General features: G+C 31.7%; 7 protein-coding genes, 1 long non-coding RNA gene, 1 other non-coding gene and 2 pseudogenes across 22 annotated transcripts in view; 10 read left to right on the plus strand and 1 right to left on the minus strand.

Moving 5' to 3' along the window:
- Window positions 1-14857: 14857 nt before the first annotated feature.
- Window positions 14858-22941, plus strand: LOC118046989 (vacuolar protein sorting-associated protein 41 homolog). Its single transcript, XM_035056125.2, has 19 exons — window positions 14858-15231; window positions 15307-15579; window positions 15663-15842; window positions 15970-16230; window positions 16857-16989; window positions 17079-17169; window positions 17677-17779; window positions 18517-18620; window positions 18693-18786; window positions 18885-19040; window positions 19124-19186; window positions 19335-19400; window positions 19801-20001; window positions 20619-20696; window positions 20805-20924; window positions 21025-21105; window positions 21212-21297; window positions 22084-22165; window positions 22256-22941. The coding sequence occupies exons 1-19, from the start codon at window positions 14956-14958 to the stop codon at window positions 22673-22675; spliced, it is 2868 nt and encodes a 955-aa protein (XP_034912016.1). The 5' UTR covers window positions 14858-14955; the 3' UTR covers window positions 22676-22941.
- A 6551-nt stretch (window positions 22942-29492) lies between these two features.
- On the plus strand, window positions 29493-34030 carry LOC118046992 (uncharacterized). 12 transcript variants are annotated; one of them, XM_073411610.1, is made up of 8 exons: window positions 29493-30132; window positions 30223-30335; window positions 30848-30987; window positions 31154-31218; window positions 31330-31379; window positions 32432-32517; window positions 32603-32806; window positions 33062-34030. In XM_073411610.1, the coding sequence occupies exons 3-7, from the start codon at window positions 30900-30902 to the stop codon at window positions 32734-32736; spliced, it is 423 nt and encodes a 140-aa protein (XP_073267711.1). In that variant the 5' UTR covers window positions 29493-30132; window positions 30223-30335; window positions 30848-30899; the 3' UTR covers window positions 32737-32806; window positions 33062-34030. The 12 variants fall into 12 exon arrangements, 4 of the variants coding, with proteins under 4 accessions (XP_073267711.1, XP_073267713.1, XP_073267715.1 ...); XM_073411612.1 differs by having other exon boundaries at window positions 30860-30987; XR_012170839.1 differs by adding an exon at window positions 32122-32265 and having other exon boundaries at window positions 30223-31218; window positions 32468-32517.
- Window positions 34031-37426: 3396 nt separating this feature from the next.
- On the plus strand, window positions 37427-41372 carry LOC118046995 (uncharacterized). The gene is made up of 9 exons (XM_035056132.2): window positions 37427-37865; window positions 38008-38194; window positions 38282-38415; window positions 38537-38649; window positions 38789-39029; window positions 39902-40054; window positions 40420-40499; window positions 40596-40645; window positions 41040-41372. The coding sequence occupies exons 1-9, from the start codon at window positions 37467-37469 to the stop codon at window positions 41228-41230; spliced, it is 1548 nt and encodes a 515-aa protein (XP_034912023.2). The 5' UTR covers window positions 37427-37466; the 3' UTR covers window positions 41231-41372.
- A 27050-nt stretch (window positions 41373-68422) lies between these two features.
- On the plus strand, window positions 68423-70667 carry LOC118046930 (uncharacterized). 2 transcript variants are annotated; one of them, XR_004687257.2, is made up of 4 exons: window positions 68424-68968; window positions 69059-69848; window positions 70017-70081; window positions 70191-70667. It is a non-coding gene; the product is annotated as an uncharacterized lncRNA (long non-coding RNA). The 2 variants fall into 2 exon arrangements; XR_012169333.1 differs by having other exon boundaries at window positions 68423-68968; window positions 69059-70081.
- Window positions 70668-73578: 2911 nt separating this feature from the next.
- TRNAC-GCA (transfer RNA cysteine (anticodon GCA)) lies at window positions 73579-73650 on the plus strand. Its single transcript has one exon. It is a non-coding gene; the product is annotated as a tRNA-Cys (tRNA).
- A 4963-nt stretch (window positions 73651-78613) lies between these two features.
- LOC118046931 (uncharacterized) lies at window positions 78614-82480 on the plus strand. The gene is made up of 9 exons (XM_035056026.2): window positions 78614-79143; window positions 79289-79475; window positions 79563-79696; window positions 79818-79930; window positions 80048-80291; window positions 81429-81581; window positions 81774-81853; window positions 81971-82020; window positions 82201-82480. The coding sequence occupies exons 1-9, from the start codon at window positions 78667-78669 to the stop codon at window positions 82329-82331; spliced, it is 1569 nt and encodes a 522-aa protein (XP_034911917.1). The 5' UTR covers window positions 78614-78666; the 3' UTR covers window positions 82332-82480.
- Window positions 82481-90503: 8023 nt separating this feature from the next.
- LOC140954845 (uncharacterized) lies at window positions 90504-97929 on the plus strand (annotated as a pseudogene).
- Window positions 97930-109347: 11418 nt separating this feature from the next.
- Window positions 109348-109458, plus strand: LOC118047010 (small nucleolar RNA R71; annotated as a pseudogene).
- Window positions 109459-114500: 5042 nt separating this feature from the next.
- LOC118046932 (uncharacterized) lies at window positions 114501-118502 on the plus strand. The gene is made up of 9 exons (XM_035056027.2): window positions 114501-114958; window positions 115404-115590; window positions 115699-115832; window positions 115948-116060; window positions 116199-116442; window positions 116622-116774; window positions 116991-117070; window positions 117155-117204; window positions 118147-118502. Exons 1-9 carry the CDS (start codon window positions 114569-114571, stop codon window positions 118293-118295), a joined length of 1500 nt encoding a protein of 499 aa, XP_034911918.1. The 5' UTR covers window positions 114501-114568; the 3' UTR covers window positions 118296-118502.
- A 14931-nt stretch (window positions 118503-133433) lies between these two features.
- On the plus strand, window positions 133434-139159 carry LOC118046933 (aspartic proteinase 36). The gene is made up of 10 exons (XM_035056028.2): window positions 133434-133945; window positions 134142-134271; window positions 134420-134670; window positions 134772-134999; window positions 136120-136282; window positions 136451-136524; window positions 136613-136709; window positions 137223-137289; window positions 138323-138394; window positions 138677-139159. Exons 1-10 carry the CDS (start codon window positions 133707-133709, stop codon window positions 138850-138852), a joined length of 1497 nt encoding a protein of 498 aa, XP_034911919.1. The 5' UTR covers window positions 133434-133706; the 3' UTR covers window positions 138853-139159.
- A 4682-nt stretch (window positions 139160-143841) lies between these two features.
- The window catches only part of LOC118046934 (protein argonaute 5), a 6704-nt gene continuing 6366 nt past the window's right edge, over window positions 143842-144179 (minus strand). The window contains exon 22 of one of the 2 annotated variants that reach the window (XM_035056029.2): window positions 143842-144179. This exon is cut by the window's right edge and continues 99 nt beyond it. In XM_035056029.2, coding sequence (XP_034911920.1) covers window positions 144115-144179 — 65 coding nt within the window. In that variant the 3' untranslated portion in view covers window positions 143842-144114. The other variant, XM_073407944.1, reaches the window with a different exon arrangement.

The raw sequence follows: 144179 nt of genomic DNA on the forward strand, positions 1-144179 counted from the left end.
ATAATAATAATAATAATAATAATAATAATAAATAATAATAATAATAATAATAATAATAGATAAATTAATAAATAGTAAGCAAGCATTTGGAGGGGAAAATTAAACAAAAAAAAGTTATAAGGCATTAATTTATTGAGAAAGAAAGGATGGGGACAAATTTGGAAAATGCTTAACAAAAGGAGTCAATGTGCAAATTTAAAAGATGAGACTATATAAATGCCCTTTTTTTTCCTTTGCTTGGCCGATGGCTAGAAGCCATAAGAGAGGGAAAGGATTTTTGTGATTTTTAGTTGTTTCCTTGCAAATTATACATGAAAAAAAAAACAGAGAGAAGTGTAATTAGAGTGATTAGCAATTAGAAAAAAGGAATTAAGAGGGGTGATTTAGTGCTTGGAACTTGTTTTGAAGAAACAAATCTAAAGCTAGGGTTTAAAAAAGGAGAAGAAGGAAACTTGAATTTTCTTGCAACCATTCCTTGAATCTTTACCCAAGTAAGTTGAAGAACATGTTTAGAATGATTAATTGTTATAATTTTGTGTTTTGATGAAGAAATTAAATTGCTATGATTATGTGAATTTAGGGATTTATGGTGTTAATTATTGAAATGATGCAATTTATGATTGAACTATATTAGGAAGCATAAATTATTAATGGGTAAGTGTTTAATTTAAAAATGAAAGAAACAAAATGAAATGTTGATTTTTAGATGAATCGGATGAATTGTTGGAGAATTAGAAGGTAATTTCGATGAAGGGTTAAAAATGAGAATTTTATTCTTCTTAACTTAAAATGAAATGAGATCTTTATTATTTGGTTATGAATAATAATTGACATGTTGATTTTTGTGCTGGTGCAAAAGAGGTCGCAGGACCTAATCAGCAATAGGGGACCACTTCACGTCCACAAACACCAGGTAGGTGTTAAATACCCTATAATAAATTAATTGTTTAATTTAATATTTTAGCAGAAATTTCCTTTGATTATAATTTTAATGTAGAAATTGTGAAATAAAAAAAATGAAATTAATGTCCTGTTAAATGGACGTGCCAAAAGATTATTTAGAATAAATTTCCTTTGATTGTAATTTTAATGTAGAAATTATGAAATAAAAAGAATGGAATTAATGTCCTGTTAAATGGACGTGCCGAAAGATAATTTCCTGGTTAATGAAAATAATGCTCTGTTAAATAAATGGGTGTGTTGAAAGATTATTTCCTGGTTAATGGAAATAATGCCATGTTGAAATGAACACATTGGTTGAACTATTTTCCGTTTTATTCTTACCTGAACTTCAGATATAATGTACTAATTGATGGACAACTTAAAAAAGTCATATCTTGGTTAATGAAGAAGATATCTAGTAAAGGATTGGCAAGAAAATAAATTGAAATTTAGATTAAATTAATATATTGACGATAAGTACTTCATTTAAAAAGTTAGTTCGTATATTATTGTGTATGCTTCAAATAGCCCTTATTTAAATTGTGTATTATTAATAAGAATAAATTTTGTAGTTTTTACCAAATGTTCACATGTTATATAAATATGTTGTTAGGTACATCGCATCATCGAGCTGGAAAGTAGAAGCATAAATGAAAATCCTTGTTTAAGTTAATTTTTGTATTGGAAGTATTGATATTATGTTTTATATTGCATGTATGTTAAGAAATTTTGAAATGTTTAAATTATTCTTTTGCTGGGTATGTATTAAGAACAATGCCCTTACTTTAACTGGTAATATAGTTTTGTTGTATTTATATTTGAATGTGTTTATGTCCTAAGAAATTAATGTTATTGTAAATAAATTAGTTTTAAATATTGTATATGAAATCATACAATGTTAACTATATATATATATATATATATATATATATATATATATATGAAACTACAGGGGATATTGAAATTGATGTTTTTAGTGGAGTTGCAATGTTTATTTTATATGGGATGAGTTTGTGGTCATTATTTACAGGTTTTCATTTTGAGTCGATAACTTGGTATTGAAAATACAAAGGAGACTCTATCGAAATTTTTAGAAAATATTTACTTGAAAAGAGACCAATTAACTCTTTTAAATAAAAATTTACCGGGCCTTCACAAAATAAATCATAAAACTTGATAAAAATTACAAACAACCCTTGATTATTCATCAAACCAATATCAAAAGACTAATATTACAGCTAGGGACCAATCTTGAATTTTATCATATTTTTAGGGGTTAAATTAAAGGACCAAACTGAAAATATCATAAATCCATGACTATACTGGAATTTTTCCCATGATCCATCCTCAATTTTGTCCAGAATCTCTAATTATCTACAGGGACCTTTCTAGAATTTTATCAATTTTTAGGGGTTAAAATTGTAATTTTATCAAATTGAAGGGCCAAACTGAAAATATCATAAATTCATAACTATACTAGAATTTTACCCATAATTCATCCTCAATTCTGTCCAGAATCTCGAATTATGCTTTAAGGACCATTATGTAATTTTTCCAAAGTTTGGAGACTAAATTGTAATTTTTTTCAAATTAAGGGACCAAATTGAAATTTCATTATCTTCGACTTCAACCTCAAACTCAGATTTTTCCTTAGATCACCTACTGATTTATTAAAATCTCTAACTCAAATTCATCATTTAAGCAAATCATAACTCAAAATCATCATCATTACCTACAATATTTCAAAATCAACTAAATAACTCATTATCCATAAAAATCAACCATAGTATCAAATCAATTCATCAATTAAACCCAAAACAAATTCTTCAAAACCCTAATATTCAACAAAACAGAAAATCAAAGCGAAAAAAAAACAAATTTATACACATCAAAATATAAATCTTACCTTTTAAATTTATTTTTTCTAATTGTCTTCTCCTTCCTTTATCTTCTTCTTTTTTCTCTTCTTTTTCTTCTCTCCTGCTGGTTCTCACTCTCAACTTTAGATCTCTTTTTCTTTTTCTTTTATTCTATTTATACTTATCAAGTTTTATTCAATTATCACAATACCCTTTATTCATTTATACCTAGTTTTAAGCCTTCAAGGGCCTTGTTGCCTTTTCCTATTTATTTTTTGAAACATCATAAATTTGTCTCAACATCCTCTTCCTCTCTAGGTAGCACGTGTTTGGTGGTTCAACGTAGTTTAGTCCAAAATTGCTTTTCTTTTTTTCCTTTTCCTTTTTTTTTTTTGTAACAACCCTATAATTATACATACTTTAAAAAAAAATTAGCAGAGTTTCCCTGTATTTTTAGATATCAAGTTACCAACCTTTCATCTACATTTTTCAATTATCAAATTTCACATTAGTCTTATCATCGAGGACTTTCTTATATTATCATAATACCATTCCTCAATAATCAATTCACACACACATATAAAGTTATGTAATTTAATATTACACATTAAAAAAAAAAAAACTAAAGGGCTAAGGAAAACACTGTGACATGTGAGTGAATCCACTGTGGATTCAAGCAGTATTTTTCGTGATGATCTCCTTATTCTCGCCTTTTTTCTCACGTGATTCGGTGCCCTCACTGGTTTTCTTCTTTGCACTTGCAACCTGATTGAAGCTTCAACTTAGTTTTGTTTATTGTAGTTTCGCGTTAGGACGCGTCAACCACTAGGCGTTGAGGGGTTCTGTCCGTGAGTGGATGTGGCTGGTGTGACTGATTGCTCTTTAGAGGGGCTGGGCTGGGATCAGCCAGCTTGAGCTTGGTTGATCGTGGCTACATTTTAAGGGTGTGTGGTGAGCCATTTCCTTCTTTGGTTAGTTGGGTGTGCCATCATTGTGCATTAAATGCACACCTTACTTGCGATGTGATTGGGCTGGCTTTATTCACCAAGGGAGTAGGGGCTGGTTTGTTGAGATTAGATATTTGGTTATTTTGTTATAATTTTTATTTTTTGTACCTCTACTACCTCTTCTCTCTTGCCCAACTGTTGGTCCCCATTTGCAAGGGAGTGAGGCTTGGTTTGTTGAGATTAGACATTTGGTTGCTTTGGGACCTCTGCTACCTTTTCTCTATTGCCTAGTTGTTAATCCCTACTTGCAGGGAAGTGGGGGTTAGTTTGTTGAGATTAGACATTTGGTTGCTTTGGGATGATTTTTATTTTTGTACCTCTGTTGCCTCTTTTCTCTTGCCTAGTTGCTGGTGTTGGAATGTTACAAGGTAAGGTTCTATTTCATTTCTGGTTTGGTCTCCTATCTAGTTCCCTTTTCAATTCCCAGTTTATTGCTTTTCACATCAATTATTTGTCTGTCATGAACAAGATGTTTATGCTTTGAGAAATTAGGTTGCTTTATTTTTTTTTTTCCTTAGCTTGGAAATCGATCGACATCTTTTTATGAAAGGGTATATAGGTTTTTTCCCCTGGGTTTTGCTCTTATTTGTCATTTTCAAACTTCTCTATTTTGTTATTGTTTTTTCAACCAGGAGGTTCTATATTCTCTTGTCGTTTATTGTGGTAATTGGTTCCTTAGAATGTGATTCTCAAATTTTGCCTTCCTTTTGTTGGTTTTTTTTTTCCATTTTCGCTTCTGTTTATTTGATAATATGTTTATGCTTAGCTCTTTGTGTTTATGCTTATGAATATTGGTTCTCTCAACACTCTGTATTTTTGTATTTCGAGAGGGAGCTTCGCTATATTAGTTACTTGTCAGTCTCTTCTCTGCAAGTAAGCTTGCTTCTTTTTTTTTTCATGTTTTGTGCAAACATTCTGTGATCCTTTTTTGCTTTTTATGTTGTTCTTGGCTGGATTGTTAGATCTGATGGTTTTGGTCTTGGAATTGGATTCTACCTTTTGGCATCTTAGCTGCATGGGACCCAATTTGTTTTCTTTTTTTTGTTGGTTGAACATGTATGTTGCATCAACATGAGCATGCTCATTTAAATTGATGTTTAGGGTTGTTTGCTTGGGTCTTTGAATTACAAGCATGTTTTTGGTGTTTTCTTTTTTTATCATTTAAGTAGGGGTTCAACATCTTTCCCCTGCTTTGCTGGTGTTCTATTTGTTTGTATTTTAGTTGCCATTACTGTAGGTCTATCTAGCCTTTTAAGTGCATTCTTTTTTACAACTTTGGGAATTTCCATTTCAAAGGGCTTGCTTCTCTAGCTCTGTTTGCTCTTTATCTTGGTTTGTTGGTTCTTTCCTTTTGTCTTTTTTGTTTTTTTGCATATTTTTTCCTTTTTGTCAATTGTTTTTTAATAATCCATCAATCACCTTTTGTGTTCATTGGGACGACTTTGTTATAGTGTTAAAAGCACTCGTTCATAAAAAAAAAAAAATCAAATTACGCATAGAAAACATGCTTTCATTACTCATCAATTCTCTTTGCTTAGTTTTATGAGCTCGAATATCTTATTCCAAGATTGCTTAGCTAATCGAGTTTTTCATTTTTTTTCCCTAAACACCGACTCTTTATAAGTTATATGCATCGTGTTTTTTTAGTAAAAAACATCTTAATCCAAGAAAGATGTGAGATTTGGAAAATATGGGTTACAGTAAGGGATGAGATATAAGACTTGCAATATGAATGCTTTAATTTTGGTAGTTTTAAAGAGATTAGTTTAGCCATGATATGCTAGGTCTTGCTTAGTATTGCAATGGAATAAAAAAAAATACTATCATCAAATAAGCATTTTTATTGTAATCCATCCATTTACAAGCTGTTTTTTTTTTTTTTTCAATAACAAGTTCATCTTTATTAACATGTTTATCTATTTGTTTGACAACTTTTAAAGGTTGGTTAGCCTGCTAGAACGGAGGGTTATTTTGTCTGTAATTTGATTTTGAATACCTTTGTTAAACTTTTTTAATGTCATTTGGAGTTTGTCAGGTTGGTTTGGCACTTAGTAACCCCTTTCAATTTCTTTTTCTTTTCTCTTCTCTATACTACTTCCCTCATTAGGATTGGTCAAGCTCTTTTACTCTCAATATGATATTCAATATTGCTTATATTTTCGGCATGGAGTTTTCTTGCTTTGGGTTAATGAATGTTTTATGTATGGCTTATGATTGGGTTGTGCTGTATTTTGTTTTTAGCTGTTGAGTTCTTCCGGTTATGGTTATGTTTCAGTCTCAAGATTAGGAGTGGTTATGCACCATCTAATCGAACAAGGATTGTCATTTACCTCTGCACTGTGATTCCATTATGGTTTCATTCAGCTCATGTATTTATCTCGATGTTGAGTATTTATTAAGGTCATTTTATGCCCCTTGGTTTTCCTATTGATGGTGTCTGCCTTACTTAGTATTCTGTTTCCTTTTGGAAAGGGTCATATTTGCTTCCTTTAGTTTTAAAAATGTTACTTTATTGGCTGATGGTTTTAGAGTAAACTAAATTACCTTTCTTTACTTAATTTTGTGGTCTATTTCATTTCCTTATTTGCTATGAAAGGTCTTTTATTGCTTTCTTATCTAATATTGGATCCCTCTCATTGCATGGTCTTTTATTGCTTTTTGTGTTTTTAGGATTTGTGTGTCTTTCATGTTTGTTTTGATATGCCTTTTTCTAACGTGACTTCTGCTTCATGAGTTGCTTTGCAAATCCATGACAATTATTCTGTTTAATGAATATCTACCATGATGATTTTGGTAATGTCCCATTTTCTATTTTGTGTGATAGTAGTTGGTTTATGCTTTCTATTTGATTGATTTTGGAGTTGAATGTTGGTTAAAAATCGTTAAATAGAAGCATTGAATCCAATTTCAAAATGTAAATGGACTTGGGCATTGGATAAATGCCATGTTTAGCATTGGGTAGTTAGTTACATAGCCATATTAAGTTTCTATTTGTTTAGATTACATCAAATACTCTTATTTTGTCATAGCCCTTTAAATATTAATTCTACCTAATTAGATAGGTAAAGTTAGAAATGCATGTGAGTTCTTTGGTTTTCATGGTCCATAGATGAAGAAAGGTAGAGGATCTGTAAGAGTTTTAAGTGGTAACAAAGTGACTTGCGATGTTCTATCATATTTTATCTACCATCCTCATTACTTGATTTGAAACTAGGCATACACAATGTTGTGTACGCTTTACTAGACACATCAATTGTTAATTTGCCAATTTGCATCCACCGATTTTCTTAGCCTTAGCAAAACTTTGTCAAAGGTTTTTAAAGATGACCGCTGCGAAACACGAGCTATCTATCTAGTTATATTTAAATGTTAATCAATGAATTACTCTACTAATTGCAATTTAATTACATTACATAATCAAGAGTTTTGCAAATAAGAACAATTAAAGAAATCATTAATAAAATAAATATATAATTGAAGAAAAATTCATAATTTAAAATTTTGTTACAACATTAGAATTAGATAAACTATTAAAACATTGAATTTAAAATTTATTTTACATAACAAAATAACGAATCCATTAATTACAAGATGGTTTCCAAAAATAATGTAAAGAACTATTCTACTACTCAACCTGGTGCATAAATGTGCCAGAAAGTTTGTTTAACGCATAATTCAATTAATCTAATAAAACATAATATCAATTAATTCTTTCTTTCCTTTTTATTATAAATGCTCATAAAACCATTAAATTAATTCATCCATCTCACATCATATCTTAATTAAATCTTCAATATAATACTCAATAAAAAATAAATCAAGATATCAATTTTCAAGTAAGAAGAAATTAAATTCTAAACGTTATATATTAATCAAAAACATAATTATTTTTAATACTTATTAACCATGACACTAATTTCACTCATAAAAAAATATTTTCATACCTACCCATTCAACAGAATACTAATTTCATTAATTTAGTAATTAGTCTATCAACTTGCCTACTCACTCATAAAAAAATATTTTAATACCCACTCATTCAACATAGCACTAATTTCATTAATCTAGGAATTAGTTTCTCTTTATGCCCATTCAACAGAGCACCAATTCCACTAATTTAGAAGTTAGTTCATCGCGTCGTATATTTGTTTTCCTCAACAAACAATATAACTAATTGTTAATTAATTAACCACAACTCAAAAAAATTAAAATAAAAATACAACTTAACCATTAATAAATTCAAGGCTTCACGTATATACTTGATGCCTGAGCTCATGCCGAAGTCTCCTATTATAGTAATGGTCTAATGATCTTTCCTACATCCCCATGAACATGACATCATTTATTCTTCTTCTTTTTACAAGAAATCTCTAATATAACCCTTTTTTTTTTTTTATTATTCAAGTTTAACTTTTATTATCATTATTTTCAAATCACAATTCTCCACAAACCTATTTATATACATTGAATTTCCGATTTCCTTATTTACTTTCCATTTTACCGAAAATAAAAACTAAATAGATAACATAGAAGTTTCTTATTCCAATCATCAATTTAATATTTTTTTCATTACTTTTCTATCAATTTCCTTGCATTACATCAAGATTCCCAATTTTCTAATTTTCCCTCTCTTGACCGAAATTGTTTAATAGATGGAGGGAAAAATTGTGTTTTTCTTTCATTCTCTAATTAATCATTTCTTCAATTAACCAATACTAAGCAACCTCATGCTTATGAATTCATCACTTAACAACTTTTATTCACAAATAAATTCCCTAAAATCTCCCATCATTGGCCGGACACCAACTATATTTGATTATCAATATTTTTACTTTAATTACAACAATTTAATCACTTTTCTCTAGTTTCCACATTATAACCAAAACAAATTAAAATAAATTTTTATTTTCCTCAAATTTGTTTAAGAACCCCAACTTTCCAATTTTAAGAATTCAATCAATTAAGGGTTTTAAGCCATGAAAAATTAGATCAAAACTATTTAGAATGCCTTACCAAGCAAGTAATTAAACTATAAACACTTCCCAAATCACAGCTTCCAACTCCTATTCTTCTTGGCCGAACTTATTCTCTCCCTCTCTACTCACCCACACTTCCTTTCAATTGATGCTTCATAAGCTTGTTTAATGTTCCTTCAAGATATCCTCTTAAAATTTTATGTTTCACTTAAAATTTCCCACCTCTTTCACATGTAAATGGTAGGTTTTTATTTGTTTTTCTTGTTGCTCGACACATATGTATAATTACACACATTAACTTTTTACTAAATTCCTTCCAAATCCTAAATAGTAAATCTTATATTTTTTTGGATAAAATTCTTAGATCTCAATCCCGTCTATATGAAATTTTTACTAATAATTCTCGGATCCTAGATCCCAACGAATTTGAATTTCATTAAGTTACATACCAATACTTTTATTTGCAGGAAATTCACTCCCAATAAAATTTTGTTTACATTTATTTTTTTCCGAGTATTTTTTGTATTTTATTTTAACACTCGCACAAAACATTTTACTTTGAATTCTCAATCCATTATCATTCTTGTAATTTAATTATCATTTCCCCCATTTTTCATAATATTTTCTTTTATTATCATCAAAGATTTTATCCGGGGTCTTACATCTTTTTTCTTGGATTGTGTTTTGGTCATACAATAAATCATACCTACCCTTCAATTTATTTAATTTCTTTTGATTCAATTTTTCTTTTGTATTTGTAATTGTTTAATTTACATTTATTATTTCTAATTAAATTTTATTTTTGATTTCATCCATCGTCATTTGATTTTTTTTTTAATTTTTTTTTCAAATCTAGTCGTTATTCTTTAAATTGCTTATTTGTTTTGTTTTGAATCATTTTTCTTGATTGATTTGTTTTTTTATTATTATTATTTTCAATTCCACCCCTAGGCATTTCTTTTCATTTAATTTTTATGACAAATCTGGTCATAATTCTTTTAATTGCAATTTTTTTTTATCATTTTCTTAATGTATTTATTTAATTTCAATTGATTTTTTAATTTTAAAAAACTAACATTGGACAATAAAATCATAAAAGAAATAAATATTAGGGCAAAAAAAAAAAATGTCAAGCCACGTAAACTTTTTAAACCAATAACATGTGATATTAGATTGGAAATGGTGAAACTCAATTCCCAACAAATATAACATTGAATGAAGAATTATTATTATTATTACCACCACCACCACCATCACTATTATCACTATCACAACTACTACTACCACCATCACCATTACCGCCATCACCTACAACTACTATCATTACCACTATTGCTACTTCCAATATCACCCTACCACCACTATTACCACCCCTACCCCCATTACTATTGAAATAACAAAAATCATAAACTTGTTATTAGTATGACTTGTTACTGTAAGGAGAGATGGGTCAAAGGGCTAGCAGTTGTTTAAGAGAAAGACGAGAAGAAGATGGAAAATAATGGGAGTTATGTTTTTTTTTTTGTTTATATGATACTATATTGTATTTTGAAAAGAAAAGGTTATTTTGTTATTATTTCAAATATAATAACAGTCTTATAAATAAATACATATTTTTGTTGACTTTTTTTTTCTAATGTGATCTTCTAAAGATGTAAAGTGTTATTTGCCTTTAAATTTCAGGTTGTAAAGTGAAAAAATAACCAAGCTAAAGGATGTTCAGAGTAATTTACTAAAAAATTAAGAATTAAGTTTCACAATTTGTTTAATTTTTTTTCTATAGGGTTATTATGATTTAAAACAAATCCTGATATTAAGTTGATGCTTGATTTTGCGAAAAGATTTTTTTTTTTTTTTTTTTGTAGTTGCTCTCTTAAGTTCTTAATTATTTTTTTTATTCTTCAACATCTCATTGATTGGGGATTGAACTTCATAATTTATTTTAATTTGTTTTTGATGTGGTTATTGTAATCTCAAAAAATCATCCTAGCATTGAGCTGATACTTGATTTTAATATTAGATATTATTGGTTGTGAGTGTTTTGCTTTTTAAGATTCTTTAATTTTTTTTTATCTATCAAGATTATATTGATTAGAAACTGAGTTTTATAATTTATTTTAATTTATTTTTTAAAATATATTAGTAATACCTGGATAATGTTTTATTTTTATTTTTTATTTGACTTGTGACATAACACAAGTCAATTATCCATTGCATAACTAATAGCAGGATTGTAATTTTTATTAACATTATGGATATAAATAAGTTTTGGATAGGGTATGGCCAAAGGTAAGGCTGAGTCAAAACTTGACCTTATTGTTTTGGATATTACCTAAACTTAGAAAGTACCATGAAATATTTAATTCTACAAATCAATTTTTATAGATTCAGTGAAATTTTATTATTTTTATTAATTAAAAAAGAGGTTCATATTATAAATTAACATGTCACTAATCTACTAACATCTCACTAATCTACTATAATTCTTTGAAAAAACATTTTTATAATTAGGAGCAATAGAAGCACGTTCTGAGGTGGGTCAGGTTTTGGTATTTATGATACTATGAGGTGACTCATTAACAAACAATATATATAGAATTTTGATATCCAAACTCGATCTAATCAGGTTTTATGCATCAATTCATATACACGTTGCCTAAACATAAAATTAATTGCAAGTCATCTTTTGTTTAAGAGTTAATTCACAGGATAAAAACAATAATTAGAATAATTATCCCAATATAAACATAAAGCTAATGCTACATCAATTCAATTACAAAGATTAGAGATAACAAAGAAAACTAAAATTGCAGAAAGCTATTAATGGACTAATGAATTTCATTTCAGCTCACATATAAACCAAAGGTTCTTCGGAAGCCAGCATCAATGCTCTCCAAGCAAGCACACAAACTACTTGTTAAATCTCAAAATGATAGAAACAATGCCCTCGAAAACTGGACACCAAGACCTGATCTTGTACTGTCATATTCCTAACTACAACAATCTTGAGGCAGTTTGGGAACACGGTTGAACTTATGTTTCAAAAAATTTAATTTTTGTTTTTTATTAAAATTAAATATGGTTTGCACTTTTTAAATCGTTTTCTTGTGCTGATATCAAAAATAATTTTTAAAAAATAAAAAAAATATTATTAACATGTATTTTAACATAAAAAATTATTTAAAAAACAATCGTTACTATACTGTCAAACACGCTCTACACCTTCCTGTCATTCTTCATCTTTATCCCCTCCAGCCACTGCCGGCGTAGCCTTTTCCAGTACGGCCCTCGCGTCTCTGCACACCCGAATCAAGAAGGTAGAAATTAAGAACAAGATTCTTTAAAAGATGTGTTACGGGTTTAAAAAAATGAAAAAAACAAAATATTTCATGGTGCACAGCGTTATGTATTTTGCCATGAAAGGATTGGTGTTTTCATTTTTGTTTCTAATGCCATTTTCTGAATTGAGTTACATCTATGTTCTCGGTTAATCCTGGTGGAAACACTATAATGAATGCGTGTATGAGTTTGATTATAATTATTTTTTAAAATATTTTTTATTTAAAAATATATTAAAATAATATTTTTTTTAATTTTTTAAAAATTATTTTTGACTTCAACATATCAAAATAATTTAAAAACATTAATTTAAAGTAAAGAAAAAATAAATAAAATTTAAATTTTTTTAAAAAATATTTTTAAAATGCAACACCTAAATCTAATGATGTAAAAACAACCTCATTTATATAGCAACAACAGCAGGATTATACACAAGCAACCATATATTATGCAATAGAATTATAGATCCTCTGCTTAAGACTCCCACCATCTAATGATATGACTTCTACATTAAAAATAATCCTACAGGCGCCTGTGAGGTGAAGGTAAGCCAAAGTTCTACAAACCCATATGGTAGGTGTTGATAAATGATTAAATGAGGCTGTGATAACGATATTATTTTTAAAAAAATATATCAAAATAATATATATATTTTAAAATTTATATTCGATATTAATACATAAAATAATTTAAAAATAAAAAAAAAATAAAAAAAATAAAAAATAAAAAATTATTGAAAAATACTTTTAAAAAGTATATAAAAACAAAAGCAACTTCTCTCCCAAATACAATATTAATCTACACTTGACTTAAGAATTTAAAATATATTCAAACATAAACTTATTACTATATTAATCTACACTTGACTTAAGAATTTATAATATATTCAAACATGAACTTATTACTATATTAATCTACACATCTTGTTTGAAAGATAGATTAAGGTACTATGGAGTCTATTTGTGTTTTTGAACATTTGTTTTTTAACTTTAAATTATTTATTTAATGGTTTTGTATTGTTTTGATTTGCTATATCAAAAATAAATTTTAAAAAATTAAAAAATACTATTATTTTAATATATTTCCAAATAAAAATCACTTTAAAAAATAACCTATACCATTCTTCAAACAAATATTAAAAACTTAATTAATATACAATATTAAAATAACTCAATTAGGAATATAAGGACATGTTGGAAAAATAACCATAATTTATTCTAAAAGCGTATTAAACAAAGACCAATTTAAATAGTATCAGTTTGAAATGATTTATAAAAAGTAACTCTTGACTTTAAGTTTTAATTTAAAATTTTTTTTTTAATTTAGAAATAACTTATAATAAAAACAGGTTAAAATATTCTAACTTGAAAGTATACCAGGTAAAAATGAATCAAACCCAGTTTTTTTTTTTTTTTTTTAAGAAAAAGATATAGTATAAATTAGAACTGTGTTAAGAAATCAAAATCTTAATTTAATTCCGTAACAAACTTTTGATTTATGTTAAAATTTATTTTTAATCGAATATATTTATAAATCAAAACATATTAGAAATTTTTATAAATAAAAAGTTATAAAAACTTTAACAAAACATATTTATGAACTCTGCACAAGTCAAAACTAAACTAATAAACTAAACGTATTTATAAAATTCATATCAAATGTAACTTCAATTAGCTCCCAGCACATCCAAGCAAATCAAAGAAAAATCCCAAATAATTTTTAGAAATATAATTTAATTAGTTAAATTTTAGATTTGTTCTATAAAGATCATTAGTTTGAGTTTAAAATTTTTAAAGCTATTAAAGATTTATATAATCATTAATTTTAGAACCTATAAAATTAATTGATATACACATAAATTAACTGTATACCTATACTAATAATAATAATAAAAAACCCCAATAGAAGGAACATTTTTATTCCAAAGTCCGAGCTGAGTTGATAAAAAAGTATAACAATAGACAGGTGGCATCCATAAGTCGTCATCACTTTTTTGTTGCCTTGTCAATTAATAATTAAACTAGAGTAGATTATAACCTAGTCTTTTTAGTGTTATTAAACTAACAATTTAGTCCTTCTAGTTTTAAAAGTAATTGATCAGTCATTTGACTATGTTTGACTTCAAGCTAGGATGTCGGAAAGAAAAATGGAGCCAAACTCTGTATTTCCTAAGCAAAAAATAAGTAGAGGTACAAAGAGTCATATGTTTTCCAAAAGTAATTTCTCATATTTGACAAGTTTTGCAAAAAAATAGTTAATATAAAATCACTTATAATCAAACTACTATAATAATAATTAAGCTCCAACATTTCACAAAAATTGTATTAGTAAACTAATTAAAAAATACTTTTTAGTAAATTTTTTAACATTTTATATCTAAATAAAAAAAAATTAGCTAAATTTATATTTAAAGAACTCAAAACCAAGATATATTTATCATATAATTATAATTATTATTCCTCATAATATCTAATATAATCTTGTGTTGATTTTTAATTTAAATTTGTTTGTATTTTTATTTAATATTTGAAAAAAGATTAGATATTAAATACTTGATAACTTCCATCTACATATCATTTTATAGAAAATTATTTTCCAAATAAAGATTAATTAATCAAGGGATATATTAATTACTTGTTAAAATAAAGGGACTAATTATCGGTGTTTCAAGAGTTTAGTGACTGTTAAATTCACCTCTCAAACTCCAACTGTTATAACCATAAAGAGAAGCAGCACCACCATCTTCGACACAACCCAAACACACAGATCTCTATCTCAATCATTGCTTCTTTCCTTTCTTTTCTCTTCAACACCAGCCCTAAAATCCTCCAAATGACTCCAATTACGTCGGAGAATGGCGTCGATGGCGACGACGAGCGAGAAGACGACGACGATGAAGAAGTAGAGGAAGATGATGATGAAGAAGAAGAGGAGGAGGAGGAGGAGGAGGAGGAGGAGGAACCAAGACTCAAGTACCAAAGAATGGGAGGTAGCATACCTTCTCTTTTATCCAATGATGCGGCGTCGTGTATTGCTGTTGCCGAACGCATGATTGCTCTCGGCACTCTAGACGGCACCGTTCACATCCTCGATTTCCTCGGCAACCAGGTCAGACCTCACTCCTGCCCTCTCTCCCTCGCTCCCTCTCGATTTTGCATTAATTCTCAAATTTGTGCGTTTCAGGTTAAGGAATTTGCGGCACATACAGCGGCGGTTAATGATCTTAGCTTTGATATAGAAGGAGAATATATAGGAAGTTGTTCAGACGATGGCACTGTTGTAATTAATAGTCTTTTCACCGACGAGAAGGTTTTGAAGTTTGAATATCATCGGCCGATGAAGGCAATTGCTTTAGACCCTGAATATTCTAGAAAAATGTCTAAAAGATTTGTTGCTGGTGGTTTAGCTGGTCAATTGTATTTTAACTCCAAGAAATGGCTAGGCTACCGTGACCAGGTATGTACTAGTATGGGTATGGTGTAGGTGCTTGAGGTCCCGGATTTTGTTATTGAATGCTGTGAATTATTTTGTTTGATTAGGTTTTGCACTCTGGGGAAGGTCCGATACATGCTGTGAAGTGGAGAACGAGTCTCATTGCGTGGGCTAATGATGCGGGTGTGAAAGTTTATGATGCTGCTAATGATCGAAGAATAACTTTTATTGAAAGACCGCGAGGTAGTCCGCGTCCGGAGCTTTTACTCCCGCATTTAGTTTGGCAGGTTAGTTAAAGAGTTGATCCCATCATTTGATTGAATAGCTTCAACTGTCATTTTTGTCATTGTTATTAGATTTTTGAATGTTGCTGTCTTTGAAATCTATGGCTTTGTAACATTCCATCACGTTCAGGATGATACTCTCTTGGTTATTGGGTGGGGAATGTCTGTAAAAATAGCATCGATAAGAGCAAATCAGCAAAAGGGAGCTAATGGGACATATAGGGATGTTCCGGTGTCTAGTATGAACCAGGTGGATATTGTGGCTTCTTTTCAAACCAGCTATTATATTTCAGGAATTGCTCCATTTGGTGATTCTTTGGTTGTTCTAGCTTATATTCCTGTGGAAGAAGATGGAGAGAAGGAATTCAGTAGCACCATTTCATCAAGACTGGTATCTTCTCTTTAATACTATCCGGACTTTGTTGAAATATAAACTTTTGACCTGCCTCTTGCTACTTTTGAAGTTAATCTGATTTGAATTGAAAATGAATTTTTATATCTATTTATTATGAAATTGGGTGTTCACCTGTTTAGTGCCATGATAACAGGAAAAACATTTATTATAGGAGTAAATTCAAAGTTAGTATTCTATTTGTTGAAAATGCTAGCAATAGCCCTTTTTTATGTCATAGAATTCTTTTCTTCCATGGGCTCAAGGGTTATGCTCTTTTTGGATCCATCCTTTTTTTCTTCTGAAAATTATTTGTTTTCAGGAAGAGACTTATTGTGTTTTCTACAGATATTTTATCACCTGAACAAGTTTTTTTTTTTTTGAATTGATCTTGTTCTCCTCTGCTCCTAACTTTTGCTTTTCTGTGCCTGTCTCCATTTTCGTTACATTTCATTTATGTTTTCAGCATGCTTATGATCGGATGTTGATTAAAACAGGGTTCTTCTCAGTGTGATCGAGCTGCTTTCTGCCAATATTTTTATTTTTAAAAGATGAAAACATGCTTGCAAGTCTCTTTAGTGGAAATAAATAGATACTGTAGTTGCTGAATTATCTATTTTAATCAGGGCAATGCACAGAGACCAGAAGTACGAGTAGTTACATGGAATAATGATGAACTTGCAACAGATGCCCTACCTGTACATGGTTTTGAGCATTACAAGGCGAAAGACTATTCCCTTGCTCATGCTCCTTTCTCAGGTTAGCATGTTGGATTATTTGAAATTCATAGTCTTTTGGACTGGAGAACTACATTTAAATAGCTTGATACTTTTTCCATGTGAATGCAGGTAGCAGCTATGCTGGTGGTCAATGGGCTGCTGGTGATGAACCATTATACTATATCGTTTCCCCGAAGGATGTGGTGATTGCAAAGCCTAGGTTATTATTGATTCTTACTTGTATTTTAGCTTTTAAATAGAGTCGTTTTATTTCTTTGCTTGCATTATGAACTCCCTGATATTGGTGGTTCAGATGGTTTTCTGAATTAATTTTAGAACACCTTCTAGTTTGAAGCTTGAAACATTTTTTTTTTTTAAAAAGGGCTGCTTGAAGAATAATTCTCTTCTGTAATGTATCAACACTGTTTTAAGTGCCTACTTCGTTCATTTAACACTGCAAACTCAGTCACCCCTCCAAGTTGACACCTTATGACATGAGAACTTCAAAAGCACGAACTTATCATGGACATTATGTATATTAAGCATCTGAGTTTGCATTTATCAAAACAATTAAAGTTTTACATCTCTCCCCTGTTCACCAGCGTGGGCATGCACTTGTTTATGTATTCTCTATTGGTTTTCCAGAGAAATTAATGTAGTGGGCATGCGTTTGTTTATGTATTCTCCATTGGTTTTCCAGAGAAATTAATGTATTTATCTCTGTTAGGGATGCTGAAGATCATATTGCGTGGCTTCTAGAACATGGTTGGCATGAAAAAGCGTTGGCAGCAGTTGAAGCAGGCCAGGGTAGGAGTGAACTCGTTGATGAGGTATTTTGGTTTGTTTATCTGGTATACAGCTTTAAAAGATGCAGAGGTGTGCCATGTCTCGCACAACAACTGCAACATTGAACTTCTGTTATAATTAAATAATGATAATGTTCTGTCTGAACTTGATTGTTGAGGAACACGTTTTTGCTACAGTAAAGAAGCTAAATTTTTTCCAGGTTCTTTCTCGTTAAGTATTCCTTTATGAATTAGTAATTTCTGCATATAATTTGGTGCTTCTTTTTAAAAATTCTGCTCTCTCTCCCTCCTCCTTTTCTTCCTTGTCAGCGTACAAATGATCAAATGAGTTTTGTTTCATTTATCTTTATGGTTATAGATCTGGTTTTTTTTTCCTTCTGCATATGCTTGGAAGTTTCAATAGTGACATGTTGTATGTTACACCAAAGCATTCAGTTTATGTAAGTGCATGGTTTTCAAGATTTTAAAGATAATTCAAAATTGATTAGTAAATGGTTCTTGTGGATAATGGTTTCTTCAGTTTGTGTAGTGCATGTAGTATTTAAAGACTTAAGCATTGTTGTGCTCCTGTCTTACCCATCCAATTCTTTTCCTCAATGTATTATTTCAATTTATGGCTATGAAGTTTCATGCTGCAGTTGCATGTAATGATCATTTTCCATTTTAGCAGAAAAGAAAACAGCATGCTTAAGTGGTCCTCCTTTGAGATCCATGTTATTTTAAATTAAGTAACGGCTTAACTTTTTATGCTATAACCACAGGTGGGATCCAGATATCTTGATCATTTGATCGTGGAAAGGAAATATGCTGAAGCTGCATCTTTGTGTTCCAAACTGCTGCGAGGGTCTGCTCCGGCATGGGAAAGGTAAGAAAAGCAACTATTTTGATATCTTCTCTGCATTCCTTGTTAATACTGAACAGATGCTTTCTTTTGCAGATGGGTTTTCCATTTTGCTCATTTGCGTCAGCTTCCTGTGTTGGTCCCTTACATGCCAACAGAAAACCCTAGACTTCGTGATACTGCTTATGAGGTTAGCGGAATGAAAATGTCTTCATGCAGTTTTCCTTTCATAACTTTTCAGTTGTAGTGGCTCATGATCAAGGCATCTTGTTTGTTTTTGATTCACAGGTTGCTCTTGTAGCTCTGGCAACAAATCCATCTTTTCATAAAGATCTCTTGTCAACTGTTAAATCTTGGCCACCTTTGATTTATTCTGCATTGCCTGTTATATCTGCTATAGAACCTCAGCTAAATACTTCTTCTATGACGGATGCACTCAAGGAGGTTAGTCAAAGAACTGGTGTGTGCTGTTTGATTTCTGAAATTTGATGGCACATGTCACTAATCGGAATTCCTTTCTATATCAGGCACTAGCAGAGTTATATGTAATTGATGGGCAATATGAGAAAGCCTTTTCACTTTTTGCTGATGTGAGTATTTTCTGGTACACCATATTCAATTGAATCTGCACACAAAGAAAAACACTGTTTGTTTAAAATGATTCAGGAAACAAGGTGCTGTATTAATTTTATTTGACATGTCTTTCCTATTTGTTTTCGTTGTTGGCTTACCTTTCAGCTCATGAAGCCAGATATATTTGATTTCATTGAAAAGCACAGCTTACATGATACCATACGTGAAAAGGTATGACTGCAGGATAAGGTGAAATAGTTATGTTAGTTGCCTTTTTGTGGTTTTCTTTCTCTTTTGCCATTGTTACTTAAGATCAGATTTGTATCTCCATTTGAAATGTTAAGTTTCAACCTAAATTTGGTCTTTGAAAACAACATTTTAGATATTTGCTATTTTCCAGTAGTTCTGCTGACATTTAGACACTCTCACGAATATGTATTGCAAGTAAATTGACCTCAAAGGATCCCCAGTATTGATATTTGGAATCTGAAATTTCATGTTTTGTGCATATTATTGCAAAATATAGATGGTTTTTCTTTTTGCTTCAAGGTTCTGTACTATTTAGGCAGTTCCATTGCATCATATGATTGGCCCACTCTTAATTCTGTTGCTTGTGCTTGTTCAATTACAGGTTGTCCAACTGATGTTGCTTGATTGCAAACGCACAGTTCCTCTCTTGATCCAGAACAAGGACTTAATTTCTCCACCTGAAGTTGTCTCGCAACTGCTGACTGCCAGCAATAAGTGTGATTCAAGATATTTCCTACACTTATATCTTCATGCATTATTTGGAGCAAATCCACATGCAGGAAAGGATTTTCATGATATGCAAGTATGGAGAAGGCTGACTACATTTTTTTTTTCTCTGTTTCTTTTTCTATCTACAATTTGTTAAATTCATGGGCAGTTCCTTCTGTAAAGGTTTTGGTTTCCTTTGCTAGTAGTAGTAGATAAGGACATAATAACACTGTGACCTGGAGTGTCAAAATTGAAGTGACATGAACATAGATTTACTTTTACTCTCATTAAAGTGGTTTTTACATCCTAACAAGCCATGAAAATGTGTTTAGATGCCATGGATTAATGCAAGCTGCACACACCCATTTTCACAATATCATCGCTGTCTTAGCTGTTTTGTCTGCTAATTTGAATTTACTTGCCGTCATGATCAAGTCACTCATCTAAAACGAGCCACTTGTTTTGCCCTTTATTTCGAAGCTTCAGTTTAGTAAAGGTTATATTTTATTCTTTCTACTATAAGATCCATTTTTAACTGCTGAGAGGAACCATAACCAGGGTTTCTCCCCAATGATCCATCCTGTTCACCTTGCTGACAATTATTTTGGTCACAAGCTGCTCAATAGCTCATGTCTGGTTTTTGCCTGTGTGCATGTCTCTGCAGTCTTCAATATATAATGATTGCTGTGAGCTTTATTTTCATTGAGACAGGTAGAGCTTTATGCAGATTATGATCTGAAAATGCTACTACCTTTTCTCCGGAGCAGCCAACATTACACCCTTGAGAAGGTTTGAACAGTCAATAAATGGTCAATTATGATGTTTCAAGTCAATGTATGTCAACTCTTCCTTCAGTAATTCACTAATGAATTGATCGGTTGAACTCTTACATCTCAGGCATATGACATTTGTGTCAAAAGAGGTCTTTTAAGAGAGCAGGTCTTCATACTTGGAAGAATGGGAAACTCAAAAAAGGCGCTAGCTATCATCATAAATAAATTAGGGGACATTGAAGAGGTATTTATCATATTTGGTTGAAACCATCAGATTTATTTTTTATTTATTTTTATGTTGGGGAGTATTGGCAAAAATAAGAAAAGTTTTATTGTGGGTGCAGGCTGTAGAATTTGTAACCATGCAGCATGATGATGAGCTATGGGAAGAATTAATTAAGCAATGTCTTCACAAACCTGAAATGGTACATTTTGGACTCGTTCTACTGATTGCTGTTCTTCTTCAAACTTCCGTGATTCAACATATCCATATGTTCATTGAGTTTCCTTCTCTTTTCTGCAACATGGCAGGTGGGGGTATTGTTGGAGCACACTGTTGGCAATCTTGATCCTTTATACATTGTAAATATGGTGCCCAATGGCTTGGAAATACCCCGGTTAGTATGTCTGATAACTTGTTTTGTTTAATTCCTTATTAATCTTCCCCTGTTCTTAAATGAAGGTTTTGCAATCTAGTTGTTTTGAAAAACACAACGACAACATTTAATAATCCAAGGTATTTGAAAGTAATTTATCCATGGCTTGGAATCCATGAGATTAGTTTGCAAATAACCTTGTTAGGAAGAAATAAGACGGTATAATTGAAGTCCGAATTTTTTTGGTCTGAAGTTGGTCACCAAAAACATATTTTACAGTATGTGGGATACATGACTAATCTGCAAACATGTTATTACTGTGTCTCCTAGTGAAAACCGATTCCAATAGACCTTCCTAATAAAATCCAATGTGAAACAGCCCACCCCAAGATTGCCAGTTCTCTTAAGTAGAATTTAAGGAGCCTCCTAATCAAATTAGAATACTATCTATTCTCCTTTTTTGGATGTGAAATTCGTTATAATTTAATCAGTGTTACATATGAAGTAGCCTAGATACATTCTAGACTGCAATGTTTTTTTTTTTTTTTTTTTTTAGCATTAACCACCAAGCTCTGAGTGACTACCAATAAGTAAGCTGTATTTTTGCCCATCATGTTTGATGGTATACTACTTCCTAGCTTCCTTATAGTCTGTCCTGGTATGGAGATGCTACTTTTTCTGTAAATGCTAATTAGATTATGCTTCAAGATGACATTTTCTCAGAGTTGCAGAAAAGTTGCAAATGTAACTTATGAACTGGTTATTGTTCATTGTTTAATTTCTTATCTTTACACAATGTTATTTCAGGCTCAGGGACCGACTAGTCAAAATTATCACCGATTACAGAACTGAAACATCTCTGAGACATGGGTGCAATGATATTCTTAAGGTACCATGCTTCATGTGCCCTTTCTTTTCATCTAAATAGAGACAATATTTGCTAGTTGTTAACATTCTGATGCTGTCTTGAGACACACAGGCTGATTGTGTAAATCTCTTGGTCAAATACTACAAAGAAGCGAGAAGGGCAATTTGCTTAAGCAACGAAGAAGATGCTCGAGCGAAAAGGGATGGCAGTAGGGATTCACAAGCAGTTGGGAGAACAACAAGTGCAAGAACCATGGAGGTTAAGTCAAAAACTAGGGGAGAAACAAGATGTTGCATGTGTTTTGATCCCTTCTCTATACGAGATGTATCAGTCGTCACATTCTTTTGCTGTCATGCTTATCACATGTCTTGTCTTATGGATTCTATGCACACTGTTAGTAGCAGAAAAGGGAGTGGAGCCACTTCTGGAATGTCGGAATATGATAGCACTGACGAGGATGATGAAAATGAGGAAACCGTTTCTGGTGTTCCTCGGTTGAGATGTATCTTATGTACCACTGCTGCTAGTTGAGATGGTGATTTTTCCTTTCCTCAATTTTTTTTTTCTCTGGGTGGGTGGTGGGGGGCTGGGGTGTTTTGATGATATTGTGCGAGTCTTAGCTTTCTTTTTCGAGGCGGTCGTTTCTTGTTTTATTTTCTCTTGTTGATTCATTTATCATATATTGTGGCTGTTCATCAATTTTTCATTTTTGGCTGAGCTTCGTTTGTCAACAGATGTATCATATGGATCACAATTATATCGGAAAAGGTTAAATTATTTTTTGGCCGTTTTGTGGAGATTTGCTTCTTCCTTTTCCAAGTACATTATTATTATTATTATTATTATTATTATTATTATTATTATTAAACTTACATACAAAAATGAAATCGGATAAATTCATTTGTTCTTTAAAATTTTATCAGCAATTTTACTCCGTGTTCGAAAATCCTCAAGTAATGCTTTACTTTTATTGTAATCTGTGAATTGTTGATGAAATATTCTGTGGGGGTGGCAGGGAAAATTATACCATTAATGCTAAGTTTTTTTTTTTTTTTTTTTTTTTTAAATATAGAACCTTTTTTAAACTGTTCGATCATATGATTTTAAAGAAAGTGAGATTTATTTTAACTCTAAAAGTATATTTTTTATTTTGTTTTTCATATTTTCTTGATATTTAATACTATCTTTTTAGAACTAGCAAAGGCATGTTTTACTCTCTTGTTTTAGACATAGACTAGTTACTGTCCGTAATGGTGATTTATTTATTTATTTATTATTATAAAAAATATATAAAAATACTAAGATCTAAAAGTGTTAGGTTTTTTTGCAAAACTATATCTAAAAGTCTGGAGTTTGGCTGTAACGCCTGACTCAAGAGTAATATTTATAATATTAATAACAACATTAAACTTGCATGATCCATGTTTAAGTGGCTCTGGCTGTAATATCAGATCTAATAGTCTTGGATGCGGGTCTAGCTGTAAAGTTGTGTCATAAAAGTGTGATAATTAAATATATTGATTAAAAAGAAAAAAAACCAACAAAAAGAAAAAAACTAATGAAGAAAAAGAAAAGAAATTGAATTAAATGGGTTAACCCTTCAAACTAGATTAACTCGTTAAATCTTGGATTTGTATTGTGAAAGTTTGATAACTAAATAACAAAAAAAAATTGGGGGGTTACCAGAATTAACTCGGCTAACTCGTCAAACCAGATTAACCTGTCAAACTCGGGATCCGTGTCATGAAAGTTTGAAAACTAAATAGAAAAAAATTGAACATTAACAAACCAAATTAAACAAAATACAATTAATTAAAATGAAAAAAACAAAAAAAAAAAGGCATTAGCCTTTTCACTGTGGATTGCACTATACAGTCCACAATCCAATGCATAAAAACGGCAAAAAAGCAAAAAGAAAAAAGAAAAAAAAAAACTAAAGGCATTAGCCGATAACTAAATAGAAAAAAAGTTAATATCAATGAACTAAATTAAATAAAAAAATATTAATTAAAAAGAAAAAATAAAAGAAAAAAAACTTATAAGAAGAAAAAAACTAATGAAGAAAAAGGAAAAAAAATCTAAATTAATTGGGTTAACCCGTCAAACCTGAAATCCATGTCATGAAAATCTGATAACTAAATAGAAAAAAAATTTAATATCAACAAACTAAATAAAAAAATTTAATTAAAAAAAGAAGAAGAAGACATCAGTCTTTTCACCGTAGACTGCACCGTGCAGTCTACAATGAAAGACATAAAAAGAAAAAAAAAACGGGCAAACAAATAAAAATAATAAACTAAAGGCATTAGCATTTTCATTGTGGACTGCATACAATATTAAAAGATGAAATCAAAAGAAAAAAACCAATGAGAAAAAAAGAAAAAAAAATATAAATCAATTGCGTTAACCTTGTTAAATCAGGTTAACTCGTCAAACTTGGATTCGTGTCATGAAAGTGTGATAACTAAATAGAAAAAAGATTTAATATTAATGAACTTAATTAAAAAACAAAAAAACAAAGAAAAAAGACAAAAAAAAAAACTAAAGGCATCAATTTTTTCACTGTGGACTACATTGTGCAGTTCACAGTAAAAGGCTTAAAAAGAAAAAGAAAAAGAAAAAGAAAAAGAAAAAAGGCATACACCATGTGTTATTTTTTTTTTTCTTTCATAAAAAAAAAATATATAAAAGTTAAGATCGAAGAGTGTTAGGTCTTTCTACAAAGATATACCTAACAGTCTTGGGTCTAGCTGCAACGTTTGATCCAAGAGTAATATTTATAATATTTATAATAATATTAAACTTACATGACTCAAGTTAAAGTGAGTCTGGCTGCAACATCGGACCCAAGAGCCTTGGATGTGGGTCTGGCTGTAATGTCGTGTCATAAAAATGTGATAGTTAAAAAGAAAAAAACAAAGAAAAAAAACCAACAGGAAGAAAAAAACTAATGAAAAAAAGAAAAAAAAATCTGAATTAATTGGGTTAACCCTTCAAACCAGGTTAACACGTCAAACCTAGGATTCACGTTATGAAAGTTTGATAACTAAATAGAAAAAATAAAATTGATGAGTTAACTCAGAATTAACTGGGTTAACCCGTGAAACCAAGTTAATCCGTCAATCCCGGGATATGTTTCATGAAACTCTGATAATTAAATAGAAAAAAATTTAATATTAACAAACTAAACTAAACGAAAAAAATTTAATTAAAAACAAAAAAAATCAAAAAAAAAATAATTTCGGGTTAACTCATCAAACCAGGTTAACCCGTCAAACCCAGGATCCGTGTCATGAAAGTTTGATAAATAAATAAAAAAAATAACATTAACAAACTAAATTAAACAAAAAAAATTCATTAAAAGAAAAAAACACAAAGAAAAAGGCAAAAAACAAAAACACATAAAGGCATAAAAAAATGAAAAAAAATTAAAAATGGGAAAAAAACTTTTAAAAATTAAAAACTAAAAAAAAAAAGACAGCTCAATGTTTCACTGTGGACTGCACTGTGCAGTGCACATTGAAACACGGAGCAGTTTTAGTTTATGTTACTAGTTACATGAACCGCACGATGCCGTGGGTCAATTTTTTTTTTTTTTTGCATAAAAAATATATAAAAAAGTTAAGATCTAAATGTGTTAGGTCTTTTTGCAAAGCTATAACCAAGAGTCTTAGGTTTGGCTGCAACTTCTAACCCAAGAGTAATATTTATAATATTAATAATAACATTAAACTTGCATGACCCAAGTTTAAGTGGGTTTTGCTGCAATACCAAACCCAATAGTCTTACATGTGGGTCTGGCTGCAAGGTTGTGTTATAAAAGTGTAATAATTAAATAAATTAATTAAAAAGAGAAAAAACCAAAGAAAAAAAACCAACATGAAAAAAAAAACTAATAAAGAAAAAGAAAAAAAAAAAAATATGAATTAACTAGGGTAATCCATCAAACTTTGGATTTGTGTTGTGAAAGTTTGATAACTAAATAGAAAAAAAAAAGTTGATGGGTTACCCTAGAATTAACCAGGCTAACCCGTCAAACCAGGTTAACCCGTCAAATCCGGGATTTGTGTCATGAAAGTTTAATAACTAAATAGAAAATAATCAAACATTAACAAACTAAATGAAATGAAAAAAATTAATTAGAAAGAAAAAGAAAAAAAAAACAAACAAAAGGCATCAACCTTTTCATTATGGATTAGACTGTGCACAGTCCACAGTCAAAGACATAAAAACGACAAAAAAACAAAAAGAAAAATAAAATAAAAAATAAAGGCATCAACCGATAACTAAATAGAAATTTTTTTTAATATTGATGAACTAAATTAAATAAAAAGAAAAAATAAAAGAAAAAAAAACTTGTAAGAAGAAAAAAACTAATGAAGAAAAGAAATCTAAATTAACTGGGTTAACCCGTCAAACCTGAGATCTGTGCCATGAAAGTCTGATAACTAAATAAAAAAAATATAATATCAACAAACTAAATAAAAAAAATTAATTAAAAAGAAAAAAAAGATGGCATCAACCTTTTCACCGTGGACTGCACTGTGCAGTCCACGGTGAAGGGCATAAAAAGAAATAAAAACTGAAGGCATCAGCTTTTCATTGTGGATTGCATACAATATTAAAAAATGAAATCGGAAGAATAAAACTAATGAGGAAAAAGAAAAAAAAATATGAATCAATTAAGTTAACCCGTCAAATTAGGTTAACCCGTCAAACTTGGGATTCGTGTCATGAAAGTGTGATAACTAATTAGAAAAAAAATTAAAAAGAAAGATTAAATAAAAAGGAAAAAGCAAAGAGAAAAAAAACCTACAGGAAGAAAAAAAAACTAATGAAGAAAAAAAAAATCTAAATCAACTAGGTTAACCCGTCAAACCTGGGATTTGTGTTATGAAAGTATGGTAATTAAATAGAAAAAATTTAATATTAAGAAACTAAATTAAAAAAATTAATTAAAAACCAAAAAAAGCAGAAAAAAGACAGAAAAAGAAACTAAAGGTATCAACTTTTTCATTGTGTACTGCTCTGTAAAAGGCTTAAAAAGGAAAAGAAAAAAAAAAAGGCATACGCCACGGGGTTTTTTTTGGTTTTTTTGCATAAAAAATATAAAAAAAGTTAAGATCTAAAAGTGTTAGGTCTTTCTGCAAATATATACCCAAGAGCCTTTGATGTAGCTGCAACGCTTGACCCAAGAGTAATATTTATAATATTAATAATAATATTAAACTTACGTGACTCTAGTTTAAGTGAGTATGGTTGCAACACCGGATCCAAGAGCCTTGGATGTGGGTTTGGCTACAAGGTCATGTCATAAAAGTGTGATAACTAAATAGATTAATTAAAAAGAAAAAAACAAAGAAAAAAAACCAACAGGAAGAAAAAAACTAATGAAGAAAAAGAAAAAAAATAATATTGAAATAACTGGGTTAACCCTTCAAACACAAAAAGAATAAAGCAAAAAAAAAAAAAAACCCATTAAAGGCATAAAAAACAAAACAAATAAAAAAAAAATTTTAAATGGAAAAAAAAGATAGCTTAGTGTTTCACTGTGGACTGCACTGTGCAGTGATAAGTAATGGAAACTAAATGTATGATGTAGAAAATATTTCATGACAGAAAAAAAGATTGTGTTGGTGATCAAAAACTTAGAGGCTGAACAAAATGATTTGTAGCATTCCACAGTGTTTTGGTGAGGAAAGATACAGAGCTTTTGCCACGATTTTAACTTTTCTGTTAATAAAAAGTAAAAAAAATTTACAAAGCTAAATTCTCTACCAACTTAACATTAAAAAAACCAACAAAGATAATTTTAGAAGGAAAAAAACCTTTGAGGAAAAACATTGTAGCAATTGACAATGTTTTGTGAGGAAAACTACAGTGTTTTTCCCAATAAAATAAAATAAAAATCCATTTAGAGAAATATTTTAGCAATCCACAGTGTTTTATGAGAAAACTTTAATGATTTTCCCATATGATTTAGCTTTATTGTAATTATAATTCTTAACCAACTCAATATTAAAAAAAAAAAAAATCGACAAAGATAATTTTGGAAAAAATCATAAAAAAATATTATGGGAAAACATTGCAAACAATTCACAGTGTTTTTAAAGAAAAAATATTATAAAGCTAAATTCTTAATCAGCTCAATATTAAAAAAAATAAAATCGACAGAGACAATTTGAGAAAAAAAATAAAAATAAAAAACAAAAAAAAAAGAAAAAAAAAATCATGTTTGAAACACTGTAGCAATTCACAGTGTTTAGTGATGAAAGCTACAGTGCTTCCCATATGATTTAGCCTTATTTGTAATGACTTGTAATTATAATTCTCAAACAGCTCAATATTTAAAAAATAAATTGACAAAGATAATTTTGAAAAAATTATAAGAAAAAACAAACCATGTGGAGAGACTATAGCAATCCACAAAGTTCTGTGAGGAACGCTACAGTGTTTTCCTCACATGATTAAGCTTTATTACAAAGTTAAATTCTAACCAACTCAATATTAAAAAAAAAAAAATCGACGAAGATAATTTTAGAAAAAAATATTTACAAAAAAATAAAAACACAAAAGAGAACTGGAAAAAAAACCATGTGAGGAAAAATTGTATCAATAGTGTTTTGTCGAGGAAAAACTTGCATTTACTTGTAATTGTAATTCTTTAACAAGCTTAATATTTAAAAAATAGAATTTGATAAAGATAATTTTTAGGAAAAAACATAACAAAACAAAAAAAAAAACCAAGTGGGAAAAAACATTGTAGCAATCGACAATAATTTGTGAGGAAAGTTACAGTGTTTTTTCTCACATATTGTAACTGTAATTTTTAACTAGCTTAATATTAAAAAATAAAATAAAAAAATAATTTTTCAAAGAAAATCATAAAAAAAAATTATGCAGAGAAACACTGTAGCAATCAAACAATGTTTTAAAGAAAAAAAAATTACATAACCAAATTCTCAATCAGCTTAATATTAAAAAAATCAACAAATATAATTTTGAAAAATAAAAAAATAAAAATAGAAAAACCATATAGGAAAATACCGTATAAATTCACAGTATTTTAAAGAAAAAAAATTACAAAATAAAATTTTAAACAACTCAATATTTTAAAAAGTAAAATCAACAAAAAATAAAAGTAATTTTAAAAAAACAAAAACGACAAAAAAAAGGAAAATTAGGAAAAAAAAAGAAAAAATACAAAAAAAAAGCGATTCGCCCTAGTTATATGTATAATAATTATTATTATAATATAATTTTATATTGTTGGTGTGATAGCCATCAAAAAAAAAAAAAAATCAATTAACTAATTTTTCTCAAAACTCTAACCTGATAAGGCGTGATGGACGTTGTTTTTTTTTTTTTTTTTTGGGATGAATCATTGCACGATGTTACTTCTACTGCTCTGCAGGTTTTAAAAGAAGAGAGATAAAAAAAAAGGAAATTCTATCTTTGACCTTGGTTAGAATTAGAATTCTGATTTGAGTAGTTCTTATTTTAATCTTCATTTGGGAAATTTTTGTTCAACAGATGATTGGTGTATATTAACTTTGGGTGCTTTTGAAGCATAGCTGTTTTAGCCGGCTTCCTTGTAACACATAATCTCCTACATGTTACAACATCGCTATTATGGAGAATCATTTCCATCTGGATCTGAAGATCAAGCATTCCAAAATGCTTGTGCCCTGGGATTTCTGAGCTCGGAACAAGCTTTGGCATATTATGCACAGTTGATCACAGATATCAAGAAGAACCCGTCGAAAGAAGACTGCCCAGTTTTTGTGGGTGGAGAATCTTATGGTGGGAGCAAGTCATACTTCAAGGTTAACATTAAAACAATGTTGAATTCTTACTAACCTTTTCCTGATAATTTTTTTAATGCTTGCCTCGTGGTTTCGTCTAAAATATCCTCATGTTACCATCGCTGCTCTGGCATCGTCGGCTCCACAGATGCATACCATGTTGTGGTGACCAGAGATTTTTAGGTAATAAATTGCTTAGAGTTTATTTTTTTTAATTTTTTTTATGGTCTGATCACTTGAATAACGTACTTTAATGCTACCCTGGTGGTGCAGGAAACTAGTGAGAGTTGTTACAATACTATAAGAAATTCTTGGTCAGAAATTGATAGAATTGCCTCTGAAACCAATGGTCTTGTTGCCCTTGGCAATATCTTCAGTTCTTGCAAGTAATTCACTATAACAGCTTCTTTATTCTTTCAAACTTCAATTTCCCAGCTTTACATGTCCAATGCACAACAAATTGTTTTTGTTTCTGGTCTCTTTCGATGATTAAGCCCTTTGAACTCATCGCAAGAGCTTAAGGACTACCTCGAATTGATGTATATGATCTCAGCTCAATTCGACAATCCTCCAGAGTTTTTTTTTCGAAAATGTGTGCAATGCCATTGATGGAGCCCCTGAAGGAACCAGTATTCTTGTCAGAACTGCTGCTGGTCTCAAAGCCATTATTTTTGGAAATCAGTTATGTCATGATATATATCAATTTAAAAAAGGGAAACTGGCATGGCCATGGCTGGTATCCTTAAAGCATAGTGTTCTCTTATGTAAATGGATTCTTCATCACCATGTTCAAGTTTATTAGTCATTCAATTTCGATGTTTTCTCTAAAATGCATTAGCTTCTAAGTTACAATAATGTCTTATTTTGGAGGATAATTTCTTGTCGTGAATATGGCCAGTATGTCTTTCAGACATGCACAGAGACTGTAATGCCAATGGTGACTGGTGGTAATGATACAATGTTTCAAGCATCTGGTGCCAATAGAAGTTTTTGGTATTGCTCCAAGGCCTTTGGATCCCAATAGCATTTGGTGCCCATGTAGGTTCCTCTTAATATTTGTTCTTTCTGTCTTTTCTTTTTGGATAAACTCTCTGTTCCTTCTTCCTGTCATTCAGAGAAGAACTATGGCTGATTCAAGATATGCAACCCATTTGGTTTGTTACCGTTACTGTTTCAAAGAGAAAGCTTATGTTCTATTATGCAGTACATAAATCTGCACTCAAGAAATTTTGCAAGCAACATCATCTTCTCCAATGGACAGTGCTGGAGGTTAAAGACCATGATTTCTGGATCTCGTTTACTGATGTTAATTTCCTCATATGAACATTTTATTTTTCTACTTCATTAATTTTCTTTCTTGTATTTCCTCGAATTGCGCAGTGTTTTGGAGGACATATCAGACACTGTTGTTGCTGTGCATACCGAACAAGGTACTTCTGTCGACTGAAATCGTTCGAGTTCTAAGCTTACTTTTTCAAGATTCTAAGGTAATTAAGTGCCCATTTCTTGGATCTTGTAACTGCAACACCAAATGATCCTGACTGGTTGGTTGCACAGCGAGACAAAGAGATAATAATCATTGCCTCTTGGATCGCCGAGTACAATGCTATACTGGCCACTAGAAACTGGCAACAGCATTGGCTAACAGTCTAAATTTTGATTTTTCTTCAAGGGACCAGTATATAGATGAACCAACACATTGGAACTGTAATAATACAAATAACAGAATCAAAATTCACAGTTACTTCAAACTCCATGAGTTCGAGACTGGGACGTTCCTAAACTCAGTTGGCGCAAAACAATAGCCTAAACCTAGATGCTTTTCTTCTGTTTTTGAAAATGAAAACTATACTATATCAAATAATCATCTCAACTTAATAGTTTAAGCTGTTAGATAAGATTTCAAGATATGATTTGTATTATTTTCTAATACACCTCTTCAGATGAAAACTCTTTAAACCTGAAACTTGTACGGACGTACATTAACTTATGTTTAATTTTTTTAAAAATAAATAGGAGATTGTGAGATTCGCACTCGTGATCACTTAATCATTAAGACTCTGATACCATGTTAAAAAATCAATTCAACCCAATATCTTAAGCTGTTAAATAAAATCTTAAGATATAATTTATATTATTCTCTAACATATTACACTTTTCTCTAAACTGTAGGACGTTTTAATTATAGGAACGTTTCACTGTGGCCAAGACACACGAGCAGAGATGTATTCTTTCGAAACTGTGCCGCTAGTATTTAGCTTGGCAGTGTAACAAAATGCAAAAAACATGAGAGAATAATGATTGTCTAATGAGGAGGTAGTTATGAGAGATGCTCATCACGCCTTGTTACTTCATAATGTTCATTGTCTATTAAGTTGTTGTTCATGAATTTTTGGAAATTCTTCTCTTTCTCTACTGGCTTTTCTGTGTGTGGGAGCCTTACAAATTGATCTTGTATCACATTCTTTCAACAAATCAGCAGACAATCATCTGTTCCCTCTATTTCAATCGACTGCAGAGTTCTGGAGGACATATCAGACAGTATCGTCGCTTTGTACACTGAACAAGGTACTCATTCTGTTTCTTGGAAAGTGTCTGAATTTCAAAGCTAGTTTGATATGGTAATTTTATTAGCAATTCTTTTGGTAATTAGGAGCCCACTTCTTGGATCTTTATCCTTCGAGTTTGAGCGGTCCTGACTGGCTGGTTGCTTTGCGAGAAAAAGAGAAACAAATCTTGCATATTGGCTTGCTGAGTAGTATGCCAAACATGATTAATAACACCTAGGCCTGGCGATAAAGGTGGCCAAAAAGACATGCGTTTAACTGCAGATCAAGAGGTCACCGGTTCGAACCTGGTAGGGCCCTTTTTGTTCTCCCCCTTTTTGATGAAAATGTTTTGAACCCCAATTTAGTCCTTGTATTTGTGTCAATATATATGTCAAGTCATTCCGTGTAAAATAGTTTGTCAAATTCACCCCATATCACTCACATCTCTTCAATTCAATCCAATTTAACTAAATTGTAAATAAGCTATGAAGAATTTACCCCATATACTAATCTGGTAACTTTCCTTTATTTATTTATTCATGTAATTTTTTTTTTCCTTGCAGCTTCAAACCTAACGAAACAGCTAGTGCCGTATGAACATTTCGATCTTCACATATAGCCCTTGGATTACCAGAGAAGTTGATTTTCATCTCTCTAGAATTCATGATAATTATTGTACGCTTGAAAAAGAATTATTTGCTGCACATGTTTTTGCTGCAAATGAGGTCCTCATACTTGCTGCACATGTTTTTGCTGCAAATGTTTTTGCTGCACATGTGGTCCTCATACTTGCTGCACATGTTTTTGCTGCACGTGAGGTCCTCATACTTGCTGCACATGTTTTTGCTGCACATGTGGTCCTCATACTTGCTGCTGCATATGTTTTTGCTCATACTTGCTGCACATGTTTTTGCTGCACATGTGGTCCTCATACTTGCTGCTGCATATGTTTTTGCTCATACTTGCTGCACATGTTGCTGCTGCATATGTTTTTGCTCATACTTGCTGCACATGTTTTTGCTGCACATGAGGTCCTCATACTTGCTGCACATGTTTTTGCTGCACATGTGGTCTTCCGTCTTCATACTTGCTGCTGCATATGTTTTTGCTCATACTTGCTGCACATGTTTTTGCTGCACATGTGGTCCTCAATAAAAAAAGGAAAAGAAGATACAAGGTATTAACGCAGTGGAAGAATATCATTTGTAGCATATCCTTAAAGCTGGATAAGAGGTGCTTGTGTCTTTGGAATGGAATACATTGATTTACAATAAGCTTTATCTTGAACCACACCTGAATTATGCGTGTGGATGTGCTGTAGCTTTTCCAGAAGGACTTCTAGTGCACGCAGCCCAATAAAGCCATCATAATTTATGTGATTGACGAGAGTTCTTCCATACATATCATATGGTCCTCAATTGCTATCATAATTCTTGGAAGAATTATTGATGTCATTCTTCATATGTAATTGAAATTAAAAATTTTATAAAAAATCTACCAAATACTTTAACGAAGACTAAATTATTGCTTAGACCCTTTTATATATATATAATATATATAAACCAACCTTGTATTTATTTGGTGCATTTATAGAAATTCAATAAATTCTCTTATTAATTACCATTATATATATATATATATATATATATATATATATATAACAAAAGAATAATAATTATGCTGCCCTCTATGACATATAACTAGATTTTAGCATGTGATATATTTGGGTCCAATTATTTTTTTAAAAAGCATTCAAACATTGTTAATGTTTTTCTAATAATAAAATTTTTTTAAACCATATAGAGGTCAACCTGGTATGACTTAATTAACTTGATGAGTCAAAAATCAACATGAATGATCGGTAAAAACAATAGTTAGACTAATAAAAATTCAAGAAAACATATATATTTTTTAAAAAATATTGAAATGACCACACATTAGATAGATTTGGGTCAACCATGATTAATCTGTCAAGTTTACGATCTGGATCATGATAACCCCACATAAAACAAATCAAAACAAATTATAAGTTCAATTCTCAATCATTTCGAATTTAAAAAATGAAAAATAAAAAAAATTATAAAAAAAAATGACATGAGTTAATCTGACAAAACTCATGACTCAGGTTATAAAACCGGAATAACTCCATAGAAAGTAAAAAAAAAAAAAAAAAGACCTGAGTCGACCTGGGTTAACTTGCCAAAACCACGACCAGGATCATGAGACTGAGATGACATCATAGAAAGAAAATAAAAACAAATTATGAAGCTCAACTTTTAATAAACCCAGTGTTGAAGGATGAAATTAAAAAAAACAAATCAATCTAAAAACATAAAATAATAAAACAAATCAAGTTTTCCTGGCTTAACCCGCAAAACACATGATCTGAGTCATGAGACTGATATAACTTTATAGAAAACAAATCATAAAATTTAATTCCTAATCAATTCAATATTGAATGATGAAATTAAAAAAAAATATCAATTTAAGAAAATAAAAAAAATCTCGAGTCAACTAGGTTAATCCTCCAAACTCGTGACATTAGTCATGTGACCGAGTTAGCCATATAAAAAAAAAATCAAAATAAATTTATGAAGCTCTATCTCTAATAAATTAAATTTTGAATGATAAAATTAAAAAATATAGATTTAGAAAAAAAAATACTAAGACAAAAAAAAATCTATTGAAATAAATAGTATTTTGTGATGCAGTGAACAGTAAATGCACTACCCTTTTAGTTTTTTTTAGTTTTTTTTTGTTAATATTATAAGTAATGTCATTTTAAAATCTTTAATTTATTGCACTAGCATTTTAATTATGTCATTATAAACCTCCCAGCGAGGTTAGTATTTATTTATATTTTATAGTTTGTGATAGATCAAGCTTATCTATATATTATTCATCATTAAGGACAAGGTCTTGAAGAAAAAAAAAAAAAAATTAAGTCCTTTCTCACTAGAGGAATGTCTCCATAATTACGTGTACAGCTTCTATACAATTGAGTAACATGGCATTTTTTTTTTATCATGAATTATATATAGCAATTTCATTGAATCAAAAATTAAAGCAACATACATCACTATTTTTAAAATTCATTGGCTGTGTAAATTACAACTTAATCAATGAAAATATATTAAGAAAAATAACCAACAAAAATAGTGAAGTATGGCCTTTAGGTCATCGCTACTCTTTTTTGTTGATGTTAAATCGAAACTTCTAACCTCTTTTATCCATATTGTTCTTGCTAAAAAAAAAAGATGATCATTATAAAAAGAATAGTTTTGAAAACCCAGCCTATCTAATACTAGAACTGGACTGGATTGAAGAAAAAATAAAAAAAAAAAACCCGATGTAACTCGATCAAAAATTTTAGTTGCAACCCGTTGATTTTTTTCTTATTAAAATGACGTTGTTTTGATTTTAAAAAAATTAAACTAAGCGACCCCGTTAAAACCCGAAACTCGGACCTTTGACCGAGCCGGGTCTAAAAACTATGACAAAAAATCTCAAACTATATATTATTATATTATTAATGAAAAATCTCATCTTTCCATCTTTCCATGATTATTAGAGAATAATTTTTTTTCTCAATTATAAGATATAATTAATCAAACATTTATTTAAACTAAAATACTGGTAGAGAAATAAACAAAGAACAATATTGTATTTTGATTTATTAGAAATTTAAATCTAAATTTATTTAATATTAAAAGAAAGAGAACAAGAGGCGAAAAGGACTGCCACGGGCATAATGAGAAAATCACCGGTCACAAACAAGACAGTGTGACCAAAAACATCTTGTAGGAACATAACATTTATTAAATCAATGTTGATATACTCCTTTTTTTTTTTAAAAAATAAAATTCGAACATAATTTTTTTTTTTGAAGAAAGGAATGACACTAATTTTTATATAATATTAAGATAAAAAATATATTAAATTTACTTGAATTAACATGTAAAATTTATGGAGAATCTTGAAAAATAAAATATAATTATAATATCAAATAGTTTTTTAAATCTAACTAATTTTGTTATTTATGTTAAAAAACTTTGATTAACACGACCAGTAAACTAGTGAAACCTGTAAAATCAGCCGCCGGGTCTGCCATGTTCTGATGTTATCAAAAGTACTGAATAATGATCACAAAATACCTTAATTGATGTGATACATCGATTTTGCAAAACGGTATCCATACTATCGATCTTTGAACAAAAACACATTTTTTTCGAAACATTTTTCGAAATATAGATCATAAATACCTTCATTATTTATCAGCTTGATGCTTGATTAATAATTCTAAGCCATGACCTGGTGTTGCTCAATATCTACAGCTAGCCATCCATCCATGGCCGCAAATTAATGCCTTCTACTGCGCGATCAAAGGGGCAAAGATCCAATCAGCCTCCTCCAGCTATTGACCCTTCCAGAACGCATCGAGACCCCGTTCCAGCCAGGCGGGTCTAGCTGTGACTCGGTCCAGGGTAAGTTTGTAAAAAAACTTGTATGATGTAGACAATGGCATTCGGACTAGCGTGTTAAATGTGTCAAATAAATTTAATGATGTAGACAGACAACAGTACAACAATGATGTCCAAAATCTAGATATGGAATAAAGTTTGCACTTGAGATCTTGGTCAGTGATTGAAGGAACTTGTTTCTTTTCTCTGTATCTTGGATTCAAATCTCATCTTGCACACCTGTTTTTCCTGCGGTGCCTTATATATTCATTGAGTTTGTAGGATGTTCAGCGAGCCGTGAGATTAGTCGTGATGCGCGCAAGCTGGCTCGAACACCTACATAAAATTAAAAAAAAAAAAGAAAAAAAGTTTGGGGTGTAAAAGTCCAGGTCCTCCCAAAGTAAAGGGGGATCGATCTTATTATTTAAGGATGGCTCTGATACAGGCTTTGGATCACCAGAGAAACCTTAAAACAACAAACCTTGCTAGCCGCTGGACACATCTCGCCATGATGTTTCAAAGGCTATTTCTTCTCCAGTCTTTCTTACTGTTTTCCCTAACCACTGCAACTGCAAAACGTCTTAATACTATTCCAAGGCTTAGTCCAATAGGGCCAAGAGTTTGGCGAGACCAGCCTGATAAAACTACTTTGTGTTGTGGTCCCCGTGATGAAGAAGGTTTTGAAACCTGTTTTTACAACCAAACACTTGATCACTTCAACTATAGGCCTGAAAGCTATGACACATTTCGGCAACGATATGTGATCAATTCTGAGCATTGGGCTGGTGCGAATGCATCAATCTTAGTTTATCTTGGTGCAGAAGCACCGATTAATGGATATCGTGACGCTGCTGGGTTTCTACATGATAACGCTGTTAAGTTCAAGTCTCTCTCGGTATATATTGAGGTACGGATACAATTAGTTCACTTAATTTAATTAGGCTTGCCTATGCTTGTATTTGTATATATGTTGTCTTTGATACGTTGAAAAAGAACCTAATGATTGGTGATAATAATTTTTTTATATATGTATTTATGTCATCGATCAGCACCGATATTATGGAGAATCAAACCCATTTGGATCAATGGGGGAAGCCTTGAATAATGCAAGCAAACGAGGGTATTTCAACTCAGCCCAGGCTTTAGCAGACTATGCAGCCATTATCATTCACATAAAGAATACACTAAGGGCTCAATATTCTCCAGTTATCGTCATTGGAGGATCATATGGTGGAAGTAGGTGGATTCGTACTACATTTTCTGCAAGAATATTATTGATGAAGACTTTGATTCCTTAATTCCTCTTCTCTCCATGTTTGTTAGTGCTGGCTTCGTGGTTTCGCCTCAAGTACCCTCACATTGCCCTCGGAGCCTTGGCCTCATCAGCACCAGTTCTTTATTTCGATGATATCACACCACATGATGCATACTATTCTGTAGTCACCAAGGAATTTAGAGTAATATATTTTGAGTTTTCACCTTTAATTTTCTCATTTTAAATTAGTTTTCTTATATAATCGATCCAAAGTATATAAGATAATTAACATTGTTTTATACGTGGGAATCTTGCGAGTGCAGGAAGCTAGCGAGACTTGCTACCAGACTATAAAAACGTCATGGTCAGAAATTGATGAAGTTGCTTCTGAACAAGGTGGTCTCTCAGAGCTTAGCAAGAAATTCAACACTTGCAGGTAATATATATATATATATATATTTTTTAACGTTGCTTGTTCAACTGAATAAATATTCAATATAATCTTACATGCTAATACATAGCCTTGTTATATATTTTGATCTATTAACTATACTACGTAATTTTCCTTGCTGCAGTCCCTTGAAGAGTTGCAGTGAGCTCAAGGATTACTTAAGGTTAATGTATGTTTATACTGCTCAGTACAACAGGCCACCAAGAAATCGAGTTAACGACGTCTGTAAGGGCATAGATGACGGTGGTTTGGGGGATGGTATTCTAAGCAGAATATTTGGTGGTGTTGTTGCTTATTATGGAAACCTCTCGTGCTATGTCAATACACTCACCGACCCTGCAGCAGCTGGGGGGTGGGCATGGCAGGTACAAAAATTACTCTATTATTGTAAATGTTCATGAGACCTTTTCATGTTCTTTGTTTCTTCGCAAAACACAATCAACATACAATTAATAGATTTTATTTAGTTACATAATTGCTTGAGGTTTTTTATACAATTTAAGATAACGTAACATTTCATTTTTATTATATGTAGTTTGCTAAATTCTTCTGTAAAATTGTGAACCACTATTCTTCACGCTGGTAGTATAGCAACCACTATTTTTGCATCACCACCACCATCTATTTGCCGTCCATCATTATTGCCAGTAATTAATCATTATAACCACTCTTCTACCACCACCACATCTTATGACCACCATTGCAATTACCATCTTGCCACTATTATCACCTATCATTGTCATTATCATAGAAATCTTCATTAGCATTATTATCACTATAAATATTATCATTTATATATTCATTCCAATATTCACAATCATAATTATTGTCACTTTTTCAGCTATTGTTATTATCACGAGTAACATCACTTATCTCATCTATTATTATTATTATTATTATTATAATTCCAACAACTATAAATGAAAATAAATATTTTTGTTTTTCTAAGAAAATATGTTCCTTATCATTTTCAAAAAGTGTAAAAATAACTTATTTATTAAGAAAATGTTTTACAAAATAGTTTTCTAGAAAAATATTTTCTTATAAAACAAACAAGATAGTAAAAAAATAATTTTAATTAATAAGGTTTGTTTTTAATTAATATCAATTAGTGTTAGGATATTAATATTTTTTTTTGTTATTTTTTTTTTTTATCATTTTTAATCATCGTGTCTTCAATTTATTCTTCTTATTTTATTGATAATTTAATCTTTAAAATTGAATGTTGTGTGTTTAGAGATGCACTGAGATGGCGATGCCTCTAGATGTTGGGAATAATTCCATGTTCCAACCAAATCCTTTTGATTGGAAAGACTATATTGAGCGTTGCAAGAATTTGTATGGTGTCCCACCTCGTCCTCATTGGGTCACTACCTATTACGGAGGTCATGTATGTTCTCTTTAATTTCTCCTTTCAATTAACTCCTTAATCTTCTATTAATGCATTTTTTCACCTCCTTCTTTATTTTTTCTTTCACTGCATATTTATTTATTTTGTTTATCTTGATCTCGATTTGATATTTATTTACTTATTATGGAGGACATGTATGTGTTTCTATTTGATATTTTGTCCCTTTTTTTTATTTTCATCACAGGATTGATTGTATCTTGAACTATATAATAAAGGGCCGTGCTCCCTTATTACATGATTATTAAATAAATTTAAAGTACTAGAATTTGGGTTTGTTTTCTGTTTTGCTAAGAACTATGCCGATTTTAATTTCAAGCTGTTGATGATGTTGAGAATTGTGGCAGGATTTAAAATTGATTCTTCAGAGGTTTGGTAGCAACATTATCTTCTCAAATGGGCTGAGAGATCCTTACAGTAGTGGCGGGTAAAGAAAGATCAAATCTTTTGTTGTGTCTCTTATAAGTAATCAGGAGAATGTTTTTCATCTAATTTTATAATCATCTTCCTTCTTTCATCGCAGGGTATTGAATAACATATCAGATAGTATTGTTGCGGTTACCACAGTGAACGGTATTCATTATTAATTTAATTAACTGCATACCATGCAGGCATAAATACGGAAAGTTATTAAATCTGGTATAAATGGTTAAATTAAAGCTCCACTTACCTAATTGAGTATTAAAAAAATATTAAATTTAATTTTGATCAAGTTATTAAATCGTGGATTGATGTATCGATCCAACCAGATCAAGTAAGATTAACTTATTGTTTTTATCTTTTAAAATTAAAAAAAAATATCATTTTAATTCATCTTAATATAACTTATTCAATTTATAACCTCAATCTTGAGCCAAATCATAAACTAAACCGGTTTAATAACTTCATACTAGCTAAATTTTGTTGGAATATCTGATTTAATAAAATATATATCCTTAATTATTTTCTTGGATGTCCCTATCGATAGGATCTCATTGCTTGGACATACAACGAGCGAATCAAAGTAGTGATCCCTGTTGGCTGGTGATGCAACGTAAAAAAGAGGTGGAGATAATTGATGGGTGGATTGACCAATATTACGAAGATCTTCATGTGTTAAAAGATCCCTTTTTAATCATAAGAGGGGGAAAAAAAGTGGATGCTGTTGTTTCAGGTTAATTATAAAATTAACTGCAGTTGAATAAGAAACTATTGCAAGGATAATTGCTGGGCCACTTTGCCAGCTTTAAATAAAGAACATGATATGTATGGTTATGTGTACTCCAGCTACAAATCCACTACGTTTCATTTAATAATAAGATGGCCAATTCCTCTTCAATTCTAGTTTTTATTTTATTTTTTGATGATAAAGATTTATGAGTTTTGAATTACATAATATGGATAGCCATAGTGAGTTTAAAGGTGCTTGAAAATGTGATAGTGATTAGGGAAATACATCAAAACAACAAATATTCTATGATACAGGAGACTGATTATATAAAAAAAGATTTTATCACTTCTTAAACATCCTATCTGAGATAGGCTGCATTGCTGGTTTTGTCATAAATTCCTAACATTTTTGTTTGTTTACGCTATGATGATTTGCATGTAATATTTCTGACTCTGACGCCAATAAATATTCAACTACGGATACTTCCAATTTTGGCGTTGGTAAATATTATGTAGGTATAAAAACAAAATAAATTTAAATTGGTATTTTTTTCTTGACTCTAACATCAATGAATAAACATAAAAAATACATTTATTTTTACGCATACACAAATATTTTTTTATTTTTATATAGCTAAATAATTTTTTTTAAAAAAAATTAAAATCAGTATTTTTTATTCATAACTCTGGAATCTGTGAATAAACTGATAAAATAAAAAAAAAAATATTTTTTATGCATATACATATATATTTTTTATTTTCATATTTATTTATTTGGGCTAGGTTCAGCTCAGCTCACTAGGCCCGGCCAGCCCAACCTGGTCACTAGCCCAAGCCAATGACCCAACTGGGCAAAAACAAAAAGCACGCGTGAAGTCACTTCACATATGCATGAACATTGTGTGAATGTAACAGTCCGAAGTGTACGACTCGATTAATGTTAAAAGATCCCAACATATCTTTTTTATTTGAGGGTAATGTTTTTTTGTTTTTTTCCTGGGGTTTACATTTCCAAAAAAAATCAGCAGAGTTTTGTTTGCATTTAGGACATCCTAAGTTATGGACTAATATCAATTTACTTAATCAACCCATCATCACAAGGTTCCATAATTCCGAACCTTATATCAAACCTTATAATTCCACACCTTATACAATCCACACAATATATATCCTACAAGTAAGTTCAATATGAACATAGTCCAACTCATCATATCATAAAATTTAAAAGAAAAGAAATACTAACATGTAAAGAAAGTATTTACAATATAAGAAGTGTTCTTAAATATTTCAAAAGAGTTAATTACAAGATAACTAAAATACTACATGCAAAGCTGAACCTTTGTAAATACATCAAGGTTTACACAAAAGTATACTACATAAATACGCTAATTTCCTTTTGTTTTAAGTAAAATATTTACATAAGCTTCACAAAGTAGAGTCATAAACTAATGATCTTCCTGGATATTTGATGGACCTGTTACATAAATAAACATACCATCATGTTGATAAAGAATATATATATATGCTCATGTAATGAATACAAATGAAGTATTAACTTTCTATCGGATCCATATGAATTCTAACAGAGAACTTACATTTTGCTTGTAAGTCTTTTAAACCTAATTAACACTCATTTGTATACTCTTAATTTGAATACTCTAATTTACTTGCATGAACTGGGTGACCTTGCAAATTTTAATCTTGTAATTTATATCCCAACAATCCTATCACAGATGTCATTAGCTAAAGTTAATCATGTAAATCATCTCCTGGCAATCCTATCACGGATGCCATTAGTCAAAGCTAATCATGTAAATCATATCCCGACAATCCTATCACGAATGCCATTAGCCGAAGCTAATCTTGTAAATCATCTCCCGGCAATCCTATCACGGATGCCATTAGCCGAAGCTAATATTGTATTTACGCTAGACTTTATTTACATTGAACACGATATTTATTGTAATTGCATTCACCAGAAGAATTTTAAATTGTATAAGTGAAAATAGGAGGAAAATCACGCACCTGCTTCACTTGTCTCTCGACCTCCCTAACAGAAGATCCAATCCTGGTTGCTCCTCCTGAATCATAAGGAAGTTTTTGGTTATGATTCCTTCAAGCCGATATTATAGAGAATTCATATTCATCCATTACTCATATGTTACTTTCTATGCATGTTCATTTCCTTATAATATCATACAACATATATCATGTATATTTTCAGAGTTAGTATCTTAATGTGCAAGTGTTCGTATTACACAATTCTTTTATATTCTTATATATAGTATTCACGTGAAAGTCTAATGTTATTGTCTAACTTTGAATTGTTATTGTTCAATTTTCAACTGTTACTGTCCAACCGTTACTGTCTAATTTTGAACTATTACTGTCCAACCGTTATTGTCAAATTTTGAACTGTTACTGTCTAATTTTCAATTGTTACTGTCCAACCGTTACTGTCTAATTTTGAACTGTTACTGTATAATTTTCAACTGTTGCTATCTAATTTTTAACTATTACTGTCCAAACACTCACCAGATTTTTAACTATATCTAAAGTTCTAAAACTTCATTTTAAGTGAGATTAATCTCATTAGAAAGCTAAGACACGAGGCTACAAGTTCTCTGAAGGGAGGAGAACCCAGTTTTGCATCTAAGATAGTCAAAATTGCTCATTAACTAATTAGTCCTACTGCCTTACATAATCAGTCACGACTCAGTCTTAGTTGGTAACCCATAACTGGAGTTCTACATCTCCAAATTGAGCAAGACTAGTTTCCTTGGTTAGCTAACATTTAAACCTACAATTTCTATGAGAAACCCGATCCTAATCCCCCCATCCTCCTACCTGAAATCTTATCGAAAGTTAGGAGACAAGTCTGTCCAGATTCGTCTCCCCCTCCCCTTTACACAATACTTTCATAAATTATATACCACACACATGAATGAACTTAGAGCCCGTTTGGCTACGCAGCTATGGCGGTGTTTTATTTAAAACGCAGTTTGCAGCTGTTTGGTTAAGGAAACAAACGATATACTATTCACTAGGTCCCACTTGATTTTTGTGTTAGAAACGCAGTAAAAGAAAAGCAACGATTTCTTACTTTTTTTTTGCACTGTTCATGTTAATTACATTGTTTAATTAACATGAACAGTGTATAGTGAAACACTGTTCACTTGCCTTCGTGAACTACTTCTTCTTCTTCTTCTTTTTTTTAGTGTGTTAATTTTTTTAATATTTTTTTTTTAAAAACTAGTTTAGAGTGAATTTTATACCTGATAATATTTTTATTTAATTTTATTACACGCTAAAAAAATTATGAAAACTGTAGTTCTTGTTAGATGTATTTCATACGTAATGGAATTATAAATGGTTTCATGGAATAATAAAAAATATTTTATATAAATTATGATTTATTTCATGATATAATAGCAATAGTTAAATCCACAATATTTAAATTAAAAAATTATCAATATTAATATATATTTTTTAAAATTATTTTATAACCTTAATTTTAAAAGCATTCTTGACCAAACACATTAAACTACTTTTTCTTTAACCTCAATTTCAACCATAGTTCTAACTAAACAATTATTTTTTCAAACCAACCTCAACTAAAAGTACTTTTTATAAAACAACTTTTTTCAAACCACAACCACAATAGCTATCGCAATACCATACACACTCTTAATCTCAACAATAATTATTTTTTCCCCCAATTTATGTCTAAGAACCCTAACCTATGATTCAATATCAAGGCATCATTTCTTTATCGAATTAAAAAAATGAATTTTTTTTAAGATCATGTTTAAAATACCTTATCCGGTACAAATTAAGATTTTGATCTTCAACTAGTTGAAGATTTTCAACTCCATCCTTTCTTTTCTTCATGTTTAATTTCTTGGTATTCCTTTGCTCTCAAGTGTTGATCTCATCTATAAGCTCTTAATCTTGGATGGGTTCTTGAAATTTTAGTGTTTCACTCTTGATTTCTCAAGATTGGGTATAAAACTCCCTATCTTCTCTCCTTATGGTTCCTATAGATTTTTTTGGTGAGGAAAAAGTATTTATACTCTATATTTTTCCTTTATTTGCATTTAGGCCCCCCGTTTTCCTTTAAGTGTATTATTCTCTTCAATTAAATCCAACCCTCAACAGTACCAGGTTTATTATAATGTCTCGAATTATTTCACCCAGAAATTTATATTCAAAAATTTCTGAATTTTTTTTTTATTTAACCATATGCATGAATTTCTTCACTTTTACTTATTTATTATATATATAATTTTTTTTCCCAGGGTTTACAGTGAAGGTAATTAAATTACCTTCACACAATGTTCTTGTAACAATTCCATTTGAAATGAAGATGCAAAATGGGATGAAGAAACAGGCGTACCTGCTTCTAGAGACCAAAGATGCTTGCAGCACGGTGGTGCCTCTCGTCTGCGTATGACCTTTCTTTTTGCTTCCTTTTTCTTCTATGTCACCGCATGCTTTAGTCTTCCAGCAGCTCCTGAGATCGATGATGAAGGTGCCAGCTTTCTATGATGTTTGGGTTCTTCTTCTTTTTTTTTTTTTTAGGGATGTCTTCAATGATGAAGGCAATGGTAGAGCCAATACTCGTTTCGATGTTTTTTTTTTTGCTCTGTTTTTCTAAGTTTTTTTCTCCATCTTAGTCTGTGTGTTTGTGCTTTTCTTTGCTCTCATTTTCTCTGTGTATTTTTTTCTTTGTATTTATGAGTTCTTTTCCTCTGTTTTCTTCCCCCTTGCTTCTCTCGATTGTCCCTCTTTTTTCGAGGCCTTTCTCTGGATTTTATAAAGCCAGAGAAAGTCTGGTGTCCCTACCTCCAGAAATGGTGGGCATGATGGAGGCGAGAGATCATAGCCGCATCATGGGTATAGTGGCCGTGATTTGCTGGATTTTCCCCTCTTGAACTGGTCTTCAGCGAATAGATGATGAACAATAGGATCCAAAATGGCATCATTTGGCATGAAAAATGAAAAATTATAGTTTGGTCCCTGATGTTTTGAAATGTATCAATTAGGTCCCTTAATCAATAAATTTTAATTTTTCCCCTTGGATTAATTTTAATTAAATCTCTGAATTTATTTAATTAATTAAATCAAAATTTAATTAAGTCCGCAAACTTATTAATTCTCTTAATTTCATTAATTAAACTAATCCAAATTTTAATTAAATTTCCAAACTTATTAATTCTTCAATTTCTAACCAATTTACTCTCAAATCTAATAATTTCATCCCTGAACTTTGAATTTGTGTTGTTTTAACCCCATTTTCAAATATATTTTTATCCATTTATTTTGTATTATTTATTCAAAAATTAGGTTATGACAGTTGCTCCCTCTTTATAATATTTACGATGCAAAGTCATTGGAAAATTTTGTTTTTATTTGGCTTTGCATAGTAAATTTATAAAGAAAAGTAGACACAAAAAGAACTTTTGCTGTTATGAGAGTCCTGAAAACTTCAATGATAGTAGATTGACAAATGACCTTAGGACGAGGGCTTGAAGGTGCACTTGAAAGGTGATGAGGGCTCAAAGGCGCACTCAAAAGGAAGTAGGGTTAGGAAACACACTACCTTTCACGGTTGAGGGCTCGAAGGTGCACTCAAAAGGAAATGAGGGCTTGAAGGCACACTCAAAAGGAGGTAGGGTTAGGAAACGCACTACCTTTAATGGTAGAGGGCTCGAAGGTGTACTCGAAGGGAAATGAGGGCTTGAAGGCGCACTCGAAGGGAAATGAGGGCTCGAAGGCGCACTCAAAAGGAGGTAGGGTTAGGAAACACACTACCTTTAATGGTCGAGGGCTCGAACGCGCACTCAATGGAGGTGAGGGCTCAAAGGCGCACTCAAAAAAAGAAAAAAGAAAATGAGGGCTCGAAGGTGCACTTAAAAGGAGGTAGAGTTAGGAAATGCACTACCTTCAATGGTCAAGGGCTCGAAGGCGCACTTAAAAGGAGGTAGGGTTAGGAAATGCACTACCTTTAATGGTCTAGGGCTCGAAGGCACACTTGAAGGAGGTGGGGGCTCAAAGGCGCACTCAAAAGGAGGTAGGGTTAGGAAACACACTACCTTTAATGGTATAAGGCTCGAAAGCGCACTTGAAGGAGGTGAGGGCTTGAAGGCTCACTCAAAAAAGAAATTGAGGGCTTGAAAGTGCACTCAAAAGGAGGTAGGGTTAGGAAACACACTACCTTTGATGGTCGAGGGCTCGAAGGCGCACTTGAAAAGAAACGTGGGCTTGAAGGCACACTCAAAAGGAGGTAGGGTTAGGAAACGCACTATCTTTAATGGTCTAGGGCTTGAAGGCGCACTAGAAGGAGGTAAGGGCTAAAAAATGCACTTAAAATAAAAATAAAAATTGAGGGCTCGAAGGCGCACTAAAAAAAAGATAGGGTTAGGAAACACATTACCTTTAATAGTCGAGGGCTCAAAGGTGCACTCGAAAAGAAATGAGGGCTTGAAGGCGCACTTAAAAAAAGGTTTTTCAATTCTTGGCCATTTTAGGGTAGCATTCTTTTTGATGGATCCCATCAAGAATTTCTCTTAATGAATCCATGCAAAACACAATGTTCAATGTTTCAGAGTTATATGATATGCATGCATCTTTACCTGATTTGAAATATAGGCCCCCATTTTTTCTTAATCTTCTCGTTGCTTTATTGGTGAGGTCTTGCTATTTGATTTGAGTCATCTTTGTCGCTTGACTTCTAGCCTACTCGAGTTAAATTTTGTAGGTCCTTTCCAGAATATTTGCAATTTTACACAGCTCATCCTTTATGGTGCTCATGATGACCCATTTACTTGTTGGAAATTTTGTCTTGTTGATCAATTTAAGACGATCATTCATTAATTCCTTGTCTCACTCTAACAACATTCAGTGTCACTTGTTGAAAAAATTAAGATGCATTTTGTAAACAAAAATGCCCCCTTGTCTCATTGTATGAAAATTTCCTTCCTCTTTTCCTGTTACCTGAAAGGATTAAATCCCCTTTTAAAGCACAATATTGCCCTCTTTGTATAAGTTATTGTCCCAAAGTGTGCTCCATCAGTGATGTCATAATCACTTCCTTTTCAAAATAAAAATAAAAAAATAAAAAAAAGGCTTGCAACGTGGAGAAAGCAGGCCGGGAAATCAACTGCTATTTTTGAAGAAAATTCAAGGCCTAATTGTACCTCGTTATGCCCAAAAATGGAGAAAAAAAATGCAAATACAAGGTCAAATATTTAAATTATTATTGGATGAATTTGCATAAAAATTAAGTCCAATGACATAATTAAATTTTTAATAGACCAATTTGATTTAATCATGGGCCAAATTAAATTTTAATTATGTTTAAGAATTAATTTGGGTCCAATAGAAGAATTTAATTAGGTGCAAGGACTTAATTATACTTTAAATGAGTCAAATTAATTTTATTTGGGGCTTAATTGGTGAAAAATTAAGTTTGGGAGCTTAATTTGGGCTTAATTGAGAAGATTGGAATTTTAAAAGACCAAATTTAATTTTTACCAGGTTTAATGATTGAAATTAGGGGCAAAATTGCAAGAAAATTGAAGTTTTGGGGTCAATTAGGGGTTAAATTGACAAAACGGTGCCGTTTTACTTAAAAAAAGAAGAAAAGAGAGGACCAAACAATATTTTATTGGGCTCGGCCAATTTTGGCCCAGCCCATATGGTTGGGCTGGTCTGGTCGAGCCTGGCCCCATTTTTTTTAAAAAAAAAAATCCAAAATTTTTCAAAAATCATTTAAAAAAAATCATATTTTTCTCAAATATTTTTCTATCCATTTTGCATAATATTGGGTTGTATATTTACATTATAAAATACAAATCCGGTATTAAAATATCTGGTTCTATCGGAAATATTTCAAAAAAAAATGTCAAAACATTTTCAAAAAAGAAAAAAAGAAATTTTATTGCATACGACCAAATCCAAAAAAAATTTCAAGCATATTTTTCATATAAAAAAACAAATTGCATATTTTTCATGTTTTTTTTTTTAAAAAATCAAAAATAGATATCATAATCAGTTTATGATTATCCATTAGGATTTGGTCAAAATATTAAAAACCTTTTTTTTCAATCTTTTTGGGGTCTAGATGTAAACTTTAATATTTGTGGGGTGTAAAATTACACAATAAAATATACCCTCGAGTATTAAAGATACAAGGTGTAAATAAATGCGATGCTAAAATTCAGACTTTAGAATGGTTAGGATTTAACCCAATAAGGTAGAGACTCTCTCATAAAGACAGATCTGCCTTGAGCCTTAGAAAAGACCAATGGATAGAAACCCGACTTAGAAAAAACAATAAAACAACAATGCAGCTTACCTTAGGTAGGGTGCACTTGAGGCGATGCATCTTCCCCTTGCAGAACTAGTCCCTTACTCAGACTCTCGCAGACCATAGGTTCCTAGTGTCCACAATACTAGGTGGCGACTCCTGACATTAATCATAATTTTATGATTAAATCCAAAACTCTTTCCAACACACAACACCTCACAACAGGAGGCACGATAGAGAGCCTCTGTCGTCGCGCCCCCCGTGATAGGATGGCGACTCCACTAGAAATCACCTTGTCTGGTCTTTAATTTTAACTCGCACTTTTACTACTTTAGCATGCATTTTAATTTTACAAATAAACTCAATTCTAGGTTAGATGGGGAGTAGCGGTCTGGCTCATGACTTTCAGTCAGAGTTCAGATTCGTGAAACATTCAACTATGAGCTGAGTCTTTACTTGGTAATGGTGGTCACATTGTGCCCCAACCATTCTTTGTAAACCCTACACTGCCTTCACATGAGGTGGTAAATGGGCAGTCCATAGACCTTTTTAAGACAAGGTAGAAAGCTTACCCATCATGTAATGACCTAAAACCTTCATTTAAAGCATGAACTCCCTTGTTATTCATTCTGCATGGGTTTTTGTTGTTCATACCAAATGTGCATGTACATGCATCCACCTATTGTAAATAACATACATACATGCAACAAGTTGAAATATAGGTCCTCAAAGAGCTTACAACACCCGAATCCGAGCAAGAAACATGGAAGGTGAAGAGCGTGCTCACCGTGATGCCCATTTCCAAGAAGAGTTAGAGTCTCTAAAAGCAAGCGTGGCTTGTCTCACTAGCTTACTCGAGCAAACACTTAGAAATGCCTCTGGTGAAGGTCTTTCCAACTGGCCAGTTATTTTTGTTCAACCTTCAGTAACATCTCAACCCAAAGAAACAATGAGTGAACATGGTCAAGAACCTCCATACAATCCATCATTTGTGCACTCAATGCCATCAGCACGTACCCCTGCAGTCATATATCCATTTACCAATGAGTCCCACAAAACCAAGTCGTCTAATGACATTGGTCAAGATAAAATGGCGGCATTGGAAGCTCAAATTAAAGCCATTGAAGGGGTATACTTGTACGATTCAATACGAGCATCAGAAATGTGTCTGGTCCCAAATGTGGTTGTCCTGAAAAAGTTCCATGTTCCTGAATTCATCAAATATACCAGAACACAATGCTCTATGACTTATCTCAAATCTTACTAAAATAAAATGGTAGAAGTAGTACATGATGAAAAACTACTAATGTACTTTTTCCAAGATAGCTTAAGTGGGGCGGCATTAAATTGGTACATGAGATTGGACAACACACAGATCCAAAAATGGAAAGACTTGGTGGATGCTTTTGTCAAGAAATACAAGTACAATATGGACATTGCTCCTGATAGAACTAGTCTATCCAATCTAGAGAAAAGAGACAAGGAAAGCATAAGGGAATATGCTCAAAAGTGGAGAGACCTAGATGCTCAAGTACATCCTTCGCTCCTGGATAAAGAGATGGTCACTCTATTTGCCAATACGCTCAAGGACCCATACTACGAGCATGTGATGGGTAGTTTGGCCTAGCAATTTATTGATGTTGTGGCAGTAGCTGAAAGCATAGAACAAGGAATAAAGAGTGGTAAAATCTCTGCACCTGTGGAGAAAAGGAGATTCAAAGGTTAAAAGAAAGTGGTTGGCCATGTTGAGGGTAGGAAGAACCCATTCCAAAACTATCACACTCCATCATCTTCACCCCAAATCGCCAACATCAATTTTAACTCTTCTTTTCCTACCAGAAAACTTGAGCCTCAAACCAAACATTAAAGAGTCCAGGAACAGCTACCTCCATTACCATTTCCCTTAAATGAGATGTATTAAAAGCTACTAAGCATTGGGCGTATAGCTCCTGAACCCTTGACACCTTTACAACCACTTTACCCCAATTGGTACAAGCCCGACCTCACTTGCGAATATCATGCTGGCGCCGCGGGACACAACATTCATACTTGCAGTGCCTTTAAGAAGAGGCTTATGCATTTGATTAAAGTTGGATGGATCACCCTCGAAGGAACTCCAAGCGTGAGTTCGAACCCTCTCCCAATCATGCTTCATATAGTGGATCGGTGAATGCACTGGAGGTGGAATGCTTCGAAAACATCAAAGCACTGATGGCAGAAGCAGGGTGTGAAGAAAGTAGTGTGCATTCTCGAGGATAGAGGATGAAGTTCTGCCACAAGTTGGGAGGATGGAGCCTACCCAATTATTTCCTTTTGTTTGATCATGTTTATTTCAACCTGTTTTAGTCTTGTTGGCAATTTATCTCATAATACAACAAGACTTTCTATGTCAAATGAGCCTTTCCTGTTAATAAAATCATTTGTTTTTCTGTGTTCATGATGTGCTTTCATGTAAATAACACACTGAGCACACTCTGTACTCACAAAACCACTATACCAAGAATTCTTTGGTGTTTTTCCTTCTTTTTTTTTTCTCTAAAAAAAAAAAGCACGACTTAATGTTTTCAGAAGGATTTTTGAAAAATCAAAGTTAATTGGTGTTTGTTCTAATAAACAAGTTTTGAAAATTCAAATGATATTCTAACACTTAAAAAACCTGTAAGACAACCCAAACACCATGAAAAAAACTTCAAAGCTGAGTTTTGACTGCATGAATAATGAGAAACCATTTTTCATATTCGTATGTGAGAAAGCAAAGCTTGTCGATTCTGAATGAATGCATTTGAAATGTAGAAAGACCATCTCTGATCATTCTTTCACAAATTCTAAAAAACTCATTTTGCAATCCCTTTTTTTAGCCTAATACATATTTCTTGAAAAATAACTTTGGCTAGGATCACACCCTACACTAGGGGGCAAGTGCAAAAAAAACAAAATTCCATAATGACTAAAAGTGCCTAAACAACCTTGAGGGTTATAAAAAGTCCTCAAACGATAAAAGTGCCCAAACAACGCTTGGGGGCATGAAACGAAATCCTCATTGATCAAAAGTGCCCAAACAAAGCTGGAGGGCATATAAGAGTTCGAAAGGGATTTGAACGTGTCACAAAAATCACTAATATAATGATGCTAAAAACTAAAAGAAGAAAAAGCCCAACATTGAGGGGCACCACATTTTGCAAATTAATTCCAAGGTCCGGAAATTCATGAAAAAAAAAAAAGAGTTTGGGATATAAGCATTAGTGATCCTTAGTCTTGAAGTCCCTTAAACACTTTTTGAGCCTAAATATCCTTTTTGTTAATAGTCTAGAGCCACAGCCTACATTACGTGCCCAATCAAGCCCTTTTTAATCAAAGGCAGTCAATTTGGATTGATAGACTTTGCTTTCCCATGTGAAACAAGTCATTATTCATGCAAGCAAAATGAATGCTTCAAAAACTGGTTCTTTGAAACCCTCATATTGAAGCTTAAACCCTTTTGACCAATCAAACATCATTTCACTTCACCAAAAGTAGAATTTTTTTTTTAACACTCATGTAAACCTATCCATGAGAATTGCTTGAATTTTTCAGAACAAGTTTGTTTTGAACAAGCATCAAAATGATTCTTTGGAATAGCTTTGAAATTTTAAAAATTCTTCATGAAAACAACTTCTTGTAAATAACTAGATCTTCTTCCACATAGCCTCATCCCCAAAGAAAACCCGAATTAAACACTTAGAGACATGATCAAACTGGGGGGCAATCCACCAAAACACATAGGGCTGGCTTCGTGATTCCTCTTCTAAGAAAACATGAGATATAGTGCATAGTTGGTAATCCTTCAGATGAAGGTTTGTGGGGAAACAAGTATGCTTATGTCCTACCCCTCCTAGAGGTTAAGATCACAAGATATGACTCGAGTAAGCAAGAGCGGAAAGAGTCATCAAAGCTTACTATTAGAGACTCAAACTTTTAAGAAGATGAAAATCCTATGAAGACAAAGAGACCTATATTTCTCAAGTAAGTATACATACATATTGATCATGATGCATTACTTTCATCCTTGACAAATCGATATCTCATCATCACCTCTTTTTGAGCGGGTTATTGAGCCCTCATCATTCAGATAATGTGCTTTCTAGCCCTATCTCCCTTTTGAATGTACCTTTGAGCTATTATCTCCCAGGTAATGTGTTTTCTAACTATACCTCTTTTTTAGTGCGCCTTAGAGCCCTGAACCATTTTAGGTAGTGTGTTTTCTAAAGCTACCTCTTTTTTAGGGTTCCTTTGAGCCCTCAACCATCTTAGGTAGTGCATTTTATAACCTTACCTCTTTTCGAGTGCGCCTTTGAGCCTCGAACACCTTAGGTAGTGCGTTTTCTAACCCTACCTCCTTTCGAGTGCGCCTTTGAGCCCTTAACCACTTTAGGTAGTGTGTTTTCTAACCCTATCTCTTTTCAAGTGTGCCTTTGAGCCCCCACTTCTTAGGTAGTGTGTTTTCTAACCCTACCTCATTTTGAGTGAGCCTTAGAGCCCTCAACCACTTTAGGTAGTGCGTTTTCCAACCCTACCTCTTTTTAAGTGCGCCTTCAAGCCCTCACCTCTTGGGTAGTGTGTTTTCTAACCCTATCTCCTTTTAAGTGTGCCTTAGAGCCCTCACCCACTTTGGGTAGTGCGTTTTCCAACCATACCTCTTTATAAGTGCACCTTTAAGCCATTATTTCCTTGGTATTGTGTTTTCTAACCATGCCTCCTTGTGAGTGCGCCTTTGAGCTCTCGACCACCTCTTGGGTAGTGGGTTTTCTAACCCTATCTCTTTTTGAATACGCCTTTGAGCCCTTACCTCATAGGTAGTGTAACCCTGCCTCTTTTCGAGTGCGTTTTTAAGCCCTCACCTCTTAGGTAGTGCATTTTCTAACCCTACTTCCTATCGAGTGTGCCTTTCAGCCCTCGTTCCCCTTGGGTCCTATCTCTTTTCAAACACTCATTTTAGCTCCAATCTCTTGTATAATGCACCTTCGAGTCCTATCATGTTGTCCCTTCAAGACATTTCATTGTTTTCACTTGGGTAGGTCACCCATCATAATGAGACCTTTTTAAAAACTCTTTTCATTTTTTATTTGGGTGGGTCGCCTATTACACTAAGACCACTTTAAAAAATCTTCGTATTTTTCACCACTTTGAAAACTCTTTTCACTTTCCACTTGGGCAGGTCGCCCATTACAACAAGATCACTTTGAAAAATCTCTGTATTTTTCAAAACCTTTCACCTGGGCAGGTCGCCCATTACAAAAAGACCACTTTGTGTACATTTTTCACCACATTAAAAAATCTTCGTGCTTTTCACCTGGACAGGTTGCCCATTATAACAAGATTATTTAGAAAAATCTTTGTATTTTTCAACACTTTGAAAAATCTCGGTATTTTTCACCACTTTGAAAAATCTTTGTATTTTTCAACACTTAGAAAAATCTTTTCATTTTTCATCTGGTAGGTCACCCATTACAATAAGACCACATTACAAAAAACCTTTTTTCAAATTCCTCTAGGTAAGTCACCCATGACAATTCGACCACTTTGAAATCTCTGAATTTTCAAAAGATAAATCTTCCAGTTTTTACTTTGAGTGCACTTTCTAGCCCGCAAAAGGATTCATAATTCCGTCATCTCTCATTCTTCTTTTTCTTCTTTACAACGCTTACTATCTAAAGTCTCTTACGGGACTTTCTATCGTAAACATTGTAAAGAGAGGGGCAACTGTTATAACCCTATTCTGGGTTATTCCCCAAAAATCACTTCCTTTTCAAAACAAAAATCAAAAAATAAAAAAAAGGCTGGCAACGTGGAGAAAGCAGGCCGGGAAATCAAGCTTCTATTTTTGAAGAAAATTTAAGGCCTAATTGTACCCTGTTATGCCCAAAAATGGAGAAAAAAAATGCAAATACAAGGTCAAATTAAATGATTATTGGATGAATTTGTATAAAAATTAAGTCCAATGACATAATTAAATTTTTAATAGGCCAATTTGATTTAATCATGGGCCAAATTCAATTTTAATTATGTTTAAGAATTAATTTGGGTCCAATTGAAGAATTTAATTAAGTGCAAGGACTTAATTATACTTTAAATGGGTCAAATTATTTTTATTTGGGGCTTAATTGGTGAAAAATTAAGTTTGGGAGCTTAATTTGGGCTTAATTGAGAAGATTAGAATTTTAAGAGACCAAATTTAATTTTTACCGAGTTAAATGATTGAAATCAGAGGTAAAATTGCAAGAAAATTGAAGTTTTGGGGTCAATTAGGGGTTAAATTTACAAAATTCGCAGCCGAGGATCAATATGCAAGAGGCGCCACACTTTAGGAGCTTAATTGACAAAAATGGGGGGCTAAATTGAAGATATTGAAAGTTTAATGGTCAATTAGGGGTTAGATTGACAAAATATGAGACCAATGACCATATTGCACAAGGTGCGTAAAATACGGGGCTGCATTTGAAGTTCATCAGGGGCTTAATTGCATTAAATCAAACGTTTAGAGTCAATTAGGGGTTCAATTAAAACAAATTGAAAGTCAGAGGACTAAATTGAAATTCAATAAAAATCTCTAATTCAATCCAAAACGGCGCCGTTTTACTTTAAAAAAAACAGAGAGAGAGAGAGAGGACCAACGACGCGTCGTCTGGTCACTGTTCATTGTCTTCCCCGTTTTACCCGAAATAAACAACATGGGAGCCTACTTTGCAGGTGCATTGAATGCTTGATTTCTCCATCAAATTGAACAAAACTTGCAGGAAACGGATCCCCTGCAATTTCTCTAGAACCCCATGTGAACGGTTCAGGATGAGTGACAGCACGACGACGGCGTGAAGAGGTCAACTTAGGCAGCATTTTCCTGTAGATTTGACAACTCAAGGAGGCTACTTTGAACCAACGGTTGGGATCCTTCTCAACATAATCAAGGGCTTAAATTTTACCCCAGTGAAGATGAGATTACCCTCTTCCACCACCTATAAATAGAGGCTCCATTGATGGCCCGAGGGAGGAGAAAATCAGGTCCAAAAATCACAAAAAAACCAGCCTTCTCCCCAGTTTTGTTTTTTGCAACGAGTCTTCTCTTTTCTTTCTCTCTCTGTTGTTGCCTTCAGCCACCACCACCCTCATCATTGGTCTTCCCAACATCAGCTCCACCATAGGAAGCCACCTACCGACCACCTAGAGCCACCGTTAACCTTCTCTCTCCTCTCTGCAGCTACTCCCATTTTCTTTTTCTCTGCTTCCTTTGCCACCTGCCACCGTCACCTCAACCGAAGCCCCCTGAGCCACCGAACAAACATCCCCAGCACGACCGCAGACCCTCACCACCTCATGTGGTTCTCCTCCCTGCGTCGCCTCCTTCTTCTTCGTCGAGGCCGCTGCATGCATAATCATTTCTGCATGCAGCGGCAGAATAATTAACTTTGTTATTGGCCCGAGCCAAATGGCTGGGTTGGTCTAGTTTGCCCCGACCCCATTTTTGTTTTTGAAAAAAAATCCAAAATTTTTCAAAAATCATTAAAAAAAAATCATAATTTTCTTAAATATTTTTCTGTCCATTTTACATAATATTAGGTTCTATATTTACACTATAAAATACAAATCTGGTATTAAAATATTTGGTTCTATCGGAAATATTTCAAAAAAAATTTCAAAACATTTTCAAAAAAGAAAAAAAGATATTTTATTGCATACGGTCAAATCCAAAAAAAAAAATTCAAGCATATTTTTCATAAAAAAAAAAAACAAATTGCATCTTTTTCATGTTTTTTTTTTAAATAAAAAATAGACATCGTAACCAGTTTATGATTATCCATTAGAATTTAACCAAAATATCAAAAACCTTTTTTCCAATTTTTTTTAAGGTCCAAATGTAAACTTTAATATTTGTGGGGTGTAAAATTACATGATAAAGTACACCCTCGAGTATTAAAGATACAAGGTGTAAATAAATGCGATGCTAAAATTCAAACTTTAAAACTGTTAGGATTTAACCCGATAAGGTAGAGACTCTCTCATAAAAAGAGATTTGCCTTGAGCCTTAGAAAAGACGAATGGATAGAAACCCGACTTAGAAAAAACAATCAAACAACAATGCAGCTTACCTTAGGTAGGGTGCACTGGGGGTGATGCGTCTTCCCCTTGCACAACTAGTCCCTTACTCAGACTCTCGCAGACCATAGGTTCTTAGTGTCCACAATACTAGGTGGCGACTCCTGACATTAATCATAATTTTAGGATTAAATCCAAAACTCTTTCCAACACACAACACCTCACAACAACAGGCATGACAGAGAGCCTCTTCCGTCACTAGACGACGTCGTGCCCCCCGCGACAAGTGACTCAGACAAATGATGGTTTTGAGTACCCATTCTCTCCTCTCTCTTTTTTTTTTTTTGTTTTAGTGAAAGAATCTTTGTCTAGAATGAATCTTGAAATCTTGATCTTGCATTTTGACAATAAAAATTATTTTGATGTGAGTTTAAAACAATTTGCTTTTGAAATCTTGCAACTCTTTGGTTATTTTCTTAGAAAGGAAATAATTTGTTCTTGTGCTGGCGATGTTGCCATCGGTGATGGTACATCATGAGGTGACCTTCTATTTTTGTAGGTTTCTAAGTGAAAAGCTCAAGAAAAAGCTCGAGGTTTTGTTTGAGAAAAATTTCTCGTTGTGAACATTTATTTTATCAACATGAATAATAATGAGTAGTTTGTTCTTGATATCATAACTTCTATAAAAAGGTATTCTTTGCATTTTGAGAGCACCGTTTATTGTTTCAAGTTGCTTGCTTGCTTGATTAGAAAGGACTTCTATAGGCACATAACATAGGTTGTGGTTCTTGGCTATGAAAGAAAAGGATTCATAAGGCTTAAATAGTGTTTCAAGGTTTCAAAAACTGAGGATCACTATCAGCAGTTCGACTCTTTATGTCTTTCATCGTTTCTTTTGCTGCTTTTTTTATTTTCCCTTTTTCATTGTTTTGGCCGGGACATATTCACTTTGTTTTGGCTATCACTTTTTCTTGTGATTTGAGCATTCCCCTAGCATTTGAGTTTCTTGGGCTTTTTTGCCTTTTAGCTTTCTCACAGCTTTATCATCTTTCTTGATCATCGAAATTTCACTTGCCCCCAGTGTAGGGTGTGATCCTAGTCGCGATTTTTCATGAAAGAAAATTTATTCAAGCTCAAAGAAGGACCACAAGGGATATATTCATTTTAGAACATGAAAGGGATAACAAAGATGACATTTCCTCATTTCAAGTGCAAGCAGTTAAGATCAATAAATTTTTATTTTGTCTGGTGTGATGGTTTGGCCTTTGCAAAGAGATGCATTTCATGAGTTCATGAAAAACAAATTCACTACGTATCATTATTCATACATTTAAAATACTTGGCTAAAGAGTTATGGTGTGAGAGTGACAATTCATTTTTCTATTTATATTCTCTGGTTTTTGAATTTGACCACCTCGATGAAAGAGTTGCTTGGTTCATGTTATTTTTAAATAAACATCAAATTGTTTTTGAAACCAAAAACAAGTTTAATTTTTCAAAATTCATTCTAGCAGAAAAGATTTTGGTAAAAGAAGTGAATTGAGTATATGAGATCATGCAAGGCTGTAAAGGTGTATTTATGAGTTCTTAAAGGGAAAGGAAAATGAATAATGCTTGGTCGTAAACACAATTGAAGGACAAACTCATTATTTCATTGAAACTTTGAAAAAGATGTTTAACAACAAAGATCTTGTGCCAATATCTTGAGCTATGAATATTGGCATGATAACACATAAAGGGGCTAAACATTTAGCGATAATTGATTGGAATTTCTAGAATCTTTCAATCATTCATTCTCCTCGACAAAGGGCATCTTTTCAATAGTTAGTTGAAGTCATATGAGATCGTTCTCGACCTACTATCACCATAGCTTTATCTTCAAGATAGTTGATTTCTAGGAGTCGGTGTGAAGAAATTAGCTATAGGAACGGTAAGTGCCTTGACAACCACCTTCAGTGTCCTTTCCTTTTTTTAGTGAAATTGTTCTTCTCAGTTGGGTCAGCAATCTTACCTAACCCAATAGCTTGTTCAATCCTCTCGGTTATAACAACCAGGTCAATGAAATGTTGTGTAGAGCTTTTAACCAAGCATTCAAAGTACGGAGCTTTAAAGGTGTTGGAAAATAAACTGATTATCTTTTTTTCCAACATGGGAGGGTTAACTTATGCAGCTACCTCACTCCATCTTCGAGCGTATCCCTTTATGGACTCTTTGTTGTCCTTTTCAATTGCTTGTAAGCTTAATTGATCAGGGCCCACGTCTATATTGAACTTATATAGCCTCATGAAGGCATCAACTAAATCCTTTCATTTTTTAATCTTAGTATTGTCCAACCGCATATACCAAGTGAAGGCAACGTTACTCAAGCTGTTTTGAAAGAAATGAATCAGTAGTTTTTCATCATCAACCACCTCAACCATTTTGTTGCAGTATGCTTTGAGATGAGTTATAAGGCATTGAGTTCCCATATATTTGATAAGTTCTAGCACTCTAAACTTTTTAGGAATGACCACGTTAGGCACCAAACACATCTCAATAGCTTTTATAGGATCATATAGGTGAATTCCCTCAAATGCCCTCATCCTTTGCTCTAGGGCAACCAATTTGTTCAGATCATCCTTTTTTACCATCTTGCCTTTTTGAGATTCATTCTCTGTAGAATCAATGATAAATGACATTGTCATGGGGTATGCTGGTTGGAAATGCATGGCTTGTTGAAAATCAAATGACAACCCATTTGCCCCCAGATTCTATGGATTGAAGGGTCTTACAGGCATAGATTCAGGCTGAGTTATATGTGTTGCTTTTCCGGATTTATCTCTCAAGGCTTATTCGAGTAGACTAGTAAGCTTTGTGATTTCTTCTCTAAGATTGTTCACCTATTTTTTATGTTGGGCTTCCAAGGCTTAGTCCAATAGAGCCAAGAGTTTGGCGAGTCCAGCCTGATAAAATTACTTTGGGTGAATTTGATGAAGGTTTTGAAACCTGTTATTACAACCAAACACTTGATCACTTCAACTATAAGCGTGAAAGCTACGACACATTTCTACTACGATATTTGATCAATTCTAAGTATTGGGGTGGTGCGAATATTAGTGCACCAATCTTAGTGTATCTTGGTGCAGAGGGTATTAATGCAGTGGAAGAATATCATTTGTAGCTTATCCTTAAAGCTGGATAAGAGATACTTGTGTCTTTGGAATGGAATACATTGATTTACACTAAGCTTCACTTGAATTATGAGTGTGGATGTGCTGTAGCTTTTCCAAAAGGATTTCTAGTGCACACAGCCAAAAGCCAACATAATTTATGTGATTGACGAGAGTTCTTCCATACATATCATATGGTCCACAATTGCTATCATAATTCTTGGAAGAATTATTGATGCCATTCTTCATATGTAATTGAAATTAAAGAATTTATAAAAATCTACCAAATACTTTGACGAAGACCATTTTTTTTATTAAAAAAAACACCCTTGTATTTATTTGGTGCATTTAAAGAAATTCAATAAATTATCTTGGAGAAAATATATCATTTTTAATTACGGGACCATGCCTGATCGTGTGACACAATGTACTTCTAGGCTTCATGATTTATGTGACCCTCACACCACTCTTGACTACATATAGTGCACTCTTTCCAACATTCGATGATTATTCTTGCGCATGCTAGCTACTTCTATATATATATATATATATATATATATATATATATATATATATATATATATATATATATAACAAAAGAATAATAATTATGCTGCCCTATAGAGCATATATAGATATTCTACATGTGATATGTTGTGGTCAATTATTTTTTAAAAAATATTTAAAAAGAGAATTTAGGTCTTGTTAATGTTTTTTTTATAGAGATCGACTTAATATGATCTGATTAATTTGATGAGTCAAAAAACAACATAGATAACCGATAAAAATATAGATTGACTAATAAAAATTCAAGAAAAATATCTTTTTATTAGAAAAAAAAACATATTGAAACAACCGTATATTAATCTAGGATAACCGCATATTAATTGTAAATTTGATAGACTTGAGTTAACTAGGATTAATCTATTAAATTTACAATCTGAATTATGAAATCATAATAACTCTAAATAAATCAAATCAAAACAAATCATCAACTCAATTTTTAATTAATTTAATTTTGAAAAATTAAACTAAAAAAATTAAGTCCTTCCTCACTAGAGGAATGTCTCAATAACTATCATGTACAGCTTCTATACAATTGAGTAGCATGACTTTTGTTTTTTAATCATGAATTATAGAAATTTCATTGAATCAAAATTAAAGCAACATACATCACTATTTTAAAATTTCATTGGCTGTGTAAATTACAACTTAATAATCAATGAAAATAGATTAAGAAAAATAACCAACAAAAATAGTGAAGTATAGCCTTAAGGTCCTTGCTAGTCTTTTTGTTGACGTTGTATCGAAACTTCTAACCTCTTTTATTCATATCTTTTTTTCTAAAAAAAATAAAGATTATCATTACAAAAAGTATAATTTTGAAACCCAGCTGACCCGGGATTGGAACTGGGCTGTGTTGAAGAAAAAAAAAAACCCAGTATGACTCGGCAACCTGATCAAAAACCCGATTGTAACCCATTAATTTCTTTTTTTTTTACTAAAATGATATTGTTTTAATTTTAAAAAAATATTTGACCTGAGTGACCTGGTGACCTAATCAAAACTCGAGCTTTTGACTGGGCTGGGTCTAAAAACTATGACAAAAAATCTCAAATTATTATTATTGAAAAATCTCATCTTTCCATGATTATCAGAGAATAATTGTTTTTCTCAATTATAAGATACAATTATCAATCATTTATTTAAACTAAAATACTGGTAGAGAAAATAAACGAAGAACAATATTGTTTATTGATTTATAAGAAAAAAAAAACACAAAAAAAGGAAAAAAAAAAACACATAAAGGTATAAAAAATGAAAAAAAAAAATAAAAACAGGAAAAAAAAACTTTAAAAAAGTAAAAAACTAAAAAAAAAAAGACAGCTCAACGTTTCATTTTGTACTGCACTGTGCAATGCACAGTGAAACACTGAGCAGTTTTAGTTTATGTTACTAGTTACATGACCCACGAGATGCCGCCGGTCAATTATTTTTTGCATAAAAAATATATAAAAAAAAGTTAAGATCTAAATGTGTTAGGTCTTTTTGCAAAGCTATACCTAAGAGTCTTAGGTTTGGCTGCAACTTCTGACCTAAGAGTAATATTTATAATATTAATAATAACATTAAACTTGCATGACCCAAGTTTAAGTGGGTTTTGCTGCAATACCAAACCCAATAGTCTTGCATGTGGGTCTGGCTGTAAGGTCGTGTCATAAAAGCGTGATAATTAAATAGATTAATTAAAAAGAAAAAAAAAACAAAGAAAAAAAAACCAACATGAAGAAAAAGAAAAAAAATCTGAATTAATTAGGTTAACTCGTCAAAACTTGGATTCGTGTCGTGAAAGTTTGATAACTAAATAGAAAAAAAAAAGTTGACAAGTTAACCTATAATTAACTGGGCTACCCGTCAAACCAGGTTAACCCGTCAAATCTGGGATCTGTGTCATGAAAATTTGATAACCAAATAGAAAATAATCAAACAATAACAAACTAAATTAAATGAAAAAAATTAACTAAAAAGAAAAAACAAACAAAAGGCATTAGCTTTTTTACTATGGACTGCACTGTGTGGAGTCCACAGTCAAATGCATAAAAAAAAAAAAACTAAAGGCATCAACTGATAACTAAATAGAAAAAAAAATTTAATATTGATGAACTAAATTAAATAAAAAAAATATTAAATAAAAAGATAAAATAAAAGAAAAAAAAAACTTATAAGAAGAAAAAAACTAATAAAGAAAAAAAATCTAAATTAACTGGGTTAACCTGTCAAACCTGAGATCCATGTCATGAAAGTCTGATAACTAAATAAAAAAAAATTAATATCAACAAAATAAATAAATAAAATTAATTAAAAAGAAAAAAAAGATGGCATCAGCTTTTTCACCATGGACTGCACTATGCAATACATAGTGAAAGGCATAAAAAGAAATAAAAACAAAAAAAAACTAAAGGCATCAGCCTTTTCACTATGGATTGCATACAATATTAAAAGATAAAATTGGAAGAACAAAACTAATGAGGAAAAAATAAATCTGAATCAATTGGGTTAACCAGCCAAATTAGGTTAACCCGTCAAACTTGGGATTCGTGTCATGAAAATGTGATAACTAATTAGAAAAAAAATTTAATATTAATGAACTAAATTAAAAACAAAGATTAAATAAAAAAGAAAAAGCAAAGAGAAAAAAAAACCTACAAGAAGAAAAAAAACTAATGAAGAAAAAGAAAATAAATCCGAATCAACAGGGTTAACCCGTCAAACCTGGGATTTGTGTTATGAAAGTGTGGTAATTAAACAGAAAAAATTTAATATTAAGAAACTAAATTAAAAAACAAAAAAAAGGAGAAAAAGAAACTATAGGTATCAACTTTTTTACTGTGTACTGCACTGTAAAAGGCTTAAAAAAAAAAAAAAAAAAAAACAAAGGCATACGCCATGGGTTAATTTTTTTTGCATAAAAAATATCAAAGAAAGCTAAGATCTAAAAGTGTTAGGTCTTTCTGCAAATATATACCCAAGAGCCTCTGGTTTAGCTGCAACGCTTGACTTAAGAGTAATATTTATAATATTAAACTTACGTGACTCAAGTTTAAGTGAGTATGGTTGCAACACTAGACCCAAGAGCCTTGGATGTTGTCGCACCCGACATCACGGCGGCCTTAAAAATTATAAAATCTTTGGAAAGAATGGATTTCTGGCATCCTGTTCTTTAATGTGTATATTCTTTGTTTAAGGAGTCGCCACCTAGAATTATGGTCACTAGGAACCCTAACTGGTCAACAAAAATTCTATGGTTCGGGACTGGTTATGTAAAAGGAAAGATATTATCACCCCTTAAACGTTCTGCCCGAGGCAGACTGCATTGCTGATTTTATCTTAAATTGCTAAAAATTTATTATTTTATGTTATGATGATTTGCTCATAATATTCATGACTTTGTCGCTAGTGAATATTCAACTACGGATACTTCAAACTCTGACGTTGGTATATATTACCTAGTTATAAAACAAAATAAATTTAAATCCATATTTTTATATTCCTGACTCTAGTAATAGTGAATAAATAAATAAAATAAATTTATTTTTTACGCATGGACATTCCTTTTTTTATTTTTCTAGTTAAATAAAATAAAATACAATGAAAGAATAATATAAATTTAAACCGGTATTTTTTATTCCTGACTCTGACGTCAGTGAATAAACCAATAAATTTATATTGTTTTTTATTCATGCATATATATTTTTTATTTTTTATTTTTTTAACATTTTTTATTTTTTTTTAATAATTTTTTTTAGTTTGGCCCAGCTCAGCCCATTAGCCCAGCCAGCCCCGTTGGGCTCCCGTGCGTTAGCGCACGCGTGTTGCTGCGCTGAGCAAGTGAATGGCACTTGCAATAACGCGAGGAAGAAGAAGAAGTCGCTTACCTGGTCTGCTGGAGGCGAAGGCGCGCGGTTGCTGATCAACCAGCCATTTTCTTGCTTTCCCTGCCTTTGAGTTTATTCCTCTGTTTTTGTTTCGTTTGGTGATACTCCCTTCTGCAAGTTCACTCCCTTTCTGTTTTCGTCTTCCCCTCTGATTTCCCCTGTTTATGTTTTCTTCGTCTCCTTCTGTTATTCCTCTTCCTCTGTTTTCTTATTCCTTTCTATTTGCTCTCTTGTGTTTTTTCTTGCACAGACGAAGACAATGGCAGGGCTGATCTGTGACTCTCCTATGCCTTTTTCTCCTTCTCTGTGTTTTTTTTTTTTTTTGGTTTATGCTCCTTTTCTTTTCTGTGATTTGCTCTGTTTTTGGATTGATTTCTCCCCCTCTGGTGTGGTTCCCCTTTTAATCAATCCATGAGCGGGATCGTGGGCAAGAGATCGTGGTGTCGTGGCCATGAGTTGCCGGATTTTTCCCTGTTGAATCGGTCTGGTCCATGCGAAACGGAAGGGATGGTGAACAGTGGGATCAAAACGGCGTCATTTGGCATGAAAAAAATGACAGATTATGGATTGGTCCTTTTCTGTTTGAAATGTATCAATTGGGTCCCTTAATCAATAAATTTTTAATTTTACCCTTGGATTAATTTCAATTAAGTCCCTGAATTTATTTAATTAATTAAATCAAAGTTTAATTAAGTCCACAAACTTATTAATTCTTCTAATTTCATTAATTAAACTAATCCAAATTTTAATTAAATTTCTAAACTTATTAATTCTTCAATTTCTGACCAATTTACTCTCAAATCTAATAATTTCATCTATAAACTTTGAATTTATGTTGTTTTGACCTCATTCTCAAATATATTTTTATCCATTCATTTTTGTATTATTTATTCAAAAATTGAGTTATGACAAATGTGGGTCCGGCTACAAGGTCATGTCATAAAAGTGTTATAATTAAATAGATTAATTAAAAAGAAAAAAAAAAGAAAAAAAAACCAACAGAAAGAAAAGAAATTAATGAAGAAAAAGAAAAAAAATCTAAAATAACTAAGTTAACCCTTCAAACCAGGTTAACTTGTCAAACCTGTGATTCGCGTCTTGAAAGTTTGATAACTAAATAGAAAAAAAAATTACGGGTTAACCTAGAATTAACTGGGGTTAACTTGTCAAGTTCGGGATACGTGTTATGAAAGTTTGATAATTAAATAGAAAGAAATTTAACATTAACAAACTAAACTAAAAAAAAATTAATTAAAAAGAAAAAAGCTAAAAAAAATAAATTCCGGGTTAACTTGTCAAACCAGGTTACCCGTCAAACTCAGGATTCATGTCATGAAATTCTGATAACTAAATAAATAAAAAATTAATATTAAGAAACTAAATTAAACAAAAAAAAATTCATTAAAAGAAAAAACACAAAGAATAAAGCAAAAAAAAAACCTCATAAAGGTATAAAAAAAAAAAATAAATAAATAAAAACAGGAAAAAAAACTTAAAATGGAAAAAAAAAAAAAGATAGCTCAATGTTTCACTATAGACTGCACTGTGCAGTGATAAGTAATAGAAACTAAATATATGATGCAGAAAATATTTCATGACGGAAAAAAATGTTGTGTTGGTGATAAAAAAAACTTAGAGACTGAACAAAATGATTTGTAGTATGTCACAGTGTTTTGTGAGGAAAAATACAGAGCTTTTACCACATGATTTAACTTTTTTGTTAATAAAAAGTAAAAAAAATTACAAAGCTAAATTCTCTACCAACTTAATATTAAAAAAAAAACAACAAAGATAATTTTAGAATGAAAAACCCTTGAGGAAAAACATTGTAGCAATTGACAATGTTTTGTAAGAAAAAACTACAGTGCTTTTCCCAATAAAAAAAATAAAAAACCATTTAGAGAAAATATTGTAGCAATCCACAATGTTTTGTGAGAAAACTAAAATGATTTCCCCATATGATTTAGCTTTCTTGTAATTATAATTCTTAACCAACTCAATATTAAAAAAAAATAAAAATCGACAAAGATAATTTTGGAAAAAAACATAAAAAAATCATATGGGAAAACATTGCAACAATTCACAATGTTTTAAAGAAAAAATATTACAAAGCTAAATTTTTAATCAGCTCAATATTTTTTTAAAAATTTGACAGAGACAATTTTAGAAAAAAAAAATAACAAAAAAAAACACAAAAAAAGAGAAAAAATCATGTTGGAAACACTGTAGCAATTCACAGTGTTTTGTGATGAAAGCTACAGTATTTCCCACATGATTTAGCCTTATTTGTAATGACTTATAATTGTAATTCTCAAACAGCTCAATATTAAAAAAAAATTGATAAAGATAATTTTAAAAAAATTATAAGGAAAAAAAAAAACCATGTGGAGAGATTGTAGCAATCCACAATGTTTTGTGAGGAACGTTACAGTGCTTTCGTCATATGATTAAGCTTTATTACAAAGTTAAATTCTAACCAACTCAATATTAAAAAAAAAAAAATGAAGATAATTTTGGAATAAAATATTACAAAAAATAAAAACAAAAGAAACTAGAAAAAAACCATGTGAGAAAAAACTGTATTAATCCATAGTGTTTTGTGAGGAAAAACTTGTAATTACAATTCTTAACAAGCTTAATATTTTAAAAAATAAAATTGATAAAGATAATTTTAGAAAAAAAAATATAACAAAACAGAAAAAACCATATGAGAAAAAACACTATAGCAATTCACAGTAATTTACGAGGAAAGTTACAGTGCTTTCCTCATATATTGTAACGGTAATTTTTAACCAGCTCAATATTAAAAAATAAAATAAAAAAAATAATTTCAAAAAAAATAATTAAAAAAAAACTATGCAGAGAAATACTGTAGCAATCAACAATGTTTTAAAGAAAAAAAAATTACATAACTAAATTCTCAATCAACTTAATATTAAAAAAAAAATCAACAAATATAATTTTGAAAAATAAAAAAAAATAAAATAGAAAAATTATGTGGAAAAACACCGTATAAATCCACAATATTTTAAAAGAAAAAAATTATAAAATAAAATTTCCCCCACCCTTTAGTTATATGTATAATTAGTATAATTATAATATAATTTTATATTGTTGGTGTGATAGGCATCACAAAAAAGAAAAAAAAAAATCAATTAGCTAATTTATATTGTTGGATGAATCATTGCACGATATTACTTCTACTGCAGGTTTTAAAAGAAGAGAGAAAAAAAAAAAAAGGAATTCTATCCTTGACCTTGGTTAGAATTAGAATTCTGATTTGAGTAGTTCTTATTTTAATCTTCATTTGGGAAATTTTTGTTCAACAGATGATTGGTGTATATTAACTTTGGGTGCTTTTGAAGCATAGCTGTTTTAGCCGGCTTCCTTGTAACACATAATCTCCTACCTGTTACAACATCGCTATTATGGAGAATCATTTCCATCTGGATCTGAAGATCAAGCATTCCAAAATGCTTGTGCCCTGGGATTTCTGAGCTCGGAACAAGCTTTGGCATATTATGCACAGTTGATCACAGATATCAAGAAGAACCCGTCGGCAGAAGACTGCCCAGTTTTTGTGGGTGGAGAATCTTATGGTGGGAGCAAGTCAAACTTCAAGGTTAACATTAAAACAATGTTGAATTCTTACTAACCTTTTCCTGATAATTTTTTTAATGCTTGCCTCGTGGTTTCGTCTAAAATATCCTCATGTTACCATCGCTGCTCTGGCATCGTCGGCTCCACAGATGCATACCATGTTGTGGTGACCAGAGATTTTAAGGTAATAAATTGCTTAGAGTTTATTTTTTTTAATTTTTTTTATGGTCTGATCACTTGAATAACGTACTTTAATGCTACCCTGGTGGTGCAGGAAACTAGTGAGAGTTGTTACAATACTATAAGAAATTCTTGGTCAGAAATTGATAGAATTGCCTCTGAAGCAAATGGTCTTGTTGCCCTTGGCAATATCTTCAGTTCTTGCAAGTAATTCACTATAACAGCTTCTTTATTCTTTCAAACTTCAATTTCCCAGCTTTACATGTCCAATGCATAACAAATTGTTTTTGTTTCTGGTCTCTTTCAATGATTAAGCCCTTTGAACTCATCGCAAGAGCTTAAGGACTACCTCGAATTGATGTTTATGATCTCAGCTCAATTCCACAATCCTCCAGATTTTTTTTTCGAAAATATGTGCAATGCCATTGATGGAGCCCCTGAAGGAACCAGAATTCTTGTCAGAACTGCTGCTGGTCTCAATGCCAGTATTTTTGGAAATCAGTCATGTCATGATGTATATCAATTTAAAAAAGGGAAACTGGCATGGCCATGGCAGGTATTCTTAAAGCATAGTGTTCTCTTATGTAAATGGATTCTTCATCACCATGTTCAAGTTTATTAGTCATTCAATTTCGATGTTTTCTCTAAAATGCATTAGCTTTTAAGTTACAATAATGTCTTATTTTGGAGGATAATTTCTTGTCGTGAATATGGCCAGTATGTCTTTCGGACACGCACAGAGATTGTAATGCCAATGGGGACTGGTGGTAACGATACAATGTTTCAAGCAGCTCCTTTTAATCTCACTGAATATACGGAAACATGCATAGAAGTTTTTGGTATTGCTCCAAGGCCTTTGGATCCCAATAGCATTTGGTGCCCATGTAAGTTCCTCTTAATATTTGTTCTTTCTGTCTTTTCTTTTTGGATAAACTCTCTCTGTTCCTGCTTCCTGTCATTCAGAGAAGAACTATGGCTGATTCAAGATATGCAACCTATTTGGTTTGTTACCGTGACTGTTTCAAAGAGAAAGCTTATGTTCTATTATGCAGGACATAAATCTGCACTCAAGAAATTTTGCAAGCAACATCATCTTCTCCAATGGACAGTGCTGGAGGTTAAAGACCATGATTTCTGGATCTCGTTTACTGATGTTAATTTCCTCATATGAACATTTTATTTTTCTACTTCATTAATTTTCTTTCTTGTATTTCCTCGACTTGCAGTGTTTTGGAGGACATATCAGACACTGTTGTTGCTGTGCATACCGAACAAGGTACTTCTGTCGACTGAAATCGTTCGAGTTCTAAGCTTACTTTTTCAAGATTCTAAGGTAATTAAGTGCCCATTTCTTGGATCTTGTAACTGCAACACCAAATGATCCTGACTGGTTGGTTGCACAGCGAGACAAAGAGATAATAATCATTGCCTCTTGGATCGCCGAGTACAATGCTATACTGGCCACTAGAACTGGCAACAGCATTGGCTAACAGTCTAAATTTTGGTTTTTCTTCAAGGGACCAGTATATAGATGAACCACCACATTGGAACTGTAATAATACAAATAACAGAATCAAAATTCACAGTTACTTCAAACTCCATGAGTTCTAGACTGGGACGTTCCTAAACTCAGTTGGCGCAAAACAGTAGCCTAAACCTAGATGCTTTTCTTCTGTACTGAAACTATATTATATTAAATATTCATCTCAACCTAATAGTTTAAGTTATTAAGTAAGATTTCAAGATATGATTTATATTATTTTCTAACACACATTCTCAAGTAAAAATTCTTTAAATTTTAAACTTGTACGGACTCGCATTACTTTATTCTTAATTTTTTTTTCAAATAAATAAGGATTGTAAGATTCAAATTAGTGATAATTTAATCATCAAAGCTTTGATATTATATTAAAAATTTAATTCAACTCAATAGCTTAAGCTGCTAAGTAAAATCCCAAAATATAATTTAATACAACTCAAAAGATATGTGTTTTTCCCTTAAAAATCCATCGATTACTATGCTAAATTGTGCTTGAATTCTCCGAAGTTTGTAGCCAGAAGATTTATATCATGGTGATATATGATTAGTCCTTCATGAAAAGTAACCTTTTGCCATAATAATTAATTTGGAAAGGTTGTTTAAATTCCAAGTCTTCTTCATCCATATACATAATTGGATATTGTTCATTAATCACTGTTCTAATCTGCATAATTATTTATACAATTACGATTTGGCTCCTAACTGTGATTCCATCTATCCTTTAGCTTCCTGCATTGCTGAGTGCACCATGAGAGCTTTTTATGTTAAGAATCTACTGAAACAGGATTTTGGGTCTTCAATCCAAACGAATTCTCGAATAATTTGTGGGCATATGACCGAGGGGCCATGAAATTGGCCATCTTTTCATGGACAATGTACCTACAAAATTGTCATTTATCAGACAAAATCAATGAAATACACTGAGCTGAAAATAATGAAAATAACAACAAAGAAAATGAGACATTCCACGTATGTTCTTGATCTTTGTCTCTTTCAACCATGCCTATCAACCACCTTTCTCACCTTGTAATATGCTTCGTATTAAAATAATTTTTGTAATTAAAAAACAAATTGTTTTATAAAAAATATTTTTAGTTTTGTATTTATATATATTTAGTCAAAAGTATGGTTCAAATTGATGTTAAATAAAAAGTAATTTAATGTGTTTGGTTAAAAATATTTTTTGAATTAAGGTTATAAAATAACTAAAAAAGATATATATTAATATTAATGGTTTTTAATTTAAATATTGTAGATTTAACTACTGTTATTACATTATGAAATAATCAATACTTTATATAAATTATTTTTTTATTGTTCCATTAAATTATCTGCAATTTCATCACGTACGAACCGACAAGGACTACAATTTTTATAGTTTTTTGAATGTGTAACAAAATAAGATAAAATATTATCAGTAACAAAATTATGATTACAATCAAATTCTACATATGCTATGCTATCATGTGATCTCCTTCTAATTTATGTAGTGTCATTGAATAATGTTAAATAGTAGTTTTTTTGGATAAAACACAATTAAAAATAAAAAAATTGAATTTTTTTTACTGAGTCGGTTCTAGTCCAATACATTTAGATTCAGATCAGACCCGGTCCAACCAAGAACAATGAAGATATTATCCATGGTTCATGTGAACTGTGCATAGTGAAATTTACTCTGCACTTCCCGTGAAGCAACTTAGAACTGTTTCTAATTCATATGTGTTTTCAATGTAAAATTAACTAGAGCCCATAAATAATAAACAAATTTTTATATTTTATCAAATTATGTATTTTTTGTGATTTATTTCAAAAACAAAAACAACCATAGAAACAAACATCCTCTTAATTTGCAATCTGTTTAGAGCATAAAAGGAAGTCTCTGTGCTGTTATTTGAGGAAACAGTCTAATCCTTGTTCTTGTAAATGAAGATTGTACAAGTTAAAAATGGCCAACGTTGGCTTTATATATATTTGGGAGGCCTGCAAGTCTAATATCAGGATATGTCTCTCTAACTTAAAAGAGGGAGACGGCAGAAAATAGAAAATATAAAAAATACAATATGAAGTGTTACCTATCTTTTTTTAGTTCCCACACAAAAAATTATTTCGGAATGGATAAGTACATAAATTTACTTAAAAAATATCCAAAAAATATATAAACTTTTATATCATTATTATCACTTCAAACCAAATATATAAGTTTTTAATTGATAATTAATATGTTATTGAGAAATTAGGAAAATAAATTGAATTTTTATGGAATGAAAACTGTAAAGATGAACTTGTTAGTGAACAAACAAAAAAAATAATTCATTACAACTAATTTGATTATTTTTCTTATTTCTTAGATTGGATTTTGAAATCATAATAATTTTATTAAAATATTTTAAAAACTTCAAACTGATATAATAAAGGAATTTGATTTTGATTAATACACAAACTAATTAAAAAATACCACTAACTATTGAATCAAGAAAAAACATTTCCTAGGATAATTGAATAAGGAGATGCTAGAAAGGGTCCGGATTCAAATTCAATCACCCACTCTTTTTTTAATTTTTTTTTCCCCAAAAACTTACTATAAAAGAGTAAAAATTGATTTGATGATTAAGAAAACATGTTTTTTTCTCAGTTTTCAAATTTTGAAATTAAAAGAAATTCCTGTGAATATATAAATAACGTGATGAGAAAATTTAATTCCAATTAAAACACAAAAAATCACTTCTAACTATTGAATCCAGAAAAATAAAAGTCTCCACGATAATTGAATAAGTTAATATTAGAGATGGTTTATTTTAAATTCAAGTAGCATTTAATATTGTGATTATAATTATTTTTGTTTAAAAATATATTAAAATAATTTTTTTTATTTTTTTTAAATTTATTATTGATGTCATTGTTCTAAAAACAAAAAAAAATTAATTTAAAACAAAAAAAAAATAACTTTTTTCAAAAGCCACCAAAAAAATCATTGCCTCATGCAGCTATGGTTACAGATGTCGTCCTTCTTTAATCAAAAGCTAAATTGGTCAATATTTAGTATTATATATTGTGTATCCAATTATAAACAAATCGGGTCCTTAGCTCAGTGGTAGAGCATTTGACTGCAGATCAAGAGGTCACCGGTTCGAACCCGGTAGGGCCCTATTTTCTCTCCCCGCTTTTGATGAAAATGTTTTGAACCCAAATTTAGTCCTTGTATTTGTGTCAATATATATGTCAAGTCATTCCCTGTAAAATATTTTTGTCAAATTCACTCCATATCACTCACATCTCTTCAATTCAATCCAATTTAACTAAATTGTAAATAAGCTATGAAGAATTTACCCTATATAGTAATCTGGTAACTTTCCTTTATTTATTCATGTATTTGTTTTTTCCCTGCAGCTATGTGAGTACAAAAACTGAAAAAATCAAATTAAAAAAAAAATCAATTAAAATTTTAAAAAAAACTAACAGGTTCTATAAGTCTAAAACTGAAAAATCAAACCGAACTCAAACTAAAAAAATCAAACCGAATCCAAACAAGAAAAAAAATCAAGTCAACCAGGAAAAAACTGAGCCAAATAAAAAAATAGAGCTAAACCGGTTTTTGTCCTAAAAAACTAAACCGATCGGTTTAAACCAGTTTTGATTTTTAAAAAAAAATTTAATTTAATTATCTTTTTTTTTTTGAGAAAAAACCAAACAAGAAAATTACCCCTTCTTGCAGCTACAAACTTAACGAAACAGCTATTTCCATATGAGCATTTCGATCTTCACATATAGCCCTTGGATTACGAGAGAAGTTGGTTTTCATCTCTCTAGAATTCATGATAATTATTGTACGCTTGAAAAAAGGATTAATTGTTTCACATGTGGTCCTCAATAAAAAATAAAAAATAAAAAAAGGAAAAGAAGGAGCTAGAAGGTTATTAATGCAGTGGAAGAATATATTTTGTAGCTTATCCTTAAAGCTGGAAAAGAGATGCTTGTGTCTTTGGAATGGAATACACTGATTTACAATAAGCTTTATTTTGGACCACACTTTTTTTTTAATTAATATAAATTTATACGTATCTTAATTAATTTCATAAGTTTTAAAATTAATTATCATATAAATTTCTAACGATAATCATATTAATAATTCCAGAACTTGAATATAAAATTACAAGAAAAATCAAACTCTTTAATTTCAATCTTTTATTATTAATCACCTACTAAATAGTTTATTTTGGACCACAATTGATTATGATTGCAGATGTGTGTAGCTTTTCCAGAAGGATTTCTAGTGCACGCAGCCAAAAGCCATCATAATTTATGTGATTAACGAGAGTTCGTCCATTCATATCATATGGTCCACAATTGCTATCATAATTCTTGGAAGAATTATCGATGCCATTCTTCATATGTAATTGAAATTAAAGAATTTATAAAAACCTACCAAATACTTTGACGAAGACTAAATTATTGCTTGGGCCAATTTTATTTTATTTTTATATAAAAAAAACACCCTTGTATTTATTTGGTGTATTTATAGAAATTCAATAAATTCTCTTGGAGAAAATATATCTTTTTTAATTACGGGACCATGCCTGATTGTGTGACACAATGTACTTCTAGGCTTCATGATTTATGTGACCCAGACGCCACTCATGACTATGTAGTGCACTCTTTCCAACATTCGATGATTATTCTCGCGCATGCTAGCTACTTCTATATATATATATAATGTTGGAAATTCTCGCGCATGCTAGCTACTTCTATATATATATATATGCTGCCCTCCATAGCATATATAGATTTTTTTACATGTGGTATGTTGTGGGTTAATTAATTTTTTAAAAAAGAATTTAGGTCTTGTTAATATATATATATATAGATCCACGTGAGTAACCAGTAAAAATATAAATTGACTATTATTTTACTATAACAACATCAAAAACCCGGTGTGACACGACGACTGGTCTAAAAAAATCTAGTCGCAACCCGTTAACTATTTATTTTACTAAAATGATGTTATTTTGATTTTAAAAATATTTAACCTGAGCGACCTGGTGACCCAGTCAAAACTTAGAATTGTTATTTGGTTTTTCCTTATTATTTTTTAATTGAAATTTTTTATCTATTAAATTTGATTCTCATTCTTTTGATTGTTACTTATTTTATTTGAAATAATTTATGAAATGTTAATTATTATTATTATTTTAATTTCTTCATCTTTTAATTTTTTTATTTTTTAGATTTGATCTCTATTATTTTGATTATTATTTATTTTATTTGATATAATTTATGAAATTATATTTTTTTAATTTTATTTTTATTCAACTTTTTAATTTGTAAGATTTGTTCCTTATTATTTTAATACACTTGAAAAAAATAAAACATTAATAAATTATTTTCTAGCTCATTTTTCATGACATAACCAAACATTGAAAAATATTTTTTAAATTATTTTTCATTACATTATCAAATATCAAAAAATAATTTATTTTTTCTGAATTTATTTTAAAAAAATTATTTTCCAACAAATAAACATAAACTTAATAATAAATGAAAGAGAAAGAGAGGTGAAAAGGACTGCCACGAGCATAGTGAGAAAACCGGTCACAAACAAGAAACAGTGTGCCCAAAACATCTTGGAGGAACGTAACATTTATTAAATCAATGTTGATATACTTTTTTTATTAAAAAAAAAACAAAAAAAATAATCAAATATAACTTTTTTTTGTAGATTTTTTTTAAAGAAAGGAATGACACTAATGTTAATATGCTTCAAGCCGAGATTAATTTTATACCTTTTAAGTAGAACTAGCATATTGGATCTATCCTATGCTACGAGTTAGAGTAAATATTTTTTTTAAAGCATGAAAAAAAGAATTTAGGTATTGTTAACACACTTATTTGAAAATGAAATAGATTTTAACAATGAATGTAAAATTAACTAAATAATAAATAATATTTTAATATAATATTGAGATGAAAATACATTAAATTTAATGTCTTTCACATTGATCCTTTATTTTTTAATTTCATCATCTCTTAAAAAAAAAAAAAAAAGAAGAAGAAGTGATTGGCTATTAATTTAGGCCTAAAAGGGTTTAATTGTGCAAAACAAAAGATTGAAGATCAAATTGAAAATTTTAAAAAAATCATTATTCTAATCCAAAATGATTTGTGAGAGAGTGAATAGTAAATAAATGCATAGTAAAATCACCACCTTTTTAGTTTATTTTAATAGTCTATATTTTTTATAATTCTTTTAATGATTTTTTTATTCATCACCCCCCATTCATTTTAATTATTTAACATTTGGTTGAATTTGATTTCTATTATTGTAGCCTCAAATAAACATCCCAATATTTAATTTGTGCTTAAGTTTACAAACATTTATTTTATTATTGTATAATTAAACAAAAAATAGTTTAATTTTTTTTTTAAAATTTAGTGGATTCCATTATCCAGATGATGAATTGGACGGGTTAAGATGCAAAACCCGGATCAATATAATATATCAGCATCTCAATATTTTAAAAAAGATCACTTTTATTTTACTTTTTTAAAGGCAAATCATATTTTTTTTAGTTGTCCGGGTTATCTTTAAATCTGTCATGACAACTAAGTTACATTGAAGTAACTTTCATGTAATTTAATTTTAAACTCGAGTGAGAAAAAAAAACTAAATTAGAAGATTTCTAGTTGTTAACTCCTGAAATAAAATTTAATAATACAATAAAATCAATTTTTTATTAATGTTAAAAAACTTTGATTAGCACGACCAGTAAACTAGTGAAACCTGTAAAATCAGCCACCCGGGTCTACCATGTTCTGTGGTCTCAGGTTCAAACCCCAGGTTGCTCATATGATGGCCACTGGAGGCTTACATGGTCGTTAACTTCAGGGCCCGTGGGATTAGTCGAGGTGCGCGCAAGCTGGCCCGGACACCCACGTTAAAAAAAAAAAAAAAAAAAAAGGTATTGAATATGGATCACAAAATACCTTAATTGATGTGATACATCGATTTTTCCAAAACGGTATCCATACTATCTTTGAACAAAAACACGGTTTTTACAAAACATTTTATTTTTTAATTTTTCCAAACAAAATCCTGGCAACTCATTATTTATCAACTTGATGCTTGACCTGGTGTTGGTCAATATCTACAGCCATCCATCCATGACCGCAAAGTAATGCCTTCTACTGTGCAATCAAAGGGGCAAAGATCCAATCAGCCTCCTGCTGTTATCGACACTTTTTTAAAGGATTTAGAGCATGATACTAATTGTTAAAATATTTTTTATTATAAAATATATTAAAATAATTTTTAACATCAATATATTAAAATGATATAAAAACATTAAACAACAAAATAAAAATAATTTTTTTTTAATTTTCCGACAGTAGTGCCGGCAGAAGTATGACCTGGTAAAAATAAATAAATAATTAATTAATTTAATATTACGCAATTGACCTAGTAAATCAGGACGCAACTTGATTAGAAAAAAATCATATTAATCTAATTAATTAACCTGTAACCCAAGCTTAGGTTATGATGGGTTTTATTTCCTTTTTTTTATTATTATTATTAAAATGGATATTTGGATTAGTTTGCACGCATTTTAATTAATTTTACAGGTCTTGAAGTTAATGACCATGTAAGCTTTTAATAACTCTAAAATTCATGGAATTTAAACCGATGATCTTAAAAAAAAAAAAATTAAAACCCAATTAATTGAGTTATACCTTTTAAAACCTAACTATTTAAATATTATTTCTTGGGTTTTAGTGGCATTTGGACTGGTGTGTTAAATTTATCAAATAAATTTAATGAGGTAGACAGACATCAATACAACAATGATGTCCAAAATATAGATATCCGATTAGTTGGTAACATTAAATAGTAACAAAATATGATAAAATAAACATTAAAAATTGATATATATCATTGGATCAATGGGACCGATTTGTAGATCCACAATAATCCAACAATATATAAGAATGACTTGGGAATTAATTAATTATATAGTAAAACTCGAAAGCAAACCTAGATTTTCATAAAGATATTGCGCCACTCCCCTGAAGCCAGATTTTTTGCAATTATTGTGATCCTCAAAGTGTAATAAAGTGTGAGCGTGTAAAAGTCAAAGTCCTCCCAAAGTAAAGGGGGATCTTGCTATTTAAGGATGGCTCTAATACAGGCTTTGGATCACCAGAGAAACCTTAAAACAACAAACCTAGCTAGCCGCTGGACACATCTTGCCATGATGTTTCAAAGGCTATTTCTTCTCCAGTTTTTCTTACTGCTTTCCTTAACCACTGCAACAGCAAAACGTCTTAAAACTATTCCAAGGCTTAGTCCAATAGGGCCAAGAGTTTGGCGAGACCAGCCTGATAAAACTACTTTGGGTGAATTTGATGGAGAAGGTTTTGAAACCTTTTTTTACGACCAAACACTTGATCACTTCAACTACAGGCCTGAAAGCTACGACACATTTCTGCAACGATATTTGATCAATTCTAAGTATTGGGGTGGTGCGAATGTTAGTGCACCAATCTTAGTTTATCTTGGTGCAGAAGAATCGATTGAAGGAGATCTTGCCGCTGTTGGATTTCTAGCTGATAACGCTGTCCAGTTTAGTTCTCTCTTGGTGTTTATTGAGGTACGAATACAATTAGTTCTCTTAATTTGATTAGGCTTGCCTATGCTTGTATTTGTATAAATGCTGTCTTTGGTACGTTGAAATAGAACCTAATGATTAATGGTGATAATAGTTTTTATATATTTATATTTATGTCATCGACCAGCACAGATATTATGGAAAATCAATCCCATTTGGATCAAGGGAGGAAGCCTTGAAGGATGCAAGCAAACGAGGGTATTTCAACTCGGCCCAGGCTATAGCAGACTATGCAGCCATTATCATTCACATAAAGGAGACACTAAGGGCTCAATATTCTCCAGTTATCGTCATTGGAGGATCATACGGTGGAAGTAGGTGGATCCGTACTATATGTTCTCCATGGATTTTATTGAAGAAGACGTTGATTCCTTATTTCTTTTTCTCTCCATGTTTGTTAGTGCTGGCTTCGTGGTTTCGCCTCAAGTACCCTCACATTGCCCTCGGAGCCTTGGCCTCATCAGCGCCAATTCTTTATTTTGATGATATCACACCACAGGATGGATACTATTCTATAGTCACCAAGGACTTTAGAGTAATATATTTTGAGTTTTCGCCTTTAATTTTCTCATTTTAAATTAGTTTTCTTAATCGATCCAGAGTATATATATAAGATAAATAACATTGTTTTATACGTGGGAGTCTTGCGAGTGCAGGAAGCTAGCGAGACTTGCTACCAGACTATAAAAATGTCATGGTCAGGAATTGATGAACTTGCTTCTAAACCCGATGGTCTCTCAATGCTTAGCAAGAAATTCAAGACTTGCACGTAATATACATATAATTTCTTAACGTTGCTTGTTCAACTGAATATATATTCAATAATATATAGCCTTGGTATATATTTTGATCTATTAACTATACTACCTAATTTTCCTTGCTGCAGTCCCTTGACAGATGCCAGTGAGCTCAAGGATCACTTAGACACAATGTATGCTAGTGCTGCTCAGTACAACAGGCCACCAACATATCCGGTGAACGAGGTCTGTAAGGGCATCGATGGCGGTGGTTTTGGGGATGATGTTCTAAGCAGAATATTTGGTGGTCTTGTTGCTTATAAAGGAAACCTCTCGTGCTATGTCAATGCACACACCGACCCATCTGAAACAACTGTGGGGTGGCGATGGCAGGTAAAATAATTACTCTTTTGGTAAATTAACCCGCATGGCAATTATTTCTTCACTTTATTTCCATTCTTCCTTCCATAATTGCTTGAGGTTTTTTTTTTTTTTTAATGTAATTTAAGATAACGTAATATTTGATTTGTATTATATGTAGTTTGCTAAATTCTTCATTACAATTATGAACCAATAGTTTTCACGCTGGTAGTATAGCAACCACTATTTTTGCATCAGCACCACCATCTATTTGCGCCGTCCATCATTATTGCTAATGGTTAATCATTATAACCACTCTTCTGCCACCACCACCACACCTTTAAGCACCATTGCAATTACCATCTTGCCACTATTATCATCTATCATTATCATTATCATTACCGTAGCAATCTTCATCACCCAATTCTCAGCTTTATTATCACTATAAATATTATCATTTATATATTCATACCAATCACAATCATAATTATTATCACTTTTTCAGCCATTGTTATTATCACGAGTAACATCACTTCTCTCATCTTATTATTATAATTAATTCCAACAACTATAAATGAAAATAAATATTTTGTTTTTCTAAGAAAATTAATAGTAGTGGCAGTGTAGACTTTGTTAATATTATATTAGTCCATGGTTTTTACATTCACGAGAGAGATCTACAAAAAAAAAAAAAAAAAAAACAAGAAGAAAGAAAATTAGAATACAAAAGTTATTTGAACATTTTTATCTAGACTCAGCAATAAATTATTGGGTAATTAGCTCTACTTATCTTTATATTCTAGACTTAATCTTTCTTATTATATTCTTATATTTTAAATCTTTCATTATCATATTTTTCTAGTAGATATTTTCATAAAAAATAATGGAAATACATATACTCCGAGACACTCAAACTCACCTGGTTTATTACAAAAATAAATTTGAAAAAGAAATTGAATTGTCATATAGTCTTAAAATTCATTTGCTCATAGTTATTTATGTTAATAAATTATGTTAAGTTTGAGTTCATAACAAAAGAACATATTAAAAATTACATATAAAATATAAGGATAAATTTAACTTATTCTCCTAGTTGTTTTTTATTCTCCCCCCCCCCTATATATATATATATATATTCCATGATGCATTAATAATTAATTAGTTGTTTAGACATGCAGTGAGATGGCGATACCTATTGGTGTTGGGAATAATTCCATGTTCCCACCAGATCCTTTTGATTTGAAAGACTTTATAGAGAATTGCATGAGTTTGTATGGTGTCCCAACTCGTCCTCATTGGGTCACTACCTATTACGGAGGTCATGTATGTTCTCTCTTTAATTAATTTATCCTTTTAATTAACTCCTTAATCTTCTATTAATGCATGTTTTCACCTCTCTCTTTTTTTAATTTTTTCTTTCATTGTATATTTATTTATTTTCTTGATCTTGACCTCGATCGGGAGGTCATATATATTACCACAAAAATTTAATCTTTATTACTTTTTACTATGTAGAGTATAAAACTGATTCTTGAAAGGTTTGCTAGCAATATCATCTTCTCCAACGGGCTAAGAGATCCTTACAGTAGTGGAGGGTAAGTAACTAACAGCATTGAAAAAGACAACGATTTTGTGACTTCTGATTGTCACATTCACAGGTATAAAATATAGACCTAACCAAATTTAACATGTCCGATCACCTGTACTTCTAGGGTTTTGGAGAACATTTCAGACACTGTTGTAGCTCTCAAAACCGTCAATGGTAAGCACGCCCTCCATTCAATCATATCCTCACTTGAAACAAGAAAATAGGATCAAAATTTGGCTGGGAAGCTCCATCAATGCCATAACCAAAGTGAAAACAGAGAAATTTGTACAAGGGAATTTTGTGGAATTAAGTTCATGTTAATTAACAGTACAATATTCACTCCGTTAATTTCAGGGTCTCATTGCTTGGATATACTTTTTGCGGAGGAAACTGATCCAGAATGGTTGGTCTCACAGCGAAAGATGGAGATCAAGATCATTAAAGAATGGATTAATAAGTACTATGTTGATCTAACTATGCTTTAGATTCCCAGCTTATATTTATTTGGCCATAATTCTTAGCCATCTGCAATAAGAGTTGCAGGAAATCTGTGTGATCAAATTCCCCTGCATTTCATTTCTATAGGAAGCTGGTATTTATTTAAAGGGAAACTATATGGAAGTTATTAGTTGCTAATATCTTGTGAGTCGCTTATTTTGCTATGAAATTTGGAGCTTCAAATAAATATATATAGACAACCCTTCATATCTTCAAGGATTAATGTATAAATTAAGTACTAGAGAAACCAGATATTATTGTTTACCTTCGAGATAAAAAGGATTACGTTAGCAGTAAGGGGGGGGGAAATTGTAGAGGTAGAATGAATTTTTATACTTTCAAACAGGAGATACAGATGGAACATGTCTTCATAGAAAAAAAAAATTTATTTTTAAAATATCATTGTAAAAAAACCCTCAATTCAAAAATTATTTAACTAAAATATATAAGGATAAAAATAGTTATTATCCTAGTTGAAAAACTCGAGTCAAGGGTCGACCAAGGGCAAGGTTTTGGTCACGAGTTGTGAAGGTCAGCTCGGGTTGACTCGAGTCAACATATAAATAAGAATAATTATTATTATAGTTTTAAAACTCGACTTGAGAGTCGACCCGAAACAAGGCTCAAGTTACGCGTCGGATTGATTGTTGACCCGAGTTAATATAAGGACAAAAATTATTATCATTATAGTTTTAAAATCCGACTCAGGCGTTAAATCAGGATAAAACCTAGGTCATGAGTTGGAAGGGTCAACATAAGAATAAAAATGTTTATTATCATAATTTTAAAACCTGACTCGGAGGTCGACCCAGGGCAAGGCACAGGAGAGTCAGCCTGAGTTGACCCGAGCCAATATAAGGTGTTGCGATGTCGCGGTCGCACAAATTAATTACCCTAGCTTCAAACACAACACACAAGATAGTATAGAGCAAGCAAGGGGTCGATCCCACGAGGAAGGTTCAAGTCAGATTTTTATGCTAGATGATATGCAATTTGGGGGGGGGGTGGACGTTATCTAGGCTAAAGCAAAAAAAAACAATAAACTATCAAACAAAATTTAATAAAATCAGAAAACTATCAAGAGAACAAATCTTAGTCGCAATCACACATCCACCTATAGAAATCAGAACTGATCTTTGAAATGAAACTCTAGTTTATATTCTGAATTTTTATTTTTTCTCAACGTTGGTTAATTAACAGATCCGCCGTATAACTAACCCAAACCAACAAATAATCATAGTGTCCGCACTAATGATTTAATCCAATGGCAGCCTTAAGATCCAGATAAATTCATTAATCTTAACAACCAAGTTGTCTGCTTATGTTGCTTTGATTGAATGTTCTCCCTAAGTTTAATAACGTAGTTCCGCTACAATTATCAAGCTTAGTTGCTTCACAAGTTTATATACCACAACTCCGGTTTTGATATCAAACTTAGCAATAGATTATTCACAATAATAACTTAGAATCCGCTCTACCAAATTAAGATAAACAATCATAGGAAATATGCATAGAAAAACAAACATACTCATTCATAATACAAACTGAAAATAAATTGAAGAATAAATCTCACAGTTCTTGAAATCTGAAGGTTTCCGTGTCCTTGCAACTAAGAAAATGAGTTTAGCCTTGCATGTTTGTTGAACAACTAATCAAAAAGATGGAAGAATGCATGATTTAGGGTTTCTTAGAGGAGGGGGGTGTTTTTCTCTTGTTGGCTAGCTGCCCCCCTTCTCTTCCCTCATTCTTTTTGTATGCTAGGAAACCCTAATCTCTATTTTACAAAACAGTCCTCCCTTAAGTAAACTGTTTACATTTAAGTAGTTCAATAACTATTTTCCTAAAAAAAAAAAGAATAGATTTGCATGAAATCTTCAAGATTTGACTTAGAGGAGCTAAATTGCTGAAATAAAAACTTGGATGTCGGTTTAGATGCTTTGGAACGTAATTTGGACTCGTTTCTTCACGAAACCTGTTTGCTAGCAGAATTCAGTTGTCATCTTTGAAAAATCATATCTCCCTCATATGATATTTTTTTTGGTTGAAATTTTGAGCATTTATAGGCATTTGAGTCAGGAATCCAAAACAATTGAGTTTGCATCAATTGGACTTTTGTAGCTCTAGATATTCAAGTCGGAATGACCGAAGGTCAACACTGGCAGATTGCGAGATTTGACTTTGAAAGCTGCGATTTCCATGCTCTTCCTTATTTTATTGTCTTGCCTTAGATGTACAGAAATGTATGGATGTTAGCTTTTTTAATGCCACTGAATCACTTCATTTCGACCTTTAGAGCTCACGCTTTGTGTCGCACCCTCGCGGTGGAGCGCGGCGACTTTCGATTGATTTCGGGGTCTTTTGTTTTATTGTGAATAAGGGAGTCGCCACCTAGTATTTTGGTCACTGGGAACCCTAACTGGTCTTTCAAAGATTCTAAGGCAAGGGACTGGTTGCGTAAAGGGAAGGTATTAGCACCCCTAGTACGCCCTACCTAAGGTAAGCTGCTTGGTGTTTGGTTTGCTCTATAATTGCTATGGTGTTAGTGTTTTCTAATCCCATCAATTTTCTTAGGTTTGATTCAAATAAAATTTATTTGGATAGAAATCCAAGGAGATTCCATGTGCTTTGAAAGCTCATTTTTCCCTTTAGTATTTTAAGAGTTTGCGACTCGTAAATCGCAAGAAAATGGGACAAAAAATTTAGAAATCTAGGGCGCTACAAAAAAAACCTAATTTTTTAATATTTTATACTCTCACGGCTCATAAACCGTGGAGTAAGAAATTTTTTGAAATGTCTTTGATTATAATCAAGGCTTCTTTCACGGATGTGTGCGGATTTATTACTCCCAATAATATTTTGGATATTCGTCCTTTAAGGATTTCTTTATCCAAACATTAACGGTGAATAATAGATGAATTCTACCCAAAATAAGATTTTTATATTTTTTTTTGAATATTGGCCAACACCCTTTGGAGTTTTACAAACATGTTGTAAAATCCAGAAATGCAAGAAAATAATTTTTGTTGTGTTTAAGAAATCCATGCAAAAACACATTTTTAGAAACTTCAACAAATTTTTTTAAAAGAGGAAATTCAAAATATGTTAGGGTATTGGCCGTATGCAACACACAAGAAAACTTTTAAAAAAAATTTATCGAAAACTCATAGCATCACAATTAAACGTAAACACAAAAAATGGAAAATAGCAAGCCATCATTCATATTACAAGAACTACAAGAAACTTTAAAAAATTTCATAACAAAAATCATTCAAAGCCAAATCAACTTAAAATTCTATACATTGGAAAGGACTAAGCACGTATGGATAAGGGAACCAAAGTTTTGAAACTGAAGTTTTGAAATCAAAATCCTGCTACATATGTCTATGAATCATGACCCATTTTCTTTTTGCCAAATCGGGAGAAACTGCCATACTTCATACAAAAAGGAAAAGCTTGGGACAGCATGCCGTTATAATTATATCACGGAATAAAAACCAAAGAAAACCTGGCCAGCTATTTCAATTAAAGAGCATGGAAGGATACTAATAGAAAAGGGAGCTGATGATGAATAAACAACAGCCCCCCTTCCCCGGTTCCTTGATTCTGGAACAGCGAAAAAAAGAAAAAAAACGGAACACCAAAAGCTAGCCCTCTTAAAATAGTCACTCATCTAACTCTCAAAGCCACGACAGGAACAAAACAAGGCGAGCGTTCATTGTGTACATAGTAAACAAAAAAACCGAATGTGCAAAGCAAAGCAAAGAGAGAAAGAAAAAAAAAAAGTGCAACAGATTTAAAGGCAGCAAAGGAGAAGAAAGTTAAGACTTACCTGCAGGTCTCAACGTTTTCTTTTCTGCAGAGGATGAAATAAAACCAAGCAAAATGTTGTTGTCCAGGTTTAGCAACAAAGCTCCCTCTCCGTCTTGTTTCTTTTCTTTTCTTCCCTCACGGTGACACCAGAACGCAAACAAGAAACTCCCTTTATTCTGCGTTTTTTTTTTACTCTGCCTCTCTTACGTTTTTCTTTTATGTTTCTAATCTCTTTCTGCTATGTTCTTGCTCTCTTTTTGCTCCTTTTTTTTTTGCTCCCCCGTTAGGTCATTAGAGGGGCTTATATATAGTCTAAAATGTCTCCATTTAAGAAGGATTCAATGCATTAATCCTAGGACGTAAATCCCTACTGATTTGCAGTAAAAAAAAAAAAAGCAAAAGGAAGCTGCAATATTCTGACTTTATGCTGGTTCTTTACGTCTGATTTCTTTCTAGTTTTAGAGGAGGGTGTGGCTGTTTTCTTTCCTTCCATAGGGCCAGCTGCTCCCTTTGAAATGAGGCAAAAAAAAACGTGGTTGCAGCTCCCAAAATCAGACATGATGATAAAGGAAAAACAACAAGAATTTGCAGCGAAAAAGGAAAGAAAATCAGCTGGATGGTGCAGCTGCAAGGTCTCATTTTCCTTATTGGTGTGGAAAAAATCATATCATTTATGATGATCCATCCTCCCTCTCCAGCTTTCAATATCCTTCTTCAATTCAATCCCTCATTTTAAAACTTTTCGATTCAGTCCTTGGTCCAAAAAAAATCCTTCGAATCAGCCCCGCGAACTTGGGCTATATCCTTCCCGCGGCAGAATTTTCTGCCTTCACGTTAGATATTAAAATGGGAATATCTTGAGCTTCTGGTATCAGAATCAAGTGATTCAAAAGCCCAAATTCATCTACACATCGAGGACTACAACTTTAATGAATAAGTCGAAGTGAGATAAAATCGTTTTACAGAACAGAATCTAACAGTAATAGGTCTAACTCAAAAACTGACGAATGCCGAGAATCCTGATATGACTGAGAGTATGAACTAAGAACAAAAATCATAAAAACTAGGCAAAAAAAAAAAGAGTTCTTTTAGTGCAGACTCGGGTCAATATCCTTCTCGCGGCAGAATTCACGTTAGATATTCAAACGAGAACATCTTGAGTCTTTAATATCAAAATCAAGTGATTCAAAAGATTAAATTCATCTACACATCTAGGACTACAACTTCGATGAAGGCGTCGAAGTGAGATAAAATCTTTTACAGAACAAGAACTGGCAGTAATCTAAAAAGGGATCTCCAGGTCTAACTCAAAAACTGACGAAAGCCGAGAATCCTGATATGACTGAGAGTATGAAATAAGAACAAAAATCACAAAAACTAGGCCAAAAATAGAGTTTTTTAGTGCAGACTCGAACGTTACTGTCCAACTACGTGTCCAGGACTACATCTTTGATGAAGAAGTCAAAGTGAGATAAAATCGTTTTAGAAAACAGAATCTGGCAGTAATCTAGTTGGTCAAAAAGGTTCTTGATCCGACAATGTTGAGCATCCAAATCTGACTGAGAAACTGCTCTAAGAACAATGATCCCTAGGACCTATTAAAGGTGTACGTCAATTTTTCAATATGTAAAGAGTGACAGAATATACCCAGGATGGTCAGATATCGTACGAAACTAAGTCAGAATCAGAGCCTAAGTTGGAACAAAAAATTGCGACAGCAGCATAACCATTTTTTTTAGTGCAAATTCTGAGGGATTTATTCAACCTTAAAGACCAGATAAAAAAGGAACGAATTTAGCATTATGACGACTCCTGATCAACCTAAGAAAACCTGATGATTTTGGTAGTAAAGGGGAAGGCTAAAAAGAGCAGAAACAGCTCAAACAAGGTTTTGAAAAAACATATTTCTTATGTGCTTTTGTCAATCTTCTGGCGAACATGAGCTAAACTCCTACACTCTATTCAAAAGAGGTATACACCGTCTCTAGCACGTGGGGGTCCAAAAATGAGTAACAACACTTTGTATAAAACATCGACTGAACGTCAAATCTGCCAATTACCTTCAATTTACTCATTTTTGCATCTTTCATCCAAAAGTGCCTTCAAAACATAAAGCAAAGAATATCAAGGCATTTTATATATAAAACATAGGCAAAACACTAGTTAAATGTGGGTGAAACTATCGAATAATATGGTTGCATCATAAAGATAAAAGTGTTTACTATTATAGTTTTAAAACTAGACTCGTGGGTCGATTCGAGTCAAGACCCTGGGTCAGCTAGATCCCTAGTCGACTCATCTAATCAATCTCGGTTTTATAAATATGGTCATCATAATATTAATAATTTCAAAACTCAATATAAACCAAAGTGTGGGTATATCTTATTTATTTCTAAAATATAAAAGTTTGACAATAATACATATTAGAGGTAATATATATATATATATTGTTATGACTTATCTACCATAACTAAAGAGAATACAAGGATAATCATTTTTTCTTGTATGCTATAACCAAACAAAATTAATTTTGTCTTGCTTTCTTTGTTCTCACTATTTTTGTTTTTTCTATCTCAAGATAGTAACTAAACACTACCTTAAAAATAAATACACTAATTAGATATATTCACTATCTTGGAGGTGTAGAGTTTTTTGCATTCTACTAGCTAGTACGTGAGTGTTATGTTACAAATAAAATTTCAAATTAATTTATAACATCAAATAAAAAAGTAAGTTTGACATTGTGGATGCATTATTTGATATCATAAAATTTTTAATTTGGAACTTGAAAGATGATGTTGAAAGATAATGTTTGTGTTTAATAAGATAAATTAAAAAAACATATGAATTTATAAATCATCAAAAAAAGTTGTTAATGCTAATAATGTAAAGCTACAATGAGAAGTTTATCTTCCATGTAAAAAGTAAAAAAATAGAGTGCACATGCCAATATTTGAACTTGTGCCGCGAGGCACTTTTTAATTTAATTTCTTTAATTATATAAAAATTAAAATATATATTTGTAAGAAAGGAAATTATTTAAAATTTAGAGAGAGAAATTATTTTTAGACAAAATTCTCTTTTCTTATTTTTTTATTTTTTTGTCTAAAAACATAGTTTTTTTTATTAGCAATAAGATTTATTAAATGAAAAATATAATTGAACTAAATATCCAAAAAATCCTAATTTTTTGAAATAAGGACAAAAAATGCATCCCTTTCATCAAAATACTCTTTTCTTATTCATATGTTTATTATTTTTCTTTTTTAAAAACAAAACATGTCTTCTTTTTTTTTTATGAAAATATATGTTCTTAAAAACTTGTCATAATCTTAAAACAAGTTTAAATAAAAATAAAGAAATTATGATTTGATAATTTTTATATGAATGTATCAAAAACTATAAGAGTAATAAATTTGAAAAAAAAAAAACTTTATTCACGTTGAATATTCATGAGTAAAATTTTTAAAAAGTTTTGCACATTATATATTATTATTCATAAAATAATTGTTAATATTACCATAAAAAGCTTTGATATTATTTGAAAACTATGGCATAATCAAATAGTTTTTTAAATATCATTCTAATAATATTTTTTAAAAAGAGAATCTTATTATAAAATTAAAAAAAAATAAGGACCATTTGAAAAAATGTTGGACGTGCCTAGGTTGGAAGAATGAGTTGGTTGACTGGCCTAAAATTAAAAAAGCTAACTGTTCTTGGGCTAGATGGCTAGGCATGCTCACTCGGTTTTTTAATGAATGGATGAATATGTTCCTATTATTTTTTATTAAATGGAAAGGACAATGTGTTATCTTCCAATATCATTTTACAATCATCGAAGGTTGATCGAAAAGTCAGAGGGTATAAGTTTTTGAACTCAAAAATAAAAGTTTTAATATATTTTTTAACCTAAAAATACGAAAAACAAAATATCATATGGACCTTTAAGATCCTATTTTAACCACCAAAAACATTTAAATGAACTAAAATCTCAAAACAAAATCAAATAAAAGATATCAAGCCTTAATCTATTTTTGATGCGAACCTCGTGAATATATTGATTCAAAAATCCACGACAAAATAAATAACAAACTCAAAAAACTAAAATTCATATTTGAGATAAAACTGACTTAAAAATAACCTTATATCATAGAATTGGAATTGTTCAAGTGAATTATAATTCACTTGAACAATATCTGAGCATGTACGTTTGACGAAGCTTACACGTGCCTTTTATCTGTTTAGCCGGATCATTAGCTTGGACCAGTGACAAGTGTGAACAGTAAAACACAAAATGAAAGAACAAATGCATGCAATGAAAGAAAAAAAAAAGCAACGTGAAGAGAATGTATGAAGCTTACCTGGTAACTGAGACAGACGAAGACGATGGTGATGAAACTTCTACGCAGGATCGTTGGTGACTGGTTCTGGAGATGATGAAGACAATCAGCGCTGGTTTTTTTTTCTTCTGGTTTTTTCTCTGCTCTATTTTTTTCCTACTCTCTTCTCCCCTGTACTCTGTCTCTTTCTCCTTTGTATTTTTTTTTGTTCCTTTCCAGTTTCCCTTTAGCTCCCCTCTCTGCTCCTCCCATATTCTCTCTTTTTTGTTCTTTCCCGTTCTCTTTGTTTTTCTCCACCTTCTCTCTACTTTCTTGCCCGCCACTTTTTCTGGTTTTTCTCCTCTGTTCCACTCTCCTATCCCCTACTCTGCTTTATTCCCCGTTTCTCACCTTCGCCCCCCTTTCTTTGTTTTCTCCCCCCTGTTCTATGTGTTTCCGTCTTCCTATTCCTTTCTTTTTCTCCCTCTCTGTCTCGGGGCCTGATTAGTACTTAAAAGTGCATATTTATCAAGGTTTTATATCATCATTTTGCACTTAAAGTATCAATAACTCCTTAACTAAAGCATGTTTTATAATAACAAGTCTAATACTATAAAATGCTTTAATATATGGTAAATGTTCATCTTAAATGCAGGCCTATCACATAAATCAAAGGATTGATTGAAGTATGGAAATTGAGGATAAAGAGAGGGACAAACTTAGAAAAGAGATGTTGGTGTAGTCCAAACTGGAACATTATTCGGTAATTGGGTCATATCTCGAGTTCTAGATGTCAAAATGATCTCACAGTTTTACACAAATTCAATAAGACATAGGCCTACAACTTTCATGTAGATACCAAGATCTAAGAAGGCTGTTTGCAAGTCCAAATTATAGCAACAATGGAGAAGTTCGAATTTGTCTTGCAGCCCGAACACTATTTAGTGTTTGGCCCATATCTGGAGTTCTAGAAGCCCAAATGACCTCTATTTTTTTTTCTGGAAAGCTAAGTCAATTTCCTACAACTTTTATGTTTTCAAGTGGTCCCAGTTTTGATGCTAGCAATTTCGTTTTATTCAGATAAGAAGATAAGGATTTTCACAAAGTCAAGAGTTGGCCACCCACTCAACAATTAGTCATCAAATCAATAATTCTGAATTTTAGCCTATAAAAGGAGGCATTTGCCATGTATTTAGGGGCTGGGTTATTCAGATAAAGATCATGCTCTTTATTTCTCTCTTTATATATTTTTTGTAATTCTTAAGTTTTGCTTTCATTAATATCTTGTTTATGCTTTTCATTTCCTTTCCTTTCCTTTCCTTAATTAACTTGTATCTTATTTATGTTTTTGTTTTATTTATTTATGTTTCTGTTCTTCATTATGTTTAGTTAAGTTTATTATGTCAATGTGAAAAGGTTACACTAATGGTGTAAGAATAAGTATGGTGTAAACTCAACATGGACCTTAATGTTTAATATTAATGTCTTATCTTTTTATCTTACTAATTCTTAATAACACTTGGTACAACAAATGCTTGGCACTCTCATAGCCCAACCGTATGGTATTACCTACACCTGTGCTATGAAAGGAACTTGATTTGTTGTTAACATAAGCAAGCATCATGAATTCCTGAAAATATTTAAAAGTTTGGTGTTACGTAAATAAGATAATTAATATGATCATGTTAACAATTTATAATGACCTATTAATGACAAACCATCCGATTGGAACCTCCTTCATGTGTGGTTTCAAAATTGAGTAATAAGAGTTTATACTATACTTGTTTGAAATACCATTAGTGGATCCTCTAACCTTGACATGTGTTTTTATCATTGTTTAATTCTTACAATAATCTTCCATCTCAAAGTTCTCATTAATTTCTTCCTCTTCTTCTACTACTACTACTACTACTACTACTACTACATTCTTGTTATATTTTATGTACGTTAAGTATGCTCTGTGTTTGATCAAGGATACTGACATTGTTGGTCTTGCCTTATTCATTCACATCATAAATCTGTTTATATTATATAATATATCTCTTTGATCTTTTCATAAACTCAGTATATAGGCTAGAAACCTGTGACCCAATCTTTTAGATCATTCTCAGGTATAACAACGCCACGTACTAAGTATTATTATTATTATTATTATTATTATTATTATTATTATTATTACGACTACTACTAGTATTGTTATTATTGTTGTTATTATTGTTGTTGTTGTTGTTGTTGTTGTTTTGTTATTTATAATTTATACAATTAACCTTTATGTGGTTCGACCTCGGTCTTGCCGGGTTATTTATTACTTCGATACTCTTGCATTTGGGAGAAGACATCAATCTTTTGGTCATGTCAAGTTTTTGGCACCGTTGCCGGGGAGGTAAATTCTTATACAAATTATAGTACTTATTTTGTTTTCTCTTTTCACTTTTCTTGTATCTAACTTTGTTTCTTTTGTTTTGTTTCTATTTTTTTTGTTTTCTTCTTCCTTTTATTCTCTTTCTACACGTGCATGAGTGTTTGATCACGTACATTAAGTGGTAGACTTTGTAGGGTATCCTTATCATTTTCAAAAAATATGGCCGAAGAAGATAACCAGTCACTTCATAATAAGAATAATGAGAATAACCATGTTAGGACACTTAGAGACCACATGAATCCCACAAGAACAAGTGCACCCTCATGCATAGTTTTCCCTCCTGATGCATCCCATTTTAATTTTAAGCCAGACATTATTCAACTTTTACCTTTTTTTCATGGCTTAGATCTAGAAAATCCATACTTGTATTTGAGAGAATTTGAAGAAGTTTGTAACACCTATAATGACTTAAATTGTAGCATGAATACCATTAGATTAAAGCTTTTTTCTTTTTCATTAAAAGATAAAGCTAAAACATGGCTACAAAATCTTAGGTCAGGATCCATTCGTGCTTGGGATGAAATGCAACAACAGTTTTTAAAGAAGTTTTTTCCATCTCACAGAACCAACTCTTTCAAAAGACAAATCACCACTTTAACTCAAAAACCAGGTGAAACATTTTACCAATGTTAGGATAGGTATCGAGACTTGCTTAATACTTACCCTCATCATGGTTTTGAAACATGGAGATTGGTTTCATAATTTTATGAAAGGTTAACACCTAAAGATAGATAAATGGTTGAATTGATGTGCAATGGAACTTTTGAAGATAAAGACCCTAATGAAGCAATGGAGTACCTAGACTTGCTAGCTGAAAATGCGCAAAATTAAGACACTACGGGCACTTATAAGGCACCAAGTAAAACCAACCTCATACATCTAGTGGAGGTATTTATAACCTTAGGGAAGATCATGACCTCCAATCCAAGTTTGCATCTTTAGCTAAAAAAGGCAAGGCACTAGAATTGAAAAAGAGTGGTCAATTAAAATATGTTCAAGAAATTGTGTGTCAAATCTGTGAAACAAATGAACATGCAACCAATGACCGTTCAACTTTGCCTTCTTTCAAGGAATGCCTCCATGAATAAGCCCATGCTTTAAATAGTTTCCAAAGGCCCAATCATAACCCATACTCGCAAACATACAACCCTGGTTGGAGAAATCACCTGAATTTTAGTTGGAAGAGTGATAACAACAATGCACAAACTTCACAACCACCATTTCAAGCACACCATAATTTCCAAAATTCTCATGGATATGCACCTTTTTATGCTCCACCTCCTAGAAGAAATCTTGAGGAAACATTGCATGCATTCATTGAAAAGCAATAGACAATCAACACTCAACTTGCTCAAAGCATGACAAATTTTAAAGATGCTCTTGCAAAATTCACATCTGCTCTTAGTTTTCAAGAGAAAGGTAAGTTTCCATCTCAACCATAGCAAAATCCAAAGTGGCAATACAATGCAAATGCAAGTAGTTCCGGAAGCCAACACATGGATCAAGTCAAATCAGTCATCACTCTTCGTAGTGGTAAGGTTATTGAAAAACCCACTCTTGAACCTTATGAAAAAGATGATGAGTCAATCTCTTAGGGTAAGGAAGGGGTTGAATCTGAACATTGTAAAGAAAAGACTGATTCTCCACCAGCACTTCCATTTCCTTATGCCATGACCAAACAAAGGAAAGTCAATCACAATTCTGAAATCCTTGAAACTTTCAAATAGGTAAGGATCAATATACCTTTGTTGGATGCTATTAAACAGGTACCTTCCTATGCTAAATTTTTGAAAGATCTATGCACTGTGAAGAGAAAATTGAATGTGAAAAAGAAAGCATTTTTAGCCGAACAAGTAAGTGCTATTCTTCAGAACAATAATGCTTTGAAATATAAAGACCATGGTTGCCCTACAATTTCTTGCTTTATTGGAGAACATAAAATTGAAAGAGTTTTACTTGATCTTGGACCTAGTGTGAATTTACTTCCATATTCAGTTTTTCAAAGTCTCAATCTAGGTGAGTTAAAACCAACTTCTGTAACTCTTTTACTTGTTGATAGATCTGTAAAAGTGCCTAGAGGAATAGTTGAGGATGTGTTAGTACAAGTTGATAAATTCATTTACCATGTAGATTTTATTGTCTTGGATACATAACCTGTTGAAGCATGTAATTCAATTCATGTCATTTTGGGACCTCCATTTCTTGCCACATCTAATGCATTGACTAATTGTAAGAATGGACTGATGAAGCTATCATTTGGAAACATGACATTAGAGATGAATATTTTTAACATTTACAAGCAACCTAGAGATGATAATGATTTACAGGAAGTGGACTTTATTGAAAAATTAATTCATGATCAATTTCAAACCACTTCTAGTAAAACTGAGATTAATGAACCTGACGAGTTGCAAATGATCTATTTTCAGGAAGAAGCAAAGGCATGTAATTGGAGATCACAAATTGAAGAATTGCTACCACGATCAATTGAGTCTATACCTTCAAGTGCTCAACCACCAAAACCTGATTTGAAGCCATTACCATTCAATCTCAAATACTCATTTTTGGGGGAAAATGAAACTTTTCCAGTAATAATCTCTTCCAAACTTAATGCACATCAAGAAGGTAAGTTATTACAAACTCTGAAAATGCACAAAAATGCATTAGGATGGACCATAACTGACATAAAAGGAATTAGTCCTTTAATTTGCACACACGGGATTTATTTGGAGGAAAATGCTAAACCATCTAGAGAAATGCAACGAAGACTTAATTCTAATATGAAAGAAGTAGTGAAAAATAAAGTCATTAAGCTTCTAGATAATGAAATCATTTATCCTATTTCTGACAGCAAATGGGTAAGTCCTACCCAAGTTGTACCCAAAACGGTTGGAGTCACTGTGATAACAAATGAGAAAAATGAGTTAATTCCAACTAAGACTATTACTGGTTGGCGCATGTGCATTGACTATAGGAAACTTAATTTAATGACAAGAAAAGATCATTTCCCTTTACCTTTCATGGATCAAATCCTAGAAAGAGTTGCAGGTCATGAATTTTATTGTTTCCTAGATGGCTATTCAGGTTACAATCAAATTGAAATTGCATTGGAAGATCAAGAGAAGACTACTTTCACATGTCTATTTGGTACTTTTGCATATCGAAGAATGCCTTTTGGGTTATGTAATGCACTAGTCACGTTTCAAAGATGCATGCTTAGCATATTCAGTGATATGGTTGAACATTTTCTTGAGATTTTTATGAATGATTTTTCTGTTTTGGTGATTCATTTGATGATTGTTTAACTAACTTGGAAAAGGTTTTGAACATGTGTGAAGAGAAGAATCTTGTATTGAATTGGGAAAATCTCACTTTATGGTAACAAATGGCATTGTACTTAGTCACATTGTTTCATCGACGGGAATTGAGGTTGACAAATCTAAAATCGAGCTAATTACCAACTTACCAACACCAAAATCTGTTAAAGATGTTAGATCATTCTTAGGACATGCTGGTTTTTACAGAAGGTTCATCAAAGATTTTAGTGTAATATCTAAACCATTGTGTAACCTTCTAACAAAGAAAAGGCCTTTGTTAAACTTAAAAGCTTGCTTACTTTTGCTCCTGTCATTCAACCTCCTGATTGGTCACTACCTTTTGAAATAATGTGTAACGCTAGTGATTATACCGTGGGTGCTGTCTTGGGACAAAGAAAAGATAAGAAAACTTATGTAATTTACTATGCAAGTAAAACTTTAAATAGTGCTCAAATGAATTACACTACCACTGAAAAAGAATTACTTGCAATAGTAATTGCATGTGACAAGTTCAGATCTTATCTTATTGGCTCACCTGTTGTTGTTTTTAGTGATCATGCAGCATTGAAATATCTTCTCTCTAAGAAAGATTCTAAGGCTAGATTGGTGCGGTGAATTTTGTTACTTCAAGAATTTGATATCACAATCAAAGACAAGAAAGGCACCGAAAATGTTGTCGCAGATCATTTGTCAAGATTAGCAACCGATTCGAGATCTAACATCACACCAATCGATTACTACTTTCCTGATAAATCTTTATTTTATGTCTCTACAATGCCTTGGTTTGCTAATATTGTTAATTTTCTTGTTTCAGGACAATTATCAATTCATTGGAGTACCCAAGACAAAAGAAAGTTCTTGAATGAAGTGAAGAACTTTTATTGGGATGACCCTTGTTTATTCAAATATTGTCCTGATCAAATATTTCGAAAATTCATTCTTGACAATGAGATAAGTAGTGTCATTAAATTTTGTCATTCTGAGGCATGTAGGGGTCATTTCTCATCAAGAAAAACAACTGCAAAAATCTTACAAAGTGGATTTTACTAGCCCACCATGTTCAAAGACTCACATGCATTCTGCAAGACTTGTGAAAATTGTCAAAAGTTGGGATCTATTTCGAAACGTCACATGATGCCTTTAAATCCTATTCTTGTCATTGAGATCTTTAACTGTTGGGGTATAGATTTCATGGGTCCATTTCCTCCATCATTTGGTTTCTTATACATATTGGTCGTAATACATTATTTTTCAAAATGGATAGAGGCAATTCCAAGTCGAAACAATGATCACAAAACACTGATAAAGTTTTTGAAAGAAAAAATTTTAAGTCGATTTGGAATCCCTCGAGCCATGATAAATAATGGTGGAACACATTTCTGCAACAAGCCATTTGAGTCTTTAATGAAAAAATATGGAATCACACACAAAGTTGACACCCCTCATCACCCTTAAACGAGTGGACAAGAGAACTTTCTAATAGGGAGATCAAACAGATCTTGAAGAAAACGATGAACCCTAATCGGAAAGACTGGTCTTTAAGACTTAATGATGCACTTTGGGCTTATAGAACTGCATATAAAACATTATTAGGTATGTCACCTTATAGACTAGTCTATGGAAAACCTTGTCACTTGCCTGTGGAAATTGAACATAAAGCTTATGGGCTATTAAAGCTTTCAATTCAAACATTGATGATGCTAGTCAGTTGTGAAAATTGCAAATAAATGAGCTTGACGAAATAAGAAATGATGCATATGACAATTCAAGAATTCATAAAGCAAGAATCAAAGAGTTTCATGACAAGAAAATACTGAGAAAAACATTCAATGTTGGTCAAAAAGTCTTGCTTTATAATTCTCGACTCCATTTATTTCTTGGAAAACTAAGATCAAGATGGAGCGGTCCTTTTATTGTGAAACATGTGTATCCATATGGGGCCTGTGATATCAAAAATCCAAAGAATGGTAATGTTTTCAAGGTAAATGGCCATCGTTTGAAAGTTTATTTTGATAATTTTTCAGTTGAAAATGACTCTATTGAATTGGGTGATCCTGTATATAAAGATTGATTCTTTTTCTCACATTATTTTTGTGTGACTTTTATTTTGCTAGTCTCTCACCCCGATCAAATGGCGGATAACGGTACTCCGTGACTCTTAAGTTGGTTCTTTCAGTTTCCTATGATAATTGATATTTGTGTATATATTTGTGCAATTCTTTGCTCTTTCTCCTTTCTTTGAATCTCTCCCCCAATTCTCAGTTGAAAATGGACACCACTCTTGAAAAATTGAAAAAGTATTTTCTCGCTCTGCCTCAGAATGCGATTAGAAAAATTTACCGTGCTAGGTGTGAAAGATTGAGGTTGTTAATGAACCATGAAATTCCTGAAGATATTTGTTCGCTAATTGAAGCAAAGGTCTGATTATCAAGTGAGTCCTCCAATTCTTTCATTTCATACATGTCTGGAACAGGTAAAAGCACTTTTGCAAAGAAACTTCGTGCAAAACGACTGAAAGTCTGTCACAGATGTGCTAGATGGACTTTTAATGCCACATGTCGTTCTTTAAGAATGGTATCTGTAAACCTTGAAGATAAAATACAATTTATTAAGGATGGCCTAAGTAGGAGGTCTTTAGATAATCTTCTATTGACTCTTGAGACGCACCCTAGTAGAGATGTGCATCGTGCAATTCATGATTTATGGCCACAATTCCATAAAGAACAAACTCGACTTAGTCTTGGGAATCTGACAAAAAAAGACCATGTTTGCGAATTTTTAAGAAAACTGAATGGGAAGCCTATCCCCGACCCATAGAGGGCGTTTAAGTCGTTCTTGGACGTAAAACCAAGGAAAGATGTGAGCCACAATCACAACTACCTATACATACATATGCTTTTTCAAAATAAATAATTAAATAAAGAGAGAGAGTGTGTGTGAGATTACGGCTAGCCTACATATAGGTGGTATGATTGCATTTTCAATTTCTCATCTATAAATTATTCTCTTCCTTCCCTTCATTTCTACTCAACCCATACTTTCATCAAATATAGAAGTGTGTAGAAATGGCAGGTTCCTCAAGTCATCACATAAACAATATTTGTGTTTTTGGTGGATCCAGTCTTGGGAAAGAAAAAGAGTTTTTAGAATCAGCAAATCATCTTGGTCAGGTATTAGCTGAGCGAAAGATTCATTTAGTGTATGGAGGAGACAACCTTGGGTTAATGGGGGGAGTGTCAAAAGCTGTATTTTTAGGAGGTAATCAAGTTTTGGGGGTTGTCCCCAAAGCTTTAGCACAAGGGGACATCATTGGAAAAATAATTGGAGAGGAATTACAGGTCCCCAAAATGTCTGATCGACTGAATGCAATGTTTAACCATACTGATGCCTTCATTGCCTTATCAGGTGGTCTAAGCACATTAGAAGAGATCTTTCATATTTTCTCTTGGGCCCAACTGCACATTCACCATAAACCCATAGGATGCAGGCGTTTTCGTTTGTTGTTGCAGGGATAGAATAACGATCGATGTGCATCATGGTGGCGAGAGATATCAGCCATGAGACATGCCCCATTGATTGAAGTGAATTAGTGCCTTCGCTGCTGCAACGTCTCTCGACCAGCTGTACACAACATCCTCTGAAGAAGACAGTGAACAGTGTTTAGTGAAATGGCACAGTTTGCAAATTTAAACGATATTTTTGATTTGGTCCTTGGATGTTTTTACAATTTTGTAATCAAACCCCAGGATAAATTGTAAATTGATCCCTTTATTTTAGCATTATTTACAAGACAGTCCTTGGTTCTTGATTCATGTAATTTGATCTCTAATTGGCCATCAAACTTCAATAATCATGCAATTAAGCCCCTAATTTGATCAAATCAACTCTTAAAAATTATAATTTGACTCTAGAACTTTAATTTCTTCCAATAAAAACCTAAATTGATTTAAAAATCAATTTTTCTTTCAATCAAATCCTCTATAAACTCAATCAAACCCTTGATAAAATTTAATTAAGTCTATAAACATCTGATTTTGAAATTTTCTTCCTCAAATTGAATTTTTCTTATCAACAGGGCTCTCATCAGTCAAAAATATACTATCAAATTTTAATTCTTGTATTTTTAAACCTCCTCAACCAATTTCTAACCATTTTATGGGCATTCCAGCATCTTTTTCTCGCTCATATATATATATATATATATATATATATATATATATATATATATATATATATGTTCTCATTTCTTTTGTGGGAACCAAAAAATAGGTAACAACAAGAATTGATTTAGACTCGTTGCTATAAAGAATTAGGAACCCAAAATATAGGAAGAACATCAAAAAAACTGGTAATACTCTTGTAAGTTCTATTGTTATTTCCTTAAACAAAAAGAAAAACATGTTGTTTCAAGCAAGCCACCAACTTTATTCAATAATCTATGGTTGCTGAAATTTAATTGCAATAAATAACATAAATAGATTAAACAAACAACCCTAATAACACTAATGGATTATAGACCAAAAACCCATAACAAAACCCAACTAAAATTAAAGCCCATCATACTTAATAAACATTAAAAAATTATTAATGAATCTAAATCTTGTGGGCTAATATGGACTCACTTACAATTAAATCCAAAATAAATTAAATAAACCTGAAAAACTATTAAAATAATAAAAATAAACAAGTTTGACTATTATACCAAAGTTGCCGCACATATATGAATAAAATAACCTAAGATAGTATAATTTCCTATCTTAAATAGTCTTATAGCTAAAATTATATCCTAGAAAGGCTAGGATAATAAATGTCGCCTCTTAGGAATCCCTTATAAGCTAAGAGAATTTAAAATAAGAAACTATAATTGATCTGACTTGAAGCCAAAAATTTAGAAATACCCCCATGAAACTCAAACATTAAAGTGTGTGAAGACTGATTTAAAGGCTAAAAACCTGAAACTTACAATTTCTTAACATTAACCCAATTGTAACAGTTGCGTTGAATTTGCAATTTTTCTCCTTCTTCTTTTTCTTATTTTTTTTAACTTTAAATAGACAAATCTAGACATAATAAATAACGTTCTTTTTTTTTTTTATCCAAGACCAAAACAAATGCTAATTGGACAGGAAAGACAAAGAAAAACAAAAACTAAATAGAGCAACTAAACTAAAACAAAGGTGAATAGAAATAAGTAGATTTGATGGGGAAATGAAACCTAAACACAACTAAGTATAGCAAGAATATCACAAAGTCAACAACCCTAATAACCCCAATGGATCATAGACTACAGATCAAAAACAAAACACAGCTAAGACTAAAGCCCAACATATAAATTGCCAGACCAGTTCATTGGGTTCAACCATTAATTGAACCCAAGGTAATGTGAAAGATGTCATACCAAATACACTTAAGTTCAATCGTCAATTAAACCCAAGGTAACATAGGCCTAACAAGTTATCAAACCCAGTATACTTGGGTTCAGCTGTTAGTTGATCCTAAAATAATGTTGGCCTAGAGAGTTATCAAATCCAATACATTTGGGTTCAACCATCAGTTGAACTCCAAGTTATATAGGTCTTACAAGCTTCCAGACCTAATACACATAGGTTCAACTGTTAGCCGAATCCAAATTAATGTGAGCTTAATGACATGACCAAAAGATTGATGTTCTTTTCCAAGTGCAAGAATGTCGAAGTAATAAACAACCCGGCAAGATCGGGGTCGAATCACAGGGAGGTTAACTATATAAATTATAAATAATAATAATAATAATAATGACGATGACGATGGCGATGGCGATGGCGATGACGATGACGATGACGATGATGATGATGATGATGAGGAGGAGGAGGAGGAGGAGGAGGACTTTGAGATATAAGATTAATATGAAGATTAAACAAGGATAAAATAATTGTCAAGGTTAGAGGATTCACTAATAGTATTAGAAATAAGTATAGTATAAACTCTTTTTATTAATCAACTGGAAACCACACACAAAAGAGGTTCCAATCGGATGATTTATCCTTAATACTTCATTATAAATTTTTAACATGATCATATTTGTCGCACGTGTGCGGCGTCGCGGCGAAAAAATATATGGTTGTTCCATTTTCTTATCTACAATGTAAATCTATCTATATCTATTTGGTAAATATGGGGAGACAAGAAAACATTGTCTTTGATCGGTGAAAAATGGAATGGGAGTCGCCACCTAGTATTTTGGTCACTAGGAACCCTAACTGGTCTCAGAGATCGGGTACGGGGACTGGTTGCGTAAAGGGAAGGTATCATCACCCCAAATACGCCTTACCTAAGGTAAGCTGCATTGTTTGATTGTCTGATAAAAACTAAGGTGTTATTGTACTTCTAGTCGTTGGTCTGTCTATGGTTCAAGAAAAATCCTCCTCAGTAAGAAGGTCTTTTATCTTATCGGGTAAAATCCTAACCGTTCAAACGTCTATACCAAAAAAATATTTAGGAATACGTTTTACGTATAAATTCGTAATCCCAATTAAAAGGAAAACAAAAAGATTTTTTTAGAATTTTTGAAATATTGGCCTAGTTCTCATGGCTTAAATAAACTGGTTATCAAAGCCAAAATGCATGCTAATACATATATTGTTTTGAAAATTTCCTTTGTTGTGTGAAAATATGAGGTTATAATATTTATATATATATATATATATATATATATATATATATATATATATATTGGAGAGACTAGGTCGTATTTTAAAACAAAAAAACATTTTTTTTTGGAAAATATTATTTTTTATATGTTTTAACAAAAATCGAGTATTTTAATACTGGGTTTGTATTCTTACGGTATAAAAATACAAACCAATATTATTCCACCCTAAAAACAAAATGCAGGAAAAATCAACAATATTTTTAAGAACTTTTGGAAATTTTTTGAAAGCAAAAACATTTTTTATTTCGAAAATCTTTGATGTTTTGACGAAAACCAGGTATTTTAATACTGGATTTGTATCTTTACAGTATAAAAATACAAACCAGTATTGATCAAAATACAGTAACAAAATTGTGGAAATCACATATTTTTCAAAATAATTTTTTTTTTTGAAGAATTTTTATTTTTAATAAAAAAAAGTTTTTAAGTTGGGCCCCGTTCGGCCCATATGGCTGGGCTTGACCCAGCAGGCCTAACCACTGGCCCAAGCCAGTGTCCTGGGTGGAAGCTCACGCGTGCATCCTTAATATCATATACAAATGGTATTTTTCAAGTGAATTAAAATTCACTTTGAACAGTAAAAAATGCAAAACGAAAACCACGCACAGTAACCTGCAAAAGAAGACACACATAGTAACATATGGTACTGTTCAAGTGAATTATAATTCACTTGAACAGTAACATTTGCATTTCACTGTTCAAGTGAATTATAATTCACTTGCACAGTGAAAATGCTAAAGGAAATCACCTTCACAGAGACGCAAAACGCTTACCTGGACGTGGAACCGAAAGGAGCGAAGACGATGCCGAACACTCACAGTGATGCTGGTGGCGGTGGAGAGGAAACCAATGAGGGCTCACGGTGGTTCTGGCAGTGGCTGGTTTGGCGGTGGCGTTGCTGCGGCTCCTCTTCCTCTTCCTTGCTGTTTTGGCGCTGCTTTTTCTCTGTTTCCCTTTCTCCTGCTACTCCCAACTGTGCTGTTGTCAACTACGAAGACAGTGGCAGCTGGTGGTCGAACGTCCGTGTTGCTGGTGCTGCAGCGGAGGTTGGTGGCTCCAAACGACGGTGCTCAACGGTCCGGTGACTTCTCGGGTCGTGCTCGGTCTTGGTTTTCTCTAAGCTCTCCCACGGTTTCTGTAATCTTCCCCCCCTGCTGGTTCTGTTTCTTTGAGTTTTGAGTATTTATTCCTTTAGTTCAACGGTTTCTCTCTCCTTCAGTTTCTTTCCCTCTCTTGGTCTCGGGTCTTTTCTTTTCTTTTTCTCCCGTGCTTCACATCTTTCCCCTTCTTTTATAGGCGGGCAAAGGAGCGGGGCTGCATGGGCAGCGTGGGGAGCAGAACAAGGTGGGTTGAGCTGGGCAACGTGGGGGGCAGCGCCGGTCGGCTGGTCGGTGAGCGTGGTCGATCATGGCGTGGCCCTCCTGGCTTCGCGTCGTCCGAGGTGCATGGGCTTGGTATGTCAGCGCACGCGAGGAGAGAGGGGCACCGACTGATTAAACAAAGGTTTCGTCCATGCTGCTACACGTTCGGGGAGGAAGAAGAAAGGGGAACAGTGCCGTTCAAAACGGCACCGTTCGGTCTTTTTTTTTTTTTTATGTATGAAACGGTGTCGTTCGTAGAAAACGCGCCGTTTCATTTAAAAATGGCGCCAGAACGCGCCCAATTTCGAATTTAGCCCTCAATCATCTTTGTTCATTTCAATTGAGTCCCTGCCAATTTCGGTCCTCGCCCCTATAGTTGGCCGCGTTTTTCACTTTGGTCCTTGGCCTCTGATTTATGCAATTAAGCCCTCAATTGATCAATAAACTTCCAATTTCTTCAATTACGCCCCTGAATCAATTCAAAACAGCCCCCTATATTTACCCGCTTTTTCCAAATTGGTCCCTGGTTTCGGATTTTCACAATTAAACCCCTAATTGGTCATTAAACTTCAATATTTATGCAATTAAGCCCCTGATTTTGACCCAATAAATTCCTAAAAAATATATTTTGGCCCAGAACTTAAATTTCTTCTAATTAAAGCCCAAATTGACTTAAAAATCGATTTTTCTTGCAATCAAATCCTCTATAAATTCAAATAAAAAATCCAATTAAGTCCATAAACATCCAAATTTGGGCTTTTCTCCTCCAAAAATTCAAATTTTCCTTCTCAACAAGGCTCTCATCCTTCAAGAATATATTGTCAAAAATCCATCTTTGTATTTTTTAACCTCCTTGACCGATTTTTCTGACCATTTGCTGAGCACTTCTGCCTACTGTTATTTTTCTAACCTCCTTCGGCTATTTATTTTATTTCAATTATGGGGACCCAGAAATGGGTTACAACAATATTAATTATCTTATTTAAGTAACACCAAAATTTTAAATATTGTTAGGAACTCAAGATGCTAACTTATGTTAACAACAAATCAAGTTCTTTTCATAGCACATGTATAGGTTATACCATACGGTTGGCTATGACAGTGCCAATCATTTATTGTACCAAGTGTTATATAACATAAATCTAGATTAACTATTTAACAAGGTATTAAGAATTAGTAAGATAAAAAGATATGACATGTTAATAACAAACTTTCTTGGATATAAACATTGAAGTCCATGTTTAGTTTATATTATGCCTATTCTAACACCATTAGTGAAACCTTCTCACCTTGACATGATAAACTTAGCTAAATATAATGAAGAAGATATACATAAATAAACAACATAAGAACATAAGTATAGTAAAGGAAATGAAAAGTATAAATAAGAGATTAAGGAAAATATAACATGAAATAAAATTTAAACATTACAAAAATATAAAGAAAGAAATAAAGAGCATGATCTTGATCTGGAAACCAAGATGCCTAAATGCATGGCAAATGCCTCTTTTTATAGGCTAAAATTTGAAACTATTGATTTGATGACTAATTGTTGAGTGGGTGGCGACATCTTGACTTGGTGACAATCCTTATCTTCTTGTATGAAAAAAAACATCATTGATAACATCTGAATTTGAACCACCTGTACTCATGAAAGTTCTAAGAAATTGTCTCATCTTTCCAGGAAAAAAATTTGAGGTCATTTGCACTTCTAGAACACTCCTGGAAAATTTGGGCAGAAAACACTTTCCGGAAGTTGTGAAAATTATAGAAATGTCATATTATTTGCTGATTATATCAAATTTGGTCCTCAAACTTTTGATTGCTATATATATTTTGTTTTGAATATTTATTTTTCAATTTCATCTCTTAAAATTTAATTTTTATATTAACTTTGGTCCTTATTTTTATAATTGTTATTTGTTTTTCCCTTATTATTTTTTTTTTTGAAATTTTTTATCTATCAAATTTGATCCTCATTCTTTTGAGTGTTACTTATTTTATTTGAAATAATTTATGAAATGTTAATTATTATTATTTTAATTTCTTCATCTTTCATTTTTTTTTATTTTTTAGATTTGATCTCTATTATTTGATTATTATTTATTTTATTTGAGATAATTTATGAAATTATATTTTTTTATATTTCATTCTCATTCAACTTTTTAATTTGTAAGATTTGTTCCTTATTATTTTAATAAACTAGAGAAAAATAAAACATTAATAAGTTATTTTCCAACTCATTTTCCATGACATAACCAAACACTGGAAATTGTTTTGCAACTTATTTTCCATTACACTACCAAACATCAAAAAATAATTCACTTTCCAAAAGGAAACTACTTTCCTGCAAACAAACGAGGCCTAAGTTAGCCAAACAATCATCAAATGAATCGCCAAAAACATAAAAAGCATCCATAAAAGTTTCAAGAAAACATTCAACCATATCACTAAATATGTTAAGCATGCATTAACGTGGCTGGTGCATTACATAATCCAAAAGGCATCCTTCGATATGTAAAAGTACCAAATAGACATGTGAAAGTAGTCTTTTCTTGATCCTTCAATGCAATTTCAATTTGGCCTGTTTACATGATGCTTGGTGATCAAACTGGACGGATGAACCTAGTGATGCCTGACAATGTTAGCTAAAGTATTCTGTTGAATTGTCGGTTTCTTGTACCCTAAATAGCCATTTAGCAAACAATAAAATTCTTGACTTACAACTCTTTCTAGGATTTGATCCATGAAAGGTAAAGGGAAATGATGTTTTCTAGTCATTGAATTAAGTTTTCTATAGTCAATGCATATGCGCCAACCAGTAATAGACCTAGTTGGAATTAACTCATTTTTCTCATTTGTTATCACAGTGACTCCAAACATCTTAGGTACAACTTGGGTAGGACTTACCCATTTGCTGTCAGAAATAGGATAAATGATTCCATTATCTAGAAGCTTAATGACTTCATTTTTCACTACTTCTTTCATATTAGGATTAAGCGTTCGTTGCATTTCTCTAAAGGGCTTAGCATTTTCCTCTAAATAAATTCTGTGTATGCAAATCAAAGGACTAATTCCTTTTATGTCAGTTATGGTCCATCCTAATGCATTTTTGTGCATTTTCAGAGTCTATAATAACTTACTTTCTTGATGTGCATTAAGTTTGGAAGAGATTATTATCGGAAAAGTTTCATTTTCTTCCAAAAATGAGTATTCAAGATTGAATGGTAACGACTTCAAATCAGGTTTTAGTGGTTGAACACTTGAAGGTATGGACTCAATTGATCGTGGTGGCAATTTCTCAATTTTTGGTCTTCAATTATTTACCTTTGATTCTTCCTGAAAATAAACCATTTGCAAATCGTCAGATTTATCATTCTCAATTTCACTGGAAGTGGTTTGAAATTGATCATGAACTAATTTTTCAATAAAGTACACCTCCTGTAAATCATTATCATCTCCAGCTTGCTTGAAAATATTGAAAATATTCATCTCCAATGTTATATTTCCAAATAATAACTTCATCAATCCATTCCTATAATTAATCAATGCATTAGAAGTTGCAAGAAACAGACATCCTAAAATAATGGGAATTAAATTACATGTTTCAACAGGTTATGTATCCAAGACAATAAAATCCACAGGATAAATGAATTTATCGACTTGCACTAACACATCTTCAATTATTTCTCTAGGCACTTTTACAGATCTATCGGCAAGTAAAAGAGTTATAGAAGTTGATTTTAATTCATCTAGATTGAGACTTTGAAAGATTGAATATGGAAGTAAATTCACACTAGCTCCAAGATCAAGTAAAACTCTTTCAATTTTATGTTCTCCAATAAAGCAAGAAATTGTAGGACAACCAGGGTCTTTATATTTCAAAGCATTATTGTTCTGAAGAATGGCACTTACTTGTTCAACTAAAAAGGCTTTCTTTTTCACATTCAGTTTTCTCTTCATAGTGCACAGATTTTTTAAAAATTTAGCATAAGAAGGTACATGTTTAATAGCATCCAACAAAGGTATATTGATCCTTACTTGTTTGAAAGTTTCAAAGATTTCAGAGTTGTGATTAACTTTTTTTTGTTTGGTCATGGCATGAGGAAATGGAAGTGCTGGCAAGGAATTAGTCCTTTCTTTGTAATTTTCAGATTCAAACCCTTCCTTACTCTCAAAGATTAACTCATCATCTTTCTCACAAAGTTCAAGAGTGGATTTTTCAATAACCTTACCAGTGTGAAGAATGATGACTGATTTGACTTGATCCATGTGATGGCTTCCAGAACTACTTGCATTTTCATTGTATTGCCCCTTGGAATTTTGTTGTGGTTGAGATGGAAACTTACCTTTCTCTTGAAAACTAAGAGCAGATGTGAATTTTGCAACAGCATCTTTTAGATCTGCCTTGGTTTGAGTATTTTGAATATTTGATTGTCTCCTGCTTTTCAATGAATGCATGCAATGTTTCCTCAAGATTTATTTTAGAAGGTGGAGCATAAGGAGGTGCATATCCATGAGAATTTTAGAAAGTATGGTGTGCTTGAAACGTTGGTTGTGAAGTTTGTGCATTATTGTTACCACTCTTTCAACTGAAATTTGGGTAATTTCTCTAACTAGGGTTGTATGTTTGCGAGTATGGGTTATTTTTAGGTCTTTGGAAACTGTTTAAAGCATGAGCTTGTTCATGGAGGCATTCCTTGAAAGAAGGTAAAGTTGGATAGTTATTGGTTGCATGTTTATTTGTTTCATAGATTCAACACACAATGTCTATTGACCACTCTTTTTAAATTCAAGTGCCTCGACTTTTCTAGCTAAAGATTTAAATTTGGCTTGAAGGTCATGATCTTCTCTAAGGTTATACATACCTCCACTAGATGTATGAGGTTGAGTTTTACCTGGTGCCTTATAAGTGCCCGTAGTGTCCTAATTTTGAGCATTTTCAGCTAGCAAGTCGAGGCACTCCATTGCTTCATCAGGGTTTTTATTATCAAAAGTTCCATTACACATCAATTCCACCATTTGTTCATCTTTTGGTGTTAACCCTTCATAAAATTGTAAAACCAGTCTCCATGTTTCAAAACCATGATGAGGACAGGTATTAAGTAAGTCCTTATATCTATCCCAACATTGGTAAAATATTTCTTCTGGTTTTTGAGTAAAAGTGGTGATTTGTCTCTTGAAAGAGTTTGTTATATGAGAAGAGAAAAATTTTCTTTAAAATTTTTTATTGCATTTCATCCCAAGCATGAATGGATCCTGACCTAAGATTTTGCGACCATGTTTTAGCTTTATCTTTTAATGAAAAAAAGAAAAAGCTTTAATCTGATGGTATTCATGCTACAATTTAAGTCATTATAGGTGTTACAGACTTCTTTAAATTCTATCAAATGCAAATATGGATTTTCTAGATCTAAGCTATAAAAAGAAGGTAAAAGTTGAATAATATCTGGCTTAAAATTAAAGTGAGATGCATTAAGAGAGAAAACTATACATAAGAGTGCACTTGTTCTTGTAAAATTCATGTGGTCTCTAAGTGTTCTAACTCGGTTATTCTTATTATTCTCATTATGAAGCGACTGGTTATCTTCTTCGACCATATTTTCTGAAAATGATGAGAATACCTTACAAAGTCTACCACTTAATGTACATGATCAAACAGTCATGCACGTTTAGAAAGAGAATAAAAGGAAGAAGAAAACAAAATGAAAGGAAATAAAACAAAAAAAATAAAAGTTAAATACAAGAAAAGTGACAAGAGAAAATAAAATAAATATTATAATTTATACAAGAATTTACCTCCCCGGCAACGGTGCTAAAAACTTGACACAACCAAAAGATTGATTTCTTATCCCAAGTGCAGGAGTGTCGAAGTAATAAATAACTCGGCGAGACTAGGGTCGAACCACATGGAGGTTAACTATATAAATTATAAACAACAACAACAACAACAACAAGTTAAAGAGGACTTTGAGATGTAAGATTAATGTGAGGATTAAACAATGATAAAAACAAATGTCAAGGTTAGAGGATCCACAAAATGGTATTAAAAATAAATGTAATATAAACTCTTTTTATTACTCAACTGTAAACCACACACAAAGAAGGTTCTCATCGGATGATTTGTCATTAATAGCTCATTATAAATTGTTAGCATGATCATATTATTATCTTATTTAAGTAACACCAAACTTTTGAATATTGTCAGGAATTCATTATGCTAACTTATGTTAACAACAAATCAAGTTCCTTTCATAGCATAGGTGCAGGTTATACCATATGATTGGCTATGAAAGTGCCAAGCATTTGTTTTACCAAATGTTATATAACACAAATCTAGATTAACCATTTAACAAGAATAGTATTAAGAATTAATAAGATAAAAATGATAAGACATGTTAATTGCAAGTTGTTTAGGATATAAGCATTGAAGTCCATATTGAGTTTATATTATACTTATCCTAACACTATTAGTGAAACCTTTTCACCATGACATAATAAACTTAGCTAAACATAATGAAGAAAAGAAACATAAATAAACAATATAAGAACATAAGTATAGTTAAGGAAATGAAAAGCATAAATAAGAGATTAAAGAAAATATATCATGAAATAAAACTTAAACATTATAAAAGTATAAAGAAATAAATAAAGAGCATGATCTTGATCTGAAAACCAAGATGCCTAAATGCATAGCGAATGCCTATTTTTATAGGCTAAAATTCAAAACTATTGATTTGATGACTAATTGTTGAACGGGTGACCACCTATTGACTTGGTAACAATCATTACTTCTTTTTTGCCAAAAATATCATTGTTAACGTCAAAATTTGAACAGATTTTTATCATGAAACTTCTAGAAAATTGTATCAGCTTTCTAAAAAAAAAAATCGGTGTATTTGGACTTCTAGAACTCGAGATATAGGCTGAATATGGAGCAGTGCCTGGGTTGTAGGACAGATTCAAACTTCTCCGTTGTTTTTACAATTTGAACTTGAAAACGGCCTTTTTGAATCTTGCACTCCGCATAAAAGATTTAGGCCTATGTCTCAGCTTTCTATCCATATAGAGCAGACCTAAATCCAAGTTTTACAGCTCTAATTATGATCCAATAACCGAATGGTGTTCCAGTTTGGACTAAACCAACATCTCTTTTCTAAGCTTAGCCCTGTCTTTGTCTTCTCAATTTCAGTAGTTAAACTCATCAATCAATCCTTTGATTTATGTGATAAGCCTGCATTTAAGATGAACATTTACCATAAATTAAAGGTATCTTATATTATTAGATATGTTATTATAAAACATGCTCTAGCTAAGGAGTTATTGATACTTCAAGTACAAAATGATGATATAAATCATTGATAAAAATGCACTTTTAAGTACTAATCACATTACACAAATCAAAAATTACAAAATAGCCCCTAAAAATCTAGGAAACTGCTGGGAAGTCTTCTAAGAATGCAGGAACAGTGGTGGCGCATGGGTTCACGTGCCGTCGCATGAAAAATACCGAAAGAGGGTGGATCTGGCTCAGCTTCTTCTCCTCTTCCTTTCCCTGCCGATGATGAAACCCACCGCCACCTACAAAAGAAGAAAAAAAACACAGGCAGTCGATTTTATTTGGGTATTTTTTGGATCCGTTTAAAGCCTCCTGTTCTCTTTTTCTCCCAGTTCATTTTTTTTTTTGCAAATGTCAGATCAGGCGGTTGGGGTAGCGATGGGGTTGGTCTTGCTACTGTGCACGTGGCCACTAAAGCTGCTCTTGAGATGGGAGTGGTTATTCGGTCGATGGGTTCTGTGTGGTCTGCCGTGTTTGGGTCGCCGTGGGAGGCGATGAGCTAGGTCTGCTGCTGGTCGATTGATGTGGAGGAGACTGAAGGAGAAGAAGATCTGTTGAAATGGGGGGAGCTCCGCTAGACTTCATTCTCTCTGGTTTTTTCCCAAAAGAGAGAGGGGGCGACGACTATATTCTAAGATGGAGAGACTGAAAGATATGGGAGTGGTCGACTGGGGAAAAAGCAGTTGTTGTGGTCTAAAGGCAAAAAAAAAAATGAGGGCTGAGCTGGGAGGTCAAGAAAGAATGGTGATGGGGAAGAAGAAAGGTGAATGGCGGCTCTTGTGTTTGTGGTGGGAGCTTGGAGAAAGAAAACCCCAAAAGCCAAGAGGGGGTAGCCGCGTTTTCTGTAGAGATCAAGGAATTCTTTTATGGTTTTTTTGTGTTGCCCTAAGTTCTTTTAAACGCCCCCCCCCCCTCTTTTGTATGTTGTGAAGACTAGTATTTATAAGTAAGGTGGCTTGGTCCCCAAAATACATTGGTCGTTAAATTTCTTTATATTTTATAAATTTTGATTTTTGTATTTAAAAAAAAAAAAAACAAGCAATATCAACATCGACTCAATAAGAAAAATCAATGATTGTAAAAATAACATGTTAAAAGTTGAACGTGTTTAAAATACCTTTGAAAATTTAAATTATTTTGAAACGACGTTGAAAATGCTAAAAAACAAAGCAAATATATTAAAAATATATTTTTTTTGGTTTTTCGTTGTTTTTTTGGTATTTTTTGTTTTTTTCTAAAAATTTATAAAAAAAAACATGGGTAAAAAATCAGGTAACAACAACTTTATCAAAATGATAAGGTTCAGAGAGTATAAATACCCTTAAACCACCTAAATAAAAGGTTCAAAACTTTTTTTACTCTAAAAGCTTATATATTTCAGAGCATTAATCAGACATAAAAACAAAAACAAACACTATTGTTCTTGGAATGTAAGGTTTTTTCTTTTATTTATTGTATTTTTCATTAAAAATTATTAATTTTATCATTGAAAAGTCTTTAAATCTTACCAATAAGAACTGTTATTGCAGGTATTATGGTTTTTACCAGTAATTCATTACTTCCTGAGCTAAGGAAAAGAGAACGAAGTACATGAATATCTTGATTAACCACTATCCAAACATCAAATCAAATAACTTGGTGCTTAAACATATTAGATTTTGAAATATCTTTATTATTTAAAAATCCATTTTGGTTTCTTAGAAGAGCTTACACATTTTGATTTGGTGTTTCTCATTATCTTATATGGATTTCGTGGATGTTTCCTCGTCATCACATATAATTAGATAACCACTGTAGATAGTTAATTGATAAAGTGAGTGGAACACTAAGCTAATTGCTGGAAGGTTTAGTGAACTTTTCGCCCCATATTCATCCACTTGGATACGAAAGTGATTCCTTGTAATCACGCAACAAGTACAGGCCCGCAATTAGCCCGCACAGAAAAATAACACGAAGTCTCTTTATGAATATATTAAATTTAGTCCTTGTTTTTCTTCTGAATTTAGTTCCTAGTAGTCCTTTTAGTTTAAAAATTATAAATTCATCCCTTAAGTGGCTGCAGGCTTGATTTTTTCGCATGTCCAATTGCAATTTTTAAATGCATTTTTAATTGTATATGTAGTAGGTCTTATTCGAGAGTTTGATTAGAAATCAAGGATATTAAAAAATATATATTGTCATGGAAAATTAAAGGATTTAAAAAAAAAAAAAAAGAAATACAAGAATTTAATGTTGGTTTTTTTAAATTAATAATATTAACTAACTGTTTTGATAAAAAATATATAGGAATTTTTTATTATTTTTTTTATAACCCTGGATGTCCGGGTCAGTTTAACGCACTATGACTAATTCTCGGATCCATTGAACACCCTACAAGCCTAGTAGATAAGTAGGGGATCACGAGGATAACAGGTATGTACAGATAAAATCAAACCTAGACACAGAAAAAAGAAACAAATCCCTTTCTTTGTTAGGCCACGACCTTAAATGATAGTTTATTGACTGTTTACATTGTTTCACTTGTTGGTCAAATTGTGATCTTTTGACTATTTTAATCTATGATCAATCATGATAAACATTGATAGAGTCACAAAGCCTTGGATAAATGAACGATCTAATTCCAATCTTTATTAATTAATTGTAAATGTTATGAAATCGGAGGACTAATTAAACCTCATAAAGATACTTAAGTCACCATTTACCAAGTGTACTATATATATATTAAGTCATCGGGATCGAGTCATCTCCCTCTCGTCATACAAAGCTTTAGATAAAACAAATATCATTAAAAATTCGTTGCTCTTTTTTTCACAGTAATAAATTAATGTTTTCAGATACGAATATATTTTTTATATTGCATTGTACTATATATATGGATGCCCCAAGAGCAAGCCTCGGCACTCCAAAGCTCAACTGAGAAACTAGATAGGATCCGAAGATTTTGTATGCATAATTCAAGGCGATGAGCTCCATCCAACTATTGCTTTCTGTGTTCTTCCTAATTATATTTTCTTCGTGCCTTCCTACAACACAATATAAGATCCCGAGGCTCGGTGCTTTTCCAAAAAATATCCATAGGGCCGAACCCCAAACCTCATCCAAATCTTCCTCGAGAGATTTGGTTACGTTTTATTACACCCAAACACTCGATCACTTCAACTATAAGCCAGAAAGTTACACCACTTTCCGACAAAGATATGTAATCGACTTTAGATCTTGGGGTGGTGCAAACACTAGTGCACCACTATTCGTCTTCTTCGGTGCGGAAGAGGATTTAGATGATGATTTAGATGCTATTGGATTCCTTTCTGACAACGCCCCTCGTTTCAAAGCTCTCTTGATATACATAGAAGTAAGATATATGTGGTACTATATACTCTCATCCTCGGAATATTCGTAATTAAATTCTTAATTTTTTCGAGCAGCCAAGTGCCACTTTTTCTATAAGATTCGCTCAGATTGATACGAATACTGTTTGAGGATTAATATTTTCAAGGAACTTTTCATTTCTCGTAGTGGATAAGACTGATGATGCACTGAGCATTAATTCCTTGTGTGGAGACTCACACGTGAGTCATGTAAATCGAAGTTATTAAACTCATTTATCACTAGTAGATTAAGCAAGTTCATTTCAAGTATTTTTTTAAAAACAACATTATTTTTTTTAGAAAAAAAAACCAAGATCGCAGGTCGTCTTGACATTACTTTTATCAAATCAACTTTTATTCAAGAATTGGCTCAGGCCGGATGTCGGGTTAGTACTGAGTGAGTTGATAGTTGACCTGTATATATGGCAGCATCGTTACTATGGGAAATCAATACCGTTTGGGTCAAGGAAGGAAGCTTTGAAAAATGCGGAAACTCTTGGTTATCTCAACTCAGCACAGGCAATGGCAGATTATGCTGCGGTGATTATGCATCTGAAGAAAAAGTATTCTGCCAAAAACTCTCCTGTAATTGTTATCGGAGGATCGTATGGTGGCAGTAAGTGAATACAAAAAACTCAAACCTTCATTCATTCTAACAATATCATTTAATTTCTTGATTTTTCTTCGAATATTTATGATCTTAACGTTCTTGATAACTCTGTAGTGCTAACCTCATGGTTCCGGCTGAAGTATCCCCATATTGCTCTTGGTGCCCTCGCTTCATCGGCTCCTATTCTTTACTTCGATGATATTGCACCACAAGAAGGTTACTATTCTATCGTAACCAAGGATTTTAAAGTATGAAAACCAAATCTTTAATTATATTTGTTAAATCAACTTAATTAATTACTTGCTGTGTAGTACTAACCCTGAGTAATCATTATATATACTATGATGGTATTAATTAATGTAGGAAACCAGTGAGAGTTGCTACAACACTATACGTGAATCCTGGGGTGAAATCGAAAAAATTGCTTCCAAGCCTAATGGTCTTTCAATCCTTAGCAAGAAATTTAAGACTTGCTAGTAAGTTGGACTTTCTATATACAAAATTTATGATCGTTACAATTTGAAGTTTTACTATATTTTGTTGCTAATCTCCTAACGTTTTTCTTTCTTTCTCTTTTGTTTTTTTCTTTTTTCCCTTTTTCTTTCTGGTATTAGCCCTTTGAACAGAACATTTGAGCTAGAGGACTTCTTGGACTCGATTTATGCTGAAGCAGCACAATATGATTATCCACCTGAATTTCCAGTTAGTATTGTTTGCGGTGGCATAAACAAGGCATCAGCAGCGAGAACCGATATTCTCGACCGAATATTTTCCGGTGTTGTTGCTTACTTGGGAAATAGATCATGCTACGACATGAATGAATTCAACTATCCAGATACAGACGAGTGGAGGTGGCAGGTGAATAACTTCGCCACCATTTTTCTTAATAAATCATTAACCTAGTTTAATCCATAAATTCAAGATGTTAAGTGAAGTCTTAATAATAATTTTATATTAACTGGTTAGCATATTTTTCAACTAAGTTTTTTTTTTTTTTTTTTTTGAGACTTGCACGATTTTGTTGTTTACATGTGCAGACATGTAGTGAGCTTGTGATGCCCATAGGCCATGAGAACAATTCTATGTTCCCACCAGCACCTTTCAATCTAAAAAACTACATCAAAGATTGCAAGAGCTTGTTTGGTGTCTTACCTCAGCCTCGCTGGATCACTACTTATTATGGAGGACATGTATGTGTTTCTATTTGATATTTTGTCCCTTTTTTTATTATTTTTTTCACAGGATTGATTCATTGTATCTTGAACTATATAATAAAGGGCCGTGCTCCTTTATTACATGATTATTAAATAAATTTAAACTATTAGAATTTGGGTTTGTTTTCTGTTTTGCTAAGTGCTTTGCCGATTTTAATTTCAAGCTGTTGATGATGTTGAGAATTGTGGCAGGATTTAAAATTGATTCTGCAGAGGTTTGGTAGCAACATTATCTTCTCAAATGGGCTGAGAGATCCTTACAGTAGTGGCGGGTAAAGAAATCTTTTGTTTTGTTCTTTTAGTATTCAGGAGAATGTTCATCTAATTTTATAATCATCTTCCTTCTTTCATCGCAGGGTATTGAATAACATATCAGATAGTATTGTCGCGGTTTCTGCAGTGAACGGTATTCTTGATTAATTTAATTAACTGCATACTATGCATAGATATGCTTAGAGAGGTAGAGTTATTAAACCTGGTGTAATAGGTTAAACAGAAACTCGACTCATCTAGTCTTTTTTCTGAGCATCAAAGAAAAACTAAATTCGATTTTCATCAAGTCATCAAATTACAGATTGACATATCAGCCAACCGGATCAAATAAGATTAACATGTTATTTATATTTTTTAAAAAAATAATAATAATAAAATGATATCATTTTTTTTATTTACGTGGGTGTCCGGGTCAGCTTGTGCGCACCACGATTAATCTCACGGCTCACTGAACATCCTGCAAACTTAATTTAATTAACTGCATACTATGCATAGATATGCTTAGAGAGGTAGAGTTATTAAACCTGTGGTAATAGGTTAAACAGAAACTCGACTCATCTAGTCTTTTTTCTGAGCATCAAAGAAAAACTAAATTCGATTTTCATCAAGTCATCAAATTACAGATTGACATATCAGCCAACCGGATCAAATAAGATTAACATGTTATTTATATTTTTTAAAAAAATAATAATAATAAAATGATATCATTTTTTTTTATTTACGTGGGTGTCCGGGTCAGCTTGTGCGCACCACGATTAATCTCACGGCTCACTGAACATCCTGCAAACCCAGTGAACATGTAAGGTACCGCGGGGGTGACAGGTGTGCACGATGAGATTTGAACCCAGGATGCAGAGGAAGGGAACAAGTCCCTTTAACCACTGGGCTAAGACCTCAAGTGCAAAATGATATCATTTTGATTAACTTAGATATAACATATTCAATCTATGACCAGAACTTTAGACTAGATTATAGACGAAACCGGGTTTAATAACTTTATATTAGCTAAATTTTATTGGAATATCTGATTTGGTAAAATATCTTTAATTATTTTCTTGGATTTCCCTATGGACAGGATCTCATTGCTTGGACATACAACGAGCGAGTCCAGGGGATCCCCATTGGCTGGTGATGCAACGTAAAATAGAATTGAAGATAATTGAAGGGTGGATTTCCAAATATTACACAGATCTTCTTGAGTTCAAAGATCAAACCCCTTTTTAATCATAAGAGGGGGGGGTAGATGCTGCTGTTTCAGGTCAATTATAAAATTAACTGCAGTTGAATAAGAAATTATTGCAAGGATATATAATTGCTGGGCCACTTTGCCAGCTTTACATAAAGAACTTGATATGTATAGTTATGTGTACACCTTCTACAAATCCACTACGTTTCTTGTAATAATATATAAGATGGCCAATTACTCTTCAATTCTAGTTTTTATTTTATAAAGATTTATGAGTTTTGGATTACATAAAGTGGATAGCCATGGTGAGTCTAATACAGTACAGTAAGGGAGTGTTTGTAACCGTAGTAACTATTTATGATTTCAGGTCTTTTTTATTTGAATCAAAATAATTTTTAATATCAATGATATAAAAAATATAAAAAAATATTTTAAATAAAAAAATATTTTTAAAAAAATATAATTTCAATCGTGTTACAACATGAACTAACACTAAAATCTAACATGACTCGATTTCGTATCACAGTGGGTGGAAGTTGAAGATGACGAAGATGGAATCCAATTAATTTGTTGAGTGGCATGCCACCCCATTAGCAGACCACTTCCAATTTGGGAGGCCATTAAAAAACACCTATATATCCAATATATACCCCCAGCATCTCCACTAAAGCTTCAATCAACTAAGATATATATATATATATATATATATATATATATATATATATATATATATATATATGTCTGAGCTTGAGAGTGATATTCTCAATGTGAAAGCATAAATTAGGAAGATTATGCAGTGGTGAATTCCTCAAAGTTTGTCGAATTATGTTGGCTCTGTTATATTCATAAAGGTTGTCGGTCCCTTGGGCTACAAGGAATCCCATCATATTTTAGCAAACGTGGCCATCATTCTTTTTTAATCTTTTTGGAACCTTCTTGGTTCTTTTGACTGAATGGATCCATGATTTTCACAAGGCCCTCGTCAAGGATCATCATCATTTCATGAAACACGAGTTACAAAAGCAAAAATTGGTCCCCTTTTTTTTTCAGTTTAACCAAAGGACTTGTAACAAAATTTCTAGGTCCCGAGTCTGGTTAAACACCCAGCTATGAATCAACTAATTGCATAAAAAATTAAATTAAAACAAAAATTGAAGGTGAAGATGAAGTTATTGCCGCATGTATGCATCGTTGCCCGCCCTCAAATTATAGAGTCTATCTAGTGTTGTATCTATCTAATAAATATAAAGAAACAAAGAACTCTTCTCTTATTAATGAAAAAAAGAAATGGAAGTCGCCACATAGTATTTTGATCACTAAGAACCCTAACTGGTCTCAAAGATCGAATACGTGGATTGGTAGCGTAAAAAAAATGTATTAGGCTATTAGCACCCTAAATACGGCCCTACCTAAGGTAAGTTACATTATTTTATTGTCTAATATATGCTACGGTTTTATCATATTTCTAATTGTTGGTCTGTCTACGATTTAAAAAAAGTCTTTCTCTGTAAGAAGATCCTTATCTTATCAGGTAAAACCTAATTGTTCTAACATCAACAAAGAACTACCTTTTAATATCAGGAATATGTTTTTCATATAAATTCATAATTTCTGATACTAAAACAAAATAAAATATATATTTTTTGGATTTTTTGAAATATTGTCTCATGATTTTAATAAATTGGTTATTAAAGTCCAAAATGCATGCTAAAACATTTTTTAGATTTTTCTTTGTTGTATGAAAATACGATATGAATTTATTTTTATTTTTTTGAAAAACTTGGTTATATGCATGAAAACAAGACTCTTTTTTATATATATAATTTTTGCAATATTTTGAACAAAACCAAGATTTTAATACCAAATTTGTATCTTTACGGTATAAAAATACAACTTAGTATTAGGTGAAATTGATAATAAAAAATACACGGGAAAATCCAAAAAAAATTAAAATTATTTTTTTGAACTTTTTGGATAAGGATGGGCCGGACCCGGTCCAAAAGGAAACTTGGCCAAGATCGGCCCAAAATAAAATGGAGCCAGAACCGGCATAAATAAATAAATAAATAAAACCCTACTTTCTACAAGGTTGGACTCAGCCTAGATGTCTAGGCTGGACTATCCAGCCCAAGGGAACAAATGGCTGGTTACTATGCTGAGCACAATAACTAGTTAATTATAATTAGCTACAGAACGTGAATTGCTCACATTATGCATGCAAAAGAGCAGAACAGAGAAGGGGAGAAGATTACCTAGAATGAGGGAGCGTGGTTGCTGGGTTGAAGGTGGCTTGTGGTAGTAGTGGCAGTGCTAGGAAACCCGGTGGCAGCTGTTGTGATGCTTCTTCTTCTTCTGTGCAAAGACATCAATCCCTATGTCTTCTCTTTCGTTGTTTTTTTTATATGTTTTCCTTCTCACGGTTCTATTATGTTTCTCCCCTCTTTGTCTCTGTTCTTCCGCCCCCTTTTTTTTTTCTCTTTTTCTCCCTTGTTTTTCAATTCTCTCCTTTCTCTCTATTTTCGTTCTTTTTTTTATCCCCTTCTCTCGGTTTCAGTCTTCTTGTTCTTTCCCCTATTTTTTTTTCTGTTTTTCTTCCTTCTTTTTCTGCTCTCTTCCCTTCGTATTTATAGGTGGAAAATGGGGGGGAGGGCTCCTACCCTTTTACAGTCAGGGCACAGGGGTAGGGTGGTCAGGGCGACTCCTGGGCAGCCGCCTCAGGGCCGCCCAAGGGGCTTGTCCCCTTTGTTTTTTCATCTATGGTAGGCCACCATTCAGAGTTTAGGCAAGTGGGGGCCTTGTCAAGTTTGTTTTTGGGTTTAAAGAGAGAGAGTGAGCGGGAAAATGCAGGGGAGAAAAACTTCATCTTCCACTGTCTCTGCGTGTCTAGGGGAAAAAGAAGACCCACGGTGCTGTTCAAAACAACACTATTTTAGGCTTCTTTTTTTCAGTGAACAGTATATAAAATGGCGTCGTTTGACCCAAAACACGTCATTTCATTTAAAAGGAAATGACACCAAAAACGTGTCAGAATCCGAATCAGTCCTCAATTTGTGATTTGTTCAATCAAGTCCTCAATTTAATTTTAAAAATCAACTCAATTTCATCCTTACCAAATTCAATCATTGGCCCTGAAGTTGGCCGCCTTTTTTTAAATTGATCCATGGTCTCGAATTTATGCAATTGGACCTTCAATTGATCAATAAACTTTTAATTTCTTTAATTCAATCTCTGATTCGGTTAATTTTAGTATTTCTATTTACGAGCCTTTTTCCACTCTGGTCCCTGGTCTCGGATTTCTTCAATTAAGTCCATAATTGGGCATCAAACTTTAATATTTATGCAATTAAGCCCCTGATTTGCCCAAATCAACTCCCAAAAATTATAATTTGACCCTAAAACTTTAATTTCTTCCAATTAAAGCCCAAATTGACTTCAAAATCAATTTTTATTGCAATCAAACTCTTCATAAACTCAATTAAACCTTTAATAAATTTAATTGAGTCCAATAAACATCTGATTTTGGACATTTCTTCCTCAAATTGAACTTTCTTTGTCAGTCGGGCTCTCATCGGTCAATGATATACTGTCAAATTTCAATCTTTGTATTTTTAAACCTCTTCAACAAATTTTTAGTCATTTTCTGGGCACTCTGGCATCCTCTTCTCACTACCTATTATTTTTTGGTTTTTCTTCTAAATATAAATATATTTTTTTGTATTTTATTTTTTTTTGTGCGGAGATCCAAAAATAGGTTACAACGGTTATTGTAGCCGAAGAGACATTTTAATGTTCTTTGGAATAGTTCTTTGATCCAAAAAAAAAAAAACTATAAAGCAGGCATTAAGGTCAAGGTCATCTTTTTATCATAACACAATTATCTTTTATAATTTTTATGAAGCTAGATTGGTTATTTTATCTTTCTCACATTAAAATTACCAATTTAACCATAGAATAAAAAAAATATAATGCATATTACTTGGGGGCTTTTTGGTCTTTTTATTTTTTTCAAAATAGTGTAATTACTATGATATCCTTAAAGATAAAATCAATATAACTCTCTCACGAGGGTTTTTTTGTCATTTTACATTGGTTTCATTGTGGATTTAAAGGTTAATCAGGGGCATTTTTGTAATTGATATATATTAAATATTTTTTAAAGGTTAACCTAGATTGACTCGAATTTTTTTTTTTATGGAGTTAGTCTTGGATTCATGACTAGAGGCACCGATTTCAAAGGTTAACACAGGTTAATTTTTTAAAAAAATATATTTATTTCAATTTTATCTTTCAATATTTGATTTATTGAAAATTGATCTTCGTATTTTTTTTTTCATTCTATTGGATTATCTTGATCATGTGTCCATAGTCGCAAGGTTTACAAGTTAACCTTAATTGACTCGTATTTTTTTATTACTTTTTATCCTTCAACAATGAGTTATTTGATAATTAAGCTTCATGATTTTATTCAATTGTGTTTTTAACACAATCACCTTGGTATAATGACTAGGTTAGATATTTTACATCTTGACCCGAGTGGGATCGAATTAAGGTTTTTCAACCTTTTTTAATTATATTCTTTCTTGTTTTCATCATTCAACATTTTATTTGTTAGAGATTGAGATTCAATTTTTTTTCTTTCTTTCTATGGAGTTATAATGATCTCATTTGATTTATTAAGAATTGTTCTTTGAACCTTTTTTTCCTGTATTTTTTTCTATAAGATTATCTCAATCTTATGTTTATAGTCGCAAAGTTTATGAGTAAATTTCGTTTAACTAGGGGATTTTTGTTTTTTTAATTTTTTTTAGTTTCACTTTTCAATATTGAGTTGTTTGATAATTCAAATAAGCTTGGGTTAGGTTCTTTTTACCTTTTTTCGTTGTTAATTTTTTTTAATTAGGTTATTTATTGTTGTTATATTTTTTTTAATCATATTATTTAATTATCAATTGAACCAATTACTCGAGTCTCATATTCTTTTTCCTTGGCATTCTTTTTACATCAAAAATAAAAATTGTCTGACCCACAACCACAAATCTAGTATCGTCCTATTTACCCATATAGGAAACATAATTCTTGTTTTTTTTTCTTTTACAACTATGGTTATTGTTTGCTTGTTTTAATGTTGATGTTGTGGTTAAATAGAATTATAATAGTTTATGGATCTACGTTACGTTGTAAGTTGGATCAAAACTTGTTTGAAGATAAGAAAAAATATTCAGTTTGTAAAGAACTACTTGTTGCTTTTATTAAACATGGCTTAGAGAGTTAATTTTGACCTCCTGATATGACTTATTGTCTAGCTTGGATTTAAAATTAAAACGTGTGAAAATTGTCTTGTTATGACCTAGTCAACTTGGCTTGTCCAAAAGCATCCTAACTTATGTATAAGAAAAACTTTGAGGATGAAATTAAAAAAAAAATTATAAAATTGATTAAAAAAATTGTTGACCTAACTTCTTATTTAGCTCAATTTTAAAATTAAATTATATAAGAGTTGTCCCAACATGATCCATTCAACTTGGTATGTCCAAAGATAAACTGAATGATTGTGGAAAAAAAAATCTAAGGATGAAATAAAAAAAATGATGATATTGACAAGGAAAAAAAACCTTTTAACCTAGCTTCTTACCTAATCAAGTTTAAAATTAAACCGTGTGGAAGTTGGTCCGACTTGATCTAGTTGACTCGGTTAGTCTTAAAAAAAACCCATACATCAATTAGAAAGAAATTTTAAGGATGAAATGGGGGGGGGGTCCAATTGGGAAAAAATTATAAACAATGAAGCTTCATTGTTTTAAATATAGAAGTAAATTTCCTTGCATAATTAATGAATCCACAATCTCAAATTGTGATCCATATTTACTTATAACCATGGTTATTTTTGTTCATCTTGAATTGATAATATGGTAAAGAAAGGTTACATATTGTCCTAGTATAATGGACTGGTACGTAATCTTAAATCATAAACCATTTCGCTTGGTAATTTTCTCATCAACTTGAAAAATAAAAGTTTTTCCATTTATTAATTTTGAATCATTTTAATTGGATTATTTTGATTTAGTTCATTTTAGTATTTGAGGATCAGCCTCAATTTCTACAAGAAAAAGATATTGATATTTTATAATGTTAATTGATGGTATTTTTAAGATTTATATCGATATATTTTTTAAAACATATATTAGAATTGCCTCATGTTTATAAATAATCTTCAAATATAGCATTCACTCAATTTTTTAAATGTATTAAGGTATTTTAATACGAAAAGGCTACCTAATACGAAAATTCCTCATTATTTTCTAGTATTAATTAAGAGCAATGACACCAAACCCAAAGGATCATGACCAAATACCTCTTAACAAAAACACTAGAGTTGAACCTAAACTTGTTCATAAATTAATTATTCAATATCAATTGAGTAATTTTTATATTCTCTCTAATTAACTTATTTATAAATCACTTCATGAACAAATTGCAATTACGATCGATAGCATCCATGTTGTTTTCTACGCTACACTATTTGACCCTATTTTCATCAGTTTTCACTGTCCCTCAGCTCTTACCTATCTCTCACTCCACTCTCCCCTCTCAGCCTATCACTCTCCATGTGCATATCTTTTTATTGTGCCTCCTAACACCATAACACGACCACACTAGACACTCACCGCGGCGGTGCAACCCTCTCCCTTCGTCCGGCCACTTCCCTTTATTGCTCAGAAACAAATGGATCTATTATTTATAACTTCTTTTTTTGGTAAGTTTGGGTTGCAGCCAAATTTGGTGTAACCTTTGGGATTTTTGGATGTAGTTTTTAGTATTTCTGGACTCTTTTTTTTTTTTTTTTTCTAGCCAAATCTGGTGCAAGTTTAAGCATATTCGTAAAACTCGTACTGCATCCAGTGTCAATCTGGACTTTACTGATTCAAGGCTTTGAATACAATAACATGATTGATCTAGTTAAAACTCGAGGTTAACTCACTGACTTTGTTAATTATGTTAATTATGACTGTATCAGATTAAAATGTAACACTCAACTTGTTGATATATGTTTTATTAAAATGATATTGTTTTTATTTTAAAGAAATATTTTTTAAAAATTAATCTAAATCGATTCTTTTAATCTATAACTCGAGTCTTGCCTAAATAATTTCCGGTTGAATTTTAAAACTATCTCTGAGGATCTCACTTTTAAGGTGGAAAATAAGTTAAATATCGGCTTATTCAAGATTAAACTTGACAATTTTTTGGTTGTAAAGTCTGTTAGATTGAGTTGGTTGGGCTTTTACCATTTGGAGCTGTAAAGGCCTGCTACATCTCATGCATCTAATGTAGGCCCACTAAAAATGAAAATCTGGTTATTCTGGTTTGACAGCCAAAAACGTACCGAGTCAAAGATTTATGAGTTAATTGGTTCGGTTTAAAATTTCAAGAATTCATTTGATTCAGTTTGGCTACTTATTTAGGGCAAAATCCAGCCCGATTAAACCGATGTTTAACCCGAAGTCAAGTTCTCGTCATGTCATGTCTCAGAACATAAGATATATTTAAATGATTTTATATCTTAGGATAGACCCTCGAGCCATAAGCATCCATGTTTTATTTAGATTTGTTTTTTTACTATCTATATCTGTGAGGAGTAGAGATTTTTATTATTGTTTTTGTTCTTTTCAGATTGTGTGGTTCTTAGAAAACCTTGCAGATTATATGAATATCAAGATTCTATAACTGATATTGATCAGCAGGCTGACAGTGAAGACAATAACTCGAGCTTCATCTTTTTCGAAGTTATCTCCATCCAAAATATCCCTGCGATACGATCTAGGTCACGACTGCGCTGGCTGTTCCCCGCTCGACAGAAGAACCCACGTTCGAATATACTCACAAGAGAGAGCGCCGGCTTCACCTTACAGTTCGGAGCTTAGCCATGGCTGGCTCGACATCGTTTCATATATTTTCGAGAAACAAATATCGAAGATATATATATATATATATCAACACGGGGAAACCGACAACTCGAGCTCGAGCAGTATCTTGGAACCATGCACACTCGTGAAAATAAAATCTCGAATGTTTTAAAAAGAAATATGCAGCTGTAAATTCATAGGTCTGTCAACAATGCTGGTCGTCATATGAAAATTGTCTTTGTATAATAAGATCTGTCTTCGTTGTCTTTACATTATTTATCTTTTCTGTGTAAATAGACTGGAAGCTTCTTTGGATGTTTCGTTGTGGGCTCCAACAAAACAGATATATATATATATTTGATTTTTTTTTTATATTGCCGACTTTATCAAATTAAATAATAATATTCAAATACAAACATGCATGTCAAGTTCTGAAGATTTCGATTGATAAATCAGAATATAATAAAAGAGATTATAGTAGTGGTGGGAAGGGGTAGTGATAATATTATAGTTATAAAAACAATATATTAAAAACAATTACTAATATCACCACATGAAGAGAGCGGTGGTGGTTGAAGAAAAGTGATGGCGAAGATGGAAAAATAATTGTATAATAATAATAATAATAATAATCAATAAACAGTCTTATTAAGTATAGAGTTACGGTAATTTTTATATTTTATGCAAATTAAATTTTGTTGCTACATGTTTTAGGTGGAAGGGCGAAACGGCTGTTATCGTTCTATTAATAAACAATGCCAATAAATATGAAACTAAAGTTTATTATATTGTTAATATTTCTTTTTTGGAACCATATTATTGTTAATATGTGGCTACATTAGGGTGCAAACATGTATTATAATTATCTAGCCATGATAATGAAGAGACAGGTTCTGCTTCTACTCTTTATATAAATATAATTATTATAATGTCTAATTTGTAAATAATTAAGCTTGGGGTGGAATATGCCGAATAATTCAATGGATATTATAAACATATTTATAATATGTTATATATGAGATATGGGCATATAGCGTGTCACCATGCATGCCGCTGCTACTTGGCAGACAAAGCTGGTTGACGATCTATAAACAATGCGAAACAAATTAAATACAACTATAAGTACGTGATAATTAACTAATTGCATGATTGTTAAAACATAATTAACTAATTGCATGACCTAATTAATTAGGGTTTTGATCAAATATTCTTCAGCTAGTTTTATAACATATAATTTAGGACAATTTGCAGGGAATATATTTTCTCAACAGTTATTTAATAATCAAGACGATATGATATAGCTAGTTAGTGTCTGGCAACCACCTCATAAACTCTGGTTTTTGTGCAAATTAATATTCTCTCCTTTCATCTCATCATATATCTACACATTTTAAAAAAAATTATTAATCAAAGCAATTTAATTATATTAACCCGAAATATAGCTCAATTAATTAGATTTTAAATTTATTTTATAAAGATCAATTCGAGTTTTACCAACCTCAAAATTACTAAAAATTTATATAATTATTAACTTTAAAATCTATAAAATTAGTTAAAATATATATAAATTAGTTTGAAAACTTATATTAATAAAAATAAAATGTAAAAAATCATTATGAAATTGTCACGAAAACTTGTGTAATGATCCAATAACTTCATAAATGTTCCCCAAAAGCAAAGTAAATTGCAATGCCACAGCTAATTAGAACAATTATAGGAAGGTATTTGACTTTTGGCTGGTGGGCCGTATAGTGTATGCGGCGTCCGATGCAAGGATGGTCAGTCACTCTCTCGAGAAATGAACCGTGTTTTTGCAGTGACAAATCTACCCCCTTCTGGAAGACTGGAGCCAAAATGCTAACCCTTTTTCTCTCCCTCTCTCCTAAATAGGTGAGAGCATGGTTGTTAACGGGTTGACCCGGTCAAGCGGCCCGGTCTTAGGCCACACAGTCAATTTATAGATAAAAAGCTTGGTAATGTGATAGCGGTTGTTTTTCAAATAATTTTTCGTGCTGAAATGCATGCCAATGATTTTTTTATTTTTTAAAAATTATTTTGACATCAATATATCAAAACGATTCCAAAAAGTACAAATTTAATTTTAGCAAAACAAAAAAAAATTAATTTGTTCCAAACGGTGTTAAAAACACAACATTCTATCAAAACGATCCATTTAATCACCCAATTTCTTGAAAAAAACAGGGAAGGAGAGAACAGGTAGTGCAGGGAGAAAGTAGTCATTTTAAGCAAAAGGCCGTGTAAGCTTTGTCATTAAGAAAACCTTTTATTAATCACGTAATGCTACCAGTAATAAAGCAGGAAAAGATGAAGCCTTCATTTTTCAAGGAACAGACAAGAAAAAAAGTAAAATTTTCAAATAATTGTGCATTGGGCTGTGCAAAAGATGTGTTCCAAGTTGAACTTGGACAGTGTACGTAGCTTTACCACTTTATTTCGAATGGTGGAATGAATTTGGATTCTTCTTTGCCAAAAAATTAATTTGGTAGGGTCGATTTTAGCATGCCTATACACTTTCTCCTTCAATTCACTGACTGGTTTATATAGTAACAATCTGTTTCTTTATATATTTTGAAAATATTTATGAAAAAAAATTTTAAAAAAAATTATTTTTTTATTTTCTTCAAATTAGTATTTTTTTGGTATTTTTAAATCATTTTAATATATTGTTATCAAAAATAATTTTAAAAAAATAAAAAATATATTATTTTGATATATTTTTAATGAAAAACACTTTAAAAAACAAATATAACCACACTTCCAAATTAAATATGATTGAGGCTTGTTAAAGAATTATCTCAATCCAATAACTTAAGTTGTCAGGTAAAGTCTGATATATGATTTATATTATTATCTAATACACTCCCTTAAGTAAAAGTCTTTTGAATTTGAAACTTGCACAAGTCCATAATACCTTGTGCTTAATTTTTTATCAAATAAATAGGAATGATGAGATTCAAACTCATGACTGCTTAATCATCAAGGCTCTGATATCATGTTAAAAAATTATCTCAATTCAATAATTTAAGTTATTAGATAAGGTCCAAGATGTGATTTATATTATTCTCTAATAAGACTTAACATATGTTTTTATGATATTGTTCTCATGTTTGAGGCTCAATATTTGTTAAATATTTTAAAAGAAATAAGATGAAAATGATGAGGGTAATTTAAAAAATAAAATAAATTATATTATATTTCTTGGATTTAATTTGTTTATCAATTAAATTCAAATTAAATACTATAATTAAATTTAATTAAAGATAAGAATTGATTCCAAAAACCCATAATAAAATAAAGGGTTCCTCTCTTTCTGAAATCTTTGTGTACTCGGTTATTTAATTTCTATAAGAGGGCATAAATGGTGTGGTGACTATTTGATTGTTTGATTTCATTAATTAATTACATCTAGGAGTATGAAATCCACCTTCTAACGCTACCTTAATTGCTATAATTAATAAAATAAAATAAAAAGGAGTTCGATATGATGAAGAATTATTAGACCAAGTTCATGTCGTTGGTCCAAAGAAAGCTAGGTCATACCAAGGATAGTGTGTGTGTGTGTGTGTATAATACTACCTATTATTTTTAGGCTATGTTAAGGACAAGTGCAATTGTCAAGATGATGATGTCAATTTATGAGAATTATGCACATTTGACTATTTCTAGAAGATGTTTTTATGTAAAATTATGAATCAATGTGGTGTAGGTCATTTGATGATTTTTTTTTAAATAATAAAATATATTTTTTTAATTTTTTATTTTTGATAAGACCATCAAATATATATAAAAAATATTAATTTATTAGTTTTTTAAAAATAATTTAAAAAAACAGGTGAAGGAAGAAAACTTTTGTTTCTCAAATTATAAGTAAAAGCTTTTACTTGAATTAAAATCACTAATATTAACTGTTTATACAACGCAACTTCAGAGTTACAAATAAGATACTAAATTGAAAAAAAAAAAGGGTTTGAAATTTTAATTATGTAAAGAATAAAATTTAAAAACTATGGCAACAATAATCCGATATTTACCACGTAATCATAAAGAATAATTCAATGCCATTAAAGACTAAGAGAAATAATTTTTAAATGTGGGGATTAAGTGGCTATTTGGGAGTGTGGCTGCGGGTGAGGTTCACCCGCAGCCACACCAAATGATGTTTGGTAAACGAAAAAAAAATTGATTTTTGATGGTGGGACCCACCAAAATCCCAGCTGAACCGCTAGTTTCGAAGAAGCAGTAAAATGCTGCTTCTCTCGTATGGGAGAAAGCAGAACAGTGGAGCCATGCTCCACTGTTGCAACAGTGCGAGTGAATTTCACTCGCATTGTTATTTTTTTTTTTTTAAAACATTGCCAAAAGTTTATATATTTTTTTTTTAAATCAATGCAATTAATTGATTTTACTCACATTGTTCACGTAAACATTAACATTATTAATTTTTTTAAAAATTAGTTTAAAATAAATTAAATTTACTTGTATTAATCTCAATTTTATTTCCTGATAATATTTTATTTAATTTTATTGCACGTTTAAAAAATTATTTTTTCTGTAGTTCTTATCGAATGAATTTTGTACATAATAAAATTGTAATTTTTTTTTAAAAAAATGTGTTTTACTTGGAAAAATAGTATTTAATATTATTTAATAACACCACATAAATTAAAAAGATATCGCATGATAACATAGTATTTGTGGAATTTGATCGCAATTCCAATTATGTTCTTGCTGGGTCCAACCCAGTTAAAAAGAAATTCAGTTTTTTTTTTTATTTATTTTAATTGTGTTTTATTAAAAAATTAAAAAGAGATTGCTTGATGATGTAACAAAAAATTCAGTTTTTGTTGTTGCGCACTTAAAAAATCATGAAAAATATAGTCATTGTTGGATACATTTCATATGTAATGACATTACACATAGTTTAATGGAATAATAAAAAATATTTGATATCAATATTTTTTATTTTATGATACAATAACAGTGGTTAAATCTACAATATTTAAATTAAAAATCATTAGTATTAATATATATATATATATATTTTTAATTATTTTATAATTTTAATTTGAAAAGCATTTTTTAACCAAACACATTAAACTACTTTTTGTTCAACCTTAATTTCAACCACAGTTTTAACCAAACATATATTTTTTTTCAAACCAACCTCAACTAAAAGTATTTTTTATAAAATAACTTTTTTAAAACCACAATCACAACAGCAACCGCAATATCAAACACACTCTAAGTTTTGAATGCATCTTCTTCCTCCTTTTGCACCAACTTATTATAAAGAAACCTCCTTATTATTAAAAGGAAGTTTTCAAACCTAATACTCAAAATCTGCTTTAATATTATTAAATCAAATCTCAAAGCCACTCAGCCAGATTCCACTAAGATAATTGTGCAGTAACGTCTGAACATGATCATGATGGGTCAGCCCAAACCGTCCTTTTTTATTAGATAAAATTCAAAAACTTCATTTTTTTATTTCAGATTATTATTATTTTATGTTTTTAGATGGTTTTTATATATTAATATTAAAAATATTATTTTAAAAAGTAATTCTCACCACACTTTTTAAACAGCATATTAAAAAATTGGACCTCGGTTTCCTGCATTAGAAAAAGAAAGAAAGAAAAGGATGACAGGTCATATTTTAAAAATTCAAATTGTTTCTTACCAGCTCACTAAAAACATAGAGGCAGCTACAGCAGAAAAAGTCGTACGAAATACGCGGGTGATGATGTAGTTTGGAGCAGTTAGTTTACCGAACAAGAAATACTCCATTAATGATTAAACCCTTTTCTTTCTCTACTTCTTTTACCAAAAAAAAAAAAAAAAAACTTTCTGTACTTTGACCAGCCCCACTCTCATTTAATAAGTTATTTAAACATATAGAAATGGCTGTAAGATAGATCTTTAACATTATCTGATAGGGTTTTATAAATTTTATGGTTATATATAATAATTAATTTTAAAATTTATTAAATTAATTAAGATATGCGTTAAATTAATTTAAATATTTATATTAATTAAAAAAATATAATAGTGATTGATTTTTAAAATATTTTATGTTTATAAATATATTAAAATAAGTTTTTTTAATTTTTAAAAGTTATTTATGATATTTGCATATTAAAATAATCTAAAAATACTATAAAATTTAATTTGAAACAAAAAAATAAATAAAATAAAATTTAATATTTTAAAAAATATATTTTTAAAATATAAAAACAAACCAGTTATACTATAAAAAATATTTTAAACCATAATCACAATTATACTATAAAATATCTCATAAATCCAGAAAAAAAAAAAGGCAAAAAGAATTCATCACCTAAGTTTCCAATCTTTAAAGTCAATCTTAATTAGCTTCTACGTATATTAATAAAATCCTAATCACGTTTTTCTTTCGATTTTAATAAACAAAATTATTAAATAGTAACATGAGGTTCACGATATATCTCCTCTTTTATATATAAATAAATCATCAAATTTTGTAATAATATCATCCCTTTAAATTACCCGAAGCTCACATGATGGGTAGAAAACATAAGATTCTAACCATTTTTATGCAGTTAAATCTATCCTGCAAGGGAATATTTTATAGTAAATTCATATATTTTTATATAAAGAAATGAAAAATTAACTAGTTTTACATGATAATTTAACATTTATGTTAAACCAATAAAAGAATTGGATTGACAATATGCTAATATGACTCTGTTTTATTTTTTATTTAAAAATATTTTTGAAAAATTATGAATTTTTTTTATTTTTTTATTTTAAATTAATATTTTTTTTTAATATTTTTTGTTAATTTTGATACGCTGAATATCAATTAAAAATATATTAAATTAAAAAATTACCTAATTTTACATAATAATTTAATATTTATGTTAAACCAATAAAAGAATCTAATCATGTTTTTAGATTTGTTTACAAATAAGGAAAGAAATTTAGTCTTTGTTTGATATTTTTTAAATTAAAAATATATTAAATTGAATTTATTTTATTATTTTTTTAAACCAACACATTAAAATTATATAAAAAAACAATTAAAAACAAGTTGAATTGTAAAAACAAACATAGATGCCGCCACACATTGGTAGACTATTTATTTTTGTGTTTAAAATTGTTTTTTTAATTTTTCAATGTTTTTCAATCATTTCAAGACACTAACATTAAAAATAAAAAAATCCAAGAAAATATGTGTAAGAACAACGTTAGCTTCATTTTCAAACTTGTGTTACCAGACTTAAAGGGTGGTGTCTTCTCGCTCTCAATCTGCATTACCCACCTTCCTATTCTTATATATACCATAAGGCTATCTATCGTCACTAGTACTAAACTATTTCTCTCTTCCAAATCTCTGAAATCTAGACGTTAACTACATCCTGTTCTTTTCATGCTTTCAAGCTTTTCAAGAAAAACAAACTGAGACAGACAACTTCTTTTTCTTTTCAAGCTTTTCAAGAAAAACAACAAACTGAGACAGAGAACACCAGGAAAAGAAAGAGACAAATGGGACTGCTTTTCCCCGCGGGGATTCTGATCGCCGTTGTAGTGTTTCATGCTACGGTGGTTTTGTCTTCTTTTCCGGCCACTTTGCATCTGGAGAGAGGGGTTCCGGCGAGCCATAAACTGAAACTGAGTCAACTCAAAGAGCGAGACAGAGTGAGGCATAGCAGAATGTTGCAGTCTTCAGGAGGTGGTGTTGTTGATTTCCCTGTCCAAGGAACCTTTGACCCTTTCCTCGTTGGGTAATTCTATCTTTTAAACCATATTTGAATCATGGGTTTTTCTAAGTTTTCGGATTTCTTTTCTTGTTTTGCAAATTGCTGTTGATGAAGACTGGTTGTTTTGGATTATGGGGTTTTAAATTTTGGATTCTTAGACTCTTAAATGAGATGTTAAATGTGTTTTTAGTCTCATTTTTTATTTTGGTTCTTTTTGTAGGCTTTATTATACAAGATTACAATTGGGCTCTCCTCCAAGAGATTTCTATGTACAAATAGACACTGGAAGTGATGTTTTGTGGGTTAGTTGTAGCTCCTGCAATGGCTGTCCTGTTAGCAGTGGACTTCACGTAAAGCTCACTTTTTTTCGTTTTTATAACCATATTGTTTCATATTTCTATTTCCAGTTTCAAGAATTTTATTTAATGAAAAGGAGAAAGGAGAGTAATTTGGTGGTACAGTGTTTTCATTATTGTTCCTTTGGTTCTCTTATTACAGATTCCACTCAATTTCTTTGATCCTGGAAGCTCACCAACAGCCTCATTGATATCTTGTTCAGACCAAAGATGTAGTCTTGGGCTTCAATCCTCAGATTCTGTGTGTGCTGCACAAAACAATCAATGTGGATACACCTTCCAGTACGGTGATGGCAGTGGCACATCAGGATATTATGTGTCGGATTTGTTGCATTTCGATACAATTCTTGGCGGGTCTGTGATGAATAATTCTTCAGCTCCTATCGTCTTCGGGTGAGCTATTATGGATCTGTCAAAATTAAGATGGTAGTTGTATGATATTCATTTGTCTGAACTCTGGAATTCATGGATTCTGATGGAGGATTATGAAACAGGTGTAGCACATTACAAACTGGGGACCTGACAAAGCCAGACAGAGCAGTTGATGGGATATTTGGGTTCGGACAACAGGACATGTCTGTTATCTCCCAACTAGCTTCACAGGGAATAACACCAAGAGTGTTCTCTCACTGCTTGAAAGGGGATGATGCTGGAGGTGGTATATTGGTTCTTGGAGAAATCGTGGAGCCGAACATAGTTTATACTCCACTTGTCCCATCACAGTATGTTTTCCTCCCTGTTTAATATCTTTAGATTTCCCTCACAGAGTGGCAGTCATTGTTTTATTCTTCTGGAGCCCTTCTCAATTGACTGTTGTATCTATGTGCTTATTCTAGTACTCTCTACTATATAGCTATGAAATCTGGTCTGACCTTCTGAGCTTATGTAGTTCAGAATCATTAGTGCTTGTCTCTCATTAGTTTGGCATGTAGCTTCTTTACTATATTATTTCAGCTGTTCTTTTGGATGTGATCCTCTTCTATTTTGTATTTGACTCACTGTTTCTAATGGTGCAATCTCATAAAATATTTATGTTTGCTCATATTTTAATGTCGATCATTTAAAGATTTGGAAGTCATTTCTGTTTCTGGATTCAAGTGGTTTTGGTTGATAAAAATCTAAGCACTTGGTATTATCTTGAAAGCTAGGAGCAGATAAGCTCAAACTTCGCATGTCTCTAATAATCTGTTGCAGAATTGTGTTTAAGCTTGTCCCATCCTATTGAGTTTGATAATCTAGGCAATCTTTTCCTGTATGGTGATGCTTTTAGCCTTTTCTACTACCATGGAACTGAAAGTGATAAATTTTTCCAGTTTGGCTCAATGTGGTGATAAATATAACTTTGGACCTCATTTTTTGTTTCTAAGGATAATTATCCGCCTTTAACTAATATATGGTAAATTTGCAATAAGCAAAGAATGTCAATTTTTAAATAATAAAATTCAATAACGTGGTTGGTATTTTAATCTATTGGTTCATTTGGAAATATGATCGGGGTGGAAAAAATATTCTTGTCATGAAATTACATAGATCAGCTTCTTCATTGACATGCCTTTTACTCACCATCCTAGACAAGCAAAATCATTTCAGTTCAACACTTTAATAGTTAGCTTTAAGTGGAACGTAGTGAAGCTTAAACCAGTAGTCAAAAAATCTTGCATGTCAAAAAATCATTTCGAGCATGATACCATAATTGTTTAATAACTTTGATGGTTTAGCTTTACTGATTGGTAAGATAACCTTGCCCCTCCTTGGTTGTTAATAAACTCTCGAATCTTTGGAGCATATAATTCCCTACTGCATCAAAAGTTTCCCTGACCACCTTTATATGTGAATTTTCAGGCCTCATTATAATTTGAACCTGCAGAGCATTTATGTCAATGGACAAGCTTTAGCCATTGATCCATCAGTTTTTGCGACATCAAGCAATCAAGGAACTATCATTGATTCTGGAACGACCTTGGCATATCTAACAGAAGCAGCCTATGATCCTTTTATCAGTGCTGTAAGTGCTCAAAGGAAATTTATATCAGCTAATAGATTGAACATTGTTAATGATCTTCATTAGCCACTTATTTAGAATGACATCCTTATAATGTTTTTCTTGCAAATTTATTGGGAATTTTGTTTAACTTTAGCAATGTTTGAATTATATAGTTGCTCTCTTGTGCAGATAACATCTAATGTTTCACCATCTGTAAGCCCATATCTTTCCAAGGGAAATCAATGTTATTTAACCTCTTCCAGGTTCATTTTCGAACTCCATTATCTTAGTTCACTTTCCATTTTGTATGTGGTGTCTTAACCCAGAACCATATGTTTGCTTTGTGCTCAGTATCAATGACGTATTTCCTCAAGTTAGTTTGAACTTCGCTGGTGGCTCTTCCATGATTTTAATTCCCCAGGACTATCTTATTCAGCAAAGCTCTATTGTGAGTTCCTTAAGCTTGATATTAGTAACTTTCTATTTTATCCTGTTAAAAATATGTCTAGATCTTCTTGATTTGCATCGAAGTTGCTGGTCAGTTTATTGATAACGGTTTTCCTTTAATTGAATATTCCCTTAATTTATAAATGGATACCTAGTCTTGATCATTTTCTGTTCCTGGCTTCTTTGTTTGCTTTCCTTCTGATTCTGATGCACAATAATGAACAAGGTTTAGTTGTTATTGTGCTCGAATTTTCTTTTATTTATTTTCCATCAATTTGAATACAACTTCAATGCCATCTTTGATCACTTGTTCTTCCATGGCTATGCTGCACTATTCACAGTCCCAACTTCCATCTATTAGCCTTGGTTTCTGCTGAGAACTGAAAACACATCAATAGATTCTATAAGGATTCTTGACGATTGAATGTGGTTCCTTTCCAAATTGGTCCAGTAATTTGGAATTTTGGTCTGGCATCCCTATACTCTAACCAGTACGATTGAATCGGTGTTGCAGAATGGTGCTGCATTGTGGTGCGTTGGCTTCCAGAAAATTCAGGGTCAAGCGATAACAATCTTGGGAGGTATTGACACTGAACAATCTTCTTTTTTTCTTTTAATTCCCTGGAATTATTTTCTTGTAAAGATCATATGAGGTTATATATCAATTATCCAAAGGTATAGAAATCTTAACAAATTCAAAATTTCATTTATCAGGGAAAGAAAGCCCAAGTTTTCATTTTACTTTGTGGTTTAACTTTTAAAGAGCAACTGTACTTCTGCTTTGGTCTAAGCAACACAGCCTTGTGAAAATGTGCATGAGGCCGTAGTTTCTATTATCTGCTGATGTTTAACCGTAAGCATTTCCATGATACTGTGGCTGTACAACAACAGAAAATACATTATCTATAAAACATTTAGCGTTCCTCTTGCTTTTGCAGAACCAAACATTAGAATCTCCGTACATATCAATGTTACAAAATCATCATTTCAGCATTTTTCTATGATCTTTTCTTTTAATTTCACCTAGAGTTGCTAACATTACCAGCTTCATATCTGCTCATTCCTATTTGTTGCTTTTTAGTTCAATTGTATTGCCATTTAAAAATACAAGGAAATTGATTAAAATTTCACCTCAAAAGGGAGAAAATTCTTTATGATTATCCTTTTCTTATTTGTGACATGTTTCATAATCATGCCATTTATCATGAATTTTAGCTTATCATTCAGTTTTATTTTTATTTTTACTAAAGCAGCGAGTATATGCTCCTGGTCAGCCCTTTCTCATTCATATCCAACCAAAAATTTGTTTGTGCTCCTCTGCTGATGTTTTTTTCTAAACATAATCGCTTCAAAACTCCATGCATGGTGCTCAATGAAACACGTAATACTCTGCTCTGATTAGCACTCTTCAGCCTCCATTTATCTTTATGTTCTAGATAATTTCCGCTACCAAGTCCAGGTACAGGTTGCAATGGTCTAGCTAGCAGCCACCTACCCTATTTCTTTTTTTATGCTACCTTGTTGGACCTTCTTTTTTTCGTCTTTCTTCCTTTATTTGAATAATCAGTAATCTTTTGCCTACGAACAACATTTGCTGTTGTCTTTTTTTTGCAGATCTTGTTCTAAAAGACAAAATCTTTGTTTATGATATTGCTGGTCAACGGATTGGATGGGCTAATTATGACTGTAAGTTGTGATTTTCTGTAATCGGCATTAGCATTGCGTGTGATTAAAATCATTTAGTTATTTAAATCAAGAATATAAACACAGAAGAGATTCTTGCAAGAGGGTAATTTATGAAGCAAGTGTTGGCAAAATAAATAGATTTTCTCCCTTGAGAAAAGTTGTCAGAACTCATTCAATATGCTACAACAACGAAGTAGGATATGATTCTCTTTAGTTTGCAAATTTATTTAAGATTAGACCTGCTCCTTATCTCCATTCCTTGTCTGTGAATTATCATGTTAGGCTCAATGTCAGTAAACGTGTCTACTGCCACGAATACCGGCAAAAGCGAATACGTCAATCCGGGGACCCTGATCAATAACGGTTCGCCGAAGAACATGCCTCGCAAACTGATACCATTGACTACGATACCATTCCTTCTGCACGTACTATTGCTCAGCTGTTACTTGTTTTTGTAGCACACCCTGCAACGCATCTGGAACTTTGCTTCACTTTAATGCGCTCTTTCTGGTCTATATTTGAAGCAACCGGCAGGGCCATGCAGTATTACTGCTTTGGTTGCATCCAGTTGCTGCCTGGTGTGCAACTGATTTGTGAGTGCCTTTTCTTCTGAACATACTTCGTCGCCGGCCGTGTACACTGATATACTTTCATGATTCATCCATTATCGCTCTGGCTCTATTGCAAGCGCTGTAAATTTACCTTCATATAGGATTTCTGATCTAACAGCAGAATTAATATATACAAAATGTTTCAGTTTGGTTACTTTTTCAATGTTTTCTGTAGTTTGTATCCATAAACAACTTGTGAGCTAAAAGTAACACCTTAGTGGTTTGTGACATAATTTACTTGGGACTCTTTTGGTCCAAGCATTTTTAATAGAGTAATGTGTGTCATCTGCTTCGTTAGATAGTATTAGGTATCCAATGAATTATTATTTTTTAAATGATCAAGACAAGAAAGTAAATTAAAATAAAAACCAACGGGTTTTTGACATGTTTTACTTAGGTCATGGGTCAACTTGTTCTTAAACTCAAACCTGACCTATCAATTTGATTGACACGTGGTGACTTGACTCAGGGGTTGACTATGGATAAGGTTCGTGTCATGGGTCTAAATAATTAACTTGGATTTATTTTTCGGGTCAATAATAGAATAAAAATAATTATAATTATAATTCTAGAACTCAATTTAGGGATTCATCTGAGATAAAGCCTAAGTCATGAGTCTAGTTGACTATTAACTTGAGTCAACATAAAAATAAAAAAAGTTATTATTATATTTTTAAAATTCGACTTAGAGATTGACTTGAGGTAAAGTCCAAGTCAAAAGTTAGGAAGGTTAATATAAGGATAAAAATGACTATTATCATAGTTTCAAAACTCGACTAGAGAATTAATCCGGAGTGAGTCATAGTTCAGGATGGTCAACCCGAGTTTACCCGAGTCAAGATAAAAAAAACCACACTCGGAATCAACTTGAGAAAAGACTCGGGTCACATGTCGAAAGGATCAACCTGAGATGATCTAATTTTTAAAAAAAAAAAATTCAAAAACTCTAAAAAAGAATTCAAAAAAGGATGGATTTTATTATAATTTAGGTTATTATAATATTATTAATTTTAATATTTAATATAAACTAAAATGAAAAAAATAACAACTAATTAGTTTTTTAAAAAAATATGTAAGTTTGATAATAGTATATATTAAGGATAAAATAAACTTTTATATATTTTACCGTAACCTTATATTTGAATATCTTTTTTACATCTTGATTTAGTAAACAATATACTTTATAATATATACTTCAAACATTGAACAAGATAAGAATATTAATGTCATTACAATATGTTGTTTTATTTTATTTAATATTTGTTCATTGATAAATTATCAAGTTAAATTCAATGAACACCAAACACAAGAATTGACAATTATTTATTCAGTCTAGTCTTGTCTATTCAAATCATTATTTTCCAATATACCAAATGCTACTTTATAGAATTTATGTATTTTTATTTATTTTTTTCTTTTACAAAATTATTTAAATATTGTATGTTGACATGCAAGTTAAAAGAACCACTTTTATTCACACTTGTGACGAGGAAGATTGGATGCAAAGAGATGAGAGATGGAGATGATTGGTTAGCACGTCTAAGCATTTAGATGTTCATTGGATTGTGTTTAGTTAGTGTTTCATATCAAAAGAATATAAATATATTTTATTAAAGAAAAAAAGAGAAAAGAATGTAAAAATAAATATCTCTAAAAATAATTTTAGAATTAAGCTTTTACTTTCAAAACAAGAACAAAAGGATATGATATAAACCTTTCTGATAAAAACCCATGAACCACCACACAAGAAAAAAAACAACTCAAGAAAGTTAAAATTATATTTAGTGATAGCAAAAACTCGACTCAATGATTATCTAAATCAAGGCACTGAAGTTATTAAAATGAAAGCCCCAACCCAATGATTATAAAAAATTACGAATTGAAAATATAAGGAAGAATGCTATAAAGACAATTGATTTTTAATAAATTCAACAAAGAACCATAAGCAATCCTCACACAAACACACAAAATATTATTATGAAATCAAAGTCTCTAAAAAAAATATAAATACAAGCTAAATAATCCTAGGTAAAAACATTCTAAACAAGACTAGAAATTTTTTTAAAAAATCTAAATAATATAACAAAAAGAATCTTAAACCAACTATGAAAATAATGTAATTACCGTAGATTAACTTCTAGATCTTATTGTAAGGTCTTCTCGATACATGATCTTTATGAAACTTTAATTTTATATAAAATCTAGAACTTTGGAATAGTCTAAATAATGCATATTCATTATACGTTGGGATCTTGGTCCATTCATGACCAAAGAGCAACTCATTCAAAGTTTTTCAAAAATTCAAGGTTATATCTATGTTGTGCTTTGTCCTGATATCATCACAAGACGCTCTATTTGCTATGGTTATGTCAATTTTTTTGCTACCAACATGGGTGCAAGGAGAGTATAATTCAAAATATAATTGTTACCAATGAAAATTACGTTTTATAAAAGGTTTTTTAAGCCCTTCAATTTGGGTTTATCGCATACAAATTTTTTTAAAAAATAAAAAATAAAATCCTTTTTCAAATTGCAAAAAAGGAGAAAATAGTTGGAGACCATATAAAGTCATTTGAATGAGTTTACCCCACCACCCCTCCTCTCCTCATTTTAGGTTAGGGCAATTTCAGGGGAGTAAAGTAAGGATTAGACGGTCATGTTCTTATACAATATAGGGCAATTTTGGCAATTCAGCAAAATAGAGAGGGCTGAAACTGGAAAAATTTGGAATGAAGCATTATTTCTAATAATAAATTTGCAAGTTTGGAAATAAATCTTGCTAATAAATGATATATATTATCATATGAGGCAATCACAATGCCCCCACAATTAATGTTTTCCTCGGTTCTGGAAATCTTTGCTCAAATTCTGCAATTCAAGATTCTGTCTAATGATTCTTGATTGGTAATTAATCCACACTAATATGGTTAAGTAAAAAGGATGCCCTACAGCAACATGCAAGATCTTTGCATATAAATATCGACCCTACTCAACATCAAGACTAGGAATCATAATAGCAGACATTTCTTGCTTATTAGAAATGAAGAACCTATCTCTCTTCACAGCCTTCTCCATGCTTGTCTTGGTCTTCACACTTGGTAATTTTCCTCTCACCCGTCCATTAATTTTCTATATCCCCCTGCAATCGATAGAAGCTAGCCTAGCTGCCTTCTGGATATTAACAATTTGGAGTTTTTTTTATAGACAGCGTTAAAGAATAATATAAATTATATTTTAAAATTCTCACCTAATAGCTTAAGTTATTGGGTTGAGATAGTTCTTTGACATGGTATCAAAGTCTTGATAATTAGTTGGTCACGAATTTGAATCTCACCACCTTTATTTATTTTATAAAAATCAAACACAAAGTAATGTAGATCTATGTAAGTTTTAAATTCAAAAAGCTTTCACTTGATGGGGTGTGTTAGAAAATAATATAAATTATATCTTGAGACCCTCACCTAACAGCTTAAACTATTGGGTTAAGATGGTTTTTTGACAGATAGAATCCAAGTTATTGCATGGTTTTTGATTCTATATTCCTTGTAAATACATGGATTCTGGGTTGCCAATGCTATTTAGCAATCTTTTTTCTTACACACACACTCACACATTTTGTTCTACTGATTCCTGATTTTGTTTTTCAATGGATGGTTATTGTTAGGAGCAATTGGAGGAGAGGCAGTGACCTGCGGTTACAGTCCTATTAAAATTCTGAATTGCTCAAAGCTGGCTTGTGTTCAGGAGTGCGTTGATAAATATGGTGGTTTTACCAATGGCGCATGCATCGGTATTGACAGTTGCTGTTGCAGAGTTATTTCACCATGAGAAGCTCTTGTTGCTTGATTTTAATTGAGCTTAAATTCTATTGAATTTGGAATAAAATATTTCTTTACATTATCACACATTTTATTGAATAAAAATAGCTTTTTTATTCAGGTTGAAGGGATTGTCTAGTTGATCTTGAGCTATATAATTTGGCTAATTCACTAGCTCCTCCGACTTTTTTTGGTCTCTCTTACTATTTCTTATGATTTGCAACAATTTCTTTGATAAATTGGGATGTCTGCTTGGAAGGCTTTTCTGTGCCTATTAAGTTTTTTTTTTGTCTAGTAGTAATTAATTAAGCGCACAAGACTAGAAATTTAGTCTCGAAAAATAAATGGGGATGCTTGGGATAATATACGCTAGGAGGATTATTTAGGATAATTATGGTTTGCAAATATGGCTAATTAGTCCAAAATCGCCTGAAAAATGTTGAATTAAAAAGAAACCCGAATCACATTAGGGGAGACTGTTTGGCGAAGCATAGTTACAGGACGTCATTGTATCGTGTATTTATATCATTTTAAAACAATAATATCAAAAATAATTTTTAAAAAATAAAACAAATACTATTTTAAGTATATTATTGTTTTTATTTTGGCTAGCCTGAGTACTTCATTTCCTCCCTGGCTTTACACGCCACCAAACCCCAAATAGCTGTTGAAACCCAGGATCAAGAGGTGTCAACACTGTTATTCTGAACCTTGCCGTTGATGTTTCACCATACATAAATTCTACTCGAACCAAATTATACTATTTGACAAGCTAGACTGGTGGCGAGAGCAATACCTGCAGGTCATTCCTCTTGCGCTGCTACTGCGATGCAAGGAGGAAACACCCAACCACCACAACAGCTTCCAATCGCAACCCATTCAGTTTAAGCTTGCCGAGAGAGTCATATCCCAGCTAGGATTTCACATTCCTGAACTGGATTTACAACCACAAGCAGCAGGCACCACCATTTTCATATAGGTGAGTGGTTTTAAGAAAAATTTGCAGAGTATTTCAACAGACACAAGTTAAACAGCATGACATTAAACAGAGAAGCCAAGCATCTCTTTGAACATCCGATTCTTCGCATTAAGCCTCCTGGTTCAAAAGCATTTTTTACAGAAAAAGACATGCCTTGTATATCACCATTTGCTACAAAAGGAGACAAGTGTGGTCTTTTTCTTTCTGATCTTTCCGCATCCACATCGGTGATGCGTGCCGGTTGATGTATACAAGTTGGTTGGATTCTGCAGAACAGTCTCAGATGGCCACAAAAAAGAAAGGCCTACTGTATCAACAGTAAAACATAACATCCTTGACATTTTCTTTGACGACTGGAAGAGATCGGGCCTCCACAC

The sequence above is a fragment of the Populus alba genome, chromosome 1, assembly GCF_005239225.2.
Source record: "Populus alba chromosome 1, ASM523922v2, whole genome shotgun sequence".
Taxonomy (NCBI): Eukaryota; Viridiplantae; Streptophyta; class Magnoliopsida; order Malpighiales; family Salicaceae; genus Populus; species Populus alba.

Coding starts and splice junctions, on each gene's coding strand:
- LOC118046931 (XM_035056026.2), top strand. CDS start 78,667: ATGGCTCTAATACAGGCTTTGGATCACCAGAGAAACCTTAAAACAACA. Junction 79,931..80,047: donor AAGAAATTCAAGACTTGCAC/GTAATATACATA, acceptor TCCTTGCTGCAG/TCCCTTGACAGATGCCAGTG. Junction 82,021..82,200: donor AGCTCTCAAAACCGTCAATG/GTAAGCACGCCC, acceptor CGTTAATTTCAG/GGTCTCATTGCTTGGATATA.
- LOC118046933 (XM_035056028.2), top strand. CDS start 133,707: ATGGGACTGCTTTTCCCCGCGGGGATTCTGATCGCCGTTGTAGTGTTT. Junction 134,671..134,771: donor TCAGCTCCTATCGTCTTCGG/GTGAGCTATTAT, acceptor ATTATGAAACAG/GTGTAGCACATTACAAACTG. Junction 135,000..136,119: donor ACTCCACTTGTCCCATCACA/GTATGTTTTCCT, acceptor GTGAATTTTCAG/GCCTCATTATAATTTGAACC.
- LOC118046992 (XM_073411610.1), top strand. CDS start 30,900: ATGATACAATGTTTCAAGCATCTGGTGCCAATAGAAGTTTTTGGTATT. Junction 30,988..31,153: donor CAATAGCATTTGGTGCCCAT/GTAGGTTCCTCT, acceptor TCTATTATGCAG/TACATAAATCTGCACTCAAG. Junction 31,219..31,329: donor TCCAATGGACAGTGCTGGAG/GTTAAAGACCAT, acceptor CGAATTGCGCAG/TGTTTTGGAGGACATATCAG.
- LOC118046932 (XM_035056027.2), top strand. CDS start 114,569: ATGAGCTCCATCCAACTATTGCTTTCTGTGTTCTTCCTAATTATATTT. Junction 114,959..115,403: donor CTCTCTTGATATACATAGAA/GTAAGATATATG, acceptor TATATATGGCAG/CATCGTTACTATGGGAAATC. Junction 116,443..116,621: donor CAGACGAGTGGAGGTGGCAG/GTGAATAACTTC, acceptor TTACATGTGCAG/ACATGTAGTGAGCTTGTGAT.
- LOC118046995 (XM_035056132.2), top strand. CDS start 37,467: ATGATGTTTCAAAGGCTATTTCTTCTCCAGTCTTTCTTACTGTTTTCC. Junction 37,866..38,007: donor CTCTCTCGGTATATATTGAG/GTACGGATACAA, acceptor GTCATCGATCAG/CACCGATATTATGGAGAATC. Junction 38,650..38,788: donor AAGAAATTCAACACTTGCAG/GTAATATATATA, acceptor TCCTTGCTGCAG/TCCCTTGAAGAGTTGCAGTG.
- LOC118046989 (XM_035056125.2), top strand. CDS start 14,956: ATGACTCCAATTACGTCGGAGAATGGCGTCGATGGCGACGACGAGCGA. Junction 17,170..17,676: donor GTGGTGATTGCAAAGCCTAG/GTTATTATTGAT, acceptor TATCTCTGTTAG/GGATGCTGAAGATCATATTG. Junction 21,298..22,083: donor AATGGCTTGGAAATACCCCG/GTTAGTATGTCT, acceptor ATGTTATTTCAG/GCTCAGGGACCGACTAGTCA.